This window comes from Rhinoraja longicauda, chromosome 29 (genome assembly GCF_053455715.1).
Source record: "Rhinoraja longicauda isolate Sanriku21f chromosome 29, sRhiLon1.1, whole genome shotgun sequence".
NCBI lineage: Eukaryota > Metazoa > Chordata > Chondrichthyes > Rajiformes > Arhynchobatidae > Rhinoraja > Rhinoraja longicauda.
The window spans coordinates 1209980-1331833 of record NC_135981.1 but is presented as its reverse complement, the minus strand read 5'-3'; the positions used below and the strand labels follow the sequence as shown (position 1 = coordinate 1331833).

The window sequence follows — 121854 nt, the reverse complement described above, 5'->3', positions numbered from 1 at the left end:
ACTTTATTACCAAGGTACAGTGAAAATCATTTTTGTATACAGTTCAGTACAAGTATTACATGCACAGGCACATATTAGATACAAGTGTATAGAAATAGTACACTGAGATGGCATACTCTACAATACAGTCCTAACACGAAGGATTTGGGGCATTTTTTGCACCAGGATTGGGGTTATTATTTTATTGAATTTTATTTATTAGAAATTATCTACATATATTGTGCTTTATAGGTTATAATGCCGCTGCAAGTAAGAATTTCATTGTTCCATTCTCGCTATATATGACAGTTAAACACTTTTGTAGAAATAAAGAGCTGCATTTGCTGGTTAATACACAAAAGGGCACAATGTGCTGGAGTAAGTCAGCAGGTTATGCAGCATCTCTGGAGAACATGGATAGATGATGTTCTGCTTTGAGAACGAAGAGTCTCGACCACCTATCCATGTTCTTCAGAGATGCTCCCCGACCCGCTGAGTTACTCCCAGCACTCTGTGAAACGTCACCTATCCATGTTCTCCAGAGATGCTGCCTGACCCGCTGAGTTACTCCAGCACTTTGTGTCTATCTTCAGTACAAAGCAGCATCTGCAGTTGCTTCCTACACACTTTGCCTCTTGGACCTGCAGGAGGAGGTGGTGGACTACATCTCCCAGCATGCATGCCGCGGGCTGCAGACGGCGACGGCCAATGGGAGGCCCCAATGGGGAAGGGTGGTGGGGATTGGGAGGCGGGAGCCCCCCCCCGTACACACAGCCCCCCACACACACACAGCCCCCCCCCCCACACACACACACAGCCCCACACACAGCCCCCCACACGCACACAGCCCCCCACACAACAGCCCCCCACACACACACAGCCCCCCACACACAGCCCCCCCCCCCACACACACACACAGCCCCCCACACACACAGCCCCCCCACACACACACAGCCCCCCACACACAGAGCCCCCCCCCCACACACACACAGCCCCCCCCCCACACACACAGCCCCCCACACACAGAGCCCCCCCCACACACACAGCCCCCCACACACACACAGCCCCCCCACACACACAGCCCCCCCCACACACACACAGCCCCCCCCCCCACACACACACACAGCCCCCACACACAGCCCCCCACACGCACACAGCCCCCCACACACAGCCCCCCACACACAGCCCCCCCCCCACACACACACACAGCCCCCACACACACAGCCCCCCCACACACACACACACAAAGCCCCCCCCCCCACACACACACACACAAAGCCCCCCCCCCACACACACACAGCCCCCCCCCACACACACACACAGCCCCACACACACAGCCCCCCCCCCCGCACGCACACAGCCCCCCACACGCACACAGCCCCCCACACACACAGCCCCCCCCCACACACACAAGCCCCCCCACACACACACAGCCCCCCCCCACACACACACACAGCCCCACACACACAGCCCCCCCCCCCGCACGCACACAGCCCCCCACACGCACACAGCCCCCCCCCACACACACAGCCCATCCCTCCCCCCACACATACACAGCCCCCACACATACACAGCCCCCACACACAGAGCTCCCCCACACACACACACAGCCCCCCCCACACACACACAAAGCCCCCCACACACACACACACAAAGCCCCCCACACACACACAGCCCCCCCACACACACACAGCCCCCCACACACACACAGCCCCCCCCCACACACACAGCCCCCCCACACACACACACACAAAGCCCCCCCCACACACAGAGCCCCCCCCCCCACACAGCCCCCCCCACACACAGCCCCCCCACACACACACAGCCCCACACACACAGCCCCCCCCGCACGCACACAGCCCCCCACACGCACACAGCCCCCCCACACACACAGCCCCCCCACACACACAGCCCCATCCCTCACACAGCCCATCCCTCCCCCCACACATACACAGCCCCCACACATACACAGCCCCCACATACACAGCCCCCACACACACAGAGCCCCCACACACACACAGCCCCCTCCCCCCCCCGCACACACACAGCCCCCGCCCCACACAGCCCCCCCCGCACACACAGCCCCCCCACACACAGTCGTCCCCCACACACAACCCCCCCCACACCCCACACAGTCGTCCCCCACACACAACCCCCCCCCCCACACACAGCCCCCCCACACAGTCGTCCCCCACACACACACAGCCCCCCCCACCCTACACACACAGCCCTCCCACACACACACAGCCCCCCCACACACAGCCCCCCCCACACACACAGCCCCCCACACACACAGCCCCCCCCACACAGCACCCCCCACACACACAGTCCCTACACACACACACCCCCCCACCCTACACACACACAGCCCCCCCACACCTACACACACAGCCCCCCACACACACAGCCCCCCAGCCCTACACACACAGCCCCCCCCACACACACAGCCCCCCCACCCTACACACACAGAACCCACACACACACACAGCCCCCCCACACACACAGCCCCCCCCCCGCACACAGTCGTCCCTCCACACACAGCCCCCCCACACACACAGCCCCCCACACACACAGCCCCCACACACACACAGCCCCCACACACACACAGCCCCCCCACACACACACAAAGCCCCCCACACACACACAAAGCCCCCCCACACACACAGCCCCCCCACACACACACCCCCACACACACACACACAGCCCCCCCCCCACACACACACACACACAGCCCCCCCCCCCACACACACAGCCCCCCCACACACACACAGCCCCACACACACAGCCCCCCCCCGCACGCACACAGCCCCCCACACGCACACAGCCCCCCCACACACACACAGCCCCCCCCACACACACAGCCCATCCCTCACACAGCCCATCCCTGCCCCCCACACATACACAGCCCCCACACATACACAGCCCCCACACATACACAGCCCCCACACACAGAGCCCCCACACACACACAGCCCCCCCCACACACACAGCCCCCTCCCCCCCCGCACACACACAGCCCCCCCACACAGTCGTCCCCCACACACAACCCCCCCCCACACCCCACACAGTCCCCCCCCACACAACCCCCCCCACACAGCCCCCCCCACACAGTCGTCCCCCCACACACACACACAGCCCCCCCACCCTACACACACAGCCCTCCCCCACCACACACACAGCCCTCCCCCACACACACACAGCCCCCCCCACACACAGCCCCCCCCCACACACACACAGCCCCCCCCACACACACAGCCCCCCCCACACACACAGCCCCCCCACACACACAGCCCCCCACACACACAGCCCCCCACACACAGCACCCCCCCACACCACACACACACAGCCCCCTACACACACACAGCCCCCCCACCCTACACACACAGCCCCCCCACACACACACACAGCTCACACACAGCCCGTACACACACAGCCCCCCCACCCTACACACACAGAACCCACACACACACACAGCCCCCCCCGCACAGTCATCCCTCCACACACAGCCCCCCCCACACACACAGCCCCCACCCACACACAGCCCCCCACACACACACAGCTCCCACACACACACACACAGCTCCCACACACACACACACAGCCCCACACACAGCCCCCCCCACACACACAGCCCCCCCCACACACACAGCCCCATCCCTCACACAGCCCATCCCTCCCCCCACACATACACAGCCCCCACACATACACAGCCCCCACACACAGAGCCCCCACACACACACAGCCCCCCCACACACACAGCCCCCTCCCCCCCGCACACACACAGCCCCCCCACACAGTCGTCCCCCACACACAACCCCCCACACCCCACACAGTCCCCCCCCACACAACCCCCCCCACACAGCCCCCCCACACAGTCGTCCCCCACACACACACACAGCCCCCCCACCCTACACACACAGCCCTCCCCCACACACACACAGCCCCCCCCCACACACAGCCCCCCCCCCACACACACACAGCCCCCCCCCACACACACAGCCCCCCCACACACACAGCCCCCCCACACACACAGCCCCCCACACACAGCACCCCCCACACACACACACACAGCCCCTACACACACAGCCCCCCCACCCTACACACACAGCCCCCCCACACACACACACAGCTCACACACACAGCCCGTACACACACAGCCCCCCCACCCTACACACACAGAACCCACACACACACACAGCCCCCCCCGCACAGTCATCCCTCCACACACAGCCCCCCCCCACACACACAGCCCCCACACACACAGCCCCCACACACACACAGCTCCCACACACACACACACAGCTCCCACACACACACACACAGCCCCCACACACAGCCCCCCCCACACACAGTCGTCCCTCCACACACACACAGCCCCCACACACACACAGCCCCCCCACCACACAACCCCCCCCCCCCCCCCCCCCCCCCCCCCACCCCCCCCCCCCCCCCCAGCCCCCCCCCCCCCGCCCACCGCCCCCCCCCCCCCCCCCCCCACCCCCCCCCCGCACCCCCACCCCCCCCCCCCACCCCCCCCCCCCCCCCCCACCCCAGCCCGCCCCCCTCCCCCCCCCCCCCCCCCCCCCCCCCCCCCCCCCCCCCCCCCCCCCCCCCCAGCCCCCCCCCCCCCCCCCGCCCCCCCCCCCCCCACCCCCCCCCCCCCACCCCCCCCCCCCCCCCCCCCCCCCCCCCCCCCCCCCCCCCCCTCCCCCCCCCCCCACCCCCCCCCCCCCCCCACCCCGCCCCCCCCCCCCCCCCCCCCCCCCCACCCCCCCCCCCCCCCCCCCCCCCCACAGCCCCCCACCCCCCCCCCACCCCCCCCCCCCACCCACCCACCCACCCCCCCCCCCCCCCCCCCACCCCCCCCCCCCCCCCCCCCCGCACACAGCCCCCCCCCCCGCACAGCCCCCCCACACACAGCCCCCACACACACACACAGCTCCCACACACAGCCCCCACACACACACAACCCCCCCCACACACAGTCGTCCCTCCACACACACACAGCCCCCACACACACACACAGCCCCCACACACACACAGCCCCCACACACACAGCCCCCCCCACACACAGCCCCCCCACACACACACAGCCCCCACACACACAGCTCCCCCCCACACACAGCCCCCACACACACACACAGCCCCCACACACACAGCCCCCACACACACAGCCCCCTCCCCCACACACAGCCCCCACACACACACAGCCCCCTCCCCCACACACAGCCCCACACACACACACACAGCCCCCTCCCCCACACATAGCCCCCCCCCACACACAGCCCCCCCCACACACAACCCCCCCCCCACACACACAGCCCCCCACACACATACACAGCCCCCCCACACACACAGCCCCACACACAGCCCCCCCCCACACACACACACACACAGCCCCCCCACACACACACACACACACACACACACAGCCCCACACGCACACACAGCCCCCCCCCCACACACACAGCCCCCCACACACATACACAGCCCCCCCCACACACACAGCCCCACACACAGCCCCCCCCCCACACACACACACAGCCCCCCCCCCCCCCCCCACACACACAGCCCCCCCCCCCCCCCCCCACACAGCCCCCCCCCCCCCCCCCCCACACACACAGCCCCCCCCCCCCCCCACAGCCCCCACCCCCCCCCACACACACAGCCCCCACCCCCCCCACACACACAGCCCCCCCCCCCCCACACACACAGCCCCCACACACACAGCGTGGGCTCCCCCTCCCCCAGGTCCCCCCCCCTCCCCACCCACAGTCTCCCCACCGCGGTCTCCTCCCCCCCCACAGTCTCCTCCCCCCCCCCCCCCCCCACCACAGTCTCCTCCCCCCCCCCCACAGTCTCCTCCCCCCCCCCCCACAGTCTCCTCCCCCCCCCACAGTCTCCTCACACTCTCCCCCGCCCCCCCCCCACAGTCTCCTCCACACAGGACAGCGGCCTCACCGTCGCACCACCGTCACCTCACCGCGCCGCGCCGCGCCGGGCGCCTCCCCCCCTCACACAGCGGCCCCACCGTCACCAGAGCCGGGCGCGGCCTCCTCCACACGGTCACGGTCACGGTCTCCCCGCCCGCCAGTGCAGCGCCGTCCCGCCACCTCCTCACACCGCCCCGGCTCCTCACCTCACCTCACCGCGCCGCCGCTCTCGGGCTCAGGCCGACGCCTCACCACCACCACCACATCGTTGGGCGCCTCCTCCTCCCTCACCCCGCCACCGCCGCTCCGGCTCCCACCCACCACACGCTCGGGGCCGGCCTCCCTCGGCGCGCACACACACACACACACACAGGTGAGAGCAGCGGCGGAGCAGAGAGAGACAGAGAGAGCTGACCGGCGGCCGTCGGAGCCGAGCGCCAGTGAGGTGAGTGAGGCCTAGTCGAGCCTTGGGCTGCCGTGGCAACTGCCCTGAATGGGAGCCGGGCTGGGCTGCAGCAGCCTCCCGGGGCCTGGTTCATGATGTCCCACCGGGGTCAGTGTGTGGGCAGGGGACAGCGGGGGGGGGGCACTGGCTCATATCCCACTGGGGTCAGTGTGATGGGGGGCACTGGCTCATATCCCACTGGGGTCAGTGTGTGGACAGGGGGGGGGGCACTGGCTCATATCCTACTGGGGTCAGTATGTGGACAGGGGGGCCACTGGCTCATATCCCACTGGGGTCAGTGTGATGGGGGGCACTGGCTCATATCCCACTGGGGTCAGTGTGTGGACAGGGGGGGGGCACTGGCTCATGTCCTACTGGGGTCAGTATGTGGACAGGGGGGGCACTGGCTCATATCCCACTGGGGTCAGTGTGTGGACAGGGGGGGGGCACTGGCTCATGTCCCACTGGAGTCAGTATGTGGACATGGGGGGCACTGACTCATGTCCCACTGGGGTCAGGGTGTGGACATGGGGGTACTGGCTCATGTCCCACTGGGGTCAGGGTGTGGACAGGGGGGGCACTGGCTCATGTTGTCCCACTGGAGTCAATATATGAGTAGGGGACGGGGGGACGGGGACTGGCTCATATCCTACTGGGGTCAGTGTGGGCAGAGGACAGTGGGTGGGGGGGGGCACTGGCTCATGTTCCACTGGGGTCAGTGGGTAGTGGACGGGGGGGCACTGACTCATGTCCCACTAGGGTCAGTGTGTGTGTGTGTGTGTGTGTGTGTGTGTGTGGGGGGGGGGGGGGGGGGCGCGGGGGCACTGACTCCACAACTGGATCTGGAGGCAATGGGAGCAAATTCAATGGGATCTTTCATAAAGGGGGCTGGTTAGGTATTGAACGGGATAAGTCTGCCGAGCAATGCGTGGGGCAACAAGGGTGGTATCACAAAATGCTGGAGTAACTCAGCAGGGCAGGCAGCATCTTGGGGAGAGGGAATGGGAACTGAGAGAGAGGGTGTATTCGGAGGCTTTTTTCAATGGATCAACAGTGCTGTAAAAATTCCATCGAGATTTTTCACTGATTTCTCGCTTTTATCGCTTTATAGTTTAATATATCTTCGCGTGTAGAATTATAATCCATTCTGGTTGAACCGCCATCCTAATGTTGTTTTCAAATTCCTTTTTTTTTTGTATCTTTCAATTTATTTATTTTGACATAACTTGCAGAACGGATCAAAGCTTGTGGGGTTCTCACGAGTTAATCAGAATGTTTTTAAGGAGTCTTTGAGCTTGATAGAGCTCTTAAGGATGGCAGAGTCAGGGGGTATGGGGAGAAGGCAGGAACTGGGTACTGATTGAGAATGATCAACCATGATCACATTGAATGGTGGAGCTGGCTCAAAGGGCTGAATGGCCTACTCCTGCACCTATTGTATAATATCCTGTACTGTTATAACTGTTTGGGTATAAATCTCTTACTGTGATGGGGCTTGCCTTGAGTAGAATGCCTGTGCAGGTGTCAGGCATTTGAATTATGGGTCTCGCCCACCGGATCTAGCAGAATGAAATTAAAACCTCCATGCTGTTCGCCTCGTAGAAAGTGCTGATATTGACTTTTTATCCTGTCAATGGATTTTGAATATTTTTTTTGTGACAGTGGTTGATAACATCTGTTTTTTATGCATTCATTGTAGGCAGTCCCAAAACGTGGAGCAGGTGAAGATCACAGTTGGCAGGTCGACCTACGGGTGAGTTGGAGGGCTTGGCTTGATGGACAAACACGCGTCTCTGCGGATAGCTGAGGGCTGCTTTGGGGAAGGTGGCTTATTTCTTCATTGATGGCTATATACTGAGTAGCGAGAGACTTTCTAGCGAGATATACTGAGAGATGGCTCCTGAGATATGGAAACTAATTCTCGTTTACCCGGTTTCTTTATGGATATTAATTGCTGATGGGAGGTGGTGTGCAGCAGAGTTAGAATTAGCAGAAGATCTCTGCCTTACTAATGTTTAGTGTGAAGCTCAATATCCCAAGAGACGGCTTGGATCTCAGCTTCTGAGAGTGCACAAGTGTAACTGCTACCTGTGCACAAGTGTAACTGCTACCTGTGCACAAGTGTAACTGCTACCTATGCACAAGTGTAACTGCTACCTGTGCACAAGTGTAACTGCTACCTGTGCACAAGTGTAACTGCTACCTGTGTCCTGCAGCCTGATGCTCAAGGTTACATCTTGGTTCTAAAGTGGAAGTGACAGAAACTGAACACATTCTCATTTGATTAGTTCCACTTAACTGGGGAGCTTGTTGGAGGTGCAGAAAGCTGAAGAGTACTAAGAGTTTAGATTCAACCTTGCTTGACCCATTCTGCAATGGGATTGGGTTTATTGATTAGAATCGCAACTAGCATGTTATCATTTAGCAGAGGTAGAATGCTGATGGATTTCTGAGGGCAGCTGAATTTGAGATGGATTTTCCACTGTGTTACTTGGTTGTAGCTTGTGTGAAAACAGTAAAGACGTATATGTAAGCTCCTTTAGGATGTTGGGCCAGTGAGAGATGGAATATAATTGTGATTCTATTATTTTATCCGTACAAAGCTTAAAGTGGCATTCAAGCAATATTTTGATTCATTGTTTTTCAAAAAAAAGCTGAAAAATCTGTCCTGCCAGCTAATCTTGTTTATTTAAACTTGTGCACAGTGAAATATCTGATCACTTTTAAGTTCAAATCATTATAAACCAAATGCAGATCAATATGGGGGGGAAAAACACTGCTATAGAGCTGGTGGTCAGGCAGCATTCCTGAAGGACATGGATTGGTGATGTTGCAGGTCAGGCTCCCTCTTCAGACTGATTAACCCACTGAGTTTTTCCAGCGCTTTTTTCTGTAAGCAGGCATAAGCAGTTTGTTACATCTACAGATCAATATGCCTGTTTATAGCACAGGATATTGGATAAGTAAATGCATCACCTAAATATATTTGACATGGCACAAGCTTTTGTTTACGATAATGACTAAAGTTAAAATACTCTGTGATCTCGCCAGGAGATACGTCTCCAGCTTCCCTCAGACTTTCCAACGTTATCCTTTGTGATGCACCCACTCTCCCATCCCTGGCCTTGCCCATTTCCTCTCGGGAAACCCTCCCATGCAACCTCAGGAGAAGCAACACGTGCATTTACCTTTTGTCACTTTCCATTATCCAGGACCCAAACACACTTCCTTGGCAAAACTTTTAATTTATTTGTACTGTTTGCAGTTTAGTGGATTTCTAATGGAGCTTGTGATGAAAGAATCTGACATGTTACCTGTATGATATGAGACTATGAATAAACACAAAATGCTGGAGTAAATCAGTGGATCAGGCAGCATCTCTGGATTAAAGGAATATGTGACGTTTCAGGTTGATCAGGTATGAGACTATGTCAGGTAGTTGCTTGAGTGATCTGTTGGACAGCAGTCGATGGGTGCTGTGAGGAAATGGTTCTAAAGTGAAAGTGACTGAAACTGAACACATTCTCATTTGATTAGTTCAATTCAAATGGGAGCAAGGTTAACTGGGCATGAACCAACTTTGCCACGTCTCAATTTGGTTACTAGTTCGATGTTGGGTTTCGTTTGTTCTGTGGGGCTGTTTCAGAGAGCAGTTAAGATATTGACCACATCGCTGTAGCTGTGGGTCAAATATAGAGCATGTATCCCTGTTCTCCAAAGATGCTGCCCGACTTGTTGAGTTCCTCCAGCACACTTGGGCCTTTTGGAAGGGTGGGCTGAAAGATGGCAGATGGAGTTTAATGCTGATAAGTGTGAGGTGCTGCATTTTGGTAGGACAAATCAAAATAGGACGTACAGGGTAAATGGTAGGGAATTGAGGAATGCAGTGGAACAGAGGGATCTGGGAATAACTGTGCATTGTTCCCTGAAGGTGGAATCTCATGTGGATAGGGTGGTGAAGAAGGCGTTTGGTATGCTTGCCTTTATAAAATTATAAATCAGAGCATCGAATATAGAAGTTGGGATGTAATGTTAAAATTGTACAGGGCATTGGTGAGGCCGAATCAGGAGTATGGTGTGCAGTTCTGGTCGCCAAATTATAGGAAGGATGTCGACAAAATGGAGAGGGTACAGAGGAGATTTACTAGAATGTTGCCTGGGTTTCAGCACTTAAGCTACAGAGAGAGGTTGAACAGGTTGGGTCTTTATTCTTTGGAGCGTAGAAGGTTGAGGGGGGACTTGATAGAGGTTTTTAAAATTTTAAGAGGGACGGACAGAGTTGACGTGGGTAGGCTTTTCCCCTTGAGAGTGGGGAAGATTCCAACAAGGGGACATAACTTTAGAATTGAGGGACAAAAGTTTAGGGGTAACATGAGGGGTAATTTATTTACTCAGAGGGTGGTGGCTGACGGAATGGGCTTCCGGTGGAAGTGGTGGAGGCAGGCTCGATTTTATTATTTAAGAGTAAATTGGATAGGTATATGGATGAGAGGGGATTGGAGGGTTATGGTCTGAGAGCAGGTAGATGAGACTAGGTCAGAGAGAGTGGTCGGCGTGGACTGGTAGGGCCGAACGGGCCTGTTTCCGTGCTGTAGTTGTTATATGGTTATATGGTTATTGTCGTTCTGCATTTCCTCGTGTCTCCTCGCATTCACCCATTGCCTTTATCCTTCCAGTCAGTCAAAAATCAGCTGTTGATGAACAGAGTTACAAACCCACCTCATATTGTTGCTATTTTTATTTGCCTTTTCTGTTACACAAGAAGAACATGCAAAATAAAGGGTATGAAATTTCATAGTTATTTGAATAATTTATAAACAAATCTCCCTATATAATTTAGTGGGGTAAACAACAGTATGACTGATAGATTGTAATAAATTAGATTATTTGCAAACTCCACAGCCCCCTTTTTAATATTAGATGCTCAACTTGAAATGAGAGAGGAGGATTTTCTATTGAAACAAAAACAGTCATTCATTATATCCTCTGCTTAATGGGTGGCTGGAACATAGAATAAAAGTCACTTAGTAGCTTACAGGCAGATAAAATTAGAAACATACCAGGGCTCATTTCATTCCATCAAAATTGTGGAGGAGCTTTACACAATACAAATAAGAGAAGATACTGAATCTCACAGAATGAACAGAGCAAACAGCAGCCTTCAGGCAGAAAAACAATTGAAAACAAAACCAGGGTACTGATTCCCCACAGGGTCTTACACACTTAGTAACAGCTGCATTTTTTGTCAAGGAAAGAATTTGGTATCCCATTGCAGGCGGAGATTTGCCTTGGAGCAACCAGGATACAATCTGCTGCAGGTTTCCAGTCTCCTCAACTACAAAATCATAAAGCAGGCATCGAGCTGTGGAATCCACGCAATTTACTGCTGCAGTGGAAATCGTGCAAAAAGCACACTGTGCACACAATCTAAACATCTGTGCTGTTGTGCAAAGATTCACTTCTTACATGAAATTGATCATAATTCACTCAGTAGCCATTGAAAGTTCCGTGAACAGCAGTGAGAAAATGCGTAACCATTAGTATGTTCCATCACAAGAAATTATTATTTCTGCATGAGTGCATTTCTCAGAATACACACTGCATCACCTGCAAGTTGTTCAGTGGCATACTCTTGATCACATTGAGACAAATTTTGTAAAATTTGAAGTCCAGCGAAATGTTGCCGTTGAAAGATACCTGTTGCAATGTGATAAAAAACAAACATAGTGGGCAGTTATGAAGACCGGAAACCAGAGTGTTGTTGTTGTCACGTCTTTGACATTCATTTTCCCATTGTAGAGGCTATATTTTAAGCGGGTCAGGCAGTGTCTGTAGAAGAAGAAAAAAGTTAACATTTTAGAACAACAACCTTTTTATCAGAACTGGGAAACGTTATAATGATAAGTGTAAATTGTCCCTCGTGGGAAACGTTATAATGATATGTGTAAATTGTCCCTCGTGTGTGTTGTGTTAATGTGCGAGGATCGCTGGTCGGTGCGGACTCGGTGGGCCGAAGGGCCTGTTTTCACGCTGTCTCTCAAAACTAAACTAAATAAAAAAATGTGGGAGCATTTCATATATTGATTAATGGTGACTGCAGGCCTATCATCACATCTGCTGGCCTTAGTTTAAAAACAAACTGTAATTAGAGTTGATCAAGTCTCTTTCAGCACTTTCAGCACATCCAAAAGCATTTCACACTCATTTAAAGTCATTTGAAGTGAAGCTACTGTGTGGGAAATGCAGATAGTTTACCAGTGCATGCTCTGCCAAACAAATTTTAAAAGATGTATCTGATTTTAATGATATTGAATGAGAAAAACCTATTCCTAGAACATTTCAAATAGTGGTACGTGATCTATTTTATCCAAGAGAGTGTGGCTGTGGTGTGTTATTTCATCTCAAAGGTGGCACATTGAATGGTGCAGTAATCGGCCTTGTATTTTATGCTCCATTTGCAGAAGTTGCACTAATCTTTCGCCATCTGTTGATCAAACACCTACTCCCACTGAAGATGGCCACCCCCTTAAGACTGGAGGCACAAGAGACTGCAGATGAAGTCATCTGTTGCACTAAAGGAGAACTGTTGGAGAAACTCAGTGGATCGGGCAGCATTTGTGGAGGGTAATGGACAGTTGTTGCCTGACCTGCTGAGTTCCTCAGTCCAGCAGCTCTCTTTTTGCCTGGATCAGTGTAGTGTTCTTTTTAGGACTTTTCTTGGGTCCCATCATACTGCTACTGTGCCACTGACATTTTGTGTTGCTACTTTGTCACTGATACAGAATGTCTTGTATAGTCTATCTCCTGTGTGCTAAGGCAGTTGATGGGATTCAATGGTGACCATTGCTTCCCATTGCACAGGTACAGGTAGTTCTGCTATAACATGTATCTCCATAGCAGGAGTTGGATATACGTATAACAAGACAGCCTATCCCACTTTGACACAATCTTCTTTATAATGTGACTTTCTACAGCACGAGCTTTCTTAAAAACACGACTATCACATTAGTGCTGAACCTCTTGTGTTCAATTGCTGGAGGACGACCATTTATCTAGCTGAATCAGTATATGAATTATGGATGAATTGTACATTTATAGTTTGTTTGAACTTTGTTCTGTTACAATATCTGTGGGTGTTTGACCATGCTTTAATTGCAGACGTGTGTCCCATAGCTATCTGTCTGATCCAAGGGCGGGGGCAGGAGGGGGGGGGGTGCAGGATAATGGTGGTGAGGTAGATGATCTTGTTGGATGACTAAGCCGGTGAAGGGCTGAATAACCAATTCCTGCGTCTATTCCTTAATTATGTTTTTATGTTAACTAGTTTGGATTTGCGAGCTCCTGACCTGAGACCAATAACTTACAATTTTCCCATTAGTATTCAGGTAATTGATCTTGGCCTGTCGCACACAACAATCTATTATTTGGAGCAATTTTCCCCCCCAATCTTTGCATTAAGGTCATTTGCATATCATAATTGAATTTCTTCCTGTTCGTATCATTCCTTTTGACGTGGAACTTTTTTTTGGATCTGTTTATATGCAAGAATGAGTCATAACCAATGAAACAATGAAGGACTTCTGCACAGGAAATGAGGTTTGTTGAGAAATTTCTGACAAGCATAATGTGAATTCACTGGCCCTTGGGATTCCCACTGACATGGTGCAGGGCAGGGGTGCATAGTGATTTTTCTGGCTTTGTAACATTCCTGTTCTTTTGGATACAGAATATACTTCATTCTGGCTGTGGTGAAATTGCAAGGCGTGTCTACATTCCCCACCCAACCCCCCCACAAATGTCACCAGTCACCCTTCCATGTTAAACAATCAAACTGTTTAGCTTCTGCGGCACAGTGGCGCAGCGGTAGAGTTGCTGCCTTACAGCGAATGCAGCGCCGGGGACTCAGGTTCGATCCTGACTACGGGCGCCGTCTGTACGGAGTTTGTACGTTCTCCCCGTGACATGCGTGGGTTTTCTCCGAGATATTCGGTTTCCTCCCACACTCCAAAGACGTACAGGTTTGTAGGTTAATTGACTGGGTAAATGTAAAAATTGTCCCTGGTGTGTGTAGGATAGTGTTAATGTGAGGGGATCGCTGGGCGGCGCGGACTCGGTGGGCCGAAGGGCCTGTTTCCGCGCTGTATCTCTAAATCTTTACTACAAACAGTCTGAAGAAGGGTCTCGACCTGAAACATCGCCTATCCATGTTCTCCAAAGATGCTGCCTGACCCGCTGAGCTACAGCAGCACGTTGCGCATTTATTTGTAAACCAGCATCTGCAGTTTCTTGTGTCTTCTTGGTATAAAATGGTGTTTGGTAGTTGGCATGGATATGGCAGAGCCGACTTCAGTACTCACATATCATGTGAGTCTCTGATATGACAGTTCCAATGCATTCTTAATCTACCTGCTTCACTGCATTGCTGCCTGTCCTGCTGAGTCATCCAGCTTTTTGTGTCTATCTTCACTGTATTCTGGGTTGAGTGAAGTCACTGGACTAGCAGCGAGAGAGAGGTCTGACCACTGATCGAGAGATGAGGTTGAAGTCCACTACTGTAGCTGGGGAATTTAAATACAAGTAATTAAATTAACTTGTAAACATGAAGTTAGTCTCTGGAGCTAATGATCAACATCAGAAGCAAATAAACTGCTCTTTTTACTCATTATGTTCACATTTGATCTCCCGATGTGGAGCCATGTGGTTGCCTTTCTCACCCATTCATTTCAAGAATGATTCTGATAGGACAACGATTGCTGCCATTGGCAGTGGTGCCTGCACTCCCGAGGAAAAAAAATGAAAACACTCAGGTCTGCTCTTCCCCATCACCATGGCCCTTTGTTCTTGGTTCTTGGTCCTCCAAAATATTCCAATTGGAATTTATTCATTTTAATTTTTGAATTCTTATTTGCAAATCCTTTTCATGACGAAGAAAGACACACAATGCTGGAGTAACTCAGCGGGACTGGCAGCATCTCTGGAGAGAAGGAATAGGTGACGTTTTGAGTCGTGACCCTTCTTTCATGACCTTGCTGCTTTCTATCTTTTAATTCTCTTCTGGCCCTGTAGTGCTGACAGTTGTCTGCCCTTCTACAGTTATGGCCTCGGACGACTCACCCTTGAATTAAATGACTTCACTGATGGTGGCCATGCCTTCAGCGCCAAGGCTTTTAAGATCTGGTTTTTTTCTCCACTGGCTTTCTTCAAACGTGTCCCTCTTACTGGGATTTTGAGCAGCTCTGCATATATTATGTGGCTTAATGTTGGGTTTTCATTGATAAAACTCCTGTGAAGTTTTGAGGGAAAAAATAGTCGTAAAATGCGTTGCCATATTCTCAAACAAAGGGCATCGTCACTTCAACTGGCGAGGCTAAGGCACCAAGGATCCTTGCACACAGAGCAGGGAAATCCTTGCACTTATCTTGTTTAGCTATAAAGCAGAATGTTTCAAAATAATAAGTGTTTAACTGCAGAAATGCAATCACTTCTGTGTGTTTTAGGCTGACTCAGTTGTACATTCTTGCCGATCATTTGTTTTTCTTTTATCTACACAAATTAAATATGACTGTTGTATTTGGAATTGATATTCTGGAAGTTTATAATTTTTGTATGTCAACTGATATGCTGAACGGACCAACAGCGCAAATAAGTGGAAGTCTCTTGCAAAGGAACCGTATCTGTTATCAGCCAGGGTTATGAGTTCTCACTGCATACTCCCAGCTATGGAATAGTTCCTCAAGGAATCGCACAATACGAAACACAGCCATTAGAGACAAGGAATTGCAGATGCTGAAATCTTGCAGAGAACACAAAGTGCTAGAGTAATTCAGCGGGTCAAGCAGCATCTCTGGAGAGCAAGGGTAGATGACGTTTTGGGATGGGGCCCTTCAGTCTGTGGAAGTGTCCTGACCCGAAATGTGTTCTATCCATATCCTCCAGAGATGCATATTCAGATGTCTGAAGAAGGGTCTCGACCTGAACCGTCACCCATTCATTCTGTCCAGGGATGTTGCCTGTCCAGCTGAGTTACTCCAGCTTCTTGTGTCTACCTGCAGGGATGCTGTTGATCTGTGAGTTCCTCCAGCACTTTGTGTCCAAAGTTTGGACTCCGAATCACATCAATTGTTGCTGGTGGTAAATGTGGATATAAAAATGTTGAAATATATGGGAAACCTTTGCAGCTCGGCAAAGCTCATAGAGGAAACATTGTGGATTCTTTAAAGAGCTCTGGCCTTAATTATTTCAGCCCAGATTAGAAATATTAGTCATAGCTTAATTGTAATTGCGTGTCTCAAAGTAGTTTACACGCATTGCTTTTGTTTGTTCCTTAGGGGAAACTTCATATTGGACTGCAGTGCAATACTTGAAATGAGATCATGTTTCAAGCTGATTTTTCATTTTGGATAGATAATACATTTAAATGTGATTGTATAAACTTTTACTTTGTGCAGTTCTGACTATTTTTTGGAAGGTTCTGTATTTTTATTCCCTTGGCTGACCAAAAGCACACCTGTGCAGTAAATGTGTGTAGGAAAGAACTGTAGATGCTGGTTTAAACCGAAGATAGACACAAAATGCGGTAGTAACTCAGCGGGACAGGCAGCATCTCTGGAGAGAAGGAATGGGCGATGTTTTGGGTCGAGACCCTTCTTCAGACTATTTGTTGTCCTGTGAATGTCAGTATCTTTTGTAATAGCAAATACAATCTTTCTTTGCTGAATAGTTCTCCAGCCTATCACCGTGTGTTTTGGTTATTAATGGCCAGTCAATTTGCCAAATTATTTGCACTTGCATCACCATACATGCGATTACATCAAGGATAGAAAGTTATTTGATACGTTTTTAGTTGGCAAGTCTTTGCGCATGTTCCTTTGGACAGGCTAAGTATTTGAAATCGGGGTGGCTGTGGCAAGATAAATTCTTCTTAGACAACTAACTTGATCAGTTGATAGGGTTTATAGTCTTATACTCCTACTTAGCATTAGGTTCATCTTTGAAATTCTAGCGATGGCTGTTGTGAGTTTTGGAGATAATCTCCTAATGTTTTGCCAAGATGAATGTCCATGTGTGCATTGTCCTTATGGAGACAGATTAGAAACAAAACTGCACCCTATAAATGCACATTTGATAGCTGTTTGTTTAAATTGTTGATTGTCGAAAAGGCATTCTGACACTAAAGGGGACTTTGTGGTCTGATCGTGGACAATCGTTGCACAACATTTCGTTCATGCTACTGTAACTGATCTCGAGTTACGTAAGACCTATCGGTGTTCATAATGATTTAGTTTGCACAATAATTAAGGGTTTAAAGAGGGAAAATTAAGGTGAATTTGTATTAAAAGGACATGAAATGGGGACAATATAATCACTGTCGCTAATCAATATCCACCAGAAATATGACAGTTCCGGCTTCTGATCATGTGCGTTCTAGACATATAATAAGAAACAAAACCCATAGTTTGATCAAGGCACAGTTCGTGGGATGTGAAGTTGACATTCAATTGAACAACAATTGAATTTGGGGCGGCACAGTGGTAGAGCTGCCCGCTGCCTCTCAGTGCCAGAGACACAGGTTCGATCCTGACTTCGGGTGCTGTCTGTGTGGAGTTTGCACGTTCTCCCTGTGACTGCGTGGGTTTCCTCCGGGTGCTCTGATTGCAAAGACGTGCAGGTTAATTGGCTTCTGTAAACTGCCCTGTGTGTAGGATAGCACCAGTGTACGGGTGATCACTGGTCGATGTGGACTTGGTGGGCCAAACAGCAGATACGTGAAATCGGAAATGAAAATGCAAAATGTGGTGGTGTCCGGCAGTCCAGGCAGCGTCTGTGGAGAGGGGAGCTGTGTTGGCTTTGCAAGACAGTAAGCTTTTCAACTGGACCCTTGCATGTTATTTTTGTTTAAGACTGACATCTTCTGACATTTTTCTCTTTTTTCACCCCCTGTAGCTAATTAAGCCGTCATGTCAGCTAAAGCCATATCTGAGCGGACCGGTAAAGAATTCCTTTACAAGTTCATTTGCACAAAGGCGGAAGTCCAGAACAGGTTCAAAAATGCTACAGTGCAACCTGAAACAGACTGGGGGCTCCTCGTCGAAGAGAATCCTTGGCTCCAGACTGAGGTGAGTCGCTTGCAAGTGTTGGCCCCAAGACTGAACGATGCACTGGTGATTTTAGTTGTGTTGGCGCCACATGGGTCCAATGGGGTATCTTGCAAATATGCCACAATGATGTGCTTTTGTACGTTGCTAAGTTTATTTGCAGATGGAATTTGAATCTCAAATTCAATCCACATTTGTAACTCTGACATTACTATGTACCATAAGTCATGGAAACAATGGTATTAATTTAGGATGTTGAAAAACATACTGCTTGTGAAAGATGAGCAATCTTCTCTCACCTGGTAACAATATTATCAAACTTTGAATAGTACTGCAGTTGGTGAGTTTCTGTCTCTGGCACCCAGTGTCATCTTGAGATTCCAGAGAAGGCACACGTCCCTGTCGTGCCCTGCGGCAGTATACAGTAAAGCTGCTATTCCACCTGACAGTGTCTCTCCCAGGAGAGGAGTCCTATAATTTGAAAGCACACAGCTGTCAATAAACTAAATAACTTTGAGTAGCTTTGCCAATTTTATAGATTTGTTTAATGATGCAGACATGTCCCTGCTACATTAACGCGCCAGAAACTTTAGTAAATTCCTTAGTCAGTTACCTGAAGGTGGATTAATCCTATCAGGTTGTATCTCAAGTTCTTTGAAGTAAGAGATTAGTCATTGGTATCCGTGCTCTGTTTTCTCACATTCTTTAAACTGGTGGAAATTGTTAGAATACTCCTCAACTGTGCATGTAGATCCTAGCTTGGATCCATATTTACTGTCTGCAACTTATTTTCAGTTTAGACATGCAATTATTTGTTATTACTCTAGTTTTTCTTAAGTTGTTCAAGAGTAAGGACAGTTTATGAAGTCTTTGTTTAATTAATTTAAGCAATAGGCGCAGTGCCAGGAAAAAATAGTTTCAGCAACCATATCCTTCCAGCTGTTGTGCAAATTGTGAATGAGAGTGCCACATTTAAAATGGCAACCCTTAGAATCAAGTTAAAAATGAAGTCTTTTTAATGTGCTTTTTACCTCGGTCTTCCATTCCTGATTGTTGTAATATCTATGTGTTGCATCAGAGATGAATTTATGTTGATACACAGATAGATCAGGTCATAGTCACAGAGTAATACAGCACAAAACAAACCCTTCAGCTCATCTCATCAATGCCGATCGAGATGCCCCATCTAAGCTAGTCCTGTGTGCCCATGTAAGATTTTTTGCAATTGGTGTCAAGCTGTTCATTTTTAAGGTTTACCACTACTCCCATTCACCATCCTTTCCACTAGTGATGGCAGGGCTAAGGTCAGTAGCTCTGTGTGTTAGCTTTTGCGTGTGCATTGCAAAGCCATGATCAGTCCCCGTGTTAAATTCTAGAATTTATGCTTAACAGGATATCTAGTTACCCATGTCTACTGCATGACCATCTCGAATGTGCATTTCATTTTATCAATGCAAGCTTATTTGAGTGCCAAAGTCAGTGGTGATATTGGAATTATTCTGAAGGTTAACTGTTCAGTATTGTGTGGTAGTTATCCAAGTATTTTGGAAAACTGTGTTAAGGCTAATTAAATTTGCCAATCACTAATGTCATTTTACATTGATCTGCCAAATAAAAGTGCTTTCACAATTAAGTAGATTCGAAGCTCTACAAATTTGGCAGAAACATTGTGCTGCTTGTCTTTATCTAAAAGCATAATTCAGATTTATTGGCACGACTTCCTAAGCTCTGACCTTCTCAAGGTTATGGGTTTTTTCAGCACTATTTCCTTCCAGTTGCAATCTAAGCGATGTGGGCAGCCTTCTAAACAACCAAACATTGAGATTGTCTAGATTCTGAGAAGAATAATTCATCTTTTTCACAAGAGGGTGGGGAAGCTGAGAGGGTGAGAACCCTGTTGATAATTGGATGCTGCTGTTCGTTTTGGGAGTGGGAGATTTAGCTTAAATATCATGTATAAAAGCAACTGGACCATCGTCATAGTCGTGTAGCACAGCAACGGGGCCTCCAGCCCAACCCGTGCATGCCGTTATCAAGATACCCTTCAAAGTTCGTCCCATTTGCCCACATTTGATCCATGTCCTTTCAAACCACTTTTTTAAAAGTTCAAAATCCTGCAGTCACTATCTGTAGCGGCAAATTCTGCCTTCCAGTACCTTTCCGGTTGAGATATCTCTAAATAAATCCAACTAACCTTCCTCCAAACCAAGGCAATTTGATGAAAGTTAAAAATACTTTCATGCTGCCCAAACACTTTAAAGCTGGTGTAATAATTTTGAAGCATAGTTACGAGTGTACTCTGAGAAACGCAGCAGTTTACTTTGTTAACGGCAAGGTCCCACAAATGTAAACGTTTGATGAACAGATAATCTATTTGTTTGTTTTTTTTGTTGAGAGCTATAATACAAGTCAGAGCGGAGTAGAGATCATCCTGCTCTTCATGGGATCTCCAGTCCACCTGAAAAGTAATTAATCAATAATGAAACTTTTAAATGTCAATAGACAATAGGTGCAGGAGTAGACCATTCGGCCCTTCGAGCCAGCACCACCATTCAAGGTGATCATGGCTGATCATTCTCAATCAGTACCCCGTTCCTGCCTTCTCCCCATACCCACTGACTCCGCTATCCTTAAGAGCTCTATCTAGCTCTCTCTTGAATGCATTCAGAGAATTAGCCTCCACTGCCTTCTGAGGCAGAGAATTCCACAGATTCACAACTCTGACTGAAAAAGTTTTTCCCCGATCACCACTCTAAATGGCCTACCCCTTATTCTTAAACTGTGGCCCCTGGTTCTGGACTCCCCCAACATTGGGAACATGTTTCCCGCCTCTAACGTGTCCAACACCTTAATAATCTTATACGTTTCGATAAGATCCCCTCTCATCCTTCTAAATTCCAGTGTATACAAGCCTAGTCGCTCCAGTCTTTCAACATATGACAGTCCCGCCATCCCGGGAATTAACTTAGTAAACCTACGCTGCACGCCCTCAATAGCAAGAATATCCTTCCTCAAATATGGAGACCAAAACTGCACACGGTACTCCAGGTGCGGCCTCACTAGGGCCCTGTACAACTCTGCAGAAGGACCTCTTTGCTCCTATACTCAACCTTTGTCCAAAGGAAATGAAAAGTGCTTTATCAATGCAAGTTCTTTTCGAGGAAAATCATCTACCTAAATTCCTGAAAAGTTCTTAAAATTTTGAGATGTTGAATTCCTTGGTTTGTTTGGATTCTGTCCAGATGTTTAATCAGAAATCTTGTTGTAATTGACTTCAACGTTTTTTTAACACTTTGTTTTTAGCGTCTCGTGGTGAAGCCAGACCAGCTGATCAAGCGCCGTGGTAAACTGGGCCTGATTGGAGTTAACCTCAATTTGGCTGAAGTGAAGGAATGGTTAAAGCCACGGATGGGACAAGAGACGATGGTAAGGACTCGAACCGGAGGGAAGAGGGTGGCAGTCTGCCAGGACAATGTGACTGCTGTGAAAGATGGCGTGCTCAAATGATCTTGCGATATATTTCAATATTCCACTTACAATGATGGCAGTGAGTCATCCAAGGATGATCCTGTTTGTTAACTGAATTGCTGTGACAGGCTTGCAGCAAAGGAACCCGCAAGGTGATGTTATCTTGTCCTTGAAACACATCTTTCAATGCGAGGAAAGCTTGATGATCTAATTTGGCATCATCTATTGTATTTCTATATCTTATGATTCTGATACGTAGACTTTTTTTAATTTAGAGACTGTCATAAAAAATCCCGTTGAATTGAAATTAATTGACGAGAAATGGCCGCATTGCATTTGGAGCAAAGTGTTTTATGACTAGTATGTTTATTAATCTTGCGCGCTGGCATATTTTTGTCTACAACAGAAACACTTCCTAGAATAGATTCAATTCAAAATTCTTCCTAACTCTGCAGTTTTCCCTCAACATTCAACAATTTCCATTTCAATTCCTTGTATCAAGCTAACAGGAAAAGGGAAGCTTTTGAATACCGTTCATTATCACTTGAAACTGCTGCAAAACATTTTAAAGGCAAAGAATGGCAGATTTGTGTAGATCTGGCAATTTAAACTTAATGTGTTTGCTTTTAATTGTATTCAAATATTTACTCGGTAAGTTACTCAAAACCTTGACTGAAACCATTGAATTTCAAATAGAGTATTTAAGGGTATTCTGTCACGGCAGGGCTGTGTTTTCTGGGCTGGAATTTGAAAGCAGCTCTAAATTGAACCTTACAGCATCATGATGAAGACTGCCTGTCACTTGGTGATGTACCCTCCCTCATAAATATGATCTTGGCTGTCAGTTAAATGCCAGCCGCAGGACAGTCCATTAAGGAATGTAACAAAATTCCTGCATCCAGACCTTCAGACGTAACGAAGTTGCCATCTTTCATTTTGTTTGATGGCCTTGACAAGTGAAATGTAATTTACTAAATGTCAGCTACGACAACGTCTTCCATAGATGCTAATTTGTTTTGCTGAGATCTAAATATAGTCAGTAGCTTCCATTGCTCATGCTCTGTAGAAAACAAAACACATAGAAGCAGCAATGTGGTGCCAGCACAGTGAGAGATGCAGACTCATCATTCCAGGTCTCTCTTGGGCCCCATCATATAGCACCGTGCTGTCCAAGCCAACTGGGAATGGCATAGAAGCTGCAGCACAAAACATGTCCTGTCCTATATAGATTCATGCCCAAAGCAGACTTGTATATCATGGTCTGAAGGGTCACAGGCTTGGTATTGTGAAGGGCATAACCGAGCAACTACTTTTTATTTTGTTGCAGTGGATGATAAGGTTGAAGATGATAAAGGAGTTATTGAGGGGAAATAAAACTGCAGATGCTGGTTTAAATCGAAGGTAGACACAAAATGTTGGAGTAACTCAGCGGGTCAGGCAGCATCTCGGGAGAGAAGGAATGGGTGATGTTTCGGGTCGAGACCCTTCTACAGACCTGGAGAATTCTTAGCAGCTGGAGCAGCATAGTCTTGGATGTTGATATCACTACCGCATGGCTGTCAGATTGATAGTCTGAACAACAACTTTAAAAGACAACCCCTTGATGTAGGAGAGACAATTCATCAGAGGGGAGTTTGATTGCAGATAGTTCCGTGGTTAAATCTAATACTTGTGGTGTGCTTTCATGGGAATATCCTGGCCAATATTTCCCATCAGCATAGCAACTCTTCGTAGTAAGATCCGACAAGAAGCATTCAAACTTTGCTCTTAGTTGTGACTGCAAAAATAATTTTATACATGAAACATTTCTGAGCTACACAAGATGTGATGAATGTACAACTTCATTACTTTGGTCATCAGGGTTCACAGTATTTTGCTGCTAATTTAACATTTTATTTAACCAGGTTGGGCGTGCGAAGGGTGACCTCAAAAACTTTCTGATTGAGCCATTTGTACCTCACAAACAGGTTGGTGAAATCATACGTTTTCTTGCATTTTATTTTCATCCATCAGAGGAAACAAGTGTCTCTGCTCTGACTGCACTGAAAGCTGTTAAGGCTTCAAGCACACTGAAATGATCACCCCTCCATCTCCTCAACGCCAGGAAACACATCAAGATGTTATAGCTTATTTGCATTCTGTTAAGGGGGCGCAGGCATTCAGTTATATTTGTGGTTCTCACTTTAGGAGGATGAATTCTACGTGTGCATCTATGCGGCAAGGGAAGGTGACTTTGTGCTCTTCCACCACGAGGGTGGAGTAGATGTTGGTGATGTTGATTCTAAAGCCTGCAAGCTGCTCGTAGAGGTTGATGGAAAGTTGAGCGAGCAGGATGTCTGTGACCACTTGCTGCTCCATGTGCCTGCAATCAGAAAAAGGTGACTTTAAAAAAAATTAATTCTCCTTTCTTTCATCCATGTAGCACCAGAGTTGTTAAACTTCTCCATTTAGTAGCTTTGTTCTGGGATCTTGAAGGTTTGCTCTGACTTTTTAGATTTAGATTTAGAGATACAGCACGGAAACAGGCCCTTCGGCCCACCGAGTTCGCGCCGCCCAGCGATCCCCGCACATTAACACTATCCTACACACACTAGGGACAATTTTTACATTTTACCCAGTCAATTAACCTACATACCTGCACGTCTTTAGAGTGTGGGAGGAAACCGAAGATCTAGGAGAAAATCCACGCACGTCACGGGGAGAACGTACAAAGTTCTGACTACAGACGGCGCCCGTAGTCAGGATCAAACCTGAGTCTCAGGCGTTGCATTCGCTGTAAGGCAGCAACTCTACTGCTGCGCCACCGTGCCGACTTCATTTTGGATTTTTGGTTTCATTCATACATGGGATTTGGACATCACTTTAATGTGCCAGCTTCTATAAACCCTTCAACTAAGAACGCATTTCACAGTCACTCACATGGGTGGGTCTGAAGTGGAATGTAGGCAAGAATGGATACCTCCCAGAAAGACATCAGTGAATCGTGTGTTTCAACCACAAACCAGCAGTTTCATGGTTAATTTTATCAAGACCAACTAATTTATTTTTTAAAAAGATAGACACAAAATGCTGGAGTAACTCAGCAGGTCAGGCAGCAACTCGGGGAGAGAATGAATGGGTGACTTTTCGGATCGAGACACTTCTTCAGACTGATCAACAGAATAGTACATCCTTGTGTTTGCTTATTTCCCTCATTATTGCTCTTCCATAACACCTGTAAAATGTAAAGGATGAGTTTAGATGAAAGTATTGAAATATTTCTCAATACATTTGCCTCTATCGTTATCCGCACCCCATGTACACAGTCTCGCTGTACCATGTACTGCCTCAGCCCTCCCCTGTCTTGTGTGCTTTTGCCCTCCCACGTGACCACTGTCATCCTGTTGCCCCTTCTGCGTGCACCCACACCATCGCATCCGCTTTGCACCCTTCATTCGTGCCCTCTAGTCCCTTCCTACTTGCACTCTCTCTCATCCCTCCCTGCTCTCACTCCTGTCCTTCTGTGCACTCAGTTCTTGCTCTCTGTCCCTCTTCTCTGACATCCTCTTCAATGTCGTGCATTAGTTCGTTAATTTTATTTTGTGCAAATTTCACACTTGTTTTTATCTCTGCAGTATTCTGGCATCTTTTATTGTTGGACTGTTCACACTGTTCGAGGATCTCTTCTTTACCTACCTGGAGATTAATCCCTTGGGTAAACAAACTATTTAAAATCACATATTTTTATTCTGGCTGACAAACTAAGTGGATGGATGTAGTAATATTGGATTATTTCCTGTCCAGTTAATAATTTAATTAGATGAAATAAGAAGTAATCCAATACATTTAGACTCTTGATTTTCTTGTTACAAAGAACTCAGCAAGACTTGCAATTGCAATGCCTGAAACCTTGTAAAAATAAATGGATACAAACCAAGTTATCTTTGAATATCTTCAAAGCTCTGAAAATTACTAGATAGATTGTTGATCTTTCATGTGCTGGTGCATTGACAAGATGCTGGGAGTTCTGCCCTAGTTTTATAAAATGTCAAATGATTTTCATTTTTTATTATCAAAACTTAAAATCCTGGTCCCTTTCTGTGGTGAACTGGAACATGATTTGGTCTCTGGCCTGTAGGATTGCTCACTGTAAACCTGCTTGAAATTGAGAGGACTTTAGTAATGAGCTCAGTGCAACTAATGGCTCTATATCCCAGCCAACAACTGTTATTGTCATGGTGAGGTAGGTGGGGATGAACAAAATATGGATAATACCTTCAATTAAAAATAGCGTTTGGTTTGGTTTTGTGGCCACCATGTCTAGTTCCTGTCATGTCCCATCCGAATAATACTTCTCATTTTCCACCATGAATCATTTTATAGAATTGTAAGTTTCATTTCTAATCTTTGTTTTTATTTTTCACTTACTGAAATCCAAAATGGAAGATGGGAAGAAGATGAGTGAGAACTAAAAAGGCTTCTCCCAAGCTTGTGTGGAATCTAGATTTTCTGCGTTAGTTATGCTGAAAGATGTCTGCTCTCCCTCTGTGGCTTATTATTATTAATTATTGGATCTCTGTTCCCCCTTGTTAACCTACTGCAGTTGTCACAGATGCTGGAGTGTTTGTTTTGGATATGGCAGCAAAGATAGATAGCACAGCTGATTACATCTGCAAAGGTAAATGGGGAGATGTGGATTTCCCACCACCATTTGGGAGAGAAGCTTATCCTGAGGCAAGTAACTGAACTTATTTCACTTTTTTTCAAATCGTGGAATTTATTGTACTCAAAGTAAAAACGGGAGACCTCTAATTTTGCCATCTTTACTATTCATAAAATGTGCAGTGAAATGTGTCTCTTCAATTTTTTTATATTTGAAGCCGGACATTCTTATTTGGATTAATGGTTCTTGGGAGGTCTTGCCATCTGAAATTTAATAACCCAACATGAACAGTTCATTCTGATTCACGAATAATAAGTGTAATTATTCTGAAACATTGAAGTAGTATACAGGCATGAAACAAAATCCTGTGGATTTAAGGCCTGTAGTTAAACCAGTTTTTCATATAAATTGCCTAGGCTTTGATAATCACTTTTCCACTTGTTTGTAACTTTTCAAACACTCTCCCTGCATCCAGTCAGTGCTTTTCACAGCACAGTATTCCAAACTTCCGTGTTCTCATGGATCAAGGAATCTTTACGGCTGTTATGTACCTTGTTGTCAAAGCTCAAGGTTTTCATTGCCCCGTGATGAGAGACTAAGTTGGTTGCACAGTTTGACTCAGAATTTTCCTTAATTTATTCCATTTACTCTGCATGTTCACTGCTATACCCCACTCTGTAAATCTAGTTCAATAAACAGTTTAATTTATGGCAGTGAATACAAAAGTGGAAGATGTGAGATGGTAATGGTGAAGAGAATATTATGGAGAGTATCAAGGAAGACCCAAATGCTGGAGTAACTCAGTGGGACAGGCAGCATCTCTGGAGAGAAGGAATGGGTGACGATTTGGGTCGAGACTCTCAGTCTGAAGAAGGGACTCGACGTGAAATGTCACCACTTCCTTCTCGCCAGAGATGCTGCCTGTCCCGCTGAGTTACTCCAGCATGTTGTGTCTATCTTCGGTGTAAACCAGCATCTGCAGTTCCTTCCTAAACTTTATAGAACTCTCATCGCCATTTTGAGACCAGCTTTATTGATTTCTAGTGGATCAACAGGATATTTAACAAAACTGACACAAAGTGCTGGAGTAACTCAGAAGGCCGGGTGGCATCTCTGGAGAACATGTTTTGGATTGGGACGCTTCTTCAGACTGATTGTAGTAGGGGTGAAAGCTGTAAGAGAAGTGGGGGCTCGAGAAAGCCTGCCAAGTGATAGGTGGTAAAACTACTTTCTCTGTGTAATCATGGTTTACAATGATGGTCAACAAAGATGTGGGTTGAAAAAGTGCATGATGTTTATCACTTGTGTGTACACTCTGTCCCTCACCCATGCAGTGCTTTTCAAAGCACACTGTTCCAAGTTTCCTTGCCTCCTTGATGGAGTCCCTGTAACCTTTATGCATCTTGTGTCAGAGCTTAACGTTTCCATGCCCTGGTGGTGAGGGAATGGAATGGGCTTTCCCTTCTTAATGGGACATGATTATTCTTGTTTTACAAAACTGCCCAGGTGTATGAATGGAGTGAACTTGGAATATAATGGCAGAAATGCTGTCAATTATGAGTTTTATCTTCACAACAGCTAAAATGAGCTTCAGAGAAATACGTACACTTTTAACAGCTTGAGTATTAAAACTGTCGCATCTGTTCTTAATCCTTTGGGCTTACCGCATTCGATTGCACTCTTATTTCCAAGCTTTACAGCTGTTTAAACAGTGTCTCCGGTGGGAGAAACATTTTAACAGTTAACCGTTTAGATTGGTAATAAGAGAAAGGTGTGGTTAAGCAAACACGGAGACAAGGAAAGTAGGACTTGCCCTGCACCGTGGGACCATGGGACCGTGGGACCATGGCACCGTGGGACCATGGCACCGTGGGACCATGGCACCGTGGGACCATGGGACCATGGCACCGTGGGACCATGGCACCGTGGGACCATGGCACCGTGGGACCATGGGACCTTGGGACCATTTTATAACTTGCGGTTTTTGCTTTTCCTTAAAGCTGCTGGCCAACTTGAGTTGTTCAAATGCTGATTTTCTTTTAACAAAATGCTATTGACAAAATGATACTGGTTGTCTTAGTTTAGTTGACTTTGTCAACAAATTGTCCATCTGTTACTGTTGAGTGAGCATTGCACTGGTTTTACGGGGAATCTGTTCCTTATTATGCCACATCTGGGAGTAGGTAGTTAAATTATTTTGAGGTAACCATTTTGATGATGTCACTATTACAGGAAGCTTATATTGCTGATCTTGATGCAAAGAGTGGAGCCAGTTTGAAGTTGACCATCCTCAATCCCAAGGGCAGGATCTGGACAATGGTGGCTGGAGGAGGTGCTTCAGTTGTCTACAGGTACAGTGTACTTAATATTGTACTGCACCCGGATCAGAAACATTCAGTCTTCAGTCCATTAACTCCTGTTAGCAATCATGACTAAACCTTGCAGTTATCTCCTCTTCCTCTTCCTCTTCATGAGCAGCTGGTAAGGCGATTCTTATCTTTGATTAAGGATTAATAGCTGAATCTATTCATCAATTAATCATTCAGAGGGGGAAAAAAACAAAAACCGAAGGGAATCGTAATCTGTTCTTGTTTGCTTTGAAGGTTTTTTTGTCAGAATGACCAATACGAGTGAATACTCAAGAGTGTCAAGAGAGTTTAATTATCATATGGACCGGAACATTGAAATTCTTACTTGCTGCGGCTTTACAGGCACTTTAAACACAACCACAACATCTATACAATAAATGATCAATCGATCTCAGTAAACCAGACCAGCCAACGTTCACAGTGCAACCTTAGTGGTGCAAAGCCTGTAGTAATCCTGTGCTGCGTTCTGGTTGTGCAGGGCAGTTCAAGAGCCTGATGGCTGGTGGGAGAAGCTGTTCTTTAGCCTGGAAGCAAAGGTCCTGGGGCTCCTGTCCCACCTTCCCAATGGTAACAGTGAGACTGGGGAGTGGCCAGAATAGTGTGTGGTGCTCAATAAAAGTGAACATTGATCTAAAAGGTCCTGTTAACAGGACACCTTGTACAGAGTTATAGTTGATGTAGAATGGTAAGGAAGAAGGAATGTTTGTGCCATGATAATTTATGATCCTGAACAATCTGCAAAGACTGCGCACACCTTTTATCACAGAGGCATTCTGAGGTGTTTCCTATACCTCTCATTGCAGTGACACAATCTGTGACCTTGGTGGGGTGAATGAACTAGCTAATTATGGTGAATACTCTGGTGCCCCGAGTGAGCAACAGACCTATGACTACGCTAAGACCATCCTCTCGCTAATGACCAGACATCAGCATCCAGAAGGTGAGTGTAAATGGGAAGAGCAACGTCTGATAATAGCGAGTGAACTCTTGTCTGTTTCTTTCGTGTCCATCATCCATGTTTCAAATGTTACATCAGTGTCATCGTCTGTCCTGAAAAGGGCGCAAGCTTCCGGCGACAATCAGTGGGAGCCTCACTTATACAGTAGATAGTGGTGGTGGCAGAACTAGCTCAGGACACTTCCAGTTCCCAGCCCCACCACCTGGATGCTTCTGCTATGGGGCCAACTCTTGTCTAAAAGAAGCATATTTCTGTAACTGAGTCCAATGCAGTGGCATTGCCATCTCTGCCTTACAGCCACTTTGCAGGAATTAAATATTTAATTTCTGCAATATCCAATGTTTCCTCTGCATTACCTCCTGATTGCCATTAACATCTTTATTCTTGGTGCATTTGAACTATCTCTTCGTGTGTGCTAATGGCAGTCACACTGCATTGATCCCATGACAATTGCCATGTGTCCCTTGTGCTTTTACATTGTAGATAACTAAATGTGGGCAAAACAAACATTTCTCTGACACCAACCAACATGGTTTTGGCTACTGTTATTCCAAAATTTGCAGAAGTTTTAAGATGTCTCTTGCTCGCTCCCGCTCTCGGTTTTCTCTCAGACCCCACCCCAATGTGTTTTCTCCCTGACCATCACACAAATGCATGCAAAGGCCTTCCCTGATCACCTTCCACCATTTCTTCCCCTGAAGCAGGAACCATCCTTGTCTTCAAGAATTTGAGACATTTGAATATATTTCTGTACACGTTGCTGCGCTGTAAAGTTGTAAGGTTGTTCATTTTATTCTATTTGACTGCTATATTTTGTAAATGTTTCCCACTATATTCAGGAAAGATCCTCATAATTGGAGGCAGCATTGCTAACTTCACAAATGTAGCAGCAACATTTAAGGTAATATGATTTCTCAATCTCCAGGTTATTTCAATTGGTAATATTTTTGATGGACGATAACTCTGAAGGGAACTTTGTTTAATTATTCGTTCATAGTATAAATAGAGTAAGAAACTATTTGACTTTGTTTAGTTTAGAGAAACAGCGTGGAAACAGGGACAATTTTACACATATACCTTTCTCTGTAGTATAATAATTAATGGCCCATTATCATATTTTGTCCTGGTATTTCACATTTATTTTCCTTAGTTACAAACCGTACCTTTTAAACTAATTCTAAACAACCAGAATCAAATTATGCTGATAGTCCATAAAGGCCTTAAACCTATGGGGATTCATTTTAGCTATAATGACGTTTCCATAATGTGAATTGGATATAATGCAATTGATGAATTGGGATCATTATTAATGTCATGCAGGCTGAATGGGTTAAAGATGATTTTGATTGGTAATTAGAGAAGAGCTTAAAAGTTACTTTGGAAATTGACACACAGATGTGTTTTTTAAAAAAGAAGCTGTTTTGTGGGGTGGGGTAAGTTTCTGTGTGTTGTGCAGGAGAGTGCAGGTATGTACTCAGTCGCTCCTCACGTGGCGTGGAGCACGGGCATCCCAGAAACCAGTCCTGCGGATCTTTGTGATGTCCTCACCGCAGCAAGCGATCTTTTGGTTTCGTATATGGCAGCCACAATGATGCACAGCATTTTGAATGTGATCTGGACACGGCCCTGTGTAATAACAATAAGACATCTTCACTTCAGTACTGTAAGAAAATAACTGCAGATGCTGGTACGAATCAAAGGTATTCATTCACAAAATGCTGGAGTAACTCAGCGGGTCAGGCAGCATCTCAGGAGGGAAGTGCCTCCAGTGCCATAGTGAGCGATTGGGCTTGTATACACTGGAATTTAGAAGGATGAGGGGGGATCTTATTGAAACATATAAGATAATTAGGGGATTGGACACATTAGAGGCAGATAACATGTTCCCAATGTTGGGGGAGTCCAGAACAAGGGGCCACAGTTTAAGAATAAGGGGTAGGCCATTTAGAACGGAGATGAGGAAGAACTTTTTCAGTCAGAGGGTGGTGAAGGTGTGGAATTCTCTGCCTCAGAAGGCAGTGGAGGCCAGTTCGTTGGATGCTTTCAAGAGAGAGCTGGATAGAGCTCTTAAGGATAGCGGAGTGAGGGGGTATGGGGAGAAGGCAGGAACGGGGTACTGATTGAGAGTGATCAGCCATGATCGCATTGAATGGCGGTGCTGGCTCGAAGGGCTGAATGGCCTACTCCTGCACCTATTGTCTATTGTCTATTGTGAGGCCCACTGGAAATTGGAGGAACAGCACCTCATATTTCGCCTGGGCAGCTTGCAGCCCAGTGGTATGAACATTGACTTCTCCAACTTTAGATAGTTCCTCTATCCCTCTCTTTCCCCCCCCCCCCCCCCTTCCCAGATTTCCCACTGTCTTCCTGTCTCCACCTATATCCTTCCTTTGTCCAGCCCCCCTGACATCAGTCTGAAGAAGGGTCTCGACCCGAAACGTCGCCCGTTCCTTCTCTCCTGAGATGCTGCCTGACCCGCTAAGTTACTCTAGCATTTTGTGAATAAATTCACTTCAGTACTCATGTTTTTACATACTTGGCTAATAAATTAATTACAATACAATACAAAAATCCCCTTGAGGAAATGATCTCAGTCTGAAGAAGGGTCGCAACCCGAAATATCACCCATTCCTTCTCTCCAGAGATGCTGCCTGACATGCTGAGTTACTCCAGCATTTTGTGATACCTTCAATATCCTTTGCCTTCCTAATTGCTTGCTGCAATTGCAAGATACTTCGAGTGACTTGTTTATAAGGATATCCAAGTCCTTCTGAACTTTGACATTTGCGAATCTCTCACCACAAGAAAAATATTATACACTTCAGGCTTGTACGTCAAGGCGGATCACCTACCCCTTTCCCCATTAGCATCTGCTCATTTCTTGGTCACTCACTTAACTTAGCTTTATCCCCTTGAAGCCTCCATATCCTTTACCCTGCTAAAGAAACCCAACGACATAAACTAAGCAACCCCATCGAAACCAACAAACCCCATCTAAACCAACAAACCCCATCTAAACCAACAAACCCCATCGAAACCGACAAACCCCCATCGAAACCGACAAAATGCCTTAATTGTGGCAAGTTTTTCTGAAGATGTAAATACCTGTAGCGACTGTCTGATTATCGTTCCTAGGGCATTGTTCGTGCAATCAAGGATTACCAGACCTGTCTGCAGAATCATAACGTCTCGATTTTTGTCAGAAGGGGTGGGCCCAATTACCAAGAAGGCCTCCGTGTCATGGGTGAAGTTGGTGAGTAACTTTGTCCACAGATTTATATTTTCTTTTTATCCATGAAATGGTGCAGATGCTCCCAATCATGTATCTTGGGTAAAATGAGATCTTGGCAGGCCAAGGCATCGGTGCCTTACATTAACATTTCAGCATATTAGGATCTAACCATTAATCATGAATTGATCATAAATCTGGCTGACTTTGCAAGGAAGAGGCAACCATGTGTGGTCTGCCAACTACATTTGGCATCCATCAACTCAAGGATGGTGAGAAGAGTAAACTTATGATAAGGAAGTGGGGAAAAGGTTAGCAAGCTTTTCTTGGTCTCGAGTCACTTCTCCAATCTCCTTGGCGTACAGGCTTTAACTGCATGAAATATGGAATAGACAAATGCAACTATCAAATTCACCCACTATTTGTGTCTGTTTTCATTGTTGTTGTGTGACCATCTTATTTGAGGATGAATGAGAGCAAATTGGCCTACTCTAACTTGGTGCTCTTCAAACATGAAATGTTTTCCCATCGAGTATTTTCTTGTTCCCCACAACTTCTTACCTCTGTGTACCCCTCCCACTTTTTTTCTCCCCCATCAAATTGATCCCAGCACTTGTGACAATTGATTGAGACAAGATTCTGCTCGCTGTACTCTGGGATGGATGTGATTAAGCTAGAGCAAGGTAAAGCCAGTAAAGTCCGATCGAGGGTAGTCTGAGGATCACCAAAGAGGAAAATGGTAGGTCAGAACTGCTCTCAGATTGTGGTAGGATGATTCAGTTGTCTGATAACAGCTGACAAGAAACTGTCCCTGAATCTGGAGGTGTGTGTGTTTAAAAGGGCGTGGATAGGAAATGTTTAAAGGGATTTGTGCCAAATGCAGGCAAATGGGACTGGTTCAGGAGGGCACCCTGGGTGTCATGGATGAGTTGGGCCGAAGGGCCTGTTTCTATAACACCAACTCCAACATGTGCATATTGTTTTGTTAACTAGTTCCTCACTATGTATATATTTTGGTCATATCTATTTGCAGGTAAGACAACTGGAATTCCAATCTATGTATTTGGCACTGAAACGCACATGACTGCAATTGTGGGAATGGCACTTGGCCAGCAAAGCATTCCTGACCAACCTCCCATGGCCGCACACACTGCCAATTTCCTGCTAAACGCCAGTGGCAGTCCCTCGGTAAGGAAGCTCAGCTTAAAACCCAGACATTACCACGGGACGGGGAAGTGTTTTGTGTCGGAACGAACTGCAGATGCTAGTTTAGTTTAGAGACACAGCGTGGAAACAGGCCCTTCGGCCCACCGACCAGCGATCGTATTAAAACTATTCTATACGTTGGGCACAATTTACATTTATAGAAAGCCAATTAATTTACAAACCTGTAGATCTTTGGAGTGTAGGAGGAAACCAAAGATCTCGGTGGATACTCACATGATCACGGGGAGAACTTACAAACTCCGTACAGACAGCACCTGGGATTGAACCCGGGTCTCTGGAGCTGAAAGCGCTGTAAGGCAGCAACTCTACCGCTGCACCACCGTACCGCACGTTTACTTTGAAGATAGACACAAAATACAGGAGTAACTCAGTTGGACAGGCAGCATCTCTGGAGAGAAGGAATGGGGGACGTTTCGGGTTAAGACCCTTCTTCAGAAGTGTTTTGGCTGGCTAGTGGTCAGCTTGTCAGTGAGTTGTATAGGTTTAGAGTTAGTGTTGAATAGTGGGTTAGTACCTTTGAATCTGTGCTATCTGCTTACATGCTGTTATTGCATTACTGTAAACAGTGAGAAGGGTTGTTATGTCCTCTAGTTTTAGACTTTCCCTGCCCTAAGGAAAAAGACTGTGACTATCTACCCTATCTATCCCCCTCATCATTGTATTAAATATCTATAAAGTCACCCATTATTTAAGCTCCAGTGAGAACAATTCCAGCCTTTACAGTCTTTGTGAAACTAAAGCACTCCATTCCTGACAACATCCTAGTGAAAGAAAATAACTGCAGATGCTGGTACAAATCGCTTTATTCACAAAATGCTGGAGTAACTCAGCAGGTCAGGCAGCATCTCGGGAGAGAAGGAATGGGGGACATTTCGGGTCGAGACCCTTCTTCAGACTGATGTCAGGGGGGCGGGACCCCTGGGGGTCTGAAGAAGGGTCTCGACCCGAAACGTCACCAATTCCTTCTCTCCCGAGATGCTGCCTGACCTGCTGAGTTACTCCAGCATTTTGTGAATAAAACATCATAGTGAATCTCTTCTGCGCTCTTCCTACCATTACCTCATAATTTCTATCGTGTGATAACCAGAACTGCACATAATATTCCAAGTGTGTCCAATGTCTTATGTTCATAAGGTCATAAGTGATAGGAGCAGAATTAGGCCATTCAGCCCATCAAGTCTGCTCCGCCATTCAATCATGGCTGATCTATCTCTCCCTCCTAACCCCATTCTCCTGCCTTCTCCCCATAACCCCTGACATCCGTACTAATCAATCATGTCTGAACACCTCTTCTCAATACCCCTGCCCTGTGAAGGCAAGCAAGAAAACTTCCTTCACCACCCTGTCCATCCGTGCTGTTGTTTTCAGATGTCAAAGACTGGAGGACATAGGTTTATGGTGAGAGGGGGCAAGGATTAAAGATGATGTGCATGGCAAGTTCTTTTACACGGAGGGTGGTGAATGTCTGAAATGCGCTGCCAGGGGTAGTGGTGGATACAATAGAAGCAGTCGAGAAAATTTTGGATGTTGAGGGTCAAAAGGCCTGTTCGTGTGCTGTACTGTTCAATGTAAAAAGAGACCATGTGGGGTATGGTTAGGGTTGCCAACTGTCCCGTATTAGCCGGGACATCCCGTATTTTGGGCTAAATTAGTTTGTCCCGTACGGGACCACCCTTGTCCCGTATTAGTAGGGTTGTCAACCTCCTCACTCCCAAACACGGGACAAAGGGTGACGTCACCGCCCCGCGCCCCACGTGACCTCACCCAGCCAGCGGCCACGTGCTCCCGCTCCACTGATGGCGGCCACCCGGGATCTGGGAAGTTAAGGTTGGGCAGGGTTGTATTGTGCCCGGTCGTTCTCTTGTTGCAGTGTGGCCTTTGCATAACTGAGTAATACCACCTCATAAATTAACATCGTTTTTTTTTGCTTCCTTCCAGACTCCAGCCACTAGCAGAACTGCTTCTTTCTCAGAATCAAAATCCGAGGATGCAGGCAGTACATCGATGCCTATGAAGAGTAATGCCCCGTGGGGTAATTCATTTAATGAATTCAAAGGTTTGACTTGTCTGTGGTCTCTACAGAAAAGATGTTTCTGCTAGAGAGGATGCTCGGCTCCGAATCATTGCATGTAGCAGATAAAATGCAGCTATTTTCTTGAAGCAATGTTGTTAACTGGCAAAACCCAGCATTTAAAAACTCTTGTTTGTGTGGAGCGTCAAGTGAAATATTGCTGTCAAGGATTCAAGTGTTTGTTATCTTGTGCCTCTCACTCGAGAGTCTTGAAGGCTGTATTTTGCTTAAATAGAAATATTAGATGCTTAGGAAAATAACTGCAGATGCTGGTTCAAATTGAAGGTAGACACAAAATGCTGGAGTAACTCAGCGGCTCAGGCAGCATCTCAGGGGAGAAGGAAAGGGTGATGTTTCGGGTCGAGACCCTGCTTCCGTCTGAAAAAGGGTCATGACCCGAAACGTCACCCATTCCTTCTCTCCTGAGATGCTGCCTGACCCGTTGAGTTACTCCAGCATTTTGTGTCTACCTTCAATATTAGATGCTTCCTCGTTTGCATTGTGCGCTATTGGAATGGTGTAGATTTCAGTGACATGAAGAATTAGTGACATGGGATTGCAAGCTCAGAGTCACACTGCTACACTGACTAGAAGTCTGTTTCACAGTAGTGCCTCACTCTGTGTTGGTGTTCTCCAGTGTAGGGGGAGATGCAGGGGGGAAGGGACAGGACAGGACAGGACAGAGTAGAGGTGAGCTCTGCTGGATGAGAACAGACTGAAGCAGTGGCAAGTCCTGTTTGTAGATCTTGGAGAGGAGATAAAGTGGGCTGTGTGAATTTGAGTAAAATAACACTGCAGGCCAGTGAGGGAAGACTTGAAGAAATGAGTTGGAGATAATGGCCTGATGTACAGTGCCAGTACTGAGAGTTTGTGTTCAGATTCTGAGGCTGAGGTCAAAACCACAACAATAGTGTCCTTGTCTTCAGGCCTGACTTCCAGTGCACTTCCAAAACTTTATTGTTATTTCAGATTTCCAGCATCTAAATTTGCTGCTTCAGTGCCTTTCTGTGCCTGTTGTAATTAAGGCCCAAGGGATTTCAAGCAGCTTGCATTATGTTTAAATGTGAAATACTTTTGTGCAATGTCTCTGGTTACTAAATGGACTACCCGAGGCTGTGTTAGACAAGCAAGGGCAGAGCATCTGTACGTGCAAGTACAGGAAATGGCACTCTGGTCCATTGACGTTCATCCCTCAAAACTCAAATAAATTATTTCTTTATTAGCTGTTCATTTAAGATATGTGAAGGATCAAGAAGCAACATTTTATTGTTACATTTCCATTTCTCAACAATTTGAGAAACTTTTGCACAAGACGAGGCCATTTTGCCCTCGAGTCCACTCGCTATTCAATTAAACAATGGCTGAGGTGCATATTTTCATTGATTGATTGTTCATTTTAAAACTCTTGCCTGACACAAACACATCTGTGTTGGTTCAATGACTTTCAGCTTCCTGTAATTTCAATACATTTTTTGGTGTTGGCGATATGCCTGGTGACTTTACAAGTTCAACAAGTACCTAAAAAACAAAAATCCAACAGCACCTGAAACACCATAGCTTCAATGTGCAGGTGAGCCCAATGGTTTCTGGACTCTGAAAGATTAACCTCCACCTACAGCAGAGAATGCTGATAATCTGTCCCATGTGGCATTTCAAAGTAAAGATCTCCAAATATAAGGGAAAAAAACTACAGATGCTGGTTTAAATCGAAGGTAGACACAAAAAGCTGGAGTAACTCAGATGCAGGTCAGGCAGCATCTCTGGAGAGAAGGAATGGGTGACGTTTCGGGTCGAGACCCTTCTTCAAACTGATGTCAGGGGAGGGGTCCCACCCCCTCAGTCTGAAGAAGGGTCTTGACCCGAAATGTCACCCATTCCTTCTCTCCAGAGATGCTGCCTGACCTGCATCTGAGTTACTCCAGCTTTTTGTGTCTATCTCCAAATGTAATCTGTGTACAGGTGAGTGGATTTATTTTTCAAAGTGTAGATGGTCAGGATTGGTTAGGTACTCCTTTAGTGTATATTATCATATCATATCATATATATACAGCTGGAAACAGGCCTTTTCGGCCCTCCAAGTCCGTGCCGCCCAGCGATCCCCGCACATTAACACTATCCTACACCCACTAGGGACAATTTTTACATTTACCCAGCCAATTAACCTACATACCTGTACGTCTTTGGAGTGTGGGAGGAAACCGAAGATCTCGGAGAAAACCCACACAGGTCACGGGGAGAACGTACAAACTCCTTACAGTGCAGCACCCGTAGTCAGGATCGAACCTGATCCGGCGCTGCATTCGCTGTAAAGCAGCAACTCTACCGCTGCGCTACCGTGCAATTGTCAAAAGGGAGAGGTTATATCATTGGGGAGGGTATATTAAGTACTGATTATGTTACAAGTCCGACTGTATGTGATGTGTTTCTTGGTAATCTCTCTTTGACAGAAGGAAAAGCAAAGCAAGAAAAGAAAAGAGGTAGGAGGGTTATAGCAGATATCTGTACGTTCATGAAGGTCGTTTGGTTGCTATTTACCATCTTGCTTTCCAGCAGAGAGCTCCAGTGGTTCTGCTTCATTTGATCTTATTCTACAAAAAAAATAACCTGGTGGGGAAATCCCAGGGAAAGCCATGAAGATTGTATTTATCCACGGAAACTGGGAATCAAAGGACTCAAACACTTCCAACCCATTTTGTTCAGTCTATTAAAACAATGCGAGAATGCATTGGCAGATCCTTTGTTTCTGGGATTGCACCGTAATGAAGCATTAACTTCTTGCAGCCTACTGTCAGCACGGTGGTATCAGCAGAGTTCTGCATTAGATGGCTCCGGTTTGCTCATACTTTGAGTCTGGGCTTTGCTGGTGTTTCATTCACCAGATGCTAGCTGAGATCCAAAGTAGAGCTGAAACAGCTTCTGTGTAAGTTTGGCTGTCCACACCTATAGCTGGCTAAGTCTCGACTGCCTTTTACAGCCACACTTCCACATTAACCTCTTCTCCAACCACAGCTGCGAGTTTTCAAACAGCCCTGCTGAAAAGGCCTGGTTGTCCAAATGAAATAAGCTTTCTCAGCACTGTGTGTGGGCACTATCCTGCTTGACCACCTCTTGTGTCACTGAAACCGCTGTGTCTCAATTCTTCAGTTAAAAACGATTTATATCCATTTTGTGAGACCTAATCTAACCGGGTAGTCTTTGTGCCTGTTCAAATCTTCCCATAGGGAGAAGGGACAGATGATGTGATCAGTTTGGAATCTACACGTGATTGTAAAAGGGTTGGATGATAAAATACTTCCCCTCCTGGTCTTTGCTTTCCTGAGATGGGCAGGGTGATCAGATTCTCGCACGTCTGTCTGCTCCTGGGCATTATCCCTCTGCTGCTCCTCATTTCTTGGTCCTGCATCTCTCCACCTCAGGAAAATTGGTAAATGGCAGTCAGGAAAGGGCAAGAGCCAAGTAAATGGGAGCTATGGGCAATGCACTAGGTCAGTCGGCACCTGGAGTAAAGAGCAGAATGTTTTGGAAGTTTGCCCATTATCAGTCTGGAAGATAAGTGAGCTCAGTTAGAGGACAGAACAGTTGTCTCCCTTTCTCTGTTTTCCATTTTAATCACCGTGATTTAGAGCAGCTTTTCTGTAGGTTTTTTTCTTTCATACATAAATTTCTGCCTTTTTTGCCATTTCATTGCTGCACTGTTCTCCTTAGAAACATAGAAAAATAGGTGCAGGAGGAGTAGGCCATTCGGCCCTTCGAGCCAGAACCGCCATTCAATATGATCAAGGCTGATCATCTAAAATCAGTACCCTGTTCCTGCTTTTTCTCCCTATCCCTTGATTCAGTTAGCCCTTATAGAGCTAAATCCAACTCTCTCTTGAAAACATCCAGTGAATTGGCCTCAACTGCCTTCTGTGGCAGAGAATTCCACAGATTCACAACTCTCTGGCTGAAGAAGTTTTTCCTCATCTCAGTCGTAAATGACCTACCCCTTATTCTTATATATAGTATAAGACAACAACTGCAGATGCTGGTACAAATCGAAGGTGTTTATTCACAAAATGCTGGAGTAACTCAGCAGGTCAGGCAGCATCTCAGGAGAGAAGGAATGGGTGACGTTTCGGGTCGAGACCCTTGACTACCCCTTATTCTTAAACTGTGACCCCTGGTTCTGGACTCTCCCAACATCAGGAACATTTTTCCTGCGTCTAGTCTGTCCAATCCTTTAAGAATTTTGTATGTTTCTATAAGATCCCCTCTCATCCTTCTAGAATTCACTTCTAAATTCCAGTGAATACAAGCCCAGTCGACCCATTCTTTGACATTATTTCAGACCGCCATCCCGGAAATTAACCGGTGAACCTATGCTGCACTCCCTCAATAGCAATAATGTCTTCCTCAAATTAGGAGACCAAAATTGCACACAATATTCCAGGTGCGGTCTCACCAGGGCCCTGTACAACTACAGTAGGACCTCCTTGCTCCTAAACTCAAATCCTCTCGCAATGAAGGCCAACATGCCATGAGCTTTCTTTGCTGACTACTGTACCTGCATGCTTACGTGCAGTGACTGATGTACAATCACACCCAGGTCTCGTTGCATCTCCCCTTTCCCTAATCTGACACCATTCAGATAATATTCTGCCTTCTGGTTCTTGGCACCAAAGTGGATAACCTCACATAACCTCAACCGTTGCCTCTTCCCAGCTTTCCCAAGCAGTTGTTCACTGCCTCTTTTCGCTTCTGACACCAGTCTTGCTGATACACACTCACTTTCCTTCCTCTATCCCTTTTGTTAATTCTAGGAGAGCAGTCTCCAGTTTAGGCCATTGGATCCAAACTTTGTTATTGTTTATGTACATATGTAACAAATAGCTTTTCACTGTACCTCGGTACATGTGACAATAAGCGAAACTATCTACATGACTAGAGTATTGACAGGGTGGTGAAGAAGGCATGTGGCACACTTGGCTTTGTTGCTCAACAATTCAGATGAGTGTTGGGGTAATACGTTGAAACTGTACAGGACGATACTGAGACCACACTTGGGAGTCCAGTGTGCAGTTCTGCACGCCTAACTATGAAAGATGTCACTAAGCCGGAAAGGGGCAGGAAAGATTCACAAGAATGCTACTGAGAATGGAGGACTTGAGTTATAAGGAGAGACTGGATAGGCTAGAGCTTTTTTCACTGGGGCTTGGAAAGCTGAGAGATGATCTTAAAGAAATATAAAATACTGAGGGCCTTGATAAGGTAAATAGTCACAGTCATCTTCCCACAATAAGGGAGCCTAAATCTGGAGCATGCAGAGGCAAAAGATTGAAAAGATCCCGGAGGGGCAACTTTTACCCACAAGAGTTGGCGGATATGTGGAGCGAGCTGCCAGAGGAAATGGTAGAGGCAGATATAATTGCACCATTTAAAATACATTTGGACAGGTACATGGATAGAAAATGTTTGGAGAATATAGGCCAAACAAGACCATCCCAGTAAGCAAACTGGTTGGCATGGAGGAGTTGGGCTGAAGGGCCTTTTTCTCTGAGCATCGCAATTATGTCGCCATCTTCCAACTTGGCGATTTAGTTGTTTGCTTACAAACTGCTTGGAGAGTTCAGTAGTGGAGGGGAGGCGAAGGGATGAGTTCAGTAGTGGAGGGGAGGCAAAGGGATGATCAATGTGTCGAGTTGAGATCCTGCAGGAGGATTGGGAGTGCAGAGGTTAGATGGCTGTTGTAGAGGTGAGAGAGAGGAGTGAGGCTGGAGGCTGACGTGACACTCTATGTGAACAGGGGAAGCCAGGAGCTGGAAGGCGGGTGGAGTTGGGAGAAGGCAGCTGGTGGGTAATACATGGAGACAGATAAGAAGAGAAAGGGACAGATGGAGCAGTGGGTAGAGAGGATGGAGGTATAGACAGGCTGATGGAAGGCCATAACAGGCACAAGCTCTCTGACACTCTAACTCTCTGAGGATCCATTGGTTCTTATCTGAGAATTTCTCTGTCATTTCTCTGTAATTCTACTATCTATCAAGGAGGAACAATCACCATTTATGCCTTTCACGCTATTTTGGGAAATTCTATTTTCACAAGTCCTCTTGTCAAGCTCTTCTCATGATGCCTTTCTTCTCCTTTCAAGTGCATTGGCCAGACTTTTAGTTTGCGATCATCTGATGGATTGTGACCAGCATGTGCCCTGCCCCCACAGCAGTATGTGGGTATGTCCGCAGAGCTTGAAACTGCTGCCAGGATTGCCAGTAATGATTAGGATCTTGTGTAAACAAGTGAGGGTGAGACCAGGCCAGTCAGTATTTCCTGAATCTGATGCCAATGTTAAACTACCCACCAAAGCCAACAAGTTATTGAATTTGTTTGATAACTGGGATGATGTACGTCTATCTCGCTGCCACTAAACATTTGATTAGTACGGGTGTTGGGGGTTATGGGACGAAGGCAAGAGAATGGAGTTGAGAGGGAAAGACAGATCAGCCATGATTCGATGGCAGAGTAGACTTGATGGGCCGAATGGCCTAAATCTGCTCCTAGAAGTTATGAATACCCAGCAACATGCAGCAAAATAATCTCTACTCACCTTTACAAATTATTTCTAAAATGGCAGAAAATCCCTTTTACCTTGAGGTTCCATGTACTGGGTCTGAAGACCATGGGGTGAGAGCATTTCTTTTCTCTCTGGAATGCTGAGGTGGTGGATTTCACTCAGTTATTCCGCGTGAGCGTGTGTCGCAGGGAGTGGGAGTAGATGTTAGTGGAAGCCTGCGATATATTCTGCAGTGGTGTCCAGACCGTGGTCTGGGGATCACTTTCATATTGAGGCTGAGTAATCCAGTGCTGAACACCCAAATAATTTCCATCTGTTTGCTCTTATCTCTCGTGTCCCGTCTTGAAATTGATTAGGAAAGATCTGAGTCCGAACTGTGTTCATGGGTGGATCATTTACACTTTGCAAGAGCTATAAATCTTAGTGAATCATAACAAAGGATTGGACACCCTTGTCAGTTGTTAACTAGTGAAGTCGGGCCAATGTGGTGTATTGGTCAAAAATGTTTGCCCCTTCTCTCTTCTCTTGCTCTTCCTTCTCTTCTACCCTCCACTCTGACCATTCAAACCAACCAAGCCAGCAGCCCCACCTGATTACAAATGTCATTGGTAAGGTGTCTGAAAGCTTACTGTTCTCTCAATTCTGCTTGTGTACCCCTGATGCCGGTCAGCATATATCTGCTGAATGAAATGCTCAGGTATATCATTTAAAACTGGGAAAACATTCATGCAGCGTTTATTTCCAAAGAATATTTCCCATGACACAAAGTTGTGAGATTATGCCTTGTTTCTTTAGAAAATTTCCTGAAAATTTGGTAGGTATCCTACAATTATTTGCAATAGCTAATCAGTCATATAAAGCTTGGGGACAAATGACCTTCATAACAAGAGGAGTTGAGTATAGGAGCAAAGAGGTCCTGCAGTTGTACAGGGCCCTAGTGAGACCGCACCTGGAGTACTGTGTGCAGTTGTGCAGGGCCCTAGTGAGACCGCACCTGGAGTACTGTGTGCAGTTGTACAGGGCCCTAGTGAGACCGCACCTGGAGTACTGTGTGCAGTTGTACAGGGCCCTAGTGAGACCGCACCTGGAGTACTGTGTGCAGTTGTACAGGGCCCTAGTGAGACCGCACCTGGAGTACTGTGTGCAGTTTTGGTCTCCAAATTTGAGGAAGGATATTCTTGATATTGAGGGCGTGCAGCGTAGGTTTACTAGGTTAATTCCCGGAGTGGCGGGACTGTCATATGTTGAAAGACTGGAGCGACTAGGCTTGTATACACTGGAATTTAGAAGGATGAGAGGGGATCTTATTGAAATATATAAGATTATTAAGGGGTTGGACACGTTAGAGGCAGGAAACATGTTCCCAATGTTGGGGGAGTCCAGAACCAGGGGCCACAGTTTAAGAATAAGGGGTAGGCCATTTAGAACGGAGATGGGGAAAAACTTTTTCAGTCAGAGAGTTGTATATTTGTGGAAAACTCTGCCTCAGAAGGCAGTGGAGGCCAATTATTTGAATGCATTTAAGAGAGAGCTAGATAGAGCTCTTAAGGATAGCGGAGTCAGGGGGTATGGGGAGAAGGCAGGAACGGGGTACTGATTGAGAATGATCAGCCATGATCACATTGAATGGTGGTGCTGGCTTGAAGGGCTGAATGGCCTCCTCCTGCACCTATTGTCTATTGTTTGATTTTTAAAATTCTGAGGTGGTCAGTTGCTGCTATTTATGCTCTTATGATATTCAACTCTCATCAGATTCCTATTAGTGATCTGTTGACAGCTCCTCCCGTGTGCTCTCCCATCCTGGTTTCTTTTCCTGCTTTTCTTGGTGTGGATTTGCCTTTTTGTTCAGTTTCCTTCTAATAACCTTGTTTGGGTGCCCTTGAGTCATTGACCATCCTGTTGGCTTGCAGGTAAAGCCACCACTCTGTTCAGTCGCCACACCAAGTCCATTATTTGGGGAATGCAGACCAGAGCTGTGCAAGGAATGTTGGACTTCGACTATGTCTGTTCACGGGATGAGCCGTCTGTTTCCGCCATGGTTTACCCATTCACGTAAGTGCTTTCTCAACCCCTGTCTGTAGCCTTCAATCTGGTGCACTCTCGGCATTGACGTTATCCAAGGGCAGTGAAGTGTTGCAGCTGTTCAAGCTTCTGCCTCGCAGCGCCGGAGACCTGGGTTTGACCCTGACCTTCGATGCTGTCTGTGTGGAGTCTGCACGTTCTCCCCGTGAGAACATGGATTTCCTCCAGGTCGTCTGGTTTCTACCCACATTCAAAAGATATGTGGGTTGGTAGGTCAATTGACTGCTGTAAATTGCCTCAAATGTGTAGGGAGTGGCTGTGAAAGTGAGTAACATAGAACTACATGAGCGGATGACCGATGGTTGGTGTGGACTCAGTGGGCTGAAGGGCCTGCATTCAATACAGCATAGAAACCAAACTGAAAGGCATCAGTTAAATCTTGACTCCTCAATGTGTATAGGAGTCACCAATTGATGAGCAATTGCTTCATCTTCAATGCTTCCCATGCTACATGACTGATTCCCTGTTGACTGTTCTGCCACCATGATCTCCTGGCAGAGGTCACTAACTGGCTAAGCAGGAATCCAGATCTGGATTCCACACCGATACCTGCACACCATGATGTGGTCTGAAGGATCCAGCCACATTGGGGTAGAATTGAATGAATGAATAGGTTTATTGGCCAAGTATGTGCATATACAAGGAATGTGACTTGGTGCTCCGCTCACAAATGACAACACAAACATACAGTTAACAATTAACTGGATCTTACTTCAGGTCACAATATCAAACAAAACTCTGCCTGCACTTCTAAATCATAGCATTAACTGGGATATATTTAGCCTATGAAGTTGGAGTGTGCCATCTCGTGTTCACTGCTCCCTGCCCCATCTCCACAGGGGTGACCACAAGCAGAAGTTCTACTGGGGTCACAAAGAAATTCTCATCCCTGTCTGGAAGAACATGGCCGATGCCCTGAAGAAGCACCCAGAGGTGGATGTTCTCATTAACTTTGCCTCCTTGCGCTCAGCCTATGACAGCACTGTGGAAACCATGAACTTCCCCCAGGTTGGTGTGGCTATTATTCACTCTCGATTGCTGTAATTAACATGTGAGCACCAAAGCTGCTCTAGATTTTTTAGCATTCCCATTTGTTCTTTACAATTGAGGTGCAGTTGACCTCCACAGATTCTTTAAATCTTACTCCCGGGAATGAGACCCTAATGACACTTCCAAACCTTCACTCCACCTGAGATAGCTGAGAAGAGCAGGATTTTTTTTTCCTTTCATTGCTGTTGCCCGACAGTTTTTTGTACATCGTTGACAAAGAGTTTGTATCACAGACACAATCTTGTAAATAAATTGCATTTGGTTTTATTCATTTTCTTGAGAATCCTTTTTCAGAAGGATCTTGTATGCTGAGCTAGACAATGAGATGAATTTCAATTCAACCTTTTTTATTTTTGTTGAATCCATTATTAATTATCTAGTGAAAGGCAGAATGCATTTGGGGCCGACAGTTTGTTGGTTTCTCTCCTTCCCCAGTTTCCTGCCAACACAGTTCTGCACACATCGATGAGCTTGGATAGTGAATGGCAACTAGAGGTTTCAGAGGGTGTTGTAACTGTGGACTTTAGAAGGTGTTGGGATGCTCTGTTCCGAAACCACTTCTTCAATAGTCACCATAGGAGTCATTAGGAACAGTCTATGGCTCCTTGACATTTTTCGGGTTAAAATTCCAGAACCAGGGGCCACAGTCTAAGAATAAAGGGGACTGAGGTGAGAAAAAACTTTTCCACCCAGGGAGTTGTGAATTTGTGGAATTCTCTGCCACAGAAGGCAGTGGAGGCCAATTCACTGGATGAATTTGAAAGAGAGTTAGATCGAGCTCTAGGAGCTAGTGGAATCAAGGGATATGGGGAAAAGGCAGGCACGGATTACTGATTGTGGATGATCAGCCATGATCACAATGAATGGCGGTGCTGGCTCGAAGGGCCAAATGGCCTCCTCCTGCACCTATTTTCTATGTTTCTAAAATCAAGACCATTACAAATGGAAAACCGTTGTAGTTTAGAATGCCGCCGTTTCTGCACCCAACACCTTCCCAAGGAGTTTGAGGTTGTAATTGTGACGGTTCATTGACACGTACGTGCTCTTCTGTGCACTGTAGATCCGGACAATTGCCATCATCGCCGAAGGTATCCCTGAATCATTGACAAGGCGATTAATCAAGATGGCAGATGAGAGAGGTGTCACCATCATTGGACCAGCAACGGTAATGAATTATTCATTCTTCTGGGGTACGTGGTTCTTTGTGGAGATGATGAGATTATTGGGATCAGGGATTCTTTTAAAGAGGAAATAATAGGAAAAAACTCATAAATGGTGAGAGATTAGATCCATACAAACCAGTGGCCACCCATTCACTTTAATCCTGTCTCCCAGCACTTAGGCTGGTTTCTTATTCACATAGTTCAATTATTTCAATCACCACCTAGTATTTTACATTGAGTTCCATGATCAGCAATGCATTCAGTTGTCTCTCCTTTGGCACGTCACTGGAGAATGATGGTCTCTCGGGTGTTTCATGTGTCCATTTAATGCTGATAATCTCATGCCTTTACAAGCCAGCAGATTTCAGCTGAAGCAGGAATCCAAGATACTTGGTGTCTCTAGATAAAGAGGAAATGGGCAAAGCAGCCACATGATATCTGCAATGCTTAGCTGATATCTACTGAAATTATGGTTGAATGGCTTGTCAGCATTGTTCTGTCTAAGCATGCTTTTGGAAGTGATAGGTGGTGGGGAATGCCCAGGAGACTACACAACACGATTCAGTCCCTTTGTGACAGGAGAGAAAGAAAATGGAAAAGCACTATGTTCATATAACAGACCCAAACATTGGGACCTCATTGAAACATACAGAATAGTGAAAGGCTTGGATAGAGTAGATGTGGAGAGGATGTTTCCACTAGTGGGAGAGTCCAGGGCTAGACTCGGAATTAAAGGACATTCTTTTAAGAAGGAAATGAGGAGAAATGTCTTTAGTCAGAGGGTGGTGAATCTGTGGAATTCTTTGCTACAGAAGGCTGTGGAGTCCAAGTCAGTGGATATTTTTAAGGCAGAGATGGATAGATTTTTGATTAGCAGGGGTGCCAGAGGTTATGGGGAGAAGGCAGGAGAATGAGGTCAGGAGGGAGAGATAGATCAGCCATAAGTGAATGGCGGAGTAGACTTGATGGATCGAGTGGCCTAATTCTGCTCCTATCACTAATGACCTTATGACTAACATGCCTTTCACAGCTAATTTAACGTTGGCATTTCAGGTGGGTGGCATTAAACCAGGCTGCTATAAGATTGGCAACACCGGGGGAATGCTGGATAATATCCTGGCCTCCAAGCTGTATCGTCCCGGCAGTGTGGCGTATGTGTCTCGTTCAGGTGGAATGTCAAATGAGCTGAACAACATCATCTCCAGAACCACTGATGGTGTCTATGAAGGAGTTGCCATTGGCGGTGATCGGTAAGGACCAGAGTTTGGGGACCTGTGGGAGTTGCACTTGTGACCCTTCATTAAAACCTGTTACTAACTTATCCCAGCTAACGTACTGGTTTAGTTGCGACTTGTTTACTGCTTATTAAATGCTCTTGGGTGGCAACACTACTCTGCTGCACAGTTATCATTTGGTTCATGTAATGAAAGGTAAATGTAATGAAAGGTAAATGATCAGTGTAATGCAGACTTTTGTCACTTGGTGGTGCTGTAGAACAGCGTGCTGTAACACTGGAGAATCACTAGAATGAAAGTTTCTGCTGGAAACGCTTCCTTCGGCCCACTGTGTCCATGCGGTCATTTATTTTAAACCCATTTACCCTCACTTGGCCTGTAGCCTTCTCTGTGTAAGAAGGAACTGCAGATGCTGGTTTAAATCAAAGATAAACACAAAAAGCTGGAGTAACTCAGCAGGACAGGCAGCATCTCTGGAGAGAAGGAATGGGTGACGTTTCGGGTCGAAACCCTTCTTCAGACTGAAGAAGGATCTCGACCCGAAACGTCACCCATTCCTTCTCTCCAGAGATGCTGCCTGTCCCTCGATGAGTTACTCCAGCTTTTTATGTCTTTCCCCTTATAAACTATCTCGATGATTGACGGACAGTATTTTCTCAAATGAGTTTTGATCTGTGATTAACGGGTGTTATTTGCCTCTCCTCCACAGGTACCCAGGATCCACATTCATGGACCATGTCTTGCGTTACCAAGGCACACCAGGAGTCAAGATGATCGTTGTTCTTGGTGAGGTAAGTTTCCCCGGGAGAAAGCAATGCGGTACTCGGGTGGGTAGTGGGGGGTAAGCCATGATCAGCCTTGCACGTCATAAAGGAATTAAGATATAACTGGTTGCATCTTAGCATTGTACTGGTGGCACAGGTGGATGTTTGAGTTATAGTCATATGCTGGGTATTAAGGGGAATATTTTGCCCCTTCATAAGAAATAAGTAATAGGAACGGAATTAGGCATTCGGCACATCAAGTCTACTCCGCCATTCAATCATGGCTGATCTATCTCTCCCTCCTAACCCCATTCACCTGCCTTCTCCCCATAACCCCTGATACTGGACGCCTTAAGTGCAGTATAGCACAGTGGCACAACATGTAGAGCTACTGTCTTAACCGTGCCAGAGATCCTGACCTGGGAATAATGAGGACCAAAACCATAGGGTTTAAGGAAGGAGTAAGAGGTTTAGCTGGGTTCTGAGGAATATTTTTTTCACCCAAAGATAATCTGGTGGTGGAGGCAAAAACCAAGTCCACAGGCCAAGTTCTGGTAAATGGGATCGGAATTAGAAACATAGAAAATAGGTGCAGGAGTCGGCCATTCGGCCCTTCGAGCCAGCACCACCATTCGATATGATCATGGCTGATCATCTAAAATCAGTTCCCCGTTCCTGCTTTCTCCCCATATCCCTCGATTCTGTTATGTTCCATAACATTATATTGATGGTACAGGGTGGATTGAAGGGCGTGATATTGTGCCGTAGACTCTGGTTCTATCTTTGACCTGATTTCAGTAACCTGATTGGCTCCTATAAACTTTAAAACCAGGATACTGGAATTCTACAGATATATATCACAGTTTGAAGATTGAAAAAAACATTCTAACCAAAATCTCTCTATAGATTGGTGGATCTGAGGAGTACAAGATTTGTACAGGGATTAAAGAAGGGCAGATTACAAAACCAGTTGTTGTTTGGTGCATTGGTACATGTGCTACGATGTTTGCCTCAGAGGTAAGTGTTCGTCATCACAGATCTTCTGATAACCTGCTGTAAAGGTGTTAAACAAGTTTGGGGTGAAGCCAGGGAAGTCTTTTCTGCTTTCCTGCTTTCTACTGCACAACTGCCAACAGCTGGGCTATCATGTGCACATGGGTACTGGTTGCAAAAAGGTTATTTAGATTTTTATGTGGCCAAGTTTGGTGAGATGATCCATATCCAGGTTGTCCAGCTGTGACTTGAAGAGTGACAAGGTTGGTGCACATCTGGTGGTATTGGGAAGGCTGTTCCACTCTGGGATAGTCCATGGATATAGTGACTATAGGGAGCTATTTTTGTTTGCTCCAATTCTAGTATAAATATAAATGAAGTGACCTGAGGACTGTCCTGTAAATATCTGGGTATTGGATTGAATGAAGTGAGATATGTTACTGGGGATGATGCCATGAGTCTCCGTGTAGACAGTACATCGGCGGGCTTTGGTGCGTCTTGACTCCAGCAACTCCCAGCCAAGGCGATGTAACACATCGGAGACGCTGGACTCTGTTGGGTAGTCGCCACAAACAAAGCGTGCTGCCCACCTTTATGTACATACATCACCACAGCTGTCCGACTTGCTCCTCACTTGCGGGCTGAGGGTGGTTGAAGGAGGTTTGCTTGGTGTGACGTGAAATAATTGAAACAGAGATTTAGAAATACTCGGCCGATTTAGGCAGCTTCTGCCGAAAGAAAAGCAGATTGCTAAACTTTCATCGGCAGCCCATAAGAATCAACTGAACCGCAGTTCTGACTTTGACCCGAAACATAAACTCTGTTTCTCTTCTCACAGTTGAGCCTTTTGTTTTTATTTGAGAAAAAGCTGCAAGTAGGTTTTCAATAGATGGCAAAGTAGGGGGAGGGATTATTAGTAGCATTAAATCTAAGGAAAAGGGTTCTAAATCTTGATAGAAATTGCAGTGGGCATGCGGATTGGCCATGCTTCAGAATTTTAGGCTGACAAATGAATTAATTCTAAACAAAAGCTTACACACTGATGGGATTGAGGTAAATGGACTGAGTTAGTTCAAATCAAAAGGGCTGAATGGCCCACTGCTACTTCCATTTCTTACAATAATCCCTTGAGATACATTTAACTGGTATAGAAGCTTGCTAAAGCCTGTGGTGAAGTGTACCAAATAAATCCACTGAATACTGTTGATGTTCTAGTCTGGGTTTATAGTTTGTAGCAATGGTAGTAACTTCTTGCTACTTGTCCACGTACCAATCTTTCGTGCATCCACACAGGTACAATTTGGTCACGCTGGTGCCTGTGCTAATGAGAACGCTGAAACAGCAGTGGCAAAGAACCAGGCTCTGAGTGAGAGTGGCGCCATTGTGCCAAAGAACTTCGATGAACTGGGCGAGGTCATCAAGTAAGTGCTTTGATTTTGGGGTGCTCCAGAGGCAGCAACTCAAAGGGCATAACGAGGGGTATAACAGGCGGGTTCAGCAGCAAGTCTATGCCTGGGAACTCCACCGACACGGTCGGAGAGAAGCGAGGGTGAGACTCGGAGGCTGGACTTACCGGCACAGCAACTGGACCAGTGATATTCAAGGGAAAGGAGGGGATGGAATGACGTTGTAGAATGTGGAGCTGTGGACTGAGTAGTCGTCAAGCATGCTGCTGTTTGAGGCATCTTTCTTTGATTTGACAGGACTGTCTATGATGACCTTGTTGCTGAGGGTGTGATCGTACCCACACAAGAGGTTCCTCCTCCTACTGTCCCCATGGACTACTCCTGGGCAAGGGTGAGTGCTTAGCACAGCCAGTCACTGTGTTCAGAATCTCCCTTCACTTTGGTATTTCCATTGATAATCTGAATTATTTATAATGGCTGCATGTTGTTTGTATTATTTTAATGCAGTGATTATTCGATGGGGCAAAGCACCTCTCACCTGCCCCAACCTTTGCTAACAGTGGGAAAACTCTGCAGTATGCATGTTTCCACTTGCCAGCAGCCAGTTGCTGTTGATAAATGTCACAATATGTGCCTAATTCCAGATGAACATGCGTCATCTTGGGCTACACAGTGATGGACTTTGGAAAGTCTACTCAAGCAAGTGATCTATATAAAATGATTAATTCCATGTCCCCAGAGGCCCATCTTGCAAGAAACATCATAGTCTCCCAGATAATGAAGTACAGTTTTTAAATAAACACTGGGAGCATAGAGTGATACAGTATGGAAACAGGCCCTTCGGCTCAGCTACACTAGTCCCACCTGCCTGCGCATAGTCCATATCCCTCCAAACATGTCCTATCCATGTACCTGTCTAACTGTTTCTTAAACGATGCAATAGTCCCAGCCTCAACTACCTCCTCTGACAGCTTGTTCCGTACACCCACCACCCTTTGTGTGAAAAAGTTATCCCTCAGATTCCTATTAAACATTTTCCCCTTCACCTTGAACCTATGTCCTCTGGTCCTCGATTTCCCCTACTCTGGGCAAAAGACTGTGCATCTACCTGATCTATTCCTCTCATTAGAGAGAGTTTAATTGCTATAACTGCTTTAGTAAATGCAAACCAGCTGGCCTTGTTCTAACTTTGAGTCTGTTTTCAGGAGTTGGGTTTGATTCGAAAACCAGCTTCCTTCATGACCAGCATTTGTGATGAGAGAGGCCAGGAACTGATCTATGCAGGAATGCCGATCACCGAGATTTTCAAGGAGGACATGGGCCTGGGAGGTGTCCTGGGTTTGCTCTGGTTCCAAAGAAGGTGAGCTGTACGACACGTGCCACTTGTATCTGTGATCCGAAAACTGCCACGTGGTGGCCAATGTGTTTGTTGAGGGTCCTGATGAGACTGCATTTATTGTCTATTCCTAATTGTCCAAAGATGGTTGCAGACTAACAACAGTTTAAAAACTGAGTGAGCAGATTACTTTAATTGGTAGCAATTAAGAAGCAGCTATGCATTTCCATACAGGAAAGGGCCAGGCTGCTTGGCGTGACTGATGCGATCACTGATCGGTCTAAATAGCTGTTCTGTTTGTAACATTTCTATTGAAATTAAGCAGTTGTTTTAAATAGGCTGGGATTTGTTCAGAACCCCTGTCCCAGTGCTTTACACCCCATTGAGTAGTTTTACGGTTTAGTTGTTGCTGTTGGGTGATGATGATGAGATAATGTGCTGGGGATGTGAGCAGGATAGGGATAACTCTCACCCTATTCTTGCTGTGCTGTTCTACAGCTGCAGCCTCTGTGCAGCATCTCATTGAAACAAGTTATATAGGTGCTCTTCGAAGGTATTTATTCACAAAATGCTGGAGTAACTCAGCAGGTCAGGCAGCATCTCAGGAGAAAAAGAATGGGTGACGTTTCGGGTCGAGACCCTTCTTCAGACTCACACAGTTGTGATGGGGCTTATAAACGTGTATACATGTTATAATCTGCCGCTGTCCTCTTGTTTCTATCCCTTAAACTTACCTCTTTGACCAAGATTTTGACAACTACCAAAATCTCTAACTACCAAATTTTGGTTGGCTGCAAGAAATCCTTTGGGATTGTCAAAGGTGCTGTGTAAATACAAGTTGTAAATCCAATTTCTTTTGTCGGTCAGCATTTAAAGGTGTGTTGTGGGAAGGAACTGTTAGCAGCAGCAGGGCAGAGGCCAAGCAGTAACCATGTACAGTGTAGAACACTCGTTCATGAGCACTGGCTCTGTGAAATTAGTAAATGTTTAATGCCACCTTTTGAACATGTAGCACATGTAACATTAAAGCAGCTGTATTCTGCTGGACTAAAGAAATTGAGTTGTTTGAGTACAAATTAACAAAGCTGTAAGCAAAGATACTGGAGGAACAAGATGGACCACTCCGTTGAAATCGCCTATACTGAAGTGTCGTACGCAAAGGAGCGTAATGTCCGCCATTTTAGTAGGCAATACCCGCCGTTCCCTCTGCCTCTCGCAGTGTAATCAGCGTTTTGGGGGAACAGTATGTGTGATGACACCATGAAAATGCAGAATATATCTCATCCATCAATTCACAGATTTTTGTTATTTTTCTTTTAAAATGTTTCTGCAAGTTTCTGCCTACTAAAATGGTGCCGTGACATACTACAGTTTTTAGGGTCGAGTGGTCTATCTTGCACCTCTAGTATCTTTGGCTGTAAGTAGGCTATACTGGATGGAACCCCAGCAATCTTCCATAAAATTAGATGCAATTTATCCCTCATCTTCCAGCCTGAGGGCAGTTTTGTTTAGGATGGGATTTGGTGGTTGGAGGAAGTGCAGGTGTTGTAATAAAGAAACATAGAAACATAGAGGAGGCCATTCGGCCCTTCGAGCCAGCACCGCCATTCATTGTGATCATGGCTGACTGTCCCCAATCAATAATCCGTGCCTGCCTTCTCCCCATATCCCTTGATTCCACTAGCCCCTAGAGATCTATCTAACTCTCTTAAATCGATCCAGTGATTTAGCCTCCACTGCCCTCTGTGGCAGAGAATTCCACAAATTCACAACTCTCCGGGTGAAAAAGTTTTTTCTCACCTCAGTTTTAAATGGCCTCCCCTTTATTCTAAGACTGGCCCCTGGTTCTGGACTCGCCCAACATTGGGAACATTTTTCCTGCATCTAGCTTGTCCAGTCCTTTTATAATTTTATATGTTTCTATAAGATCCCCTCTCATCCTTTTAAACTCCAGTGAATACAAGCCTAGTCTTTTCAAACTTTCCTCATATGCCAGTCCTGCCATCCCAGGGATCAATCTCGTGAACCTACGCTGCACTGCCTCAATTGCAAGGATGTCCTTCCTCAAATTAGGAGACCAAAACTGTACACAATACTCCAGATGTGGTCTTACCAGGGCACTATACAACTGCAGAAGAACCTTTTTACTCCTATACTGAAATCCTCTTGTTATGAAGGCCAACATTCCATTAGCTTTCTTCACTGCCTGCTGTACCTGCATGCCAACTTTCAGTGACTGGTGTACAAGGACACCCAGGTCTCACTGCACCTCCCCCTTACCTAACCTAACTCCATTGAAATAATAATCTACCTCCTTGTTTTTGCCGCCAAAGTGAATAACCTCACAAATGTAGGAATGTACAGTTGCAAGGAGCAATAAGCCACTACTGTTGAGGTGGTTTGCTGTACATTTTAATATTAAATAGCTTCTTCAGTGTATGGAATCTTGTCCTTGGAGGAGTATGTTTTGGGAAAAACAGAACTCTCCCTGTGATAACACTATAGCTGGTTTTAAATGAGAACTGACAACAAAGGACCAGATATTGCTAGGCATGAGTTTGTGAACAAATGATTTGAGTTCTGAAACTATTAAAGGTGGTGGGGGAGTGCAGCGGTTACTACTGCTGGCTTGCAACTTCAGAGACCCGAGGTTTGATTCTGAACTCATGCGAAGCTCATGTTGAGTATTTGCAGTTTCTTGGGGAACTCCAAGCGGGTGCTTCAGTATCATCACATGACCCAATGATGCAGGGATAGGTTAATTGGCTCCTTCCTGTAAATTATCCTTTGGTCTGGGTTAATGGCACCATGGGCAGTTGGTGGGCATGTGAGAGGGAATCAATGATATGGGTTCAGGAAGATAATGTGGAGGGGGTGGAGTTGGAACTATTGGATATGGAATTCTGGAAGCCAGCATCGATCTAATGGGTTAACTGGCCACTTCTATGTCAGAAATATAAGATACATTTGTTTTAGATATACAGGTGCTCCTCGACTTAAATCGGAAATATCGTAAGTTGAAAATGTATTTAATACACCTGATTGCAGCCGTTGCCCAGCTTTTTCACCATCATAAAGTCGAAATATCATAAGTCGAAGCATCGTAAGTCGAGGAGCATCTGTAGAAGATACTATTTGTTTATTCAATGTCGTTGTTGATGCGTTTTTGCCTCCTTGTGTGTGTGTGTGTGGTTTTAATCGTGCCTTTCCTTCAAGGTTGCCTAAACCAGCGTGTCACTTTATTGAGATGTGCCTGATGGTGACGGCTGACCATGGGCCTGCCGTCTCTGGAGCCCACAATGCCATCGTGTGTGCCCGAGCAGGGAAGGACCTGATCTCCAGCCTCACGTCCGGCCTCCTTACTATTGTGAGTCACTGCACATTTACACATTGGTGTTAATCAGTAGGTTGTGAGCAAATGCAGAGATTTTAATCCGTGCACCTCTGTTTTCTATTTTAAATTAGGCTTGTAAGCACTAAGACAGGATTCAAATTTAAAAAATGATATATTAAGCTTGGTGTCAGCGTGGATCTGAAGAACTCAGCTAGAGAGGTGGTTCTAACTGCTCTTCGTTACTTTCCCAGTAACTGCCTAAACCCATTTGCCCTAGGTGTGGAAGTACTGTATCTATCAGATTACTGATCAGCATTACTGCAGTCAGTTCTAACCTTCATGCTGCCAAAAGCCGTCTCCCCAGCTGACAGTTTTGTGATTTAAAATTAATCTAAATTGGAAAATATTAACTAAAGAGGATTAGTTTTAGGATTAATCTTCTGAGAGGATTAGCAATGTTGCTGTAATGCTGTTTAATTGTTTTCCTCGTGTGTGTTGTTTTCCCTCTCCTTGCCCAGAATGTGTTCAACCCCCCGCCCCTCCCCATTTTTCTCCTCACAACCTTCCGTCACCCCTTCTGGTTACCACAAGTGGGCAGTGCTGTACCGTTGACAATCCTGTTCTGGGACTGCAGTGAGTTGGAGATGTTATACTGCCGACCAGTGGGCATGTCAGGTTGAGGAATATCTCTCAGTGAGCAAAATTGTCAGTTCATGTAAATGACAGGGCTGTGTCTGCAAACACTGCTGTAGGGGGTCACTTCCTGGGAATAAATCCCACCAGCAGTTTGGCCAGGACCAGCCACATCAAACCTCTGGCCAAGAAAGCACTCCAATGCCTGTATTTCCTTGGATAGACACAACAAGCTGGAGTCACTCAGCGGGACAGGCAGCATCGCTGGAGAGAAGGAATAGGTGACCTTTCGGGTCGAGACCCTTCTTAAAAGCTTCGGAAGTTTGGCATGTGCCCAACAAACCTCACCAACCTTTACAGATATGCTGTTGAAAGCATCTTATCGGGATGCACCACAGACAGCTCCATCCAAGACAGCAAGCAATTGCAGAGTTGTGGAAGTAGCCCAGACCGTCTCACAAACCAACCTCCCTTCATTTGACTTCATCTACACTTCACACTGCCTGAGCAAGGACCAGTGACACACACTGCCTGAGCAAGGACCCGTGACACACTGCCTGTGCAAGGACCAGTGACACACTGCCTGTGCAAGGACCAGTGACACACTGCCTGTGCAAGGACCAGTGACACACTGCCTGTGCAAAGACCAGTGACACACTGCCTGAACTAGGACCAGTGACACACACTGCCTGAGCAAGGACCAGTGACACACACTGCCTGAGCAAGGACCAGTGACACACTGCCTGTGCAAGGACCAATGACACACTGCCTGTGCAAGGACCAATGACACACTGCCTGTGCAAGGACCAATGACACACTGCCTGTGCAAGGACCAATGACATTCCAGTCACACCCTCCCATCACCCTTCCATCAGGCAAGAGGTACAGAACTTTGAAAAGGCACACCTCCGGATTCAGGAATAGTTTCATCACAGCTCTTATCAGGCAACTGAACAGTCCTCATCAGCTAGAGTGCGGTCTTGACCTCCCATCTACGTCATTGAAGACCTTTGAACTATCTTTAATTGGACTTCAATGTTATATCTTGTGCCAAATGTTGTACCCTTTATCCTTTATCTGTGCTTGTGGATGGCTTGATTATATTAATGTATAGTCATGTTGACTGGAGAACCAGCATGCAAGCAAAAGCGTTTGACTGTACCTCGGTACATGTGGCAATACTGAACTGAACATTGGCTGAGAATGCACTACAGGGAGTGTGCTGCTGATGCTTCCAGCTTGGATTGTATTTAATTCGTTAACCATAAATCTCTTGAAGGGAAGTGGAAGTCGTGTTGGCATGAGTAGTATTTAATTTATTCTCTTCATTCCTCCAATAATGCATCGTTACACCCCATTCAGAGACTGTTATAAGCCTCTCTCGCCCTGCTTGTGGTAAGGCAGATCACTGTTCCATTCTACTGCTGTCTGCATACAGGCAGAAACTAAAACAGGAAAAACCGGTTTCCAGGGTCATATATAAATGGAACAATGAGGTTGATGAGGCCTTACAGGACTCCTTTGACACAACTGACTGGCATATGTTTGAAGACGCAGCAGAAGGCAATATCAACGAATACACAGACTCTGTCTTAGGCTACATAAGTAAGTGCATTGATGATTTGGTTCCAAAAGACACCATCTGCACTTACCCAAATCAGGAACCCTGGGTCAGACGGGAAATCCGTGCTAAACTTAAAGCACAGACTACTGCCTTCAACTCAGGCCACCTCAACGCCTACAAGGTAGCCAGATATGACCTCCGGAAGTCCATCAGGAAAGGCAAGAGAGACTACAGAAACAAAGTGGAATCTACCTACTACAGCTCGGACTCCAGACGCATGTGGAGTGGATTACGCTGCGTCACAGACTACAAAGGGAAAAACAGGAGCACTGTTCGGCCTACCACATCGCTCTCGGACGAGCTTAACACCTTTTACGCCCGGTTCCATGCAGACAACACAGCGCCCACCATGATGCCAAAGGTGTGCAGGGGGACTACCACACTGTCCTTACAAACGGCAGACGTGAGGCGGTCGTTCAAAAAGGTCAACGATCGCAAAGCTCCAGGGCCGGATGGTATTCCAGGGCGGGCCCTCAGAGTGTATGCTGATCAACTGGCAGAGGTGTTCACCAACATCTTCAACCTCTCTCTGAGTCAGTCTGTGGTTCCCACCTCCTTCAAAGCATCCATCATCATCCCTGTCCCAAATAAACCAGTAACCCCCTGTTTAAATGACTACCGTCCTGTCGCACTGACATCAGTCATCATGAAGTGCTTCGAGCGACTAGTCAAAACTCACATCTGCTCCTCTCTCCCTGACACCTTGGACCCTCTTCAGTTTGCATATAGACCAAACAGGGCCACGGACGATGCCATCGCCATGGCAATACATACTGCACTCACCCACCTGGACAAAGGAAATACATATGCAAGAATGCTCTTTATTGACTACAGCTCGGCATTCAACACTATTATTCCCTCAAAACTCGTCCCCAAGCTCCTTGATCTTGGACTGGAGACCTCCATCTGCGGATGGATATTCGATTTCCTGACGGGCAGGCCCCAGGTGGTGAGAATTGGCAGCCACACCTCTTCCTCACTGGTCCTCAACACAGGCACACCACAGGGCTGTGTGCTCAGTCCTCTCCTGTACTCCCTGTTCACGCACGGCTGTACTGCTAAGCACAGCTCAAACAGCATCCTAAAGTTTGCTGACGACACGACCATCTTGGGCCTCATCACAGACAACAATGAGACGGCCTACAGAGAGGAGGTAAAGGCACTAAACAGCTGGTGCCAGGAAAATAACCTCTCTCTCAATGTCAGCAAAACTAAAGAGATGATCGTGGACCATAGGAGACAATGGGGGAGTGGACACCTCCCCATCCACATCGGTGATGCTGAGGTTGAAAGGGTCAGCAGCTTTAAGTTCCTCGGTGTGCACATCACTGAGGACCTTTCCTGGGCACTGCACAGGGACACAATAACAAAGAAGGCCCACCAGCGGCTCTTTTTCCTGAGAAGACTGAGCATGAACGCCAGCATCCTCACAAACTTCTACAGATGCACCATCGAGAGCCTGCTGACGGGCTGCATTACAGTCTGGTAGGGGAACTGTTCTGCCTACAGCCACAAATCACTACAGAGAGTGGTGAAGACGGCACAGAACATCACTGGCAACTGTCTCCCGGCCATTCAGGGCGGCACGGTGGCGCAGCGGTAGAGTTGCCGCCTTACAGCGAATGCAGCGCCGGAGACTCAGGTTCGATCCTGACTACGGGTGCTGTACTGTAAGGAGTTTGTACGTTCTCCCCGTGACCTGCCTGGGTTTTCTCCGAGATCTTCGGTTTCCTCCCACACTCCAAAGACGTACAGGTATGTAGGTTAATTGACTGGGTAAATGTAAAAATTGTCCCTAGTGGGTGTAGGATAGTGTTAATGTGCGGGGATCGCTGGGCGGTGCGGACTTGGTGGGCCGAAAAGGCCTGTTTCCGCGCTGTATCTGAAATATGAAAATAAATATGAAATATTTTCTACCGGCGGTGCCTGCGGAAGGCACGCAGCATCATCAAGGACCACAGCCACCCAGCACACAGGCTGTTCTCCTTGTTACCGTCAGGCAGACGATACAGGAGTATGGCTGCGTGTACCACCAGACTTAAGAACAGTTTCTACCATCAGGCCATCAGGCTTCTGAACGCATAAACACATTTCACATCATATATGTTGATTATTTTTAATATTGTCTTTTTACCTTACTGATGTCATTTTTTATCTTGTTTATCCTTGGAATATTACTGCTGAGGTGACCCGTTGTCTTGTCAAATACATTTCATTGTATCATTGACCCTGTGCAAACCTACATATGACAAATAACATTTATTATTATTATTATTATTATTATAATAGTGGAACAGTGGACCAGCTGGGAGAGCTGCTGCCTCACAGTACCAGAGACCAGGGTTCGATCCTGACCTCGGGTGCTGTCTGTGTAGAGTTTGCTCATTCCCCTTGTTATTGTGTGGGTACTCCGCTTTCCTCCCACATCCCCAAGATTTGTGGGTTAATTGACCTCTGTAAATTGCCCCACATTGTTTACGGAGTGGATGGGAACGCGGGATTACATATGCAAACAGGTGATCAATAGTCAGCTTGGACCCAATGAGCCAAAGAGTCTGTTTCCATGCTGCATCTTTCAATCAATCAAGAGGGAAGGGAATCCAAGGAATGGTGTGTATTAACAGTGAGAGTGAAGAGAAGTTGTAACCTTTTGAAAAGGATACAGTTACTCATAAGATAATCATTAAACCTGAGGCTGATGTCACTAGCCATGTATCCTTGTATGCAGAGTGCAGCATTCAGGCCTGCCGACTACTGTATCTGTCTCTGCGCACACGTGGACTAACTGGGCAGCAGGTTGTGTCTTTGGTTACCTTTGCTCACTGAGCCCAACCATACACTGGGTCAATGGAGTTGCTCCTTCATTTTCTTTTGGAAGAATGAAGTTCAATCCTATAGGAAGTTCATTGTAAGAATGACGTTCAATCCTATAGGGAACTGAAAATGGAAGTGCAGCAGATCCTCAAAAGGTCGGCAGCATCTTGAGAAAACAAAGCAAAGCTAACATTCTTAACCCTTGAAGAAGGGTCAGAAGAAGGGTCTCGACCCAAATGTCACCTATTCCTTTTCTTCGGAGATGCTGCCTGACCTGCCGAATTACTCCAGCGTTTTGTGTCTAACATTCTTAATCCTTCCTTGGAATTGATGAAAGACCTTTTGATTGTTCTGATTAAAGATTACTGATCTGAAAGTTACCTTTCACTTCTCTCCACGTAGGCTCATGGATTAAAATCATTTTGTTTTGCTTGCTCGTGGAGAATGTGCCTTGTGTGTGCTGTGTGGATATTTTGGTAGTTTTTTTCCGCATATCACGATGGTTAGTTGGTGAATCGCTGAGTAGATGACCGTGAATACCTGTGACCTAAGCTGACTGTCCCTGCAGGGTGACCGATTTGGAGGGGCGCTGGATGCAGCCGCCAAGCAGTTCAGCAAAGCCTTTGACAGCAGTCTCATCGCGATGGACTTCGTCAATAAGATGAAAAAAGATGGAAAGCTGATCATGGGGATCGGGCACCGGGTGAAGTCGGTGAGTTTTCTGATCGATTTGTTGCCGTGGTTCAGACCCGATCACTGCTGGTTGCTACCGGGTCCTTAATTTTGTCCTTAATTTGTATACAAATACTATCATGACTTTCAGAACTTCCCAAATCCAACTAAGCACATTTAGGAAAACGTTGTGCGGAGAAAGATTTGTGGTGTGTGTTGATCAATAAAATTGCGATCAGCCTTCCATTTATTTTTAATATAGCTCTTGGGGGAGGAGGTCTCGAGTTGTAGATTTGACACTTACAGATGGTGGTCTGCCTTGATGTGCAGGGCGAGCATTGCTTTAATCTGAACAAGCAGTTTCAGGAAGATTGGGACTCGGAAGGGACTTAAGTTCACAGTCTTCTGGCTCTGGCAAGAGTACCACCCAGCAAGGCTCAGTCGACACAAACTATCTGGGGTCAACCATTGCTCAGGACCAAATTAACGATGTAGGAATTCTGTGATTGGCCTTTCCACCATGGAATTATGATGGGAAAATCCTGTGCTGCTGGTTGGGTGTCCAGGAATATCTCATTGCAATCACCAGAATGTGCACGCATCTGGCAAGAGTAGTTAATAGAATTGGCATAGTTGTGATGGAACAGGAGACGGTCACTTGCTGTGTTGACTGCTGCTTGAAAAAAAACTCGTGCTCAAAGTTTAGCCAAGCATTAGATTCAGAAGAAATAAAATCTTAAGACCTGAACTAAGGTTTTTCTAGATAACCGTCTTAGTTTTTTTTTGATCTCCAGAGGTACCAACTTGAACTTGGTTTTGTGCAATGGACCCAGATTTCAGTGCAAAATAAGTGGTTAGCCATTCAGGACTGAGGTGAAAAAGAAGGCAGCAAATTTTGGAATACTGTGGTCGAGGCAGATGTAGAGGTTCTGTCATTTAAAAAGAAAAAGTTCTAATCAAATATCTAATTTAAAGGAATCCAGGGATAAGTGGTTTGCACAGGAAACTAATACAGAGACAAAACCCAATCATGATATTATGGACCAAAGCTGGATGGTCCATTGCCTCTATTCATTCTGTTAAGTTTATATATTTGTATTGTGGGTTGTGGTACTTGATTAATTAAACTCTTCTGCTTACAGATTAATAATCCAGATATGAGAGTACAAATACTGAAGGATTTTGTGAAGCAGCATTTCCCAGCTACTCCTCTCCTCAACTATGCCCTGGAAGTGGAGAAGATTACTACCTCCAAGGTATGGAACTACTGTATACAAGTTTAGTTTAGAGATGCAGTGCGGAAACAGGCCCTTCCACCCACTGACCAACGATCCCCGCACACTAACGCTAGCCTACACACACTAGGGACGATTTTACATTTACACCAAGCCGATTAACGTACAAACCTGCACGTCTTTGGAGTGTGGGAGGAAACTGAAGATCTCAGAGAAAACCCACGCAGGTCACGGGAAGAACGTAGAAACTCTGTACAGACAGCACCCATGATCAAGATTGAACCCGGGTCACTGGTGCTGTAAGGAGGTAGCTCCCTGTGGATGTGCAGCAGCAGAGCGACTGCCTTACAGCACCAGAGACCAAAGAAACCGGGCAAATAAGTAACAACTGGGACCCAAAAGTGGGGAAAAATAGATGGCAGATGGCAAGTTGTGATTAGCGGCTTACCACAGAGATCGGTGCTTAGACCGTTATCAACTAGATGGCCAAGTGGTCCAAATGTAATTTTGACAAGTTTGGTGTTGATTTCAGAAAAACTGTGGGGTGAGAAAGAGGAATGTAATGAAAGTTACAAAGGGGAGCACAGTGCAAGAGCATACTAAATATAATATAGGGTGGAAAATACGATGTTATCCACTTTAGGTGCACAAAAATCAAAAAAGCAATTTGAGCCATTGCGTTCACTCGTGAAAGAGATCGACAGATTTCTGATTCGAGGGATAGGGGACTCGTGGCAGAGGTAGAATAGTCAGGATCCTCATGAATGGTAAAGCATGTTCAAACCACCAAATGGCCAACACGTGCTCATATTTCTCATATTCCTTTGTTTCATTTCTTCTATTGATGATTTAGTGTTACGCTAAATGGATTACATATTTAAAACTCAATTCTAGAAACTCAATCAATTAGCGTTTATAAAAGTGAAATGTGAGCTCCAGTTTTGAAACATACCATTTATTTAAACTTCTCCAGAACACAGTTGCTTTCCATTCATTATTCCGTTTCCTCTTGCAGGATTTTATTTAACTCTGGTTTAGAACTTCATTTTGCATTCATTCTGTGGTTTTGAGTTACATACGTTGATACATTGCAGAAACTGCTGCAATCCCAAATGGGATTGTGTAAACAGCTCACTTGAGGCAGTTACATGTAAAATCTTGGCATGCTTTCACTGAAATAGAAAATGCATTTAAAAGAGCAGGCGTGACCTGTATTCTCTAGAGTTTAAAAGAATGTGAGGTGTTTTGTTGAAAGTTGCACGAGGCAGGCAAGTTTCAGGGAGGGTGAGCAGGGAACACAGTTCAGAATAAGGGGTAGGATATTTAAGACTGAGCTGAGGAGCAATTGTTTCACCCAGTGGTTGGTGAGTTCGCTACTCTAGGGGGTTGTGGAGGCTCAGTCATTGAGTTCACTCATAAAAGAGTTGGGTAGATTTCTGAATCAAGGGATTGTGCCAGAAAATGGCAGAGGTAGAATTGTCATGATCTTCATTTAGAATTATTCTCATTTGAAGATTTTTATTTGGAGAGCAGAAAAGTACAGCCCACAATGTCTGTGAATATGGTGCCAAAATAAACTAATCTCGTCTGCCTGCACATGATCCATTCCCTGCGTATCTGAATGCCTTACTTTAGTGGAGTCAGGATAAAAATTGATTACAAGCTAATCCAGTGTATTTAAAATGATGAATTTAAGTTGATTCCCCTTTTGGCAAGATGGTTTCAGAGCGTGCTAGTCCCAGAACAGGATCTGCTTTCATTCTTACAATCCCCCCTCTCTTTTAAATCTTTATTTTACTAAAAGTTGTACACATTATCCTTTGTCTGTACATGGTAAATGGCTTCATGTTATAGTCTTTGACTGGATAGGCACAGACTATGCAGTCTGTTGGCACACAACAAAAGGCTTTTCACTGCACCTTGTACGTGACAATAATAAACCAAACTGATAATACTTTTTTTTGTTTCAGAAACCAAATCTTATCCTGAACGTTGATGGTTTTATTGGTGTTGCTATGGTGGATTTATTAAGGAACTGTGGTGCATTTACCAGGTGGGTATTATGTAATTTTGTAAAGTACATATGTTTAGATATGGGGTGACACCGGGTAAAAAAGGCTTGCATTTTTATACCACTTCTCTCCTGGGGATGTTCCATTATGTTGTAGTCATTGTAATATTTTGAAGGCTGCATTACTTACTATAGTGCCCAATTTAACCACAAGTTCTGGCAGATTCCCTTTGATTGGTAGCTGCAGATGAGGAATAAATATTGACCAAGTGCGATGAAAGTTTTCAGTTTTAAATGTCATAGACAATAGGTGCAGGAGTAGGCCATTCGGCCCTTCGAGCCAGCACCGCCATTCAATGTGATCATGGCTGATCATTCACAATCAGTACCCCGTTCCTGCCTTCTCCCCATACCCCTTGACTCCACTATCTTTAAGAGCTCTATCTAGCTCTCTCTTGAAATCATGGGACTATTATGCCTATTGATTTACATTGTGGCACTTCCTCTGTGCTAAGTGTTGGCTTGGAACTGTGCTTGGGTTTTTATTCCTTTTTGTAACCCTGTTTAATTTGGACTGGAAGGTCAAGACACCATTTTCTGATGGATATAAGTTTAGACAGAAATTAACAGGGTAAAATGGGGGGCATGATGACGCAGCAGTAAAGTTTCGCCGAAGACACGGGTTCGATCCTGACTAGGGGTATGGAGTCGGTACGTTCTCCCCGTGACCTGCATGGGCTTTCTCCGAGATCGTCGGCTTCCTCCCATGCTCCAAAGACGTACAAAGTTTTAGGTTAATTGGCTAGTTATAAATGTAAATTGTCCCGTGTGTGTGTAGTATAATGCTAACGTGTGGGGATCGTTGGTCGGCGTGGACTCGGTGGGCCGAAGGGCCTACTTCCGCGCTTCTCTAAACTAAACTAAAACGGCAGGAGTCTTGTTAGGACTGAGGTGAGAATAAATTATTTCTTGTGTTTTTTAAATGTTTGGAATTCTCCACCTCACAGGGGGTGCAGGTGCTCAGTTGTTATATATTTGAGATGAATTGATTGAGATAGAGGTGGGAAAGCTAGTGGCACTACGTTAGCATGGTCTTTGCAGGTTTGAGAGACTGTGACCATTGCTGCTGATTCTGGTGGTGAAGCTATTTTGTTCCAGGCTGACATTGCTCGATTCTGGGCTGTTAATGAGATCACAGGTCATCTTATTGTACTCTTGCAAATTAGTTTGTGATTTGTAAATTGTACAATGATATCTTACCCCGTATGTCAAGCTGCTTAAAGCATCCATCCTATGGTTATTTTGGTGAAGTGCAGTGTATGTACTGGAATTCATTCAGAGAATATATAGGACAGGTTATGTAGGAAAATAACTGCAGATGCTGGTACAAATCGAAGGTATCACAAAATGCTGGAGTAACTCAGCAGGTCAGGCAGCATCTTGGAGAGAGGGAATGGGTGACTTTTCGGGTTGAGACCCTTCTTCAGACTGCCCTCTCTCCTAGATGCTGCCTGACCTGCTGAGTTACTCCAGCATTGTGTGATATATGGGATAGGAGTAGGTTCCTGACAAGCAAGGGGGTGATGGCTTAGTTTAGGTAGAAGGGAATACAGAGTTGGGGTTACAGTCAATCAGCCATGATCTTATTAATTGGAGAAGAGGCTTGGGAGACCAAATGGCCAAATGCTGCTGATTTTACTGCATCCCCCATTTCCAATTCGCGGGCCCATTCCCTAACTGTGGAATTGGATGTAAATGGGACTGCACTTTGTGATTTTTTTTTTTCCACTGCTTGGATCAGTTGTTTCCAATATCTACAAAACCAAATGGTTGTGGATTGATGTTTCTCTATGAAGTTTCATGCATTTATGTGCTGAAATCTCCCCCACCATCCAACCATTTTAGTTGTGAAGCAGTGAACAGTGATCTTCACAGAGACTAACTAAATACACACAAGCTTCATCATCTGATCAAGCTTCATCATTGCATCGTATGAGAGGCGCATTCCCAATCTCGTTGTACCCCTGTACAATGACAATAACGATATATATATATTATATATTGGAGACTTAAGAAAAGCTCTCTTGACTACAGTTTTAGTGCCTGGAATTAGTGTCATTTTCTAATGGTTCATGGGACTTTGGTACCAGAAGGCAAGCTACCTTTATTATCAGCAGTAAGGTGAGATATTTATTGGGCCATTGATGCAAAATGAAGTTTTTGCCTCAAATTAAAACACTTCAATGATTACATCCCTTTATGGGTTTCTGCTTCTCTGTCTCCATAACCTCATCCAACCCTGTCCCTGACCTCTTGCCCCAGCACCCCATTGAGATCTTTGGCTTTGACCAAGTTCTGACCGTTCTTTGCAGGGAAGAAGCAGATGAGTATGTGGAGATCGGTGCTCTGAATGGAATCTTTGTTCTCGGACGGAGTATGGGCTTTATTGGTAAGTTAATTTGAATGGTTAAAGTGACTGCAGTGAACCGTGCATTAACCTGTTTAAGGTAGACACAAAATGCTGGAGTAGCTCAGCGGGTCAAGCAGCATCTCGGGGGAGAAGGAATGGGTGACGTTTCGGGTCGAGACCCTTCTTCAGACTTGTTTATATCTGTTCCCTTGTAAATCTTATCTTTTCCATAAAATCTATGCTCTTCCCATTTAAGAAAGTTATTCAGATCTTTTTTTCCTTTGTCCATCTATCACTATTGTGACTGCTCATTTAGTCCACAGGCACCATATTTCAACTATTATTTTCTCCCTTTCACCACTTGCCCGTTGACCCCATGCCTGCATGTGCTCCCCTGACCACGTGGGTTTTTGCCAGTTCCTACAGCCTCCTCCCACATCCCACAGATGTGCTGGTGGGTTAATCGCTGACTGTAAATTACTCCTGAGTGAGAAATAAATGGCGCAAGAATCAGAGGATGGTTGATGGCACATGAGAGAGGACAAGTTGCTTGGGGTTCGGGGGAATAAAGAGGGATGTAGGGCTGCTCTGATGGGCTGCCTTGGACTTACCGAGTAAACCCCTGCCTCCTAACTATGACTGGGAGTTTGCTCCTACTGCATGGCCCCACAACAGCACTGCATGGCCCCAGAAATGCAGAGATAACCCCTGCTTCGGCCCAGCAGATCACACTGAGTTGCTGACACCTACTTGTGACTTTTGCAGCAGCTTATTTTCTTTGAAGAAAATATCTGAAAAAAATGAGCACAGATTGCAAAGTGCAAACCTTTTTGTTCCCTTCCAAGGTGACTGGAAAGTCAAACCTACTGCCATAGTAGGTGTAGCACAGAACTGCAGATGCTGCATTACACCAAATATAGACACAAAATGCTGGAGTAACTCAGTGGGTCAGACAGCATCTGTGGAAAAAGGGAATAGGTCACGTTTTGGGTCAGAACCCAAAGGAGGATCCTGTCTGAAGAAGAGTTCTGACTGAAATGTTACCTATTCCTTTTCTCCAGAGATGCTGCCTGACCCACTGAGTTACTCCAGCATTTTGTGTCTATCTTTGGCATAGTTCATGGTTGAGGCTGATAGCTTTCAAGCAACTGAAGACATAGATAAAAGGAGATGTGAACAGGTTGAGGTTTGGGTTGCTCAGAATGCCTGCCTCTTTGATATGTTTATATCACAGCCTCCTGCTCTCTCGCAATCCTTTTAGTTACTGACTTGCTCTAATTTTTGCAGGACACTATCTGGATCAGAAGCGTTTAAAGCAAGGACTCTACCGACACCCATGGGATGATATCTCGTATGTTTTACCAGAGCACATGACCATGTGAACATTGGGGTAGCCAGGAAGGGGTCTTGATGCAGAAACATCTCCCCAGTCCCACTCAGCCCACCCCCAAAAAGTGTATTTTACATTGCTTTTCTTTGCACTGATATTCTTAGTAGGGGATGGGGAATAGGAGAGAAGGGGAAGGGGGGTCTTTTGCATCTCGATAAATTGTACAAAAGGTATGCTTCACAAAAGGTTGGTGCAGCTCTTTTTAAAAACTGTGTACACATGCTGCTGTTGAATCCATTAAGAAACAGGTGGACCTAGTGTCAGACTGGGTGTGAGTGTGCGCAAAGTGCACAACATTTGGGAATCTAATGTAGTGTATAAACTAAGCAAAGAATCAGTGTCGTCAAGAGTCCTTATCTATAATGCCATTGTATACCACAGCAGAACCCAAATAGAACTGTTCTTTAACTTATTTTCATGGAAGTATCCTGAAGGATTTGTCATATTGATATCGATATTTAACGGTACTGGGCCGAACCTCTTCGGACCATATGGGATGGTTTTCACAAGCTATTAACTGGGCATGAACAGGATGTGGGCTGTGCAAGTCCATTCTGAGCTGACTGTACAAAGTTGCCAGAAGTAGGAGTGACCAAACTGTAACTTGAGCCTTATGTAACTTGCATATCCTGGACATTAAACTGGGAATGTAATTGGGCATTGGTACCTTTTTGTGTATTTTATTTGCTAATCCTATGTATGGACCCGTAGATGAAGAGGGCATTCCTTGATGTTACTCCACCGCGGCTACATTGCTTCATGAGATGTTAGTGTCAGCAACTTCATGTTTACATGTTACTAGAGTTTAAGTTGAATAACCTACACGCTTTGGTTGCTTGTAACCAATGAATATTTAACATGTTTACAGGATGATCCCTTTTGTTTTGATGCCGGTGTGAAAACATTTTATTTTGTGCAACTCAATGCCTCCATTGGAGTAGTGGACAGTGCAATGTTGTGTGTGTTTGTCTGCTGATAATGCTTGTGCATGTAGCTCGAGTGGCCACCAAAGACCTGTTGTGGTGCTCGCTGCGGCAATGTAATGAGTTCAGCCAGAGTGATGATCACTTCTTTCTGGGGTCTGCTGTACAACTTCAATGTCACTTCATCCAAAAACTTTGCTGCACATAAAATTCCACATACTGTAGTAACTGTGCTAATGTGAGATCACTTAAGGAACCAGTTGTATTGAACCTCTGTCTGATCTGTGATTTATGAATTGCCAGACTTGTAATTTTAAAATTAGGAGATTGGGAATGGAATGATTCCTGTTAAAGAACAGCAGGGAAGGAATGGTCCTTAATCAATTAAAGGTGTCTGTCTTCAAAGGTAAACCTATACTGTTGTCACGCACTGTCTGACTGTTTTCTGCAACCCCAAGGATACCACGCCTCAACATATAACCCCAAAGTGTATCTGTATCTTAGTATAAATTAAACTATGTAACTTATTGGCTTTTGCCTTGTGTGTGTGCTTTATTTATCTGGCTCAACCAGTCTTGGGCTATTGGACCTTTGCTTCAAATACAATGATCATCGTCTCAACCATATAGATGGCCTTTAGAAATTTGTGGGGAAAAAACTGCAGATGCTGGTTTAAATCGAAGGTAGACACAAAATGCTGGAGTAACTCAGCGGAGGAACAGGCAGCATCTCTGGAGAGAAGGAATGGGTCGTCACCAATTCCTTCTCTCCAGAGATGCTGCCTGTCCCGCTGAGTTACTCCAGCATTTTATGTCTGCCTTTAGAAAATTTTCATGTTTAAAATATCTGCATGTGAACCTGTTAATATAAGGGCGGCACGGTAGCGCAGCGGTAGAGTTGCTGCTTTACAGCGAGTGCAGCGCCGGAGACTCAGGTTCGATCCTGACTACGGGTGCTGCACTGTAAGGAGTTTGTACGTTCTCCCCGTGACCTGCGTGGGTTTTCTCCGAGATCTTCGGTTTCCTCCCACACTCCAAAGACGTACGGGTATGTAGGTTAATTGGCTGGGTAAATGTAAAAATTGTCCCTAGTGGGTGTAGGATAGTGTTAATGTACGGGGATCGTTGGGCGGCACGGACTTGGTGGGCCGAAAAGGCCTGTTTCCGGCTGTATATATATGATATGATATAATAAGTGTCAGAATTAAACATTATCAAGTCCAAGTGCTCAAGAGCTGAGGTTAATTGTTCCTTGAATACTACGTGGAAACATTTTTGAAAATTGTCGAGCTTGGTCCCTGATACTTTATACTACAGCAATAGTAACCTATTGACTTATTTTTGAAAATAATTGACTTTGTTCTTTTGATTTATTGAAAGATACAGTATGAAAACGGACCCATTGGCCCACCGGGTCAACACTGACTAACCACCCATTCACATTAGTGTAAGAAAATAACTGCAGATGCTGGTACAAATCGAAGGTATTTATTCACAAAATGCTGGAGTGCACATTACCTCTGTTATCCCGGTTTCGCATCCATTTCCTGCACATGAGGCAATTCACAAAGGCAATAAACCTACCAAGCTGCATGTTTATCTTCGGTTTAAACCAGCATCTGCAGTTCCTTCTTACACATACATGTCTTCATGATGCGAGAGGGAACCGGAGCATCCAGAGAGAGCGTGCAAACTCCACACAGAGTAGCCAAGGTCAGGATCGAATCAAGGCAGCAGCTCCACCAGCTGCCCTACTGTGCAGCTATTGAAAACAGAATTTTTATCTTGGGTATCATTGGTGATGGGTGATTTGTTAGAAGATTATAGAATTAATGATATCATACCTCAAAAGGTTGATGGTCTTTTTCCCCACCCTGGTTGAAAGGTCAAATACAAGAGGGCATGTTTATGATGCAAGGGTGAGGCATAAAGGACATGTTGTTATACCTGGAATGTGGTTGGTGCCTGGAATGTGCTGCATGGGGAGGTGGTATAAACAGATATGATATCAACATTCAATGAGTGTTTAGCCATGCACGTGAACAAGCACAGAATGACCAGATTATAGAGCGTGCAGGCAGATGTGATTTGTTAGATTGGCATTATGGTTGGCACACATGGTGGACTGAGTTGGTATGTTACATTGTTCTATGTTATTGGGCATTGTTGTTAAGAGTATTTCATTGTCATATGTACCTGAGAGAACAATTACATTCTAACTTGCAGCACCATTGTTGTTCGCCTCTTACTGTCATGGGAATGTGCATTAGGCTGCCAAGGCTATTTTTCTGGGCAATGCTTTCAGAACTAGGGCATGACCCAACAAATCCGGTTGTTGACCTTGGTTATGTACAGACAGTTCCAATTTATTGTGCAAGAAGGAACTGCAGTTGCTGGTTTACACTGAAGATCGACACAAAATGCTGGAGTAATTCAGCGAGGGCAGGCAGCATCTCTGGAGAGAAGGAATGGGTGATGTTTCAGGTCGAGGCCCTTCTGCAGACTCTGACTTGCTGCCTGCCCTGCTGAGTTACTCCAACATTTTTGTGTCTATCTTAGTTCAAATTTATTTTCATTATTTCCATGTTCCTCCTTTCTTACCCATTTACCTAATATTAACCTTGAATATATTAAAGGAATTTCCCAGCTATAGTTTTATGTATACACGATGCAGTGAGGTGTTGTAATGTCAAAAATACATCAGGCACTTTGCATGTGGCAAGATATCACATGGGGAACTAAAATGTTCCTTTTAGCAGTTGGGATAAATTAATCCTCAAATATCAATATTGGTTTATGACTCCTGTACTGAGATGCAGTAAAAAAAACTGAGCTATCCAGTTAAATCATACTATGCACAAGTGCAATTAAGCCATACATTGGGCAATTTACATCTATACCATCCCCCTCTAGGTTGGTAACCTTCATGTCCTCGCCCATCCTTGTTCTCCAGAGATCCTGCCTGACCTATTGAGTTCCTTCAGTGCTTTGTGTCTATCTTTTGTGCGCGTGTGTGTGTATATATATAGTGTAAGAAAATAACTGCAGATGCTGGTACAAATCGAAGGTATTTATTCACAAAATGCTGGAGTAACTCAGCAGGTCAGGCAGCTATGCTCAGGAGAGAAGGAATGGGTGACGTTTCGGGCCGACCCGAAACGTCACCCATTCCTTCTCTCCTGAGATGCTGCCTCACCTACTGAGTTACTCCACCATTTTGTGTGTATGTATATATATATATATATATATATATATATTACATGTGTGTATATATATATATATATATATATATTTACATGTAATGTTTGGGACAAAGACCCTTCATTTATTTATTTGCCTCTGTACTCCACAATTTCAGATTTGTAATAGAAAAAAAAATCACATGTGGTTAAAGTGCAAATTGTCAGATTTAATGAAGACCATTACCTGTGATGCTACTTTCAATCAACTATGTACCTGTACTCCTCGAACCCTCTGCTCCACAACATTCCCCAGAGCCCCACCGTTCACCGTGTGGGTTCTGCCCATGTTTGTGCTCCCACAGTACAATACCTCACTTTTTGTTTTGGTATTAAATTCCATCAACCATTCCTAAGCCCACCTGCTCCAGATCAGGCTTCGATTCTTCACAACCCTGTACCTGTACTGTGGGTGAGGAAGGGTCTCGACCCCATTCCTTCTCTCCACAGATGCTGCCCGACCCGCTGAGTTACTCCGGCACTTTGTGTCTTATCTTGGTGTGGACCAGCATCTGCAGTTCCTTACTGCACCCATCGTTTGCCTTTGCCCTGTCTGACTGTGTGTGAAGAAGGCTCTTGTCCTGAGGGAGGGCGGGCATGGAGGAGGGGTGGGCGGCCTTGGAGCAGGGGAGGGCGGGCGTGGAGCAGGCGGCCTTGGAGCAGGGGGCCTTGGAGGAGGGGAGGGCGGCCTTGGAGCAGGGGAGGGCGGGCGTGGAGCAGGGGAGGGCGGGCGTGGAGCAGGGGAGGGCGGGCGTGGAGCAGGGGAGGGCGGGCGTGGAGCAGGGGAGGGCGGGCGTGGAGCAGGGGAGGGCGGGGCGGGCGTGGAGCAGGGGCGGGCGGCCTTGGAGCAGGGGAGGGCGGGCGTGGAGCAGGGGCGGGCGGGCGTGGAGCAGGCGGCCTTGGAGCAGGGGCGGGTGGGCGTGGAGCAGGGGAGGGCGGGCGTGGAGCAGGGGAGGGCGGCCTTGGAGCAGGGGCGGGCGGCCTTGGAGCAGGGGAGGGCGGCCATGGAGCAGGGGAGGGCGGCCATGGAGCAGGGGCGGGCGGCCTTGGAGCAGGGGAGGGCGGCCATGGAGCAGGGGAGGGCGGCCATGGAGCAGGGGCGGGCGGCCGATGCGGCCATGGCGGCGGCGGGGGGCGCGGATGCCGACGGGGATGGGGACGGGGGAGACGGCGAGGCCGAGCACTTCGACTGCAGGAGCCATTGCTCGGAGCTGTCCCGCCGCCAGAACGAGCAGAGGAAGCGCGGCTTGTTCTGCGACCTGACGCTGGCGGTGGGAGGCCGCGAGTTCCGCGCCCACCGCTCGGTGTTGGCCGCCGCCACCGACTACTTTGAGCCGCTGCTCGGCGGCAACTTCGAGGAGTCGCGCTCGGAGCGGGTGGAGATGCGCAAGTGGAGCACGGAGCCCGGGCCCGAGGCCGACACGGTGGAGGCCGTGCTGCAGTACCTGTACACCGGCGCCATCCGCGTCTGCACCGGCACCGTGCATGAGGTACTCGAGCTGGCCGACAGGTGAGTGAGCGCCGCGGGCGGGCGGGCGGGGGACGGCCAGGCCCCGGCTCCACCAGGCCCCGGCTCCACCAGGCCCCGGCTCCACCAGGCCCCGGCTCCACCAGGCCCCGGCTCCACCAGGCCCCGGCTCCACCAGGCCCCGGCTCCACCAGGCCCCGGCTCCACCAGGCCCCGGCTCCACCAGGCCCCGGCTCCACCAGGCCCCGGCTCCACCAGGCCCCGGCTCCACCAGGCCCCGGCTCCACCAGGCCCCGGCTCCACCAGGCCCCGGCTCCACCAGGCCCCGGCTCCACCAGGCCCCGGCTCCACCAGGCCCCGGCTCCACCAGGCCCCGGCTCCACCAGGCCCCGGCTCCACCAGGCCCCGGCTCCACCAGGGCAGCGGTCTGGCGAGGCCGAACCCTGGGCCTGGGCCGGCGGTGAAGGCCCGAGAGGTGGCGAGGACAGGCGGCCTGGGAGGCCCGGTGTGGGGGGGGGGGGGGGGCGGGCGACGGCCTGGCTGGGGAGGCCGGGGAGGCGGCGAGGGCCCGGGGAGGCCCGAGGGCCCGGGGAGGAGGCGAGGGCCTGGGGCCCGGGGAGGAGGCGAGGGCCTGGGGCCCGGGGAGGAGGCGAGGGCCCGAGGGCCCGGGGAGGAGGCGAGGGCCCGGGGAGGAGGCGAGGGCCCGAGGGCCCGGGGAGGCCCGAGGGCCCGGGGAGGAGGCGAGGGCCCGGGGAGGCGGCGAGGGCCGGGGAGGCGGCGAGGGCCCGGGGAGGAGGCGAGGGCCTGGGGCCCGGGGAGGCCTCCACCATCTCCCGTGGAGACGGGACTCTTCCCGTTGAACAGGTGGAGTTGAAGCATTTGCCCCACCACTACATTGGTTTAGGTTTATTATGGCCACGTACCCAGATGCAGCACAGAGCTTTGGTTTTTTACCCTGTCCAAATAGATCACATCAACCATACATACAAACAAACATACAATCAAGTCTGAAGAAGGGTCTCGACCCGAAACATCCCCATTCCTTTTCTCCAGAGATGTTGCCTGACCCGCTGAGTTACCCCAGCATTTTGTGTCGACCAACAATCAAGACAAACTCAGTGGTTCAATAGTTCTTAAGATAGACACAAAATGCTAGAGTAACTCATCAGGTCAGGCAGCATCTCTGGAGAGAAGGAAAGGGGGACGTTTCGGGTGGAGACCTTATTCAGACTTTATTCTTACTTGCCTTGGTACAGTAAAATTTGTTTTCTGCATACAATTCAGTAAAACTTTACTGTAGATGAGCACAATCATGTCCAATGATTGAATGTGAGAATAGTAGATTACACTGAGGCAGTCCACAAACGTCGCCACGTTTCTGGGCACCAGCTTGTATTCTTCAAGTTTAAAAGTTCTTAAAAATATAGAGTCTTAAGCTGACAAAAGTGTATTTCAAAGGTATCACAAAATGCTGGAGTAACTCAGCAGGTCAGGCAGCATCTAGGAAAGAAGGAATGGGTGACGTTTCGGGTCGAGACCCTTCCTCAGGCTGAAGAAGGGTCTCGACCCGAAACGACACCCATTCCCTCTCTCCTAGATGCTGTCTGACCTGCTGAGTTACTCCAACATTTTGTGATACCTTCGATTTGTCAAGTCAAGTCAAGTCAATTTTATTTGTATAGCACATTTAAAAACAACCCACGTTGACCAAAGTGCTGCACATCTGATTAGGAAGAAAAAAAAAGAAACAACATACAGTGGCAGGCAGCCAAACACAACGGCGAGGCCATCTTGAACAAAATGTTACCAGCATCTGCAGTTATTTTCATACACAAAGTGCATTTCAAACTCGAGTTCAATAGATAGAGCAAAGGGGAAGATGCAGAGTGCAGTATATAGTTCCCAGCAGTGTAGTGCATGGGGAGGGGGGAATGGTGGGATTCTTCCACCATTAAATGTGGGGAGGTGTTTCTTTCATTGGGGTACTTCTGAATATGTTTGAGCCTTGATCGAAGCAAGATGTACTATCATCCTCTTCCCTGTGGCAGCACGGTTTGATTGTGATCCTGTATGGCATGATTTGACCACATAGCACATTTTTCACCATATCTCCCTACACATGACAATAATAAACTTTCAAACTTAAATTTACGTCTGTCTGACATTTTTGCATATCTGAACAGCAATAAATTCTACTCCCAACTTATAAACTCATTGTCTGAATTAAATACTAGTCCAAACAATGACTGGCTTATCCATTCAAAGCCAAAGCATTAAACTTACCAATAGGCCACCACATGCAGTGCCACAGGAATCTCCAGTAACATTTCATTTTAGTTTAATTTAGATACAGTGCGGAAACAGGCTCTTCGGCCCACTGAATCTGTACCGACCAGCGATCCCCGCACATTAACACTATCCTACACACACTAGGGACAATTTACACATACACCAAGCCAATTAACCTACAAACCTGTACGTCTTTGGAGTGTGGGAGGAAACCGAAGATCTCGGAGAAAACCCACGGACACAGAGAGAAAGTACAAACTCCGTATAGACATCACCGGTAGTCAGGATCGAATCCGGGTTTCCAGCGCTGCAAGCACTATAAGGTAGCAACTCTACCGCTGCTCCACCGTGCCACCCTTTGTAATGTCATCAAAGAGTGGAAATTGTGTGAAGCGTCTTGTGTAAAGTTTTAACGTTTGTGTTTGTCCTAGTAATTGAAATCTAGATAGCAGCTGATCCATTTGCCTTCAGGTGTGTATCCGTTCTTGATGTTTACATGATTTCCCAAAAGTGGCAATTCTTTGTTGCAGGTTCCTCTTGCTTCAGTTGAAAGAATTCTGTGGGGAGTTTCTGAAGAAGAAGCTGAATCTCACCAACTGTGTGGCAGTTCACAGCTTGGCACACATGTACTCCCTGGACCAGCTGGCATTGAAAGCAGCAGACATGATTCGCAGGGACTTTTCAAACGTGGTCCAGGACGATGAGTTCTACACTCTGCCGTTCCACCTGGTCCGGGACTGGCTGTCAGACTCTGAAATCACCGTGGATTCGGAGGAAGTTCTGTTTGAAGCCGTGGTAAAGTGGGTCCGCCGGAACCCGGAGGAAAGGCAGAAGCACTTTGAGGAGTTGTTTCAACTCTTGCGACTGCCCCAGATGAAGCCCACTTACATCACCCGCATCATTAAAACTGAGGAACTGGTGGCCGATAATGCCAACTGCCTGCGACTAGTTTCAGAAGCAGTGGAAGGTCATGCACTGAGATCAGAGAACCTGCAGCCTGCCAACCTGGACCACTGGGCATCCCACATTGTCTCATTCCAGCCGCGCTTTGGGCAGAACATGGACATCATCATGGTAATAGGTGGCGTGTCAGAGGGTGGAGATTACCTGAGCGAATGTGTAGGATATTTCGTCAACGAAGATCGATGGGTGAATCTTCCTCACATTCACAACCACCTAGATGGCCACGCTACAGCCATCACGGAGTCACATGTCTATGTTGCTGGCTCCATGGAGCCTGGCTTTGCCAAGACTGTGGAACGGTACAGTCCGAACAGAAACAGCTGGGAGCAGGTCAGCAATCTGATCACAAGGAAGCATTCCTTTGGCTTGACAGCAGTGAAGGAAAACCTGTACAGTATCGGGGGTCACGGAAACTTCAGCCCGGGATTCAAGGATGTTGATGTTTATGAACCTGAACAGGACAGGTGGCACCACCTGGAGTCGGCCCCCAAGATTCTGCGGGACGTGAAAGCCATCAGCGTGGAAGACCGATTTGTGTACGTGACTGCCCGCACGCCTGTGGACACGGACAACGAGGACGGGCTGGAGACGGTGAATGCAAAGTATGACACAGACACCAGGCAGTGGCAGGATGTGGAGTCTTTACCCTTGCTCGATAACTACTGCGCCTTCCAGATGGCCGTTGCTACCACAAACTTTTACCACACGGCTTCGTGCTGCCCCAAGTGTTACCCTGTGACAGACAACGAGGCCAAGCATAAAATCTCCAGCCTGGCAGCTGATGAAATCCTGGAGAGCTTACCGCCGGAGGTACTGAGTATTGAAGGCGCGGCGATCTGCTACTTCCGTGACGACGTCTTCATCTTCGGCGGCTGGAAGAACAGCGACGACATGGACAAGCAGTACCGCAAGGAGGCGTACCGCTACTGCGCCGAGCGCAAACGCTGGATGTTGCTGCCCCCCATGCCTCAGCCACGGTGCCGGGCAACCGCCTGCCACGTGAGGATCCCTTACAGGTACCTGTACGGGGTCCAGAGGTACCCGATGCCACAGAACCTGGCCAGGCAGCAGGAGAGGCTGCAGCAGATGCAGCGGTTGCATCGGCGCTCGCTGTTCCTGCGGCGACAGCTGCAGCCGCAGGTCGAATGCTGATGTGAATCACATCAGGCGGCTGCAAACAGAATGCTGATGTGAATCACATCTGGCGGCGGCAAACAGAATGCTGATGTGAATCACATCTGGCGGCTGCAGCTGTTACTGGGTGGCGGGTGCAGACACTAAAACATTCCCAACAAAGACTGACGCCACCACATGTAAAGGACGTGGAATTTATTGAAGATCGTAGGTGACCAATAATTCCTGCCCTCTCGCCGCATAAACTCTGCCCGTACGGATTTTAAATGCAGTTGAAAGTGGGGACTATATGTTGTTAATGCAGAGTCAAACTATTTTGGCAGAATGCTTTTTCTAAAAAAAAACTTTGCCTTCTAGTCACTCATGTTAATTTACTCCCTCCAACCCTACTTCTACCATCATTTTTACACATTTTTACTTGTTACGAAATACCCATTTTATTTAAACGTGCAAATATGTTTTGTAATTTTTAAGAGGCGTTCTTTAAGGACGGAAGATGGGGCGGCTCTCCTATTGAGTCTTGAAAATTCCTTCAGTTGCACAATATTGTGTTCATGGCCCCAACTGTTTGTTCTACTTCATGTGGTTGTGTGGCAGCTTGCTTGAATGCTCAAACAGAAGTGATGGAAGATTTGTTACAACAATCTCAAGGGTGCTTCTGCACATCCAGAGCTGAGGCCTGCAGTGATCCAGACTACAGGCTGAACATTATGAGACAAATTGTTGGTTTATACCCGAATAAAGTGGCATAACTGATCTAAGAGACATTGTGTAGGGAAAAAACTGCAGATGCTGCTTAAAATCGAAGGTAGACACAAAATGCTGGAGTAACTCAGCGGGTCAGGCAGTATCTCTGGAGAGAAGGAATGGGTTCCTTCTCTCCAGAGATACTGCCTGACCTGCTGAGTTATTCCAGCATTTTGTGCCTGCCTTTGATCGAAGAGATAGTTTGGTATGGATTTTCCAGCTGTGACCCATAAATGGGATGTTCAACTTTGAAAACCTTGGTCAAATGTTAATGCAGCACTGGGTTCCCCAACACTTTGGTTACTGTAGTAAGCACTTTAAGAGGGTCATGGTGACTAACATGGTCAACCTGTTACATAACATTCCAGCAACAGTTGCACTTCCCACATTGTTTAAAGTCAAATCCCATTCTATCGTATCAATCACCAATCAAAAAAATCCCGTGCTTGGCACATCAGGTGGGCAACACTTTGGTCTGTATGGTCTGGGTGGAGAAGGGTTCAAAAGTCTCAGCAGAGTATTTGATGAAGGTAGACACAAAATGCTGGAGTAACTCAGCGGGACAGGCAACATCTCTGGAGAGAAGGAATGGGTGCGTTCTTCAGTCTGAAGAAGGGTCTCGACCCGACACGTCACCCATTCCTTCTCGCCAGAGATGTTGCCTGTCCCGCTGAGTTACTCCAGCATTTAGTGTCTATCTTCGGTTTAAACCAGCATCTGCATTTCTTTCCTACACACAGAGTATCTGATAGTGCAGTTGTAAGTTAACATTTGCGGGTGGGTTGTTACTCTCTGGAGCTGGTGTCGCCTATCTTCCCTTCTTTCTCTGCTTTCCATTCCCCACAGTCCCAGCCTCAAGGTGAGCTTAGTTTGACACGTTGCCCTTGTGAGCCTTGCCGTTATTCTATTGAATATTATTTGGCGGCACGGTAGCGCAGCGGTAGAGTTGCTGCTTTACAGCGAATGCAGCGCCGGAGACTCAGGTTCGATCCTGACTACGGGTGCTGCACTGTAAGGAGTTTGTACGTTCTCCCCGTGACCTGCGTGGGTTTTCTCCGAGATCTTCGGTTTCCTCCCACACTCCAAAGACGTACAGGTATGTAGGTTAATTGGCTGGGCAAATGTAAAAATTGTCCCTAGTGGGTGTAGGATGGTGTTAATGTACGGGGATCGCTGGGCGGCGCGGACTTGGTGGGCCGAAAAGGCCTGTTTCCGCGCTGTATATATATGATATGATATGATATGATTATATCCTCTCTTTCGCTATCGGTAATTCTACGCATATCTCTGAACTCATGAGTGTTAGTAGTGAAACCTGTTCCTCTTCCTTTATATGTGGATCAAGTGCTCTTTCTGCAGGCCACTTCAACACTGCATACACATTCATTATTGTAATTGAAAATGTAGAAAACAGTGAAACACAAAAGCATCAAATAACTCTCCAGTACATCACAACGTACATTATAGTAATGCCTGTCCCTATAAGCTGAAATATATATATATATATATGCATTAACTTGTTGATCCCTGAGTTCTAGGATGTATTTTCCAAGTATAAATGAATTTCTCTAAGAAACTATGCCGAGAGGAGGGACAGACATCATTTTAAATAGGGCGTCCTAATTTCTGTATCAGAAGTTGCCTTGTATTTAGAATAAATGGGTCAAATTTGAGGTTTAAAATAATTTGTAAGATGCCTTGGTAGAGAGGGTTTAATATGCAAGAGGATATGTTTGTGCTGTTGTTATTGGGTCTGTTCCTGCACCACCCTGCCTCACCAGGCAGTTTTATTTCAGTGAGGAACACGCACTGCAGATTGAAGGTAGACACAAAATGCTGGAGTAACTCAGCGGGACAGGCAGCATCTCGGGAGAGAAGGAATGGGTGACATTTTGGGTAGAGACCCTTCTTCAGACTGATGTCACGGGAGAGGGAGATACATAGTTATGGACTTTGTCCAGCCCCCTCCCCTGACATGTCTGAAGAAGGGTCTCTACCCGAAACGTCACCCATTCCTTCTCTCCCGAGATGCAGCCTGACCCGCTGAGTTACTCCAGCATTTTGTGTCTACTTTCGATTTTAACCAGCATCTGCAGTTGTTTCCTATGCACTGCAGATTGCCGCGATGTCTGTTTAGTTGCATTTTATCACTCATGCAACTGTTATAAATTCTCGTTAATTTGTTTTTGTTTTAACTACCCTAATGTTTGGTCCAGCGTGATTTCCAAAACTGAATAGTTGTGTTTTTTGCTCAAGTATTTGACCTTTCGTTATCTTGTTGCTGTGATCTAGGCTAATGCAACCTCCCACTTACTGGGCTGAGCGTTAACTCATGAACTACACAAGCATCCAGATTTCATATTCCTACCATTCCTGTTCCTGTTAACATTTAAAATCAAATAGGAACCTTGCGTACATTTATCCACTGGACCTGGTTAGAGTATGTGCCCTGCATGAAGTAGGATTGCACAATAGCCATCATGATCAATAACCTGCCTTCACCCACTTGGTATTGCACAGCCCAGGGTGGATAGATGGTCCCGTCATGCTGGGTAATGGCTGAAACGATCTGTCTTCATTACACGTTGACTGGTGACACTCTACTGCAGCTTTCATTATCTGTCCTTGCTAGAAGTTGAATTCTCCATGTAAATACTTGTACTTATGCCATCAAATGGATCAGCACACCAAACCAAGAAGAGATGATACTGCAAGACGTTGTCTTTTTCAAAGGGCTTTGTGCATTGAGATGTAGCCTGTGGTTGAGTAATTGTGAACTGGAGACATTAACATGGTTAGCTAGGTGTTCAGCTCATGCTGTAAGCCCGGTTCTGTTTCTCCTCCCCCTACATCCATCCAGCTTCTGAAATGATCATCACTTTGTGCAGTTTAAAATGAGGTGTAGAGTCTTTTTACTTCTGTATTACTCTGCTGATGAAACATTTTATTTTTAGACTTGTGGCGTGCAGTGTTGGAATCGATGGTAAGTGAAGCAGCAGCATGGTTTAACGTGAGTTACGATCACTGTCTGACGTGGATCATTAAACACGGTGTGAAATGTTCTGCTGTAGCTCCCCTGGTACACCAGCCGCAATGGGGTGGTGTTTCCTTCACAATGACTCCTTGCTGCCTGCAAACTGGTCTGAAGAAGGGTCTCGACCTGAAACATCACCCATTCCTTCTCTCCAGAGATGCTGCCTGTCCCGCTGAGTTACTCCAGCATTTAGTGTCTATTTTCGGTTTAAACCAGCATCTGCTGTTCCTTCCTACAAACAGTCTTGTTTGACAGGCTCTCATCTGTATTGCCAGTGTCCAACGGATGTTACATCAGCTCTTATGATTAGCCATCATCACGTTAAAAACAATTCGTATGTCTGAAGAATTTCATTCTTTTCATGTTCCTCCCCTCCCCATTCTTTCCCCCTGGGTTGTTAGATCAACCAATCTTATCCTGGATTATTGAGGGGAGCTTCAGTGTCCTGAGTAATACGTCTATTAACATGCACGTGGTAGTGATTGATTGCGTACCTCTGTTTGGCTTGCCTTGTGCCTCCATTTATTGTAGGTCATTGGATTAGATTTCACGTTTGGACAGTTTTGCTGGCCTGTAAATAGGTGAGCTGTAACCTATTTGTCAAAGTACTTCTGTCACTCGCCATTCTGTTGTTCAGAAGTGTGTACAGTTACCAGACTAAACCCAGAGCCTGACAGTGTGGTGGGGATGGGTGCCAACTGTGTTTCACAGGCCTTGTCTGTATTCTCAGACTGCTGTCAATTTTCATCGTGTTTTGTGTCTTTGGGTTTATGATTCTGACATGTAAATTTAATTACTAAAATCACCCAGGGTTATTTCTCGCTCTTGTTTGTTTCGTCCAAAATGCCTGAGAATTGATAATGAATCTCTCAGCGCAAGCAGAGTTACATGTCTAAATAAACGTGGTGCCGGTGCATGCGTGTGTGATCTGTGTACATGTGTGTGTGTGATCTGTGCACGTGTGTGTGTGTGATCTGTGTACATGCATGTGATATGTGTACATGTGTATGATTTTGTGTACATGCGTGTGTGATCTGTGTAGATGTGTGTGTGCTCTGTGTACATGCGTGTGTGATCTGTGTACATGCGTGAGTGATCTGTGTACATGCACACACGCGTGAACTCCTCTGCTGGTTTTTATTTCTACTCTTAGGCCAAGACAATAAAGACTTTTTCTCCCATGCAGTCAAGTGAGAGGAAAATATAGATAAATTCCATTGTAAGCTAGTTTGAATCCTGATATATTTATTGTCTTTGGGGAGACACAAAATGCTGGAGTAACTCAGCAGGACAGGCAGCATTCGCTGGAGAGAAGGAATGGGTGACGTGTTGCGTCGAGACCCTTCTTCAGACTGATGTCAGGACATTTATCCCGCCCCATCGCCTGACATCAGTCTGAAGAAGGGTCTCGACCCGAAACGTCACCCATTCCTTCTCTCCAGAGATGCTGCCTGACCCACTGAGTTACTCCAGCATTTTGTGTCTACTTTCGATTTAAACCAGCATTTGGAGTTTTCTTTCCTATTTATTGTCTTATTTGGCCACATAATTCGTTCAATTTATCTCCAACGTCATGAGAGATTTTATTTTGTCTCTTTTGTCAAAAGCTTTGTTTATAATGAAGTGGGCTTTTCCGCTCGTTCTGAGATGGATATGTGCAGATGGCTGAGAGGGTGTGGTCATGTTGAATTGTGGGAGGGTATCGATGATCAGAATGCTGTGTGTTGTCAGTCTGAGTCCACCATTTGAAACATTGACATCCAGGTTATCGGGACTTCGCAGGCCCTCTCTCCAACGCATGTGCATGCTTTGCAATGTGTTACTCATCCACTCGTTTTTATAAAATATAGCTTCTCAATAAAAGTTACATTTATTGTGGATGTGTGTCTGTCTTCTACACTGAATGTGTTGCTGCTGAGGCCCTACGCGCAGTTGATTACCTATCAGCTACGAGTATTTTGTTTTATATGGCTATACGGGAAAAAAGGTCCATATATGAAGCATGTGAACAGATACAATCATCATTTAAGCCTCTTATTCTCAAATGTTTAGTTTCGTTTAGAGATACAGCGAGGAAACAGGCCCTTCGGCCCACCGGATCCGTGACGACCAGCGATCCCCGCACACCAACACTATCCTACACCCACTAGGGACAATTTTTACATTTACCAAGCCAATTAACCCACAAAACTGTACGTCTTTGGAGTGTGGGAGGAAGCCGAAGATCTCGGAGAAAACCCACGGGGAGAACGTGCAAACTCCGTACAGACAGCACCCGTAGTCGGGATGGAACTCGGGTCTCCGGCGCTGCCTCCGCTGCAAGGCAGCAACTCTACCACCATGACCGCTTATGACGGTGTGCTCATTGGGTCTTTTTGTATGATATTTTAATCCTCAAAGGTATACATTATCTTTTATTTTTAAGTATAATATAGCTTTATGTATATTGGTCTTAGGACCATAAGTTCATAAACTAGGAGCACAATTAGGCCATTCGGCCCATCAAGTCTACTCTGCCAACCAATCGTGACTGATCTATCTCTCCTATCCCCATTCTCCAGCCTTCTCCCCGTAACCCCTGACACCCACATTAATCAAGATCTTGTTTATTATAATTACTTGTGGCCCCAGCGCTTTCTACAAGCTGGCAATCCTCGATACGTTTACTGTTCCATGTTTATTTCCCTAATTCCTCACAATATTGAAAGCCAATCCAGAGATTTATTCTTGCATGCATTACCCTGCCCCGAGTCAATATAAAGTTGCCTGTTTAAAGAGTCATAGAGCGAAACAGCGTGGAAACAGGCCCTTCGGCCTAACTTGCCCACACCGGCCAACTGGTCCCAGTTACACTCGTCCCACCTCCCTGCGCTTGGTCCATATCCCTCCAAACCTGTCCTGTCCATGTACCTGGTCTGTTTCTTAAACGTTGGGAAAGTCCCAGCCTCAACTACCTCCTCTGGCAGCTTGTTCCAAACACCCACCAACCTTTGTGTGAAAACGTTACCCCTCAGATTCCTATTAAATCATTTCCCCCTCACCTTGAACCTATGTCCTCTGGTTCTTGATTCCCCTCCTCTGGGCAAGAGACTCTGTGCATCGTTCATCTTACAACGATAGTGACAGGGAGAAAGAGCAAACTCCAACCATACAGCTCAGGGGATCGGGTCAAAATGGTACCCGGGTCACTGTACCTCAACATAGCTGCACTTCCTGCATCGTAGTGTCATCTTTATAAGCCTGTAAGAAATTAACTGCAGATGCTGGTACAAATCGAGGGTATTTATTTCACAAAATGCTGGAATAACTCAGCAGGTCAGGCAGCATCTCAGGAGAGAAGGAATGGGTGACGTTTCGGGTCGAGACCCTTCTTCAGTCGTCAGACTGAGTCCACACCGACCAGCGATCCCCGCACATTAACACTATCCACTCTATCCAGGCCTTTCATTACTCTAAGTTTCAATGAGGTTCCCCTCAACCGTCTAAACTCCAGCGAATATTAACTCAGTATTAACTGTAAATGGCTCGACTGTAATCATGTCGTGTCCTTCCGCTGACTGGGAAGCACGCAACAAAAGCTTTCTTCACTGTTCCTTGGTACAGGTGATAATAAACTAAAACTAAATCTAAGCTAAAAAACACTTTGTGTTTTGCCGGAAGGACTGAGCAAGTCAAGAAGCATCCGAGAAGGCAAAAGGATGGTCAGACCATACATCAGGACAGAGCGTGGAGGGAGGATAGTCAGTCAACGTATGTGTGAGAGGGGTGGGTGATAGGTATTATCCGATGAGTGGAGGGGGACAATTTACATTTCCCAAGGCAATTAACCTACAAACCTGCACGTCTTTGGAGTGTGGGGGGAAACAAGATCACAGAGAAGCCCCACGCAGGTCACGGGGAGAATGTACAAACTCCGTACAGACAGCACCCGTAATCGGGATCGAACCCGGGACTCTGGCGCTGCAAGCGCTGTAACTCCACCGATGCGCCCACCCTAATCTGTAAACCACACTTCTAGAGCACAAAACAACCCGGGAACCCATTGCCACAGAGGGCTGTGGAGGCCAAGTCAGTGGATATTTGTAAGGCAAAGATAGACACGTTCTCGATTAGAATGGGTGTCAAAGGATATGGGGAGAAGGCAGGAAAATGGGATTAGGAGGCAGTGATCAGCCATGATTGAATGGGGGAGTAGACTGGTTGGGCTGAATGGCCTAATTCTACTCCTATAACTTGTGATACATGATAAGGGAGTAATGTTTAGTGCAAAGTAAAGCCTGTAAAGTCCGATCAAGGATGGTCCGAGGGTCACCAATGTGGTAGATTTATAATTCAGGGCTGTACTCTGGTTGTGGCATTGCCTGGTTACAGCTGGTTAGAACCTGTCCCAGAATCTCTGCATTAACCCAGCGGGACAGGCAGCATCTGTGAAGAGAATGGATGGACAATGTTTTGGGTCAGGACTCTTCTTCAGACATGGTTCTTCCAGTGGTGTATTTACTGCTGCAGATTCTTCAACTGGAACAAACTTTGGAAGAAAACTAGTCAAAGATATCTACCTCTTGGCTAGATCAGATTTTATGCATTTTTGCAAGTTGATCTTAGGTCTTTGTGAAATGTGCTCCTGTAATAAATCCACTTTACTATCTAGGTTGGTTTCCAGATGCAATATGGCAACAGGCCCTTCAGCCCACCGAGTCCACGCCAGCCGTCCATCATCCGTTCACACTAGTTCTTTGTCTCATCCACTCCCTGCAACTAGGGGCAAGTTAATTTACAGAGGTCAATTTAAACTACAAACCCACATGTTTTGGGGAATGTGGGAGGAAACCCATACGGTCACAGGGAGAACGTACAATCTCCAGACAGCCAACACCCAAAGTCAGGATCGAACCTGGGTCTCTGGGGCTGTAAGGCAGCAGCTTCACCGCTGTGCCATCCATCCTATGTTGTTTTGTGCCCCAGAAGTGTGGTTCACTGATATATGTAGTATTAGGAAAATTAACTATTATCTTATGATACGACAGAACTTTATTTATGCCAGGAGGGAAATTGATCTGCCAACAGTCATAAAACGCAAGATACATGAAACATGAAACTAAAGTGATGAGTGGAAAGGACTGGGGATGGGCAAAGATTGGGGGGAGAGGGGGGGCAGTCTCAGTCTACCCCACGACAGAAGGGGGAGGAGCTGTACAGTTTGATAGCCACAGGGAAGAAGGATCTCCTGTAACGTTCTGTGCTGCATCTTGGTGGAACCAGTCTGTTGCTGAAGGTGCTCCCGAGGTTGACCGGTGTGTCATGGAGGGGGCGAGCTGTGTTATCATAATTTATCTCATCAGGTTTAACTATCGGCAATCATTATCAACAATAATGGGGAAGCAATTGTCAGACATCCTGTGATTTAAAAAAAAATCCTCCTACCCCATAGCAACTTTTGATAATGTTTCAGAATCAGATTTAATCCGCTAACAATACCTACTGGGAGATGAAGTAACATTGCACACTTACCTTGTTCTATTGCCTTACCCATTGGATTCACTTCAAATGACATCCCTTCTGCAACAGGCAAAGACACAAAGTGCTGGAGTAACTCAACGGCTCAGGCAGCATCTCGGGAAACTCCGAACCTACTAAGTTACTCCAGCATTTTGTGTCTTTTTTTGCAAACCAGCATTGCATTTCCTCTTTTCTTCACCTCTGCAACATCGTCGTTGGTAGAAGACTCTTGGCAATTTGAGTCCTTCCTGTGAACTCAGAATCAGACTCTTGCCCCTTCTTCTTTATGAAGAAATGGAATCGCCCAGGCTTCCATACAAGCAGCATTAACGCTAATCTATGTGCTGTTAAATGGAATCGCCCAGGCTTCCATACAAGCAGCATTAACGCTAATCTATGTGCTGTTAAATGGAATCGCCCAGGCTTCCATACAAGCAGCATTAACGCTAATCTATGTGCTGTTATTTAACTCTGAAGACCAAGGCTTGCATTTCCAAACTGCTGATGTTCTCCTTCCTCTGTACACCCATCCTTTGGCCTTCTTCATCACATTTACCAGTGAATATATGCAGACCAATCTTCACACCGTGATAACAATTTTATTTAAAAATAAGTTTTATTTATGGTTATTACACTGTTGGTTCTTCAGGAAAATATTTTATTGGTAACAGCAAAAGAGTAACTGAGTTGTCATGCAGAGATCATACCGCTAATAGGCTGGTGGAGGCAGAGTATTTGATTTGTTCCTCACGGGACAGTAAACCCAGCAGACTGTCTCTGGGGGCGGCGTATTCCCGCACATTGGGCAGTCCTGGCACAACACAGCAGCTCAGGGCACTGCGGTAGATGCTCATATCGTGCGCGTCGTACCACTCATCCGTCTTCTCGTCGTAGCACTCCACGTTGAACGTCGTGGTGAAGCCGTTGAAGCCGCCGACCACAAAGAGCAGGTCGTCCACCACTTCGATGCCAAAGTTGCTGCGAGGGTTGAACATGGTGGGCAGGGTGCGCCAGGTATTGGTGAGGGGGCTGTAAGCCTCGGCACTCCGCAGACGGTTCGCACCGTCGAACCCTCCAACCTGCCGGTCCAAAACACACAGTCAAACAGGAACTGCAGATGCTGGAATCGTCAGCAAAACACAAAGTGCTGGAGGAACTCTACACGTGCAGCCAATGGGTGGAGTTTTGGGCCGGGACCCTTCTTCAGAGTTCATAAGTTGCAGAAGCAGAATTAGCCCATTAGTCCAGCAAGTCTACTCCGCCATTCAATCATGGCTGGTCTATCTTTCCCTCTCAGCCCCATTCTCCTGCCTTCTCCCCATAGCCCCTGACACCCGCACTAATGCAAATCTTATCAATCATAGAAACATAGAAAATAGGTGCAGGAGTAGGCCATTCGGCCCTTCGAGCCTGCACCGCCATTCAATATGATCATGGCTGATCATCCAGCTCAGTAACCTGTACCTGCCTTCTCTCCATACCCCCTGACCCCTTTAGCCACAAGGGATCTCCACCTCTTACGTTATTATTGGCACATATACTGAGTTACAGAAAAAGCTTTGTTTTGCACGCTCTCCAAACAGGTTTTAGATTTAGCTTTATGATTGTCACGTATACCAAGGAACATTGAGAAGCTTTGTCCACTTTTCACAAAGCTTTTTACTGGACCTCGGTACCCAGATCAGATTTACTGCAGACAAATGCAATCAAGTCAAACTCAAGTACAATAGGTAGAACAAAGGGAAAGATACAGAGTGCAGAATATAGTTCTCAGCATTGTAGCGCATCAGATCCAGAGACAAAGTCCAATGTCCACAATGGGGAGGGGTGAGCCAGACAGTTCCCTAGCTTTTATGCCATCTCTTCCCCTCTCCACTAGCTCCCTCCCCCCCCCCCCCCACTACATCAGTCTGAAGAAGGGTCCCAACCCAAAAAGTCATCTTTTCATTCCTTTCACGGGTGCTTCCTGACTCGCTGAGTTCATCCAACACTTTGTGTTTTAAATTAAATCAAATGTTCATTTCAAAGAAAATTACCTTTATTTTTACCTCAACTAAATAGTGTGGAATGTCTGTCTTAATACAACCATCAATGTCCTGTAATTTTGTGGCATTGTGTCGGTCAGATGTCACTGGCAGTATTGTGTATTACAGAGTGGAGAGTTAATTGAGAAAAGCAAAATGAAGTTCGCTCTGGGAATCAAAAGGACAAGTTCTCCTTGGGCATGGAGGTTTTGATAAGGTGATGTCATTTCCAAGATAATGAACAAGATTAACAAAACACACCCACGGAATTTGGTTACGGCAAGAAAGTCAGAGAACAAAATTCACAAATGAGAATGCTCCGGAATCTGTCTCTTTCTGGGACTGGTCTAACCTTTTCCCGACATTGCTCAGTTTCCTTATGAGGGATGGTTATTGCATTGGGGGCAACAAAAACAAGAATGCATTTCCAAAGTATATTTAATTACTTCAGCAAGATCACCAACAAAAACATGTTGGAGACATGATAACCAATAGAAGCACAGCCATCTCCCACAACTGGCATTGAGGCAAATGATCAAAGAATCTACTTTAGCAATCGTACTGAGAGATTGTTACTGTGCAGAGTTGGTGCCTTTCACATGGGGACGTAGAGCAGACAGGCTCCTGTAGGCCTTTGATGTAGTAAAAAAAAAATATTTTTTTTCAAAGACAATAAAGAAAATTCCAGTAGAGAATTTTTCCTTCCGAGGAGTTTTGTTAACTGCACGGTGGAGTTGCTGCCTTACAGCGAATGCAGCGCCGGACACCCGGGTTCGATCCCGACCACGGCCGCTGTCTTTACGGGGTTTGTACGTGACCCGCATGGGTTTTCTCCGAGATCTTCGGTTTCCTCCCACACTCCAAAGACCTAAAGGTTTGTAGGTTAATTGGCTTCTAAATGTAAAAAATGTCCCGAGTGTGTAGGATGGAGTTAATGTGCGGGGGTCGCTGGTCGGGGCGGACCCGGCGGGCCGAAGGGCCTGTTTCCGTGCTGTATCTCTAAACTCTAAACCAAGGACACACAGGAGTGTGCTCAGGATCCCGGTGTGGAACGCATCAACTCTACACTAACCATTCCTCAGTACTATACGAGGTTGTCAGCCGAAACGAGCTGCTGAAGACCTTGGAGTGCTGCTTGTATCTGTACCGCTCTGATCCAGATAAGAGAGTTCTGCCCTTGAGTTAACAATAACTTTTGAGAACGAGCATGGAAAATGTTCAGGGAGAGATTAATTCCTTTCTTGCCTCAAGGTTCCAGATTCCACCTGCTCACTCCAAACCCTAACCTTGCTCGCTCCTCAACACCCCCTTTGTTTGCTTCCCCATGGTTTTCGATCATTGATTTAAAGGACATTTCACTCCCTCCTCGGCTATTATTATGGACAATAGATAATAGACAATAGGTGCAGGAGGAGACCATTCGGCCCTCCGAGCCGGCACCGCCATTCAATGTGATCATGGCTGATCATTCTCAATCAGTACCCCGTTCCTGCCTTCTCCCCATACCCCCTGACTCCGCTATCCTTAAGAGCTCTAAATAGCTCTCTCTTGAATGCATTCAGAGAATTGGCCTCCACTGCCTTCTGAGGCAGAGAATTCCACAGATTCACAACTCTCTAACTGAAAAAGTCTTTCCTCATCTCAGTTCTAAATGGCCTACGCCTTATTCCTAAACTGTGGCCCCTTGTTCTGGACTCCCCCAACATTGGGAACATGTTTCCTGCCTCTAACGTGTCCAACCCCTTAATAATCTTATACGTTTCGATAAGATCTCCTCTCATCCTTCTAAATTCCAGTGTATACTTATTATTTTAGAACATTCCATTCCCCCAAATCTCTCCAATCATTAGTCTGAAGAGGGATCCTGACCCAAAACATTGTCTTTCTGTTCCCTCTGCCTGACCCGCTGAGTTACTCCAGCACTTTGTGTGTGAAGATCCCAGCACCTGCAGTCTCTTGTGTCTCTCTTCAATCTGATTTTTCCTTCTCATCCCAACCTGAGCGGGGATGTTCAGTGGCATTAAGTGTGAATGATAGCGAGGTGCTGTTACTTACTGCATACACACATTCACCATAAGCTATTACACCAACGCCACTACGCCTGCTTCTCATGGGTGCTATGGTTGTCCACTGGTTGGTTTCTGGGGTATAGAACTCAGCTGTAAACAAGCACTCATTACCGTTGAATCCTCCACAGATGTAGACCTGAGGACAAGAGGAAAGAACAGCTAGCTGGCCATGAGTGGTAGAGATCCAATGACTGTAAAGGTATGCGATGTTTGTTTAAACACAAGTTGTTGGATATTGGCACGCCAAATTCGGAATTAGGAAAGACTGAAGATTCAGCACAAAGTGGAAACCTTTGGAACAAATGGAAATCAATGTTTGTTGTTAGATAGTTAAAGGCAGTGGAACTGGAGCCAAACACAAGAGTGAGGAAATGTTGCAACATGCTTAAAGGACCATTTGCATTAACTGACGCATTAATTTTTACGTTAATAATTTTGTGAATTGAAACATGGTAACGTGCCAGTCATAGTGAATGGAACATTCTGATTCAGGGCTTCCTCTCTCACCCCTAGCATCTGTTAAACGATTTCCTAGCTATTTTCTGCAGTTCAGAACCAGATCTTAGATTGTTTGAGGTTTCACTGCAGGGTAACAATGAAAATGCATCAAGGAGTTGTAAATATGATTGAAAACCAGCTCATTCCCAATTTAGAATCGGGGTCTGCTGAGATCACATTCCCTCAGATCATTAAATAGCTGGAATAAAGCATACAAGGAGAAAAATTTGCTTGTTGTGTGGGGAAAGATTGCATTTCAGGATGGAGTTTGTCAGTGACACATGAACTGGCTAGACTTGGGTCTATGTGAGGAATATCCGTGAGCTTTATCAGATGGTTCATTTCATGGGCAGAGTTGGTGAGAGGATGAATTGAATAGTGTTTCGTGTATCTTGTATTTTTTGACTGTTGGCAGAACAATTGTCCTTCTGGGATAAATAAAGTTCTATTGTATCGTATCGCGTTTGTTGGTGTGATCCTGATGGCTTGCTTAGCATTTCTCATTCCTTCCTTCCTGTGTTCATTACGAGACAGCAATGTTTAGCTTAGCTTGTCATAGAGTCCTACAGCGAAGAAACAGGGCCTTCGGCCAACTTGCCCATACCGGCCAACATGTCCCATTAACACTAGTCCCACCTACCTGCATTTGGCCCATATCCCTCCAAACCTGTCCTATCCATGTACATGTCTAAATGTTTTTTTAAATGTTTTGATAGTACCTGCCTCAACTATCTCCTCCAGCAGCTCGTTCTACACACCCACCACTCTTTTTATGAAGTTACCCCTCAGGTTCCTATTAAATCTTTTCCCCCACACCCTAAACCCATATCCTCTGCTTCTCGATTCCCCAACTATGGGCAAGAGACTGTGCGTCTACCTGATCTATTCCTCTCATGATTTTGTACTCTATAAGATCACCCTTCATCATCCTGCGCTCCAAGGAATAGAGTCCCAGCCTGCTCAACCTCTCCCTTGAGTCCTGGCAACATCCTCATCCAACATCTCTGCCCCTTTCCAGCTTGACAACATCTTTCTTATAACATGCACCTATTGTCTATAACATGGTGCCTAAAACTGAACAAAATATTCTAAATGCGGTCTCACCAACGTCTTGTACAACTGCAATATGACCTCCCAACCTCTATACTCAATGCTCTGAGTGATGAAGGCCAATATTTGACCATCCTATCGACATGTGTTGCCACTTTCAACAAACTATGTACCTGATATCTCTGCTCTACAACACTCCCCAGAGTCCTCCCATCACTGTGTAGGCCCTGCCCGTGTTAGTGATCCTAAAATGCAACGCCTCACGTTTCTCTGTATTAAATTCCATCGACACACAAGGGGAGCTCAGGCTGCAGATGTTACCTGTTTGGTGGAGCTGTGTGCATTGATCCAGATATATGGAGGGGATAAAGTGTACTGAGAACTCTGCCCCATGGACCAAACTGTGCTTACGTCCACTTAATAAGTCACTTAATTATTGGGGATGGATGGCCAGCGGACAACTGACATTCTAGTTTGGTAGCATAGGAAGAATCCACATTGCTTTAGTTAATAGCTGACCTGTGAATTAATGAACGGAATATGTTACCCGCTATTGTGCTAACCCATTCTAGTCTGAACAATCCTCTAGCTGACGATCTCAGACCAGGTCTCTATGTTTCTATGCTTCTTTCTAGGACAACAGTTCACTAAATGCACATCGAGTTAGAAGAGGAAATAAGCAGCCAGGACTGTCTCTCTCACTTTCTCTGGTGGATGTTAGGAACATGTTAGGAATTGGGCAATGGGAACCTCCAGCCCTTCCTTCTGTTCATTTAGATGATGGTGGTTGATATGGAGGAAAGATCTGCAGATGCTGGTTTAAACCGAAGGTAGACACAAAATGCTGGAGTAACTCAGCGGGTCAGGCAGCATCTCTGGAGAGAAGGAATGGGTGATATTTGTCCCACCCCATCCCCTGACATCAGTATGAAGAAGAGTCTCGACCCGAAACATCACCCATTCCTTCTCTCCAGAGATGCTGCCTGTCCCGCTGAGTTACTCCAGCATTTTGTGTCCACCTATGGTTGATTTGGACCTTAGTCCCATATACCCCTACGCCCCACACACACGCACGTGGTCATGACAGCACAACAACAGAATTGGAAGATCGTTGGCTTCACAGCTCCAGCAATGCTGGCCATGGTCATACTCGCAGTCTGCACGTTCTCCCGGTCATCGTGTGGACCTCTACTGGATGTTCTGGTTTCCTCACACATCCCAACGATGTGTGAGTTGGTAGCTTATTGCCCCGGTCTGTAGATGAGTGATAGAGTGTGGGGAGAATTGATGGGAATGTGGGAAGAATAATAGGATTGGTGTAGGATTAGTACAAATGCATGCTTGGTCATCCTCCAAGGGCCTGTTTCCATGCTGTATGACTGTGAGTCTCGATAACAGTAGAGGAGAGGGTTCCAGATTTGCACACTTTTAAGCTGCAGAAATGTTTCCTTCCACATTCCTATAATGCACAGCCACTAATTCTAAAATTGCTTCTCTATTATAGATTATGCAACTGAAGACATAGGTTACCTCTAACAAACCCATTAACATTCTTAAATATGTAGGAAGGAACTGCAAATGCTGGCTTAAACTGAAGATAGACACAAAGTGCTGGAGTAACTCAGCGGGAGAGAAGGAATGGGTGACGTTTCGGGTTCAGACCCTTCCGAAGATGTCTTTTTTTCTCCAGAGATGCTGCCTGTCCCCTGAGTTACTCCAGCATTTTCTGTCGAACATTCTTAAATATCCCAGTTAGATCATGCTTTTATTTTCTGTGGACACAATGCACATAATCTAATAATTTGACCTTTTTCTCCATTACCTGTGATATCTCTAATTATCAATTACCTGTGCACACAAGACAAGGCTCTAAAGAGGCTAACTTTACATCATTGTGAACATTAACCAGCCTGGGAAATTGGGATAAAATTATAAAGTTAAAGAAATGTTGAAATATCCACATTCACTTGCTTCATTGAACATAGCTAGAAATAACTCACCTTTTCATTTTCTGTTGATTCCGCTGTTTGCAGTTATAATGGGATATCGCTGTGCAGTAATTGACAGTAGTAATGTTATCAAAGCTGGGTCACCTCGCCCACAACTCCTGAGCCTGTGTCATCTTAAAATAGGAGCTAAAACTGTTGCCATCCTCTTAACTCCAATTCGACAAAGGACTCCTGATATGCAAACCTACTGTAGATCCACAAGCATAAAGTGAAGGTAGACACAAAAAGCTGGAGCAACTCAGCGGGACAGGCACCATCTCAGGAGAGAAGGAATGGGTGACGTTTCGGGTCGAGACCCTTCTTCAGACATAAAAAGGTTGCGTAATTCTCTGCTAAATTTAATTCCGATTTACTGCATCGCTTAGATTGAAATTTCCTTAACTCACTTGGGTTCTTTCTGGAGAAATGTCCTCCTTTTAGTGGAAGAAGGCAGTGGAGACCAATTCGCTGGATGTTTTGAAGAGAGAGTTAGATTTAGCTCTTAGGGCTAATGGAATCAAGGGATATGGGGAGAAAGCAGGAACGGGGTACTGATTCTGGATGATCATATTGAATGGCGGTGCTGGCTCGAAGGGCCGAATGGCCTACTCCTGCACCTATTTTCTATGTTTCTATGTAAGGTAAGAAGATTCAATTTGTTTCCTCTATTCTTTAAATAGTCTATTTATTACTTAAAACGTATCATTTTACTCTACACTTGGCACTATCAGCTGCATGCCACTAAGAAACAGGAATGTAATATTTTCAAATTCTGCTTAAAAAATAGACTAACATTTTTTTATGGTATCAATAATTCTTTGGTAGAATTCGAAAATGAACTGGGTAGTCTAAGAGAGATGGACTGAAGTTTAATTAAAGATAAGAATTTGATAACTGATCTAAAAAAATCTTGTCTGTTCTCTCTTTACAATCAGGTCCGTGGGATTGGTACTGAGTGTGATATTTCAGTGTCTGAAAGATCACACTCATTCCATCATTCCATCATTCCAGCATTCCCATCATTCCATCAGGACCTAGGTTTAAGGTGAGAAGGGAAAGGTTTAATAGGAACCTGAGGGGTAACGGTTTTTTTTACACAAAGTGTGGTGGGTGTATGGAACGAACTGCCATAGGAGGTAGTTAAGACACAAGGTTTAAGAAACGTTTAAGACACATTTGGACCAAACATAACAATGCTGAAGACGTTGATGGGAAAAGCATTTGTAGAGACAAAAGAGGAGCTTTCCAGCAGTATGGAGGACAGAGGTGTGTTGTGTCCATCACCGTGCCCGTCAGAAACCAGCACCACTGCATCGCTAATGTTTTCAATGATTTTAATTCATTAATGGACAGGTACATGGATAGGACAGGTTTAGAGGGATATGGGCCAAACGTAGGCAGGTGGGACTTGTGTAGATGGGACATGTTGGATGGTGTGGACCAGTTGGGCTGAAGGGCCTGTTTCCACAGTGTATGCCTCTATGACTAGGAAGAGATGGGACAACTCTGTTGCACGCTGAATCACTCTTTATTTGTTCTTTATTGAGTTTGACATTGTTACCATTTTGAGATAATTCCTCAGCTTTACTGAAGTCACAATGGTTAAAGAAGTAGTTGGCGACTCAGGACTATGTGAAGAACTCTCTTCACACATCACCCAGAGGGCAGAATTGGCTAGGCTAAATTTGGAAAGTCTTTAAAGATGACAGTAAAGTTTAAAAACAAAATGTAATCAAGTTGAACAAATGTGTATTCCAACTGCAAATAAAACCTCAATGGGAAAATGGATTCATTTCTGGTGAAGTAAAGAGTTTCTGGAGAGCAGTTAGACTAAACGAAAAGCCTTATAATTCTGCTAAGAGTAACCATCAAGAGGACAGCAAGAGGTTTAAGAACTACCAACACCTCCCGAATCTAGGCAGGGGAGAGTAGCTGGAAAGATCTTTAGTTTATTGTCACGTGTACCGAGACACAATGACTGGTTGCGTGCTAACCAGTCAGCTGAAAGACTAAACACGATTACAATCAGGCCATCCACAGTCTACTGATACAGAATAAAGGGAATAATGTATAGTTTAAGGTAAAGTCCGATTAAAGATAATCTCCGATAGTCCCCGTTGAAATTATGTTTAAAATTATAAAAAAATAAAAAAAGATAGTGCCTACTAAAAATAATCTTGGTTCGTTAGATTAATAACATAACAAAAGCTATTTGGACAGGTACTTGGGCAGCAAATGCTGAAGGATATGGGTCAAAGGTGGACAGGTGGGACTAGTGTAGACGGGATATCTTGCTCAGCATTGGCAACTTGGGCCGAATGGCCTGTTTCCATGCTACATGACTCGATAAAAGTACCGGAGAAATTATAAGGAATTATAATAAAATGAAATAGGGCAGACACTGGAAATCTGAAAAGGGGGAAGAACGTACTGGATACACTCTGTAAGTCAAAAAGTATCTGAAGGCAGACATGAAGTTCTGTTTCAAGTTAACTGAAAATTATTTTTCCACAGATAAAACATAATAGAAACAGAAAATAGGTGCAGGAGGAGAACATTTGGCCCTTTGAGTCACCACGGCCATTCATTGTGATCGTGGCTGATCATCCACAATCTGTAACCCGTGCCTGCCTTCTCCCCATATCCCTTGATTCCACTAGCCCCTAGAGCTCTATCTAACTCTCTTTCAAACCCATCCAGTGAATTAGCCTCCACTGCCTTCTGTGGCAGAGAATTCTACAAATTCACAACTCTCTGGGTGAAAAAGTTTCTTCTCACCTCAGTTTTAAATGGCCTCCCTTTTATTCTAAGACTGTGGCCCCTGGTTCTGGACTCCCCCAACATTGGGAACTTTTTTCCTGCATCTAGCTTGTCCAGTCCTTTTATAAAGCGCTGGAGGAACTCGGTGGGCCAGGCAGCATCCGTGAAAGGAGTAGACAGAGCGAGTTTTGGGTCAGTCCCACTGAGTTCCCCCATCACTTAGTTTTCTGACTATCATTAGCCTGAAGCTCTGGTCTTCACAGCCTTGGTGAATCGTTGGATAACGTCTTGCAGTTCAGAGGTTGGAGGTCCTAGAGTTTGGCCGTGATTTCAGGTATTGTTGTAAGACCTTGAAGCCTGGGTGAATATGTCAGAAGGAACTGCAGATGCTGGTTTAAACCGTAGATAGACACAAAGCTGGAGTAACTCAGCAGGACAGGCAGCATCCCTGCCAAGGCCTCCTTCATTGTCAGAGTGAGGCTAAACACAAATTGGAACAAAAGCATCTCATATTTCGCTTGGGCAGCCTAGAGCCCTGGGGTATGAATATTGATAGACACAAAATGCTGGGGTCACTCAGTTAGACACCCTAGTCACAACAGCTTCTCGTTCTCACCTAGCAAACGGCTCACAATGGCCTGTTTCCTTTAACATTGTTACTTTTTTGTAGATCTTTCATTCATTTGTTCTATAGCTCGACATCACTGACTATCTCTCGTTTCCCAGTCTGAAGAAGGGTCTCGACCCGAAACATCACCCAGAGATGCTGCCTGTTCCGCTGAGTTACTCCACCTTTTTATGTCTATTGACTATCAAATAGCCATTTATACCAGTCCCACATTAATCCCATTGCATTTTCCCCACGTTTCCCTCAGCTTCCTCCTCATTCCTTACCATATGGTGAGTGTTTGATGCCACTGGGCCTGTATTCGTGGAGTTGGGAAGGATGAGGGGGGACCTCATTGAAACTTACCGAATAGTAAAAGGCCTGGTTAGAGTGGATGTGGAGAGGATGTTTCCACTAGTGGGAAAGTCCAAGACCAGAAGTCATAGCCTCAGAATTAAAGGATGTTCCTTTAGGAAGGAGATGAGGAGGAATTTCTTCAGTTAGAGGATGGCGAATCTGTGGAATTCATTGCCACAGAAGGCTGTGGAGGCCAAGTCAGTGGATATTTTTACAGCAGAGATAGATAGATTCTTTTATTCACAAAATGCTGGAGTAACTCAGCAGGTCAGGCAGCATCTCGGGAGAGAAGGAATGGGTGATGTTTCAGGTCGAGACCCTTCTTCAGACTGATGTCGGGGGTGGGACAAAGGAAGGATATAGGTGGAGACAGGAAGATAGAGGGAGATCTGGGAAGGAGGAGGGGAAGCGAGGGACAGAGGAGCTATCTGAAGTTGGAGAAGTCGACGTTCATACCACCGGGCTGCAAACTGCCCAGGCGAAATATGAGGTGCTGCTCCTCCAATTTCCGGCGGGCCTCACTATGGCACTGGAGGAGGCCCATGACAGAGAGGTCAGACTGGGAATGGGAGGGGGAGTTAAAGTGCTGGGCCACCGGGAGATCAGTTGCGTTAATGTGGATAGATTCTTGATTAGTACGGGTGTCAGGGGATGGGGAGAAGGCAGGAGAATGGGGTTAAGCGGGAGAGATAGATCAGCCATGATTGAATGGTGGAGTAGACTTGATGGGCCGAATTGCCCAACTCTTCTCCTATCACTTATGAACTTATTCTACGTTCGAGCAGCAAAGTATGGCGATCCATTCACCTACTATTCTGTTGGCCTTCGTATTCGTCTGAAATTACCACAATCCAACCCAAGATTTCACCAATCTCCCAAAATGTTAAAAGTACATTAAGGGAAAGAGGATAACGAGAGAGAGAATGGGGTCCTTCAGAAACCAACGCATGCCAACTCCCTGAAGAGCTGCAGGAGATGGGCAAGCTCTTCAATTAGTATTTCTATGTTTTTATCGTGACCAGGGAACCTGGGACAGTTACATATAAACATAGAAAATAGGTGCAGGAGGAGGCCATTTGGCCCTTCGAGCCAGCACTGCCATTCATTGTGATCAAGGCTGATCATCCACAATCAGTAACCCGTGCCTGCCTTCTCCCCATATCCCTTGATTCCACTAGCCCCTGGAGCTCTATCTAACTCTCTTTTAATTTCATCCAGTGAATTGGCCTCCACTGCCCTCTGTGGCAGAGAATTCCACAAATTCACAACTTTCTGGGTGAAAAAGCCTTTTCTCACCTCAGTTGTCAATGGCCTCCCCTTTGTTATTAGACTGTGGCCCCTGATTCTGGAGTTAATGGGAACATTCGAGGACAGACTGGATGGCGGGCAAGGAGGTGCTGGGTGTCCTAGGGTGGATTGTATGAAGGCAGATAAATCTCCCAACCCTTTAGGCTGGAGGGTGGCTAGTGTTCTGCATCTATTTAAGAAGGGCTTAAATAGAAATAAAAAACAGGACATGGGTGTAAGGTGAGAGGGGGGAGATTTCATAGGAACCCGAGGGACTGCTCAGAGGATGGTGGGTGTATGGAACAAGTTGCCAGGTACAATAGCACCATTTAAAAGACATAGGAAAGGTTTAGAGGAATATGGGCTAAATGTGAGCAGGTGGGACTCGTGTAGAAGGGGCACCTTGGTCAGCCTGGATGAGCTGTGCCCAACTGTAGACACAAAATGCTGGAGTAACTCAGCGGGACAAGCAGGATCTCTAAAGAGAAGAAATGGGTGATGTTTTGGGTTGAGACCCTACTTCGGCCTGTTTCCATGTTGCATGACTCTATAATCCATCTAAACGCACAGTCACCCAGTGCAGGTCATAAGTGATAGAATGTGGGCATTCGGCCCATCAAGTCTAGTCCGCCATTCAATCATGGCTGATCTATCTCTCCCTCCTAACCCCATTCTCCTGCCTTCTCCCCACAACCCCTGACACCCGCACTAATCAAGAATCTATCAATCTCTGCCTTAAAAATATCCACTGACTTGGCCTCCACAGCCGTCTGTGGCAGAGAATCCACTGATTCGCTACCCTGTGCAGGGCTTCGAGGTTGACCAGCAATTGGTCTGGCCGATCACCCACCTGCCGGCCTCCTGTGGTCATCGTCTATGATCCTACATTTAATTCTCTGTGAGGCCGGCGGTCGAGGTGACGGACCGGGTGGGGGTGGGTGGGCTGGGTGAGGGTGGGTGCGGGTTACCTTGCCGTGCAGTGTGGTGGTGCTGGCGTCGCTGTGCTGTTTGTGATGGTGGGGGTGGGTGGGGGTGGGTGAGGGTGGGGAGGGGGTGAGTGAGGGTGAGTGAGGGTGGGTGGTGGTGGGTGAGGGTGGGGTTGGGTGGGGGTGGGTGAGGGTGGGGGTGGGTGGGGGTGGGTGGGGTGGGGGTGGGTGAGGGTTACCTTGCCGTGCAGTGTGGTGGCGCTGGCATCGCTGCGCTGTTTGTGATGGTGGGGGTGGGTGGGGGTGGGTGAGGGTGGGTGAGGGTGGGGAGGGGGTGAGTGAGGGTGGGTGGTGGTGGGTGAGGGTGGGGTTGGGTGGGGGTCGGTGGGGTGGGTTTGGGTGGGGGTGGGTGAGGGTGGGGAGGGGGTGAGTGAGGGTGAGTGAGGGTGGGTGGGGTTGGGTGGGGGTCGGTGAGGGTGGGGGTGGGTGGGGTGGGGGTGGGTGGGTGGGTGAGGGTTACCTTGCCGTGCAGTGTGGTGGCGCTGGCATCGCTGCGCTGTTCGTGCATGGGTGCGATCAGCGTCCACTGGTTGGTGTCGGGCTCGTAGCGCTCGGCGGTGTTGAGACGCACGTATCCGTCGAAGCCGCCCATGGCATAGATGAAGCAGTCGAGCACAGTGACGCTGACGTAGCAGCGGCGGGAGTGCATTGGGGCCACTTGCTGCCACGACTTCTTGACCGGGTCGAAGCGCTTGACGCTGTTGAAGTAGTCGACGCTGTCGAAGCCGCCGATGATGTAGACGAAGCCGTTGAGATAAGCGGCGCCATGGTAGGCCCGCGGACTCTCCTCCTCGCAGGTCACGTTGACCCAGCGGTCGGCCCGGGCGTCGTAAGCCTCGATGGCGTTGGTGGGGCTGCCGCCGCTCCAGCCACCGATGGCGAACAGGATGGAGAAGGGCAGGCGCGGCCGGGTCAGGGGGTTGCGGAAGTCTGAGTTGGACGGGCCGTTCATGTTGAGGTCGTACATGGCCTTCAGCGCGTTGATGATGATCGGCTTGCAGTCATCGTTGTCCTTCACGTAGTCGTTGTTCTTCACGTTGTTCATGAAATACTCGGCGTTCATCAGCGCCAGGCGTACCTGCAACCAGGAGACACGGTCACTCTCACTGACAGGGACAACGCTTCCCAACCCGGGGGCGACATTGATCCCTGGGATGGCGGGACTGTCACACGAGGAAAGATTGGACAGACTGGGCTTGTATTCACTGGAGTTTAGAAGGATGAGAGGGGATCTTATAGAAACATATCAAATTATAAATGGACTGGACAAGCTAGATGCAGGATAAAATGTTCCCAATGTTGGGGGAGTCAAGAACCAGGGGCCACAGTCTAAGAATTAAGGGGAAGCCATTTAAAACTGAGGTGAGAAGGAACTTTTTCACCCAGAGAGTTGTTAATTTGTGGAATTCTCTGCCCCTGTGATATGAACAGTGTGAGATACATCAGCGTCGCCCCTGAAGGTAGCGTTGAGCAGAAACTGTGACGGTGCCAGAGGCCCGGGTTCGATCCTCACTGCGGGCGCTGTCTGTACGGAGTTTGTATGTTTTTCCCGTGACCTGCATGAGTTTTCTCCGAGATGTTCAGTTTCCCCACACTTCAAAGACGTACAGGTATGTGGATTAATCGGCGAGGTATAAAAGTAAAATTGTCCCTAGTTTGTGTGTAGGATGGTGTTAGTGTGCGGGCTTTGCTGGTCGGTGCGGACTCGGTGGGCCGAAGGGCCTGCTTCCGCGCTGTATCTCTAAACTAAACATGTATGTTTCCTGTGTATGTGCATGTGTCGTGTGCGTGTGTATACATGTGTGTTGCCTGTGTCTGTGCGTGTGTTTATGTGTATACATGTGTGTGCCTCTGTATGTGCGTGTGTTGTGTGTGTATACATGTGTGTGCCTGTGTATGTGCGTGTGTATACATGTGTGTGTCTGTATGTGCGTGTGTTGTGTGTGTGTGCATCCGTGAGTTTCTTTCACTCTCTGACGAGTTTAAACCCGAGCACCAAGTCATGAGTTGAGTTGCATTGTTCTGAGACCACCCCGGTATTTGTGTCAACAACACTGTCAGTGCCGACACGTGCAGGAAGGAACTGCAGATGCTGGTTTACACCGAAGAAAGACACAAAGTGCTGGAGTAACCCAGCGGGACCGGCGGCATCTCTGGAGAGAAGGAATGGGTGACGTTTCAGGTCGCGAAGAAGGGTCTATTCTTTCTCTCCAGAGATGCTGGCGCGTTACTCCAGCACTTTGTGTCTATCTTTGGCCAGGCTGATAGTCCCAATGTGAAAGGTGGGGGGATAGTGCGCCCCCACCCCCACCCCCACCCCAATCCCCACTCTCCACCCCCACCCTCCACCCCACCCCCCCCCCAACCCCCACCCTCCACCCTCCACACCCCACCCCCATCCCCACTCTCCACCCCACCCCCCACCCTCCACCCACCCCCACCCCCACCCTCCACCCCCACCCCCATCCCCACTCTCCACGCCCACCCCCACCCTCCACCCACCCCCACCCTCCACCCCCACCCCCATCCCCCCACCCTCCATCCACCCCCACCCCCCACCCTCCACCCCCACTCTCCACCACCCCCACTCTCCACCCCCACTCTCCACCCCCACCTCCCCATCCCCCCACCCCCACCCCCCTCTGTTACAATAGCACTGGTCTGATGACACGAGTGAAGTACATGGCGTTGTGAGTGTACCCTCCCCCACCCTCCACCCCCACCCCCACCCCCCCACCCTCCACCCCCATCCCCCCACCCCCCACTCTCCACCCCCACCCCACCCCCCTCTGTTACAATAGCACTGGTCTGATGACACGAGTGAAGTACATGGCGTTGTGAGTGTACCCTCCCCCACCCTCCACCCCCACCCCACCCCCCACTCCCCTCCCCCACCCCCCACCCCCCACTCTCCAACCCCCACCCTCCACCCCCCATCCCCCCACCCCCCACTCTCCACCCCCACCCCCCACCCTCCACCCCCCATCCCCCCACCCCCCACCCCCCACTCTCCACCCCCCACCCTCCACCCCCCACCCCCCCACCCCCCACTCTCCACCCCCACCCCCCTCTGTTACAATAGCACTGGTCTGATGACACGAGTGAAGTACATGGCGTTGAGAGTGTACCTTCGGCAGCAGAATGACAATGGACTTTTTCCTGATGTCCGGGTCCTGGGCAATCCACTTGAGAATGGCATCAAACACCACATCTTCTTGTTTCACATTCAACTCGTCCTTCTCAATGATATCTCTGAGCTCAAAGGCGGACAGCTCCAGGAACTCTTCACTCACCTTCACGATCTCCTCAAAGTGGTGCAGGATGTACATGTAGGCTTTGTGTCGGAGCTCCGGGCAGAAGTAATAGTCCGCAAATTTGCAGATCCCAATGCAGTTTTCGAGGCACAGCTGGGACTCCAGGAATTCGCAACAAGCCCTGACAATCCCCAACACGTTGAACTGGTCGGCCGCGGCCAGCAGCCTCTCGACGTTCTCCACAGTGACCGGTACTGTCCGAGTGTAGGCGTACTCTATGATCAACTTCATCATGTCCGGCGATACGCCAGGGATGTTGTATACCTTCTTCTCTATACTGTTCCAGCCACTTGTAAACAGAGCTCTGCGGAGAAAACGACATTGGATAAGAGTACACAAACTGTGGAGGAAGGAATTATAGAAAATATAAAATTCTTAAAGGATTGGACAAGCTAGATGCAGGAAAAAAATATTCCCCATGTTGGGGGAGTCCAGAACCAGGGGTCACAGTTTAAGAATAACGGGTCGGCCATTTAGGACTGAGATGAGGAAAAACTTTTTCACCCAGAGAGTTGTGAATCTGTGGAATTCTCTGCCACAGAAGGCAGTGGAGGCCAATTCACTGGATGTTTTCAAGAGAGAGTTAGATTTAGCTCTTAGGGCTAAGGGAATCAATGGATATGGGGAGAACGCAGGAACGGGGTACTGATTTTGGATGATCAGCCACGATCATATTGAATGGCGGTGCTGGCTCGAAGGACCGAATGGCCTCCTCCTGCACCTATATTTTCTATATTTCTATGTTGGTTTACACCGAGGATAGACACAAAATGCTGGAGTAACTCAGCCGGGCAGGCGACCTCTCGTTCTGAACAAGGGTCTCGACCCGAGCGTCACCTGTTTCTTTTCTCCAGAGACGCTGCTTGGCCTGCTGAGTTACTCCAGCATTTCGTGTCTATCTTAGATAGAGTATATTTCTACCATAAGTTCATAAGTCATTGGAGTAGAATTAGGCCATTCGGTCTATCAAGCCTACCTCGCCATTCAATCTTTCTATCATTTTTTTCCCTCTCTTCTGCCTTAAGCCCGGACTCTCGTTGTAAACAAGTATCTGGACGTTTCTAAGCATTCTATCTCGTCCTATCACGGTCTACGCTGAGTGCTTTGACACAATCACGTTTCCAGAGTGGGTGAGACTGCTTTATAACGAGGTGTGTAATGCATCAACTGGCGTCTGAAGAAGGGTCTCGACCCGAAACGTCACCCATTCCTTTTCTCCAGAGATGCTGCCTGACCCGCTGAGTTACTCCAGCATTCAGTTTCTAGCATCAACTGGCGTTCTCTGTTCACCTCTGGCTCGGAGTCAACTCACCTGCTGCTGAAATCTCACCTTTGATTGAGTCATCTCTAAACCCCAACCAACCCACTGTTCTTTAAACTCGCTTATTTTCCATCAAAATATCATCAGAAACCTACTGCCCAAAATTAACTGGCAGCGAATCACCTGGCCGGCAGTCCTTCAGTTTTGAAACTGTGTCCAAATTCTCAACTTTCCTCATTTCTACAACCTTCCGAGTTCAATCCCCGCGCTCAATAGTTTGCCAACATTCTTATTTACTCCTTTCTCCTTATCGCCAATCGGCTCTACTAGCTGTTCGCCGTTGTATCACTGAGGTTGGTCGGCCCATTGCTCAACACTATTATTTTAAGATCCCATTACTTATTTTCTGCACCGCCATCGTTTGTACAGCATAATTGTCAAATGAAATTTGGCTTTGAAATCCATAACGGAATGTCGGGACCGCGACCGGAATCGCCGTCTAGGAGATAAACTTTCAGGGGGACTGAATGTGTCAGGCGGGGAATTCCTGATTAATCAGCAAAATCTCAGAGCTGAAAGGTTGTCCAGATAAAGAAAGTTGAGCATTTGGATCCAGTTTCAAAACTGCAGGATTGCCAGCGTGTGATTCACTGCCAGTTATTTTAGGGCCGAAGGTTAGGGGTCATCTTTTTAGACGCGGAGCTCGCTTGAAGAAGAGTAGGCGAGCTGATTCAGAAGGTGTCGAACTCACGGGCGAGATTCCAGCGGCTCAGAGTTGAGGCGGAGTTAATATTATATATAGGGGTGTGAGCGGGTGGTCTTGCTAATGGAAAGGGAGGTAAAATCAACTGGGGAACATGACGATTCCGTTTGGTTCATACTCTGGAAAGGGAGCCCTCGGTGGTATCAGGTGAACGCAGGTGTGCAGTCTTGCGGAGTTTCATTGGAACACTCTAGCGACCCACTGCTGAATTGGCCAGGCTGTGGGTCCGGCCCAGAGTGGAGGGAACTGGTGCAGAGAGGGGTTGGCAGTGTGTGACTTAGGACGGGCATGGATACGTGGAATTCTCTGCCACAGAAGGCAGTGGAGGCCAATACACTGGATGTTTTCAAGGGATAGTTAGATTTTGCTCTTAGGGCTAATGGAATGAAGGGAAATGGGGAAAAAAGCAGGAACAGGGCACTGATTTTAGATGATCAGCCACGATCATATTGAATGGCGGTGCTGGCTGGAAGGGCCGAATGGCCTCCTCCTGCACCTGCTTTTCTATGTTTCTCTGTCACGTCGTGTTTCGCTGGGGAAGTGAAGTTGGAATCACTTGGGATTCTCTACCTCCATCTGTCTGTTGTAGTTTGTTAAATGGAATCTGGCATTAGAGTTATCGGACTATTTATTCAGATTAAAAGCAGTTTAGTTGGCCCTTCCAGTCTCGCGTTCCATCATTAAGCGTGCAACACATTAATTTGATGAAATGCGGGTGAGTTCTGGTGTCCACTTTACAATTTGAATGGCTGAACACTGGATGATTCTGAGTGGAATCATCTGCCAACACCACTCGTAATAGTGTCTAGTTCTGGACCAAAAGCCCGCTGGTTGAGAAATGTTGAAGAGGAAGCCTCTTTGCAGCAGTCACTGACCGAAAGTAGGAGCTGCAGCTGCATAAGATGTTCTTATGGGCGTTGAAGTCAATGCCATTGACCCTGATCACCACGTCGCAAAGTTTCCCTTCAAGGCGAAGCTCATTAAAGATGGTACAAGCCATGGCGCTCATCTTCCTCTCCATGGTGCTCTGTCTTAGTTGTCGGGTTGAGGTTGAAGGTTCCTCCATAGTTGCGACCAAAGGGTGAGATTGGGTAGATGTGGTGAGAGGTCAGTGCGTGAGTTGGTTGTCACGATTTGTGTTTTCAGAGCCACTGCTCAGAGTTCCAGAACACAAGCAATTGTAACATCACTAAGGCGAAGGTCTCCAGCATATCTGGTGACATGGACAATCAAACGCCGCGGCCGCAGCTTAATGACTGATCGCTCAACATTTACTGGGCCCCGAGTCAACGCTGTTACCGATTCACATCCTCCACCAGATCCCGCCGCCCAACGCCCAACTCAGCCAAACTCACGTCGTTGATTAATGGCTTGCAAGTAAACCTAGTGTTGACTTCTCACAACGTAAAAAAATGAGCGTGTACGTTTTAAAATGACACAACAAAAGACCACATTTGTAATTTACAAGGTGCCCAGTAACAGCCGTGAAAGAGACTGGAAGGAAAAAGGAATTGGATTGTGAGTATGAACAAGAGACACAGAGTTCCCCCGTTAGAAACATTCCGCCTACAATTCCAGCGACCGGGATATTTTCTGGAGTTTCTGACCATGATCGTCTACAGGGCGAACGGTCTTCTGAAAGATCAATTAAACATCAAAACCTTGGTCTTTGATAACGCAATGTAATATCAGAGGAAGTGCACAACAATAAGGTGCGGAAATTATAGACAATAGGTGCAGGAGGAGGCCATTCGGCCCTTCGAGCCAGCACCGCCATTCAATGTGATCATGGCTGATCATTCTCAATCAGTACCCGTTCCTGCCTTCTCCCCATACCCCCTGACTCCGCTATCCTTAAGAGCTCTATCTAGCTCTCTCTTGAATGCATTCAGACAATTGGCTTCCACTGCCTTCTGAGGCAGAGAATTCCACAGATTCCCAACTCTCTGACTGAAAAAGTGTTTCCTCATCTCAGTTCTAAATGGCCTACCCCTTATTCTTAAACTGTGGTCCCTTGTTCTGGACTCCCCCAACATTGGGAACATGTTTCCTGCCTCTAACGTGTCCAACCCTTTAATAATCTTATACGTTTCGATAAGATCTCCTCTCATCCTTCTAAATTCCAGTGTATACAAGCCTAGTCGCTCCAGTCTTTCAACATATGAGTCTGTCCTAATTAGTCTGTACTATATTGAGTTTGGTACAGAGTGTATATCTGTGGGTGCCGGGTCGGGTATGTACAGTACGGTATTGTACAGTATTGTACAGGATTGTACAGCATTGGTCACCACACCCAGAAGTAACTCAAGGCGTGGGCCCGGATCAACACAGCCGGGTCAAGTTGAATTTAAGTAATTCAATGCGTCTAGACACACAAAAAAATCAACCACCAGATTGTTGTTAAAAACTCGGCTATTTCACCATCGTCACTCCTCGGGGGAAGAAATCTGCCAACGCTTTTGACTGTGGAAGATAGAGACAAAAAGCTGAAGTAATTCAGCGGGTCAGGCAGCATCTCTGGAGAAAAGGAATAGACGACGTTTGGGGTCGAGACCCTTCTTCATGTCGCTGAGTTACTCCAGCATTTTGTGTTTTATCTTCGGTGTAAACCAGCATCTGCAGTTCCTTCTTGCACATTCTTTGACTCCAGATCTAACTGTCAATGTGGTTGTTCCTCCTGTCGAGTGGAAGAAGGGAGGGGCAGACGAGATGGGTGAGAGAGTGACGGAGGGGTGGATGAGTTGGGTACAAGAGGAGAGAGTGAGGTGAGTGGGTGGGTAGATGGGAGGGTGGAGGAAGGGGGGTTGAGATGGGATAGGTTCATGGAAGGTGGGAGATAGTCACAAAAAGCTGGAGTAACTCAGCGGGTCAGACAGCATCTCTGGAGAATAGGAATAGGTGATGTTTTGGGTTGAAACATCACCTGTTCCTTTTCTGCAGAGAAGCAGCCTAACCCGCTGAGTTACTCCAGCTTTTTGAGTCTATCTTCAGTTTAAACCAGCATCTGCAGTTCCTTCCTACATGTGGTAAGTAGGTGGGAGACTTAGGAATACCCCAATGCATTTTAGGAAAAGAGGAAGTGCAACGAGACCAGGATGTCCTTGTGCACCAGTCACTGAAAGTAAGCAAGCAGGTACAGCAGGCAGTGAAGAAAGCCAATGGCATGTTGGCCTTCATAATGAGAGGAGTTGAGTATAGGAGCAAAGAAGTCCTTCTGCAGTTGTCCTGGTGAGTCCGCACCTGGAGTACTGTGTGCAGTTTTTGTCTCCTAAATTGAGGAAGGACATTCTTGCTATTGAGGGAGTGCAGCGTAGGTTCACCAGGTTAATTCCCGGGATGGCGGGACTGTCATATGAGGAAAAAATGGAGCAACTGGGCTTGTATTCACTTGAATTTAGAAGAATAAGAGGGGATCTTATAGAAACATATAAAATTATTAAAGGATTGGATACGTTAGATGCAAGAAACATGTTCCGGATGTTGGGGGAGTCCAGAACCAGGGGCTACAGTTTAAGAATAAGGGGAGACCATTTTGAACTGAGATGAGAAAAAACTTTTTCATTCAGAGAGTTGTGAATCTGTGGAATTCTCTGCCTCAGAAGGCAGTGGAGGCCAATTCTCTGAATGCATTCAAGAGAGAGCTAGATTGGGCACTTAAGGATAGCGGAGTCAGGGGGTATGCGGAGAAGGCAGGAACGGGGTACTGATTGAGAATGATCAGCCATGATCACATTGAATGGTGGTGCTGGCTCGAAGGGCCGAATGGCCTCCTCCTGCACCTATTGTCTTTTGTCTATTGTTACTCCAGCACTCTGTGAAACGTCACCTATCCATGTTCTCCACAGATGCTGCCTGACCCGCTGAGTTACTCCAGCACTCTGTGAAACGTCTCCTATCCATGTTCTCCAGAGATGCTGCCTGACTCGCTGAGTTACTCCAGCACTCTGTGTCCATCTTCAAGATATGGAGCAACTTCTCTTTCTCAACGGGGAACTGGCACAGAAGAGACGAAGCCTTGGGCAGATCTGCTATTGAATGGTGGGGTAGGCTGATGGGTTGAGTGGCCACTCCTGCTCCTGGATTCTCACACACTGACTGCCCCTTTCCTCTCTAAAGAGTTCTCTCTTTTCCTGCTTACACTTAACTTGCTTGATGTATAAGCAAGTTAAGTGTAAGCAGGAAAAGAGAGAACTCTTTAGAGAGGAAAGGGGCAATCAGTGTGTGAGAATCCAGGAGCAGGACTCCGCTATCCTTAAGACCTCTATTTAGCATTCAGAGAACTGCCCTCCACTGCCTTCTGAGGCAGAGAATTCCACAGATTTACAACTCTCTGACTAAAAAAGTTTTTCCTCATCTCCGTTCCAAATAGCCTACCCCTTATTCTTAATCTGTGGCCCCTGGTTCTGGACTCCCCCAACATTGGGAGCATGTTTCCTGCCTCTAACATGTCCAACCCCTTAATAATCTTATATGTTTCAATAAGATCCTCTCTCATCCTTCTAAATTCCAGTGTATATAAGCCTAGTCGCTCCAGTCTTTCAACATATGACAGTCCCGCCATTCCGGGAATTAACCTAGTAAACCTAAGCTGCACACCCTCAATAGCAAAAATATCCTTCCTCAAATTTGGAGACCCAAACTGCACACAGTACTCCAGGTGCGGTCTCACTAGGGTCCCATACAACTGCAGAAGGACCTCTTTGCTCCTATACTCAACTCCTCTTGTTATGAAGGCCAACATTCCATTGGCTTGCTTCACTGCCTGCTGTACCTGCATGCTTCCTTTTAATAATCTGCCTTCCTATTCTTTCCACCAAAGTGGATAACCATACACTTATCCACATTAAACTGCATCTGCCATGCATCCGCCCACTCTCACAGCCTGTCCAAGTCACCCTGTAACCTCATAGCATCTTCCTCATAGTTCACACTACCACCCAGCTTTGTGTCATTTGCAAATTTGCTAATGTTACTTTTAATCCCTTCATCCAAGTCATTAATGTATATTGTAAATAGCTGCGGTCCCAGCACCGAGCCTTGCGGTATCCCACTAGTCACTGCCTGCCATTCTGAAAGAGACCCATTTATCCCCACTCTTTGCTTTCTGTCTGCCAACCAATTTTCTATCCATATCAGTACCCTACCCCCAATACCATGTGCTCTCATTTTGCACACTAATCTCCTATGTGAGACCTTGACGAAGGCTTTCTGAAAGTCAAGGTACACTACATCCACCGGCTCTCCCCTGTCCATTTTCCTAGTTACATCCTCAAAAGATTCCAGAAGATCCCAGAAGAGTCACCAGGTCTGGCAGCATCTCTGGAGAAAAACGATGGGCGATGTTTCAGGTCGGGAGTCCTCTTCAGTCACCATCCTTTTTCTCCAGAGATGCTGCCTGACCCACTGAGTTACTCCAGCACTCTGTGAAACATCACCGATCCATGTTCTCCAGAGATGCTGCCTGACCCGCTGAGTTACTCCAGCACTTTGTGTCTATTTTTGGTATATACCAGCATCATTTCTACACATGTTTACAACATGACGATTGCAGACTTTAAAGTGCACGGCTGCTGTGTGCATTGGGGAAGAGACTCTGACTGGCACTTTGAGATCTTTTCTGACTCTGGTGAGGTGTCAGGTAACTGGAGGACAGGGAATGCGGTAACTTTATACAAGAGGGCCACAGTGAAGCACCGGGCAGTGACCGGCCAGAGTCTGAATCAGTGCCAGAGAGATTATTGGAAATAATTCTCAGGGTAGGATTATTCCGCACACTAGGATTAATCGAGCAAAGTGCGGCCAAATCAGTCTGACTAATTTGATTGGATTTTTTGAAGCAGTAACTGTGTCGACTACATCCGTGTAGTTGATGTAGTGAGGTCTGAAGAAGCATTTCAACTCGAAACGTCACCTATCCATGTTCTCCAGAGATGCTGCCTGACCCACTGAGTTACTCCAGCACTCTGTGAAACGTCACCTATCCATGTTCTCCAGAGATGCTGCCTGACCCGCTGAGTTACTCCAGCACTCTGTGTCTATCCTTGATGTGACCAACATGGACTCAGTGAGGCCATTGGCAAAGTGCCACATGGAGGATTGGTACAAACCCAGGACCACTTGATAAACTTTTATACACACTGGACTTGTTTTTGTTGTCTATTTTACAAAGTACTGTGTTTACACATCTGTTGTGCTGCTGCAAGTAAGAGTTTCATTGTTCTGTTTCAGGAGCTATAACAATAAAACACACTTGACTCATAATAATAATACATTTTATTTATATAGCGCTTTTCATATACTCAAAGACGCTTTACAGAGATTTTGAGAACATAGGGGACATGAATAAATAGATAAATAAGTAAATAAATAAATGAACAGAGAAAGGAGACAGAAAGTGAGGTGACCTTCAGTGGTTGAAGGCAGTACTGAACAGATGAGACTTCAGCGATGTTTTGAATGTGGTGAGTGTGGGGGAGTCTCTAACGGTTTGGGGTAGTGAGTTCCATAGGGTGGGAGCAGTGATGGAGAAAGCCCTGTCCCCCCAGGATCTGAGTTTAGTCCGGATGTGGGGGGATAGGAGATTGGCAGCGGCAGAGCGGAGGGTGCAGGTGGGAGTGTGCCTGTGGAGGAGGTCGGTCAGGTAGGATGGGGCCAGGTTATGGAGGGCTTTGTAGGTTATGAGGAGGATTTTGTACTGGATTCTCTGGGGGATGGGGAGCCAGTGGAGTTTATAAAGGACGGGGGTGATATGGTCACGGATCGAGGTGTGTGTGAGTAGACGGGCAGCGGAGTTTTGACTCATGGCCCTGGAAGTGGGTTGGGTGGAGGAGGTGGAGGGTGATGGTGGCGGGTTGTTGTGATGGGAAGCCTCTGGTCATCTGGTCATCTACTAGTGTAGATGGGGCATGTTGGCTGGTGTGGGCAAGTTGGGCCGAAGGGCCTGTATCCATGCTGTATTACTCTATGGCTCTATGAGCTGGGCCTGGGCCTGTGAAGGGCCTGTTTCTACACTGTATCACTCTATGGCTCATGGCCCTGGAAGTGGGTTGGGTGGAGGAGGTGGAGGGTGATGGTGGCGGGAAGCCTCTGCTCGGTGGAGGAGGGCCGGGATTGGTGTTGGAACACCACTGTTAATATTAACAATGTAGATGTGATTTCGGGGGTAGAGGCGTCTGTGGATGTCGCTGTGTGCGGTTGATGGTGAGGAGGGGAGTCTGGAGCTTCATGGTGATCGAGATGAGCGGCGTAGCGCACTGGTGGATGGAATTTAGGGCTGAAGACTGAGTCATAGAGTCACAGAGTGATACAGCCTGGAAACAGGCCCTTCATAGAGTGATAGTGTGGAAAAAGGCCCTTCATAGGCCTAGGCCCAGCTCATAGAGCCACAGAGTGATACAGTGTGGAAACAGGCCCTTCATAGAGTCAGAGAATGATACAATGTGGAAACAGGCCCTTCAGCCCAACTTGCCCACACCGACCAACATGCCCCAGCTACACTAGTCCCACCTGCCCGCGTTTGGCCCATATCCCTCCACACCTGTCTAAATCTTTCTTAACATTGCGATAAAACCTACCTCCTCTGGCAGCTGGTTTCATACACCCACCACCCTTTACATGATACAGTTACCCTTCAGGTTCCTCTATAAATCTTTCCCCCTTCATTTTAAACCTATGTCCTTTGATTCGCGATTTCCCGACTCTGGGCAAAAGACGTTGTGCTTTTACGTTGTGATGTGTTTTGGGAATAAAGCTGGAACGTGCAAAATGAATGGCAGGAAGCACAATAGAGGAGAGTTTAGTTTATTGTCACGTGTTCTGAGGTACAGTGAAAAGCTTTTGTTGCGTGCTAACCAGACAGCAGAAAGACAACACATGATTACAATCGAGCCGTCCACAGTGTACAGATGCATAATAAAGGGAATAATATACAGTTCAAGATAAAGTCTCGTAAAGTCCAATTAAAGATAGTCCAAGGGTCTCCAATGAGGCAGATTGGGGGGGGGGGGGGGGTCAGGACATCGCTCCCGAGTTGGTGATGGGATGGTTCAGTTGCCTGATAACAGCTGAATCTGGAGCTGTGCGTTTTCATATTTCTGTACCTCTTGCCTGATGGGAGAGGGAATGAGAAGCACTGGCACGTGTCCTTGATGCTGCTGGCCTTGCTGAGGCAGCATGAAGTGGAGATGGAGTCTTAAGTTTAGAGGTTCTAGGTGCGACCCATCTACCCAACCCTTCACGGTCATTCAATCATGACTGATCTCTCTTTCCCTCTCAACCCCATTCCCCTGCCTTCTCCTCATAACTCCTGACACACTTACTAATGAAGAATCTACCAATCTCAATGTCAATGGAAGGGAGGTTGGTTTGAGTGAGGGTCTGGGTTATGTCCACATCGCCCTTCAATGTCTGGCACCTTGCTGTACAAGGGTGAGGTTCCCTGAGGCAGCAGCACGTCGGTGAGACAATAGGCAACAGGTGCAGGAGGAGGCCATTCGGCTCCTCGAGCCAGCACCGCCATTCACCGTGATCATAGCTGATCATCCACAATCAGTACCCCGTTCCTGCCTTCTCCCCATACCTCCTGACTCCGCTATCATTAAGAGCTCTATCTAACTCTCTCTGAAAGCATCCAGAGAATTGGCCTCTACTGCCTTCCGAGGCAGAGAATTCCACATATTTACATCTCTGAGTGAAAAGGTTTTTCCTCATCTCCGTTCTAAATGGCCGACCTCTTATTCTTAAACCGTGGCCCCTGGCGAGGACAGAAGCCAGCAGGGTCGTCTTCATTTGCCAGGGCGCGGAATGGAGGAGCAGGGGGTTGTGGAGCACTTGTTTCATTCATGAAATCACCGCAGCAGCATTGTGAGCAGTTCAGCCGCCGCACTGTGGGGAGGGGAAATCAAGTCATTTGAGGGGGAGGGGGAGGGGGAGGGGGAGAAGGAAGAGAGCGAAGGGGAGAGGGGAGGGGAGGGGGGGAGAGGAGAAGGGGAGGGGAGAGAGGGAGGGGAGGGGGAAGGGGAAGGGGAGGGGGGGAAAGGGAGGGGAGGGGGAGAGGGAGCGGAGGGGGATGGAGGAGGGGAAGGGAGGGGAGTGGAGACCGAGAGGGGAGGTGAGGTGGGGAAGGAACGGGAGGGGAGAGTGTGGGTGAGGAGAAGGGAAGGGGGAGAGAGGGAAGGGGGAGAGAGGGGGGGGGAGAGGGGAGGGGGAGAGAGGGGAGGGGAGGAGGGAGAGGGAGGGGATGGGGGGACGGGGATAGAGGAGGGGAGGGGAGCTGGGGAAGGGGAGGGAACGGGAGAGGAGAGTGGGGGTGAGAAGGGAAGGGGAGAGGGGGGAGAAGGGAGGGGAGGGGGAGAAGGGAGGGGAGGGGGAGGGGGAGCGGAGAGACGGGGTGAGAAGGGAGGGGGGATGGGAGGGGAGAGGAGAGAAGGGGTGAGAAGGGAAGGGAGGCAGGGGAGGGGGAGGAGGAGCGGAGCGGGGACAGCAAGGGATTGAGGGCAGAACGTCTCCGCTCCTCCCCCCGCTGCTCCGCGGCGCGCAGTCCGTTTGGAGCGGGGACGGGAGCGGACGGTGGCGGCGGCGGCAGGATGGTGAGTGATCGGCGGGCAGCGCCGAGTCCCGGCCCCGGGAAACCGCAGGTGCGGCGGGGAGCGCGGGTTTGCACCCCGGGTCCCGGCCCCTCTCCCGGCCCCGGCCGCTCCAGCCCCCGGTCTCCGGTCCCCGGGCGGCGGCGGGTCCTGCGGGCCGGGGGCGGCCACGGACACGGTGAGCGCCGCTTGTCAAGGTCAGCGCCGCTTCTGGCGCCGCACTAACGGTGCGCACCCGCACCTCCTCGCACCCAGACCCCGCAAACTGGCCGGAGGGAGCGCCGCAATCCGCGGTGGACAGAGGTGAGGGAGCGCCGCGCTGTGGAACAGGTGGTACTGAGGGAGCGCCGCGCTGTGGGAGGGGCGGGGGTGAGGGAGCGCCGCAATCCCCGGTGGACAGAGGTGAGGGAGCGCCGCGCTGTGGAACAGGTGGTACAGAGGGAGCGCCGTGCTGTGGGAGGGGCGGGGGTGAGGGAGCGCCGCAGTGTGGGGGGGGGAGCGGTGGTGAGGGAGCGCCGTGCTGTGGGAGGGGCGGGGGTGAGGGAGCGCCGCGCTGTGGGAAGGGCGGGGGTCAGGGAGCGCCGCAGTGTGGGGGGGGGGGGGGGGAGCGGGGGTGAGGGAGCGCCGTGATGTTGGAGTGGGTGTGGTGTTAGCGGGGAGCCGCTCATCTCTGGGGTCCCGGGCGCTCCCCCCGCTGCAGGACATGTACTTGGTCACAGAGTGATACAGCGTGGAAACAGGCCCTTCGGCCCATCTCGCCTACACCGGCCAACATGTCCCAGCTACACTAGTCCCACCTGCCTGCGCTAGGTCCATATCCCTCCAAACCTGTCCTATCCATGCACCTGTCCAAATGTTTCTTAAATGTTGGGATAGTCCCAGCCTCAACTACCTCCTCTGGCAGCTTGTTCCGTACACGCACCACCCTCTGTGTGAAAAGGTTACCCCTCAGGCTCCTATTAAATCTTTCCCCCCTCACCTTGAACCTATGTTCTCTGGTCCTCGATTCCCCTACTCTGGGCAAGAGACTCTGTGCATTTACCCGATCATGATTTTGTACCCCTCTATAAGATCACCCCTCATCCTCCTGCGCTCCAAGGAACAGAGACCCAGCCTGCTCAACCTCTCCCTGTAGCTCACACCCTCTAGTCCTGGCAACGTCCGCGTCAATCTTCTCTGAGCCTTTTCCAGCTTGACAACATCACGCTGCGCATCGTCGCGATCTATTCCTGTCATGTCCTCTGACAAACCCCAGTGCAGGGGGCGCGGGCTGGAGTGGTGGGTGGGGGTGGGGGGGGGGGGGGGGGTTGGGGTGCAGGGTGGGTGAGATGGGGTGAGGGGGGAGCCGGCTGCGTGATCCACGTGTAGCCGGTGCGTTGCAGCAGAGCGGCTCCATAAACAAACCATGACCTTGCGCTGTCATTCACCAATGAACTCAGGCACTTTGCGGCAGCTGTGTGTACAACGGGAGAGGGGTGGAGAGAGAGAGAGAGGGGGGGAGTAGGTCGAGGAGGGGAGGAGTGGGTGAGGATAGGGAGGGGTGGGGTGGGTAGAGGAGAGGGGAGGGGAGGAGGGGTGGGGCGGGTGGAGGAGAGGCGAGGAGGGGAGGGGTGGGGTGGGGAGAGGAGGGGAGGGGTGTGGTGGGTAGAGGAGAGGGGAGGGGAGGAGGGGTGGGGCGGGTGGAGTAGGGGAGGGGAGGGGAGGGGTGGGGTGGGTAGAGGAGAGGGAAGGGGAGGCAAGGAGCGGTGGGGCGGGTGGAGGAGGGGAGGGGAGGGGAGGGGAGGGGAGGGGAGGGGAGGGGAGGGGAGGGGAGGGGAGGGGAGGGGAGGGGAGGGGAGGGGAGGGGAGGGGAGGGGAGGGGAGGGGAGAGGAGGGGAGCGAGTACATGTCAGGGTTTGTGTCCCCCTCACTCTCAGCTCACCACGTGTCTGTGGTCTGTGAATCTTTAGTTTGCTCTTTCCTTTTTAATGCAATTTCTTTACTCCACGCGTCATAAATCACGGGGCAGGGGAGCACAGGAACAGGCCCTTCGGCCCACATGCTCCATGTTGACCATGATGCCAAAATATACTGGTCCCATCTGCCTGCATGTGATCCATGTCCCTGCGTATCCACGGGCCTAACTAAAAGCCTCTTAAACACCACTATGTATCTGCCTCCCCCCCCCCCGCAGCGCGTTCCAAAACTTGGCACCTCTTGCATGCGGGCTGAGTGGACTATTTCTGTACAATTTGCTAATCGGGGGTGTGCTTTGGTCGGGCATTACTACTGGACTGGTTGCCAACTTCCTCACTCCCAAATACGGGACAAGGTGACGTCACCGCCCCGCGCCCCACGTGACCTCACCCAGCCAGTGGCCGCCATTGGTGGAGCGGCAGCACGTGTCCGCTGGCTGGGTGAGATCACGTGGGGCGCGGGGCGGTGACGTCACCCTTTGTCCCGTATTTGGGAGTGAGGAAGTTGGCAACCGTACAAATACGGGACCGGGCGGTCCCGTATGGGAGAAACTAATTTACCCCAAAATACGGGATGTCCCGGCTAATGCGGGACAGTTGGCAACCCCAGCACGATTGGACCGTTGGAATGGGGCATTCCTTGGATCCACAGTTATCTAGTCAGTGGCTTTATTCGCGGGTTAGACGCAACATTTCCAGGCCAACGTTCCCTTTTCCTTGCAGATACCGGAGTTGGGGAAAAGCACAGTGCGTATTCGACAACCAGAGCGCGTCCAACAAATCATCTCGTCCCTCCGTGATGGGGGAGCCACGAAACTGCAGGTGTGTGTGGAGGTGGGGCCAGTCCTCTGTTAACCCTCTCCTCCCCCCACACTGTCAGCCGTCTCACCACCGCATGTCGTAAGAACTTCAGGTAGAAACATAGACAATAGGTGCAGGAGGAGGCCATTCGGTCCTTTGAACCAGCACTGCCATTCAATATGATCGTGGCTGATCATCCACAATCAGTACCCCGTTCCTGCTTTCTCCCCATATCCTTTTATTTCCTTTAGCCCCAAGAGCTAAATCTAACTCTCTCCTGAAAACATCCAGTGAATTGGCCTCCACTGCCTTCTGTGGCAGAGAATTCTGCAGATTCACAACTCTCTGGGTGAAAAAGTTTTTCCTCATCTCAGTCTTAAATGGCCTACCCCTTATTCTGAAACTGTGACCCCTGGTTCTGGACTCCCCCAACATCGGGAACATTTTTCTTACATCTAACTTGTCCAATCCTTTAAGAATTTAATGTGTTTCTCTTAGATCCCCTCTCGTCTTTCGAAAATCCAGTTAATACAAGCCCAGTCGACCCATTCTTTCATCCGATGTATGTGCCCTTGTAGCTCGAGTTAAAGTCCTGAGGCAACTCTTTAGACTAGAGAGATACAGCGCGAAACAGGCCCTTCAGCCCACTGAGTCCGCGCCGACCAGCGACCACCCCGTACACTAACACTATCCTACACACACTCGGACAGTTTACAATTTTTACTATAACCAATTAACCTACAAACCTGCACGTCTTTGGAGTGTGAGAGGAAACCGGAGCACCCGGAGAAAACCCACGCGGTCAGAGGGAGAACGTATGAACTCCGTTACGACGGCACCCGTAGTCACGATGGAACCCAGGTCTCTGGCGCTGTAAGGCAACAATAGCACTTCGCCACCGTGCTGTACACAACACTGTACTGGTTTGTGTTCTGTGCTGACTGGATGCTTTCTCTGTTCCAGATCGTTACAGATTTCGACATGACCATAACCCGGTTTGCCCACAACGGTAAAAGGATCCCGACGTGCCACTGTGCGTACCTGTCTACTGCCGCGGTTAGGGGGGGGGAGGGGGGGAGTGGGGGAGGGGTAGGGGGAGGAGGAGGGGGAGGGGGAGGGGGAGGGGGAGGGGGGGCTAGCCCAGGGGTGGGGAGTGGGCCAAGGCTCACACATAGCAGGGGATGTTTGATGGCACCATGTGATGGCACCAGCTTCACCCTGTATCTAACCCGCCTGTCCATGGCCTCAGAGAGGGGGGAGGTGGGGGAGGGGGAGGGGTGGGTAGGGGGTGGGGGGGAGGTGGGGGAAGGGGGAGGTGGGGGGGGGGGTGGGAGGTGAGGGGGGTGCTGGGACAGTGTAGCGGATGCTCCACTCTGGTTCATCAAGGTTTTGCTTTGGATTTTATTTCCAGGTTTCATTCCTCGCCCTCATTTTGTGTGTTTTGCTTTGTTTAAAAATAGCTTTCTCAGAACAGCTGATATAGATCTTAGATAGTTACATTGTTCCTGGCATTCAGATGGCAGTCCAATCCCTTTTGAACCAAATGGACCCATGCCTCCAATGGACACTGTCCAGGGGCGTGGAGGTAAGGTTGAGTTTCGTTTCGTTTATTGTCACGTGTACTGAGGTACAGCGAAAGGCCTTTTTGTTGCGCGCTAACCAGTCAGCGGTAAGACTATGCATGATTACATTCAAAGATAGACATAAAATGCTGGAGTACCTCAGCAGGTCAGGCATCTCTGGAGAAAGGAGTAGACGATGTTTCGGGTTGAAGACCCTCCTTCAGACCCTTAGAGTCAAGCTGTCCACAGTGTTCAGATACAGGGTAAAAAGAATAACGTTTAGTGCAAGATAAAGTCCGATTAAAGATAGTCCGAGGGTCTCAAATGAGATAGATGGGAGGTCAGGACTGCTCTCTAGTTGGTGAGAGGACGGATCAGTTGCCTGATAACAGACGGGAAGAAACTGTTCCTGAATCTGGAGTGTACGTTTTCACACTTCTGTACCTCTTGCCCGATGGGAGAGGGGAGAAGAGGGAGTGACCGGGGTGAGACTGGTCCTTGGTTATGCTGTTGGCCTTGCCGAGGCAGCGTGAGGTGTCGATGCAATTACCAAGGTGGTGGATAGGCTAGTGGGCGAAG

General features: G+C 47.3%; 4 protein-coding genes across 8 annotated transcripts in view; 3 read left to right on the top strand and 1 right to left on the bottom strand.

Annotated features, from left to right (window-relative positions):
* Nucleotides 1-5917: 5917 nt before the first annotated feature.
* LOC144607758 (ATP-citrate synthase) lies at nucleotides 5918-70569 on the top strand. Of its 5 annotated transcripts, none has more exons than XM_078424804.1 (30): nucleotides 5918-6356; nucleotides 8056-8109; nucleotides 18300-18472; nucleotides 21755-21877; nucleotides 23824-23886; nucleotides 24107-24297; nucleotides 25534-25613; nucleotides 26502-26636; nucleotides 28798-28912; nucleotides 29734-29870; nucleotides 30728-30789; nucleotides 33024-33141; nucleotides 34151-34305; nucleotides 36283-36400; nucleotides 38863-38892; nucleotides 44873-45014; nucleotides 45884-46052; nucleotides 47155-47259; nucleotides 48311-48507; nucleotides 49202-49283; nucleotides 50163-50273; nucleotides 51543-51670; nucleotides 51953-52046; nucleotides 52861-53015; nucleotides 56208-56358; nucleotides 61965-62108; nucleotides 63211-63324; nucleotides 65274-65356; nucleotides 67687-67763; nucleotides 69012-70569. In XM_078424804.1, the coding sequence occupies exons 3-30, from the start codon at nucleotides 18314-18316 to the stop codon at nucleotides 69104-69106; spliced, it is 3333 nt and encodes a 1110-aa protein (XP_078280930.1). In that variant the 5' UTR covers nucleotides 5918-6356; nucleotides 8056-8109; nucleotides 18300-18313; the 3' UTR covers nucleotides 69107-70569. The 5 variants fall into 5 exon arrangements, with proteins under 5 accessions (XP_078280930.1, XP_078280931.1, XP_078280929.1 ...); XM_078424805.1 differs by having other exon boundaries at nucleotides 5919-6356; nucleotides 26502-26632; nucleotides 28794-28912; nucleotides 36283-36376; XM_078424803.1 differs by having other exon boundaries at nucleotides 5919-6356; nucleotides 26502-26632; nucleotides 28794-28912.
* A 3824-nt stretch (nucleotides 70570-74393) lies between these two features.
* klhl11 (kelch-like family member 11) lies at nucleotides 74394-79948 on the top strand. Its single transcript, XM_078424558.1, has 2 exons — nucleotides 74394-74785; nucleotides 77563-79948. The coding sequence occupies exons 1-2, from the start codon at nucleotides 74394-74396 to the stop codon at nucleotides 79145-79147; spliced, it is 1977 nt and encodes a 658-aa protein (XP_078280684.1). The 3' UTR covers nucleotides 79148-79948.
* A 9162-nt stretch (nucleotides 79949-89110) lies between these two features.
* On the bottom strand, nucleotides 89111-108442 carry LOC144607636 (kelch-like protein 10). Its single transcript, XM_078424596.1, has 5 exons — nucleotides 108249-108442; nucleotides 105164-105653; nucleotides 102496-103113; nucleotides 92489-92638; nucleotides 89111-89488 (listed from the first exon to the last, which is right to left on the bottom strand). The coding sequence occupies exons 1-5, from the start codon at nucleotides 108437-108439 to the stop codon at nucleotides 89111-89113; spliced, it is 1827 nt and encodes a 608-aa protein (XP_078280722.1). The 5' UTR covers nucleotides 108440-108442.
* Nucleotides 108443-116829: 8387 nt separating this feature from the next.
* The window catches only part of LOC144607715 (cytosolic 5'-nucleotidase 3-like), a 19643-nt gene continuing 14618 nt past the window's right edge, over nucleotides 116830-121854 (top strand). The window contains 3 exon segments of the mRNA XM_078424741.1: nucleotides 116830-116960; nucleotides 119636-119734; nucleotides 120677-120746. Of these exon segments, the coding sequence (XP_078280867.1) occupies nucleotides 116958-116960; nucleotides 119636-119734; nucleotides 120677-120746 (172 nt within the window). The 5' untranslated portion in view covers nucleotides 116830-116957.

What these genes read in the sequence shown, in the direction of transcription:
- klhl11 (XM_078424558.1), top strand. Translation starts at nt 74,394, where the DNA reads ATGGCGGCGGCGGGGGGCGCGGATGCCGACGGGGATGGGGACGGGGGA. An exon ending in GTACTCGAGCTGGCCGACAG is followed by an intron (nt 74,786 to 77,562) that starts GTGAGTGAGCGC and finishes TCTTTGTTGCAG; the next exon opens with GTTCCTCTTGCTTCAGTTGA.
- LOC144607636 (XM_078424596.1), bottom strand. Translation starts at nt 108,439, where the DNA reads ATGGAGGAACCTTCAACCTCAACCCGACAACTAAGACAGAGCACCATG. An exon ending in AGCTGCAGCTCCTACTTTCG is followed by an intron (nt 105,654 to 108,248) that starts GTCAGTGACTGC and finishes TTTTCTCCGCAG; the next exon opens with AGCTCTGTTTACAAGTGGCT. An exon ending in TTGTCATTCTGCTGCCGAAG is followed by an intron (nt 103,114 to 105,163) that starts GTACACTCTCAA and finishes TCCTGGTTGCAG; the next exon opens with GTACGCCTGGCGCTGATGAA.
- LOC144607758 (XM_078424804.1), top strand. Translation starts at nt 18,314, where the DNA reads ATGTCAGCTAAAGCCATATCTGAGCGGACCGGTAAAGAATTCCTTTAC. An exon ending in TCGGGCACCGGGTGAAGTCG is followed by an intron (nt 62,109 to 63,210) that starts GTGAGTTTTCTG and finishes TTCTGCTTACAG; the next exon opens with ATTAATAATCCAGATATGAG. An exon ending in AGAAGATTACTACCTCCAAG is followed by an intron (nt 63,325 to 65,273) that starts GTATGGAACTAC and finishes TTTTTGTTTCAG; the next exon opens with AAACCAAATCTTATCCTGAA.